This window comes from Schistocerca piceifrons, chromosome 2 (assembly GCF_021461385.2).
Source record: "Schistocerca piceifrons isolate TAMUIC-IGC-003096 chromosome 2, iqSchPice1.1, whole genome shotgun sequence".
Taxonomy (NCBI): Eukaryota; Metazoa; Arthropoda; class Insecta; order Orthoptera; family Acrididae; genus Schistocerca; species Schistocerca piceifrons.
The window spans coordinates 827899828-828035777 of record NC_060139.1 but is presented as its reverse complement, the minus strand read 5'-3'; the positions used below and the strand labels follow the sequence as shown (position 1 = coordinate 828035777).

At 40.8% G+C, this 135950-nt stretch overlaps 1 protein-coding gene and 1 non-coding gene across 2 annotated transcripts; both read left to right on the top strand.

Moving 5' to 3' along the window:
• The first annotated feature begins 23349 nt into the window (after positions 1-23349).
• On the top strand, positions 23350-130112 carry LOC124776423 (NADP-dependent malic enzyme-like). Its single transcript, XM_047251417.1, is given in 12 exon segments — positions 23350-23933; positions 59772-59930; positions 73803-73984; positions 74077-74257; positions 77052-77180; positions 82026-82208; positions 93626-93851; positions 96389-96531; positions 116815-116889; positions 116891-116986; positions 129581-129704; positions 129846-130112. Coding segments are annotated over 12 exon segments (2136 nt in total). The 5' UTR covers positions 23350-23429; the 3' UTR covers positions 129980-130112.
• Positions 83990-84064, top strand: Trnas-uga. The gene has a single exon. It is a non-coding gene; the product is annotated as a tRNA-Ser (tRNA).
• Positions 130113-135950: the final 5838 nt, after the last annotated feature.

Sequence of the window (135950 nt, the reverse complement as noted above, 5' to 3'; positions counted from 1 at the left end):
GGTTTTGTAGAAACTGAAAAAGCTCGACAGAAGATCCTACTGAAATTTTGCGCAGAATTTTGCAGCAGCAACATTTCATCTGAAATACCTGCTAAAAGAAGTGGAGGACAGGAGACGAGATTAAATCAAGTGTGACTCGTGAAGCTCAATACATATTTTGTACCGCTTTAATGGGGTGGCAAATGAAAATAGTCTGTAGGATGGTAAAGAAACAAAAGCGATTATAAGCGAGACTCACTGTTATTTGAAGACAGTTCGAGTCTATCTCAAACGCCACCCATATATTTGGTGGTCAGCTTGTAGTGTGGGCTTTGACTGGAGGGGGGGTTCGGCCTGGCAGTTGTGCAGGCGTTGGCTCAATTTAGCAGTTAATTTATTAAATGTAAAACTGTTCTTGATAACAGAAGAATCATACAATAACAATGAAACAGAATTTAATACTCAGCTCTGTATAGTTTTTGAAAACAGTCCTCAACAAATAAAATGCCTTCAATACAATAAACAGAATTAACGCCAAACCTTTGTCTCAGCACACAAAATCTCATAATACAATATAGGGCACCCAGGTTGAGAGAGGAATACACTAGATATGATTTCTTAAAATACTGAAAAAAATCAGGCTTAATTAAGATCATCTACATAGCACAAAGCGGCATACTGGACTACTACTACTACTACTATTACTACTAATACTGCAATCACCTACTAGATACTATGACAAGATGCCACCAATACTCTGCAGAACTACCTACGCAAATATCTCAGAAGTCTCCTTTACAATAAAATGTACAAACTGATCACATGTACAAAGTAAAGACCAAGGTGGCTTTCATTGTACAAATGGCATCAACCAATCTGTCATGTTCACAGTTTAATACATACAAGCTCACCTTATGTATAATGAAAATCAATCATGCTCATGTTGTTGAAACCTGGTTGGTAGGTACTCAGAGAGCGACCAGGATAAGGTTAATATTGTGGATGGGGCCGTTAACAGTTACTGTGAGTTGCACAATCACACACACAACTTTATTTTTCTAAGAACCACTTATTTACACATTGCTTTAAAAAATCACAATTAGAAGGCCTAGTTAAAGAAAACTTGAGATGCTTTCTGGGCTAAAGGCCCAAAACAACGTCAAAAACAAGAACGGCTGAATTCCTGGCTTAGAAATCAAAAGCAATTAAAAATAGAAGGTAAAAAATTTAAAAAAACATGCAATTAAAAACAATTAGCTGCTGAAGGCCTACACTACACGTCTGAAAGACAACCATAATTAAAACACATTAATAAAAATATTTTTCTAACCAAGAAATTTCTTTTTAAACTTACAACTGAACCGCCGAAAGCATAAATAAAGAAATATTAACTTCTGCATGGCTTAAGGCCACAAACAAATTTGAAACAACAGCTGAAAACCTGAACTACAAGTCAGACAAACAATTTAAAATAAACCCCTTCCTTCTTATAAAAAATTTTCCTTTAAAGAATACACACGGCTGAAGGCATTATTGAAAAGGGTTCACGTAAGTCCTTGGCTGAAGGCCACACATAACACATCGAACAACTAACGGCTTAGGGTTTGGATTACATACAATTTCAGATAGAACAAATTTTAAGGAAAAATATCTTTTTTTAAAAATAAAATCAATCTTCAAAATTTTAATTTAACACAGCTGAAGGCCTTTATGTAAAATTTAAAAAGAACTGAAATAATACATGGCCGAAGGCCTCACACAATACTTCAAACTAAAATGAAAATCACGATCTAAAACAAACAGAATAAGTGGTGCTCAGAAGTGTCCCAAGGATCGGCATGAGCAGGTAGCTCAAACATAAGGTGAGGTGAGACAGGCAACCAAGACCTGAAGTTGAATAATCGGATGGCAACCCAAACTAGGGATGGCCCCAGGGCCAACCAACAATTTAACCAATTCCCTTCCATCAGACCAACGGCACAATGATGGAAAATATTGGCCGAGTACGAGGATACAAACAGCACTATGTCTTCAGAAATTGGCGTCTAGAAACAGCCAAGGGAACAATAACCATTCTAAGCAAAATACAAACCAAACAATTTAAAAGGCTGTTGAACTACACGCCGTGCTGAACAGCATCAACACAACGAGGAAAGGCACACTGCCGGAAACAACACTAACGACCAGGGCAGGTAAATGGAGCATTAACGGTCACAGGGCAGAAAATACCTCAGGTGCACTTCACTGGCAAGTAACACTCAATTTAATAATTAATCACAGTATAGGGAGACGGCTGCAAGATTTAGCTGACTCCAACATGTCATACATTGCTGCTAGCCTGAACGGCCCAGGGAGCAACAACCTGCAAATGAACAAAGAGTTGTCACAATAGTTGAGGTTTCATAACAGGTTAACTGATCACTCAACTTCAGCGTCTAGGTTTGGTGGGCCAATGAACTTTGTCATTCTTGCAGCTAGCACCTCACGATCCGACAGCGTCTACATGCCGCCAGCAGTACCGGCCTGACCTCGTGCCGTGATGACTTCCTCGTTGTTCTGTTCCAACCGACTGACAACCACACTCCACCACTACCCGGAAATACTAGCGGGCACACTACAGATAGTACGTCAGTACTAGTATCGATAAGTGCTGCTGCTGCCACTCTAGGAGGCAAGCCAACAACTTCGTTACGGCAGTAAGTAAGGAAGAAACAAGACGCCACTTGATGTGACAAAATGCCAAAGAACAAACGGCATGAGCGTGAGCGGCACAGGGCTCAGTCTTCAAATTAAAAAAAAAATGAAAATGGCTCTTGATTTCAGAGAACACACCAAAATGTCCTCAAACAACAACCACAACTTGTCACTTGATTACCACGGTTGTCAGTGCATAATATTGTTTGCTAACCAATACACTCAATGCACCACTTGTACTTAGCAATACACGCTGCACGAGTTATTCAACCTCCAGAATGCAACCATCAGTTACTAAAGCACACAGGTAGTACTCCTCTTGACATGTAAAAGTTCCTTCTTTCTCCACCTCCGCTTGAATCACTGTCCTCCATTCACTCTTCCAGGAAAAGACACCAGCTGCTCTACCAGGGCATTGTGTGCACACTGCTGCCACATCCCTAAATGGCTGTTAGTGACATATCATTGACAGTCCACTGAGTACCAACTTATATAAGCTTCATGTAATTGGCTCTGCAGTCATCACTTTGTTACTGGCTGTTCGGTCGCTGTCTATTCCATTCGTAACTGCTCTTTCTGGCTCACATGCTAGGCAGCCGAAGAGTCCCACTCAGTTGGCCACCTCCAAGTGCAGCCCAAACTGCCAACCCTGGCCACCGTCTACAGCTCTCCAGGTCCTGCAGTGACGGTTTAAAATGCGCCGCAGGCTATCTGACAGCAGTCACAGTGCTGACTTCCAGGGGGTATACCACATTCTAAGTGGAGCAGGTGACTGCCACAATCTCATCTCGACACTGTTCCACTGAGGCTTGGAATAGCTCAAGTGCTCCCAATCATCCTCCCCCCTCACTCCCCACGCCTCAAACGAGCACTAATGTGATAGCAGCGCTATTGTGGATGGGGCAGGAAACTAGACGTACCATGAATTACAAATTCCATCTGGCATCATCCCCCCCCTGCTTTCTCAAACCGGTATCCACCCCTCCAGCTCATGACGAAAACCCACACATATAGTCTGCAACTAAAACAACATGAAAATAGCAAGAAAAAGTACAACCACGCTGTCATATAGTCATTACACAAATAGGCACATTAAAACTTTACAACAGCTGATGAAAATATGCCATGGCTCCATATAGTCATACACAACAAGCCTGCTAAATTATTTAGGACACTGGTATTGCCTCCCCTGCCTGGACCCCTCGCCATGATGCCAGGCTATGGCCACCTGCCAGCACAACGTACAACCACACTCTGCTATCAATTGTAAAACAGGCTCTGGGTGTAGTGTGGGGTCAGGCTGCAAGTTGTGCTGGTGTGGGCTTAATTTATCAATCAATTTATTGAACATGAAACTTAATCTGCAGCCTTATAAATTTTTTGATAGCAGGTCTCAAACAAGAGGATACAAATAAAATACATTCAACGCAATAACCAGAATTAAATCAAAGTTATGCCCCAGTGCAATTATGGCATCAACTATGCAGATAACCATTCCAAAACACAAACATTTTATTTTTCATTTGGTGACTAGTTTCGGGCCGAGACCCATTTTCAAATCAACATTTCCGTAGGTGTCAACAAAATGTGTAATTTACATTTACAGTACATATAATGATTTGAAAATGAGTCTCGGCCCGAAACAAGTTATCAAATGAAAAATAAAATATTTGCAACTTGGACTGGTTTTTCGATCAATTGAATATGAAAGTAGCTCTCGCTTTCAGAGAAGACACCCACATGCCCTCAAACAACAACAACCACAACTTGTCACATGATAAACACAGATGCCTGTCTCTAATATTTCTTACTAACCAATACACTCAATACAACACTCATACTTCCTGCTACACACTGTACTGAATCACTCAACCACCAGGATGCAATCATCAGTTACTAAAGCACGCAGGTAGTATTTTTCTTGTCATGCAAAAACCCGTTTGTCCGCCTCCATTGGAGTCACCGTCCTCTCGCCAAGGGAAAGATACTAACCACTTTACCAGGACTTGCATATTGACCAGGCTGAGAAAATCACAGATATCCGATCGCATTCGTAAGGTTTCTCAACGCCTCATACGTGTATGGTAATCAAGAGGTGGGGAAAGGACAGTTCCAACTTCCACCACACACCCTAAGGTGTCTCACATAGTGGTCATGCCCTATGCTGACCATTTGTGACGTCCCGTCACCAGCTTTGCAGCATACCCTCTAAGAGAGGCTTTCTGTACTTGGCTCTATAACCACTGCTTCTTTCCTTTCCATCCAGCCACTGAGTACTTCTCCACTAACTGCTCCTTCTGGCTCATGTCCTGGGCAGTCCAAAATTTGCACTCCACTGCCCATCTGAAATGCAGATTGAGCTGCCAACCTCAGCCATAGCCACCAGCTCTCCGCAACTCCTGCTGACTACTTGACTATTCACTGCAAGTTACCTGGCCGCAGTCACAGTGCTGGCTTCCAGGAGATGTACTGCGTTTGAAGTGGAGCAGGTGACTGCCAGCCTCTTGTCTCAAACTGATCTACCAAGGCTCAGAGCTGCACCAGCAGCACCCCAGACGCCACCGATCGAGTCCCGCACCCAGGAGCCAGTTGTGATTGCAGCGCTAAGGTGCTCCCGTGTGCGAGGCAGGGAACTAGACAACCCACGGATTACAAATACACAGCGGAAGTCAATGCGTCACAGAACCCGAATTTTGCGAAGTTTAGATGAGTTTATCTGTCAGCACATATAATAAAAGGCTTTCCTCTGAAACTGGCCCTGTTTACGAAGTCACACACTCACCATAATTTGCCTCTAATTCGAGTATCACCTAATTTCTTTTGTGTTGAAGTGAATAGCAGACAGTGTTTTGATTTGAAGATATTGTAGTTTTATCTGTGTGTAGAGTATTTTGCCTGTGAATTAAATGAAGTCGAGTTTAAGAAATTTCATAATTTATTGAAAATCCGGTTTCTGCTGTATATTGACCTACTATCTGGCATCCAACCAGATAGTAAGATTAAGCTGAATACTGGATAGGTGCTGGATATCCGTTTCATGTATAGGTGAAATCCTCAAATGTGAAAGGAAATTCAGGTGTACTACATGGATCACGTCAGAAGTTTTACATGGATGTTGACAGGCGTGTTATGTATAGGAAAGTCACAATGTCAGGAAGTTTAAGCTAAAATGCAAGACGACCTGTAGTTTCAAGATATCGTGCAGGGGCTGGGACTTGACTCTAACATTAATAAATGTAACATATTATGGAGGAAAAACAGTTATTGTTGCAGTGTATGTGAACCGTGATTTATTTTCAAAGAATATTCTTAAGAATTTATTTTATTTACTAGCGATTCATCAAGAACATTAACACATTTTAATCACACTATGTAAGCATGGAAGTAGTTGCCAGGGAGTAACTGATGAAATCATAACCAAATTCCTTTTAACAAATGGGAATTTTATTCACTTTAATAGTGCCTAAAAGTATTTTTTAAAAGAAACAGATTTAAAATTATAATCAGAAAGCACCCTCTAAATATCAAAGTTACAATTTATTCAGAGGCAGAAAGAAACAAGTTTCGACTGAGCTTTCGGGCAGAGAACCTTCCTACTCCCTTTTGACACGGCCGTAGTTACGACTGCTCACAACAGCCTCTGAAAGACTACACTGGTGCAAATCTGCAACACACCAGATAACTTTAAACTAAGAGTTTTAAGAATTTAGAATTTACACAAGCACACAAACTATACAGCCCCTGTAGGAGGGATGGGAATGGTACAAAACACTAACAATTAAAATATTAACCTTGCCACTGAAGGTGCAACCTGATTTTAACTTCTAAGAAAAGTCTTATGATGAAAGGGTGGGAACTTTATATACTAAAATGATCATTTAAATAAAAGCCCTTGAAATGCAATCTTATATAAAATTCTACAAGGTTGGCTAAACAATAGTTAAGATGCTCTACAGTACACAGATACCGCCTCTCAAGATCAAAGGCAATAATTTCAAAGTTTCCAAAGATAAAAACATATTTCAGGTATTATGCCGTTACACTCCAAGCAATAAATTCGTTAACGCACCAAATCCGACAAACATGACAGAGGCAGTTACTTACGGACGGTAGATTGATAGGGAGATCACCGAACAACCCGAACCACAGGTTGCTCTAACACGCTCCTGGTCCACAAGGGTAAAACGTACCACACAATTTATAAACAACCACCTTCCCGCGGGTGGGCAAACGGAGAAGAATGGTGGGACGACCTCAAAGCAAAACGGCTGGTGACTTCACCAAGAAAACAAGTAGAATTTAACAAGAGTAAATCAAACGACATATCACCAATCACTTAACTTCTAATAAACTGCGATTTCTTGAGAAGACCTGGTGCAGCACCCCCAACGCTCTCCCGAACTGTCCGCTGCCAGCCGCTTCAAAGGACACAGGAAGGCGCGCCGATCTCCCGTCTCACGGCGTCGCAGCTCGCACTGGTCAGACTGATGTCGTGGGTTGACTCCTGTTGCTCTCGTGTCGACCGCGAAGTCACTACCCCTTGCTATACGCCGCAGCCCATTGGACTCACATGGCGACCTCACATGCGCCGACGGTCAAGACGGACAAGTCATCTTGTGTCTCAGTGCGCGACTGACCAACCGATCGATCCAACCGCCAATGACGATTGCCTGAGCAAACTCGAGCAGACTGGCGGCCTAACGCGCAGACTCAGATGCAGTTACTAACTAACGGGCGACAACTAGCTGAGTTCTCTTACTGGTGGAGTGGAAAGACTCTCATTTTTCCGGCCTTAAAGGTTGATCCAAATGACAGACATACTAGCACTCCGATCGACAGACAAACTGCCTAACAAATGCGGACGAGAGACGGACTAGCAAGCTGGGGACGAGAGACTGACCCAGACTGACCGACTGGCGAGTTCATAGCGCCCCTTAAATGCACGTGAACAGCAACCTTTCCCCTTTCCCACCAGAGGGAGACACCAAAGCTGCGATTGCCACAGCGGCGCCACCGCCAGAAAAGGAGGCCGACTGCTTCACACTACGCGCTGCGGCGCGCTCTTCAAAACAGCACTTTTTATCACGGCTCAGAATCACTAACGATTAATTGTTGGACACAGTAATAACTATAAAATTCTGTTCGAATGCATTTTGAGGCACCTAAAGTTGAAAGACCTCATAAAACTATTTTTAGGAAAAGGAGATTCCAAATTTAGAACCATTGGCAGAATCCTAAGGAAATAAGATTCAGGCACAAAATAAGTAGCTTACAAAACTCTTGTCTGACCAGTTATTAGGTGTTGCTCATCAGTATTTTGTCTTACCAGCTGGTATTAATGGAGGGGACAGAAGATACAGACACGAGCATGTAGGTTCGTTCGTTAGTAAAAGCCATAGCATCACTGGGAGATGATAACTAGTCTCTAGTGTTAGATGCTACAAGAGAGGTTTGAGCACCAGGGAGAAGTTTACTTCCACAAAACTGTGAGCGTCAATTCTGAGAAGCTTCAGGCAACATGTACATGACATATGTCTTAATGAGCTGTCTGGATGACGTAGAGGAACTCCCTTGGCCACAATATCCCCAGATCTGTAGATCTGTCCCCAATAGAACGTATTTGGGACCAGCTCAGACATCAGATCCCTTCCAGGGACACAGTATCCAGGATATCAAGAACCAGTTACTACAGTTGTGAACCTGTGTGTCCCAGGAAAGGATACAACAGCTTTATGACACACTCCCCAACCGAATAAGTGCATGCATCTAGGCCTGAGGAGGTGCAACATCATATGGATTAGTGGGCTCATACTGTCAAGTTTTTGGTAAATTTGTCTTAGTTTTGTAATCACTGAAATAATATCACTTACCCTCTCAGCCCATGAGTTCATACCAACACTGGGGTTTGTGCACTAAAATCAAAGGCTTCTAATTATTAAACGTTGTAATAATCTGAAAAACGCTATTATAACTAGCTATTCAGAGCAGCTTCTGATGCAGCTGACGATCTAAATTCTATGAACTGATGAGGTAAGTGGGAAATTTCAGGAACTGATAAGTCTTCTGGGGTGTCAGGTTAAGCCTGCAGCCCCCTCTCTCGATGGATATACTGTACGCCCACACACTTGTATGTGGTATACTCAAGGTCACACCCCTCCTCTCTACCCTGAGCCAATAAGAAGCAAGCTGTCTTCCTTCCCCTCATCCATTCATGGTTTCTGCTCCGCAGCGGAAGATCTGGAGTGTCTGGAGTCATGGTATGGATATTTCTAATAAATAATGATGGTAAAGTAATTTTATTATTATTCCAATTACACACATCGCCATTCGAGATCTATGCACTGTAGTTAGAGGGTAGGCTGTGTTTATTGTTATAAAGGATGATGATGACGATGATAATAATAATAATAATAATAATCATAATACATCAATTTTATTGTTACAAATATTTGACTTCAGCCATTAGAGGTCTGTACACTGTAGTGTGAGGACCATCAGCATCAGCAGAGAACTGTACTTAAAAAAATTGTGGCAAATATCATAATTTTGCGTGCTAAGACACTTCAGCATTACAGTGTGTGTATAAATTAACGTGGTCATAGCATATTCTGCAAAACGTCGATTAATGTTAACGCAACTTATGATATAAGATACTTTTGCATTATAGTGAGTGGCTGGATTACTAAAATTTTATGACGTCGTGGCATATTCTGCAAAATGGCAGATAATGTTACTCCACCCGCTCCTCTAGGCATATTGTGTGTGGTAGGTAAGCTGTGGTAAAAAATTGCTGTTTTGAAGAGCGCGCCGCAGCGCGTTGTGTGAAGCAGTCGCTCTCTGTTTCTGGCGGTGGTGCCGCTGTGGTAATCGCAGCTTTGGTATCTCCCTCTGGTGGGAAAGCGAAAAGGTTGCCTGTTCACATGCATTTAAGGGGCGCTATAAGCTCGGCAGGGGTCCCAACCACCACCACTATCATTTTCACCTCTCCCTCTGCTGCTCCAACCACCATCACATGGAGCTCATCCTCCACCCCCCTTCCCGTCCTTCCTTCTCTCCCTGCCCACCCCACCCCTGCGCCATTTTCGGCTGTAACTACCCCCAACTCACCCTCCCCTATCACTGTCGCCCCATTGACAGCTACTGACTTTCCACAGCTCCCTGCACCGCCTCCGACAGGCTCCAATCCAGCACGGATTTCGGCTCGTCGTTCCACAGTCTCTGTGACACCCACGCCCCCTCCCTCTGCGTCATCCGCTACTCAGGGTGGTACTGCCCCCCGCCATCTCCCCCTGCAACCCATCCCCCAGCCCCCTCTCCACCCTGTCGTGACCGCGAAACATTCAAAGCACCAGAATGTTGACTCTTCCACCGAAATCTCCTCCAAGAAAACCCCCGATCCCCGTGACCCACCCACCCCCATGGACGCAACCCCGACCCCCGCTCTGCCACGCCTGCCACTCACACCTTCGTCCTCTCCAATCCTGACCCTCAATTCCTTGACGGCCACTCCCTCACCGTCGCCATCCGGAAATACTACCCCAATGCCCCCATTTCCCTTCTGATTCCTCGCAAGGAATCGGTCCTCATTAAATCCCCCAATGCTTCCTTCCACACCAATCTCCTCTCCTGCATCCCCTGTATCCAATTTGGTCAACGTGCAACCCTCCCCCCCCCCCCCCCCCCACCACACCCCATCCTCTCCCCGTCAGCCTCAACCTCCCCGACATCCGCCAATCTTCACCGCTGTGATGACGAAGCTTAGCCCCGTGATCATGGAGGCTGAGGTGTTGGTGGAACTCAACTCCCGGCCCGACATTGAAATCCGCTCAGTCCGTCGCATATTCAATGATGCCGAGCTGACTTTTCTCATCCGGATATTCACTGAATCCTCCTCCTCCATTGACTGCCTCCTCACCAAGGGAGCCCTCATCTACAATCGCCGTCATAAGGTGGACCCCTCCCGTTCCCCAGTTCAATCCTACCGCTGCCAATGCTGCCTCACATACAACGACCATGTGACCTCTGCCTGCAAGAACCCCCCCTACTTGTCCCCACTGCAAAGCTTCACACTTCCTCAAGAATTGCCCCAACCTCACCTCTCCCCCTCCTGCAACACCTGTAACGAACCACATCCTACCTACTCCTCGAAGTGTAAAGCGAAACCTCCTCCAGTCACCCCTGAGCTCACCGTCCCTGTCCGTCCAGTTGATGACCCCATCCACCCCAACAACTAGCTCCACACTCCATCTACTGCAGAGGACATCATCCACTTCATCACCATTGTGCTCCAAAACATCCATCCCTTCCAGCGCTCCCACACCCTTTCCCAAATTGCCCTCGTTGCCTGTTCCATCTTCCATCTTATCACCTATGCCACATACTACCACAACCAGGTCCACTTCACCTTCACCCCCCTCACCACCCTCGTCTAACTCTCCCCTCCCATGGTACAACAACCCTACCATATCCTGTACCACAATATTCAATCCCTGCCCACCCACAAACTCCTTTTCCTCCACACCCTCTGTCAGCACCGCATGGATGCCTTCGTCCTAAATGAAACCTTCCTTCAATTCCGTATCTCCATCTCCACAGCTCCTTACACCCTTCACCGCACCGATAACCCGTACCCTCTGGTGCGTGGCAGAGTTGCTATATACCACCTCAAGCACCTCCCTGTCCAGCCCCAACCTCTCCTTAACAATCCTGCCGAGCATCTCACCCTCAGCCTCTTCTTCCCCACCCTTACCATCACCTGAGCCACCATTTATGTCCGCCCTCACACCCCCATCCCATATGATTTCCTGGCCCACATTGACCGCACCTTCTCCACCTACGTGATTGCTGCCGACCTCAATATGCACAGCCGTGATCCTGCCGACCTCCAGTGGTGGCATCAGTTTCTCACCAACCTCCAGGGAGACCTGGTTCCTCTGCCTCAGCACACCCAACCCGAATCCAACACCACTCCTGATGTGGCCCTTGCCTCTCCCAAACTCCTTGGGCGCCTCACTGCAGATGTCCTTGACCTCATTGGCAGTGACCATTCTCCTGTTCTCCTCACTATCTCTAATGGTCACCATTCCCCCAACGCTCCTCGCCCCAACGTCCTTCCTAAACTTGTCCATGATTACTCCCGTGCCAACTGGGATACCTACCGGGACTCCATTTACACCCAGGTTGATGGCCACGACCTTACCCTCCAATCTCCTGATGACATCTCTCGCACTGCTGCCTTCCTGCACCAGACCTTGTCTGACGCCGTCGCCACCCATGTCCCCACCAAAGCCATCCACCCTCACCGCCCTGCCCTGCCTCCACAGGCCGTCCTTCTCCTTCGAGAGTCCCGCCACCTCTACCGCACTTTCCTCCACACTTGTGACTGGGATACACTTACGCACCACCGGCAACTACAACGACACATCCACAACCTGCTTACTGCGAAGAAATGCCGTGCCTGGCACCAGACATGTACACAACTCAACACCACGCTCCCCATAAACTCTTCCAAGTATTGGTCTGCTTTCCACTGCCTTACTGGGAACCGCCACACCCCTCCAGTAGCCTCTCCTCCTTGATGACCGTCCCTTTCCTGACAACCTCAGTAAGGCCAACCACTTCGCCTCTCACCTCTCAGATGTTTTTTCCATCCCAGATGATCCCCACTTTGATTTATTCCCTCTTCCCTGACGTCATGGACTGTACAAATACCTCTGTTCCTCCCCTTGCTCCTAGCTTCCAGTACTTGGGCCACACACCACCATCTGAACTCAACACTCCCATCACTACACATCACATCAGCCTCACATTCCACACTAAACACAACACTGCTCCCGGCCATGACTGCATTACCTACTGCCACCTCAAACACTGCCCCCTTCCTTCCTTTCAGTCCTTGCCACCCTCTACAATGTCATCCTTGCCACTGGCTTCTATCCCGACCTGTGGAAATTCTCCCGTATCCTGATGCTCTCCAAACCCATCAAGCCTCAATCTGATGCCTTTCCCTATCGTCCTATCCATCTCACATCAGTGTTCAGCAAGCTCTTGGAATCCATCCTTTCCCAGCGCATCCATCACCACCTCCACCAAAACCACCTCCTCCACAACACCCAATGTCGCTTTCGACCTTCCTTCTCTGCCGACGACCAACTTCTCCGCCTCACTCATCTCCTCTCCCTCCAGCTTAACTTCCGTCACTCTGCCATTTTTGTCTCCCTCGACCTCGAAAAGGCCTATGACTGTGTCTGGCATCCCAGTCTCCTGTTTAAACTCCAAACCTATGCCCTTCCTATCAACTACTTCCGTCTGGTGGCCTCTTTCCTCTCCCGCCGCCCCTCCTATGTTACCATCCATAATGCCAATTCCCACACCTTCTGCCCCTCTGCAGGTGTGCCCCAGGGCACTGTCCTCTCCCCTCTCCTCTACCTCCTGTACATGGCAGATATACCCCAACCCCCCCTCCCCCCCACCAGTACACCTCTTGCAATATGCTGATGACACCGCATACCTCGCCCTCACTCCTACCCTCCAATGGTCCCAACGCCTTCTCCAGAATCTCCTTGACCTTTTTGCTGCATGGTGTAACCAGTGGCTCCTGAAAATCAATCCTTCCAAGACCCAGGCATCCATCGTAGGTCATACCACTCGCTCCTTCCAGCACCTGGATTTCTTCTTTACTGTCTGCGCCCCTCCTGTCCGCCTCACCCCCACCCTCACCTACCTTGGCCTCACCATTGACCGTCACCTCACCTGGATCCCTCATCTCCGCTCCATCCAATCCAAAGCCCACAACTGCCTCTGACTCCTCAAACTCCTCTCTGGCTGGACATGGGGGTTGCACCCCTCTACCATCCTCCACACCTACAAATCCTTAATCCGTCCCATCCTCTGTTATGCCAGTCCTGCCTGGATATCTGCCCCCCCCCCCAAATTCTATAAGTCCCTCCAGATCCTTGAGAGTCATGCATTCTGCCTCCCCTTCCATATACGCCTCCCGTCCCCCACGCGGATCCTCTATGACCTCATTCCTTTCCCCCATCTGCTCCTATTCCTCGAACATATCCACATCCTCTACAACTCCCGTCGCCTTGATCCCCCTCACCCCCTGGTAGCTCCTCTCCTCTCCCATCCCCGCCCACTGCCACGTCTTCACTGTTGTGTCCCCCCTACTTTCCATCGCTACACCCTTCATCTCCTTTCCCAAGGTGGCTTCCATCAACTCCCCCTCCCGGATGATGCCCTCTCTCCCTCCATTTATCCCTCAAATCAACTCTGATCCTCACTCCCCCTCCTTTCCTCTGTCCTTTTCCCAGGCTCCCTCTCCCCCCCATCCATCCTCTTTTTTCCCCACCTCCACTCTCTCTGCCCCCTTCTCTCCCCAGAGTCCTTTTGCATTTCCCTCCTCTACCTCTTCTCATTCCCTTCCACGTCTGCCCTGCCCCTCTCCCCCTTATGAGTCCTCTCCCTCCTTGGTTCCCCCCTTTCGTTTTTTCCTCTCCTCCCTCCTTGTTTTCCCCCCTTCTCCGGTCCCCCCCCCCCCCCCCCCCCCCGTCTGCCTTCGGCTCGGGAGTGTCATCTTTGTGCCGCCATTTTCGTGCAGTGTTTTACAGTGCACGTTTTACAGTGAGTGTTCCGTGTTGTGTCTTTTGGGAAGTGTTGCGAACGGCCATCATACTGTCGCTGGGTGTGATTCTTTATCACTTGCGAACAGAAACCAGACTGTCGCCATGTTTTTTAATTGTGTGTCTACTATGTTACTTGTCTGATTCCTGTGTATTTTATTAACATTGCCAACCCCTTTTGCTTTGTGTTTTAACTTTCCGCATTTTTCCGCCATTTTACACTTTAAGTCACCGTTTTATCGCCTGTTTTTCTTGTTTCTTTTCTTCTTCCGTTTTTAAAAAAGTCTGTATGCTGTAGAGCAGCGTACTAAGCTGCTGCCAGCCCGCCCCCTTCGGGGGGAACTGAAAATCAATAAAGGAAAAAAAAACTCGGCAGGGGGTCAGTCGGAGTGAGGCTACAATCTCGCGTCACCAGTCTGTCTCTCGTTTGCATTTGTGCGGCAGTTAAATTCTGTCTGTGGTCGAGTGCTAGTATGTCTGTCGTTTGGATCAAACTTTATAAGTCAGAAAATGAGAGTCTTGCCACTCCGCCAGTAACAGAACTCAGCTAGTGGTCGCCCGGTCGGGGCTGAGTTCCAGCATCTTAGCCTGCACTTTAGGCCGCCAGTCTCCTCGAGTTGCTCGGGCAAAGGTCATTGGCGGTTGAATCGCTCGATTGGTCGGTCATACACTAAGACACGAGATGACTTGTCCGACTTGACCGTCGGCGCATGTGAGGTCGCCACGTGAGTCCAGTGGGCCGCGCCGTATAGCGAGGGGTAGTGGCTTCGCGGTTCACACGAGAGCAACAGGAGCAAAACCACGACATCGAGCTGGCAGGGGCGAGCTGCGACGCCGTGAGACGGGAAATCGACGCGCCTTCCTGCGTCCATTGAAGAGGCTGGCAGCGGTCGGTTCGGGAGAGCGTTGGGGGTGCTGCGCCAGGTCTTCTCAAGAAATCGCAGTTTATTAGAAGTTAAGTGATTGGAGATATGTTGTTTCATTTACTTGTTAAATCCTACTTGTTTTCTTGGTGAGGTCACCAGCCCTTTGTTTTGGGGTCGTCACACCATTCTTCTCCGAATTTATTGCTTAAAGACCGAATTCTTGAAATATGTTTTTTGCCTCTCTTCTTACGAGGTGGTATATGTGTAATGTAGAGCATGTTGTACATTTTATGTAAGTCTGCATTTTATGGGTTTTATTTAAATAGTCATTTACTCTTTCAGAGTTTGTTGTGAGCGGTCATGACTACGGCCGTGTTGAAAGGGAGCAGGCAAGCTTCTCAGCCCGAAGGCTCATACTGTTAATATTGTTCTTCCTGCCTCTAAATTAAATTGTAACTTGATATTTCGAGGGTGCTTTTCTGCTTATAATTCTAAATTGTTTTTGAAAAAAGCTTTTAGGAATAAAATTCTCAGTTGTTAAAAGTAATTTCATTTTCCATCAGTTACTTCCTGGCAACTACTTCCACGCTCACCTAGTGTGATTAAATGTGTTAATGTTCTTGATGAATCGCTAGTAAATAAAGTAAATTCTTTAAGAAAAGATTTTGAAAGTAAATTTACGATTCAGTAGGGTGTAACCCTTCTTAAAATTAATGGCCAATATTACCATAACAAATGGTTCATAATGATGTCTTTAAGTTTCCATCTTAAGTAAGATGATTAGCAACAAAGTATTGGGTATATTTCGTAAGCACTCCTCCTCCCAATGTAATTTTCAATAATTTTAGCCTATTTCTCCATAAATACCCACACTATGAGCCTGAGCAACACAAACTAATGCCGCAAGTATCACGTTGTGCTATTATTAATGTGTGACATCACGATAAAGCAGTCCATAGTAGTAGGCTTGTAAATAACAAAGAAAAAATGAACACACTTGACAATGCTAAAATAAAATTACTATCACCATAGGCATAAAACTGAGGTAGTTTATTAATAAAAGAATCACATGACTAACAGAATGCCTTAGAAGAGTCAGACACTTAAAGAATATAGTACATTTGTAAATAAAGATGGAATAATCCGAGTAGGAACGTTTCTACACACTAGTAAATTTAAGCTATAAATAACAGCCTCACTTACTTGTTTTGGATAGCAATTGATGCATATATGCAATTTATTTACAACAACAACAACAAAAACTTGCAGTGTGGATGCCTGTATGTAATGCCGTTGTTGCACAGGTCTCCAGCTAGGCTGCTCAAGACCAAATGCCGCCAGTGGCGGCTGGTGCCGTACACCTCCGACCTAGGTCCCAGCTCCGTGACGGGGAAATTAGCGATGTGTTTTGCCAGTATCTGTGGGCTCTGACACTCTTACTACAATGCACAGACTATGAATGACACATCCCACACATTTGCTCTAGTTATAAAGGGGGAGGGAGAGGAAGAGAGGTTGATTATTGTTGGCTCTGGGGAGAGTGGGGGAGGGGGGGGGGGGGACCTTGAATTATAGCATACAAGTGCATGGACAGGACGCTGGGTCCCCAGAGGTGGGCGGCAGGTGACTATCAATATAACTCGCCGAGTTGCCTCAAGTGTAACCTGATACACTGAAAGTCTTAATAGTTCCTCGAATTGCCCCCCCCCCTTTATCTTAACAGTTCTTGGAATTTAGATCATTATCTGTGCTCTGCGTAACTGCTTTTAAAAACGTTTTTCAGACTATTACAGTGATAAAATAAGGAGCCTTTGGTGTTGGTGAATTCTGCATGTGCCGCAGTGGTCGTATTCTCTGGAACACCCAGATGGCGATAAGGAAACGAAACGTCATTTCAAGAAAAATTGTGGGATGTGAGGTCCACCAGTTATGCAAAACCCCGTTTTTTCAAAGTACCCAAACATGTTTCAGCACCACTGTGCCATCATCAGTGGGTTTCCGTTTTATTTAATCTGTAATGTGAACATTTTTATTAAATGATTACAAAATTATGTGGATATTTAGGTCAAACAGTAGTTAGTTTCTTTTTGTTAATACCATTACACTTGGTGTGCATGATTTTTCAGGACCACTTGTGTGTTATTTATTACGTGTAGCTGGTTTTGGAAACTTTGTTAATAGACTTTCTTGGGATAGTTTACGTCTGTCTTCAAGAGTCTGCCAGTTCAGTTCCTTCAGTATCTCTGTGACACTCTCTCACAGATTAAACATACTTGTGACCATTCGTGCAGCCCATCTCTGTTCAATATCCCCTGCTAGTCATATCTGGTAAAAAATAAATTAAAAAAAAAACTGCGCTCGAACAGGCCATGAAGGCCCAACAGTACCGACGGGCCGCCGTCTCATCCTCAGACCACAGGCGTCAGCGGATGCGGATAGGAGGGGCATGTGGTCAGCACACCGCTCTCACGGCCATATGTCAGTTTCCGAGACCGGAGCCGCTACTTCTCACAAGGGAACCTCCCCATCGCACCCCCCTCAGATTTACTTATAAGTTGGCACAGTGGATAGGCCTTGAAAAACTGAACACAGATCAATTGAGAAAACAGGAAAAAGTTGTGTGGAACTGTGAAAAAATAAGCAAAATATACAAACTGAGTAGTTCATGGGAAGATATGCAACATCAAGGACACTAGAAACGCAGGAGCGCCGTGGTCTCGTGGTAACGTGAGCAGCTGCGCAACGAAAGGTCCATGGTTCAAATCTTCCATCGAGTGAAAAGTTTAATTTTTTATTTTCAGTTTATGTGACAAACTCTTATGTTTTCATCACTATTTTGGGAGTGATTATCACATCCACAAGAAAACCTAAATCGGGCAAGGTAGAAGAATCTTTTTACCCATTCGCCAAGTGGTGGGTCGACAACATATTCCTGTCATGTGACGCACATGCCGTCACCATTGTCGTATAGAATATATCAGACGTGTTTTCCTGTGGAGGAATCGGTTGACCTATGACCATGCGATCAAATGTTTTCGGTTCCCATTGGAGAGGCACGTCCTTTCGTCTACTAATCGCACAGTTTTGCGGTGCGGCCGCAAAACACAGACACTGAACTTATTACAGTGAACAGAGACGTCAATGAACGAACGGACAGATAATAACTATGCAAAAGTAAAGAAAGTAAAAGTTTCACTCGAGGGAAGACTTGAACCAAGGACCTCTCCTTCTGCAGCTGCTCACGCTACCGCGGGACCACGGCGCTCCAGAGCTCACGTTCTCCATGATGTTGCCTATGTGGCCCATGGACTACTCAGTTTGTATATTTTGCTTATTTTTTCACAGTTCCACACAACTTCTTCCTGTTTTCTCAATTGATCTGTGTTCAGTTTATCAAGGCCTATCCACAGTGCCAACTTATAACTAAATCTGAGGGGGGTGCGATGGGGAGGTTCCCTTGTCAGTAAAGTAGCTCCTCGGTTTGCCTCACAAGGGCTGAGTGCACCCCGCTTGCCAACGCTGCTCGGCAGACCGGATAGTCACCCATCCAAGTGCTAGCCCAGCCCGACAGCGCTTAACTTCGATGATTTGACGGGAACCGGTGTTACCACTGCGGCAAGGCAATTGGCAATCATATTTGGTAGTAGTCCCGCAAACTTAAGCATTATTCTAGGATGGGTCACACGAGCGATTTGCAGACAATCTCGTTTGTAGGCTGATTGCGCTTCCGCAGTAAACCGAAGTCTATCACCCGCTTTACCCATAAATGAGTCTATGTGGTCTTTCCATTTCACATCCCTACAAAATGCTACACCCAGGTATTTGAAGAGAGTTCCCGATTCCAACAGTGACTGATTGATATTATAGTCACAGGATTCTACGTTGTTTCGTTTTGTGACGTGCACAGTTTTACGTTTCTGAACATTTAGAGCAAGTTACCAATCTCTGCAGCGCGTTGAAATCTTATCGACATCTGACAATATTTATGCAGTTTCCTTCAGATAATACTTCATTACAGATAACTGTGTCATCTGCAAGTAGTCTGAGGTTGTTATTAACATTGTCAGTCACAAATTTCACTTGATACCCCATAAGACTGTACTTTTGACAATAAGCCTAGATGAGGTACTGAGTCAAATACCTTTCGGAATTTAAGAAATACTGCATCTAGCTCATTGCCTTGAGTATGTCACGTGAGAAAAGTGCAAGCTGGGTTTCACAGGATCGATTTTGCTGAATCCATGCTAACTGGCACTGAGGAAGTCATTCCGTTCAAGATACCTCATCATGTTTGAGTTCAGAATATGTTCTAAGAATGTGCAACAAATTTATGTCAAGGATACTGGACGGTAGTTTTGTGGATCACTTCTACTACCCTTCTTGGAGACGGGTGTGACCTACGCCTTTCTCCAAGAACTGGACACGGTCTTTTATTCGAAGGATCTACGATAGGTTATAGATAAAAGATGGGCTAACTCCTCTGCAAATTCAGTATAGAATTTAACAGGAATTCCATCTGGACCTGGAGTTTTGTTAAGATTTCAACTGTTTCTCAGCACCACTGACGCTACTGCTTACTTCATTCATCTTTTCAGTGATACGAGGATTAAACTGGGGCAATTCTCCTGGGTTTTTCTTTGTAAAGGAACATTTGAAAATGCAGTTAAGCATTTCAGCTTTTGCTTTGCCTCCCTCAGTTTCAGTTCCTGTACCTTTCGCTGCGAACTGGACACTAACTTTGGTGCCATTAACAGCTAGTCACTGAAGGCATCATGTACTGCTCTTTTGACAGCCAAAGGCGTTTCATTCAGCATTTCTCTATCTATAGCTCTACGCTTCGTTTTACACCTATTATGCACCAATGTCTGTTTCTTTAAAAGTTTCTTTACAGTGACTGTATACCTTGGAGGTTCCCTCCCATTATGGACTGTTCTAATGGGTGCATATTTCTCCAGTGCGTGGTCAACTATTCTTTTAAACTTGAGCCATAGTTTCTCTACATGCTCCTGCCCTGTGTTGAAAGTTTCAGGTTCCTGATCGAGATATGACACTACTAATTTTTTATCTAGTTTAGTGAACGTTTTTGTTTTAATTATCTTTTGTATTTTGGTAATCATTGTCGCCACAAACGCGTCATGGTCACTGATACCAGTTTCGATGTGGGCATCCTCAAGGATCTATTTGTTGCCATTAAATACAATATATTTCCACCATGAGTGGGATTTCTAGCTGTCTGTTACAGGTAGTTTTCAGAGAAGGCATTCAGTAATGTTTTACAGTCTATCTTATCACGTACACCACTAAAAAACAGTAATTTTTCCAATTAACTGTTGGATCATTGAAGTGTCCACCAATGATTACAGTATGATTGAGGAACTTGCATACAAGTGAACTGAGGTTTTCTCTAAAGTTTTCGATTACATCAAGAGATGAGTCCGGTGCAATAGTTCTAGATTTCCGGAAAGCATTTGACACGGTGCCCCAGTGCAGGCTGTTAACGAAGGTACGAGCGTGTGGAATAAGTTCACAGATATGTGAGTGGCTCGAAGACTTCTGAAATAATAGAACCCAGTATATTGTCCTCGACGGCGAGTTTTCATCAGGGGAAGGGTATCGTCAGGAGTGCTCCAGGGAAGTGTGATAGGACTGCTGTTGTTCTCTATACAGGGTGTTACAAAAAGGTACGGCCAAACTTTCAGGAAACATTCCTCACACACAAATAAAGAAAAGATGTTATGTTGACATGTGTCCGGAAACGCTTAATTTCCATGTTAGAGCTCATTTTATTACTTCTCTTCAAATCAGACTAATCATGGAATGGAAACACACAGCAACAGAACGTACCAGCGTGACTTCAAACACTTTGATACAGGAAATGTTCAAAATGTCCTCCGTTAGCGAGGATACATGCATCCACCCTCCGTCGCATGGAATCCCTGATGCGCTGATGCAGCCCTGGAGAATGGCGTATTGTATCACAGCCGTCCACAATACGAGCACGAAGAGTCTCTACATTTGGTACCGGGGTTGCGTAGACAAGAGCTTTCAAATGCCCCCATAAATGAAAGTCAAGAGCGTTGAGGTCAGGAGAGCGTGGAGGCCATGGAATTGGTCCGCCTGTATCAATCCATCGGTCACCGAATCTGTTGTTGAGAGGCGTACGAACACTTCGACTGAAATGTACAGGAGCTCCAGCGTGCGTGAACCACATGTTGTGTCGTACTTGTAAAGGCACATGTTCTAGCAGCACAGGTAGAGTATCCCGTATGAAATCAAGATAACGTGCTCCATTGAGCGTAGGTGGAAGAACATGGGACCCAATCAAGACATCACCAACAATACCTGTCCAAACGTTCAGAGATGTCAACACAAGCACCGAAGTCAACATTACCTTCCTTTCATTGGGCCAACTGGCGGTGAATCGAGGAAGTACTGTACATACTGACGAAACTAAAATGAGCTCTAACATGGAAATTAAGCGTTTCCGGACACATGTCCACATAACATCTTTTCTTTATTTGTGTGTGAGGAATGTTTCCTGACAGTTTGGCCGTACCTTTTTGTAACAAATGGTTCAAATGGCTCTGAGCACTATGGGACTTAACACCTTAGGTCATCAGTCCCCTAGGACTTAAAAATGGTTCAAATGGCTCTGAGCACTATGGGACTCAACTGCTGAGGTCATTAGTCCCCTAGAACTTAGAACTAGTTAAACCTAACTAACCTAAGGACATCACAAACATCCATGCCTGAGGCAGGATTCGAACCTGCGACCGTAGCGGTCTTGCGGTTCCAGACTGCAGCGCCTTTAACCGCACGGCCACTTCGGCCGGCCCCTAGAACTTAGAACTACTTAAACCTAACTAACCTAAGGACATCACACACATCCACGCCAGAGGCAGGATTCGAACCTGCGACCGTAGCGGTCACGCAGTTCCGGACTGCAGCGCCTAGAACCGCACGGCCACCGCGGCCGGCTATGAAGATACAAGTCGACTTAGACAACATTTGCAGTTGGTGTGATGAATGGCAGCTAGCCATAAATGTGGAAAATTGTAAGTCAATGAGGATAAGTTGGAAGATCAAACCTATAATATTCGGATACAGTATTACTGGTGTCCTGCTTGACACAGTGAAGTCTGAGCGTAACGTTGCAAAGTGGTATGAGGTGGAACGATTATGTGAAAACTGTGGTAGGGAAGGCGAATGGTCGACTTCGTTTCATTGGGAGAATTTTAGGAAGTAGTGGTTCACTTGCAAAGGCGGCCTCATAATTATAGGACGCTGAGGGGACCAATTCTTGAGTACTGCTCGAGTGTTTGGGATCCGTACCAGGTCGGATTGAAGGAAGAATAGAAGCAACTCAAATGCGGGCTGCCAGGTTTGTTACCGGTTCGAACAACATGCAGGTGTTACGGAGACACTTCGGGAACACAGATGTGAATTCCTGGAGGGAAGGCGACGTTGTTTTCGAGAAACACTATTGAGAAAATTTAGAGAACAGGAGTTTGAAGCTGACAGCCGAATGATTCTACTGCCGCCAGCGTACATTGCGTGTAAGGGCCACGGAGATAAGGTGGGACAGAAAAGGAAATGACAAGTGGTGGTACAGGGTACCCTCCGCCAGGCACCTTACCGTGGTTTGCGGTGTATCTATGTAGATGTAGATTTTATAGTGTTGTGTTTGTGTCGTTGTTGACGGTTAGGAAGAAGAATGAGGGGAAAAGCCGGCTCCGGTGCACAGAGTACTTCTCTCGAATAGGACCGAATACTGGTGATAAAAATTTCTTCCGCTACCAGCGTTTGAACCGGATACCTTTGAATAGAGTCAGTCTATACAGCGCATTTTAGTGACTTTTTTCACTCTAACTGTCCGCTACTTCGTCATTTTCTTGTCAATATTTCTGTGGGAGTGTAGTATGACACCTCTGAAATTCTATCGTAAAGAAAATCACATAGTTTTTTCTTTTTTTTTTTATTACCGATGGTGGCAAGCCCCCTGCCCGCAGACACTGAGCTGCCTGGTCTCGGCTGCGCAGGCGAGTGACACTTCATTATCTGTAACGGCCTTCAATCTAAGCAGGAGTCCATCCTTTCGATTGACGCGGAGGCATTTCCGCTCTGCCGTTTCCGGACCGGGCTTGTTTATAACGGAGGCGCAGCTGTGAGAACCGGAGAACGCTGGGGTCGCACAGAAATCTGCGCTACTATATCACCCAGAGTCACCAGGCACTAACGAAATATCGCCGTCAGTAATCTGTTAACCATGGACACCGTATCGGCGAGCGAAGGCACTGGGAAGACGGCGATTGAGGCAAAGGATGAGAAAAGTGAAACGGCAGAACATAGCGCGCACTCAGTGTCGACAACCGGTGCTGCTGACAATGCAGGCGAGAAGGCGACGGGTACAACAAAACAGGAGCTCGATCCGGGTCAAGCGAACGCAGGCAGCGAAGCGACCCTGACAATTGGCGGTGCAGCAGTGGGACCAACCTCAGAGTCAAAACCAGGTGTAGCGCCCAGGGCGCACACAGTGCCGTCTGACGAGACAGTAACAGGTACTACTCTTGTTCCACAGAAGCAACCAGTCGCTGGAAAATCTGTGGAAACACCGGTAGCTCCGACTGCGAAGGAGCCACCAGCAGCGGCCACCGTGTCTGACCTCCGGAGGGACAAGTTGGGACAGTGGGCGACAGGCGATGAGGGAACAGCTGCCTGCCCTTCGCTCACCAGGGGTGTGGATCACTTGCGCAGCCCTCAACTCAACAAGGTGCGTAGTGCAATAGCTGCAAAAGACACATTTTGAGGAAGGGGTTGAGGGGCTTGAATGAGGAGGGCAGGATGTCATCAGTCTTATGACTGGCTCTATGCCACCCACTACTCCTTCTCCTGTACCAATTTCTTCAGGTCAGACTAGCACTTACAGCCAACGTCTTCGAATGTTTTGTTGGACACATTCTATTCTTTATCTTTCCCTCTACGGATTGCTCTAGTACATGGAACATATTCCACGATGCCTTAAGGCATGTACTGTCATTCTGCCCCTCATTCTAGTCAGTGTTGTCCACATATTCCTTTCCTCGCCGAATCTGAGTAAAACCTCCACAATTTTCGTTTTATCACTCCACTTGAGTATCATCATTTTCCTATAAGATCTCAAATGCTTCGATTCTTTTTTATCCGTTTTACCACACAGTCCACGATTCAGTCCTGTGCTCCAGATGTACATTTCCGATTTTTCCCTCGTATTAATGACTACGTGTGATACTAATAAACACTTTTTAGCGAGGAATGCACTGTTTGCCCATGCTAGCCTGCTTCTCTGCTTCTTATAATCTCCTTGCGTCATCCGTCGTGCATTGTTTTGCTTCCAAGTTAGCAGAATTGTTTCACTTCGGCTACTACATGGACTCTAATTTTTTTGTTAAGGTATTCTTCATTACATTCGTTTTTCTTCGATATGCTCTCAGTTTTTATTCTGTTATCATTAAACTCAAATGAAACATTACGGTTCTAGAGACCTTTCCAGGTCTCAAGACATCTATGATGTGTATATGCAGACTGCAGTGACAAATGAAGATTTGTAACAAGACCAGAATTCGAACCCCGGCCTCCTCCTTACTTGACAGATGTGCTAACCACAATGCCACCCTTGCACAATGGCTTTGCACAACTGCACAGACTACCCTAGCACGCCTCACTTCTCCCTCAGTCCATACAGTTGTGCAAAGCCACTGTGCCAGGGTGGCGGAGTGGTTTACACAACTGCCTAGTGAGCAGGACACCGGGTCCATATCCTCGCCTTGGTACAAATTTTCATTCATCGCTTCAGTCTGCATGTATACGTCATAGATGTATGAGACTCGAAAAAGTCTCTGGAACCATATGGTCTCATTCAATTAACGCACCTAAGCCTGGTTTTCAGTCAGGATCCCCAATTTCGTGGGCTGAGATGTGAATGGGACTTTGTACTGAGGAGATTCCGTGGAGTTGCGGAAAGCCACTGTGCCTGGGTAGCATAGCGGTTAGCGCATCTGCCTAGCGAATAGGAGGCCCAGACTCGAATTGTGGCCTTGATAGAAATGTAGCCCCTTTTATACCTTGTAAAAAGAGATACATTATTAAGAGTAAAAAACAAACAAACGCCGAAACAAATACTAGTAAGACAAATTATTTTTATTGATCCTAGGTCCACAGTGCAATGAATTTTTAATGAGTCCATGCTGCCAGTAATAAAATAAAAACTAACAGTTAGGCATCATGGAGTCATTCAAAAACTAATAAGATTAAATTACAGCAGGAGAAAGAACTAAAAATGTCCTTCAAAGGTGTAGAACGTTGTTAATGCCCTGAAACAAAACGAAGCAGACATCTCGAATACTAATGAAGTATTTGCCGTTATATATTAGAACCCATTTCCTTTTAGGAATCTAGAACTGTTTCCTTACGCTACGACGAATTTCTTCGAAACAGGTCAACTTGGTAGAAGTAAACAGGCAGTTTTCTACAGACGTTTGCTTGCGTTTCGACGAATGACAAATACGGCAGAGCTCCTGCAGAGCTACTTGGAAAATGAAACGCAGAAATGTTTTGAGAAGTACAATGAACGAATACGGCCGTTTGTGCTCTCAAGTAGGTCCTGATCTGAAGGCAACCACTAACCGAACATCCTTCTAAAGCAGAAAAATTTGCACTATCCCTCCAGAATTTTTTTGTCACAGACTTTGTTTACATTTCTTGAGGAATCTCAAAAACGCGTCCTTCGTATATGGTTCATCCACTTTTACTAGTTTGCCGACACACAACTAGCAGAGTACTATTACACTACAGCAAAAAAATGGCTCTGAGCACTATGGGACTTAACATCTATGGTCATCAGTCCCCTAGAACTTAGAGCGAATTAAACCTAACTAACCTAAGGACATCACACAACACCCAGTCATCACGAGGCAGAGAAAATCCCTGACCCCGCCGGGAATCGAACCCGGGAGCCTGGGCGTGGGAAGCGAGAGCGCTACCGCACGACCACGAGCTACACTACAGCAAATAGATCTATAGTAATGTGAGCAATTTCGTTTGTTTCGAATCGCGGTAGTACGTAAGAACTTATGCCACTCTCCGACTGCCGGCCGGGGTGGCCGAGCGGTTCTAGGCGCTTCAGTCCGGAACCGCGGGACTGCTACGGTCGCAGGTTCGAATCCTGCCTCGGGCTTGGATGTGTGTGTTGTCCTTAGGTTTGTTAGGTTTAAGTTGTTCTAAGTTCTAGGGGACTGATGACCTTAGTAGTTAAGTCCCATAGTGCTCAGAGCCATTTGAACCACTCTCCGACTTTACTGTGTACTACACGCAATAGTTTCATTGCACTTTGACAGTTCGCTTTTATCTAAAATTAGTTTTTTTAGTGAAATTGGTGATGATGTAATCATAGGTTGTTTAGGCACTCCATGCAGGAACTTCATGATGACTAAAGGTTGACCTCTAGGGAAATTGCCGCACCACAGTTGTATAAGGCTTACTCAGGCAAGCGGGGCCCCGTCTGAGTGGATCCTTATTACCCTAGCTGCTCGTGGGTCTGAGATGGATCCCTCGAAATTTTCTCCTCCACCTCCCAGCAGAATGAGTGAGCCGCTACTAGATATCGACACCAATCTCTCGAGAGGCCTCGTGTGACGAGTCCTTCAGATTCTAGATTTATTCAGGGTAGTTCTGTCTTTAGTAACAGAACGCATGGTTCGGCTCAGGATGTGTTTTTCATAGTTAAACGAAGAGAGGGAAGCTTTGAGAAAGTTTCCCCTTCCTACATTCACAAGGGTTTAGATGGTATAGCAATTATATTGAAATCTGTAAAGCAGCTGTGCAGTGAAACACTGTTGGTCGAACCCTCCAGTTCCCAACAAGCGACAAACCTACAAAATGCGAAAAGCGTTAGGTAATGTGCCATTGAAACTGAGATACACACAACCTTGAACTACAGCAAAGCTATTGCATATCTGGTGGCCATTACAAAAGAAGAACTGCAAGGTTAGTGGGCTCAAGAATTCGGTTTTAACATACAGAATACCATGGAAGTGGTGAGAGAAACGTATTGTACCTGCTAACAACAGGAACTGGGGGCGGAAGAAAATGTATAGAAACTATCAAAATCAACCAAGAATAAACATTTAGCAAAGGGGAGGAGAACATGGAAGATTTTTGGCTCAATACAGAGGTATTAAAGGCTCTGTGATAGATTTCCTGTATGATATCAGTCAACAGATCAAAGTGGCCTGTTTAGATGCTCATTGGTCATGATGGAACTGAAACGGAAAGTGATGAAATGAAAGCTGACATATTAAATTCTGTCTTTGGACATTAGTTCTTACAAGAACGTAACACAATTCTTTTGACTGTCGCAAGGATATGAAAACATTAAAAACTTTAGCGCCCACCTGAAAAACAAACGAAGACAAAAGATAGAGGTTTCGTGATCCTCGATGCTGAGAACCCACAGCCTGCGTACACCTGTAATATTCGTATATAGGTTCTGCCCTCCACCATGAGATGCAGGCAAGAAGAAAAACGATTATTGTAAATGTATCTGGAAAGATATTATTATGGCAGTTGAAGGCCGCTCACTTATGTCTCAGACCAGCATAAATAAATGCAAGTTATTAATAATAGCAAATAGTCTCCAGGGGACGTTGCAAATGGAAGACTCCTGGACCAGGTGCGGTGTTTCACACTGTCCATTCATAAGATCCAGAAGTCTGTAGACAGTGAGCTTTAGTTTGATGCTATGTTTCGTGATTTCCGAGAAACCTTCGATACAGAAATACATCGACGCCGTATATACAAACCACGTATTTATGAAAACCCGTATGAAACTGGAGACTGAAGACTTTACTAGCATCGCGTAGTACCTCTTTCTTATCATTTTCAGAAGCGAAAGTATCGTCTGGTATACTTGAGGAAGTTCTGTTGACAAGACATTAAGCAATCTAAAAGAACTTTTACCTCTCTGAGGCTTTTCAGAAACGACACATCTGTAATTAGGGAGAGGGAGATCATATCGTTAGAAGATTACTGCAGAAAGACCTAAACATAGCTATCTCTCGTTGTAACTACTAGCAACTCATCCTCAACACGGTTTATCTGATTTACTCTCCACAAATACCCCCAAAGTCCCGATACCAGTTGATCCGGTAATCATTCATTAGAATCAGTCAAGACAGCCAGGCTTCACGGAGTAGCTGTCCAGAACGATTTATCGCGGAACGACCGCATAAATCTATCGTTCTGGAAACAGGATGATGTTGAGTTATCGGAAAAATCGTTCGGAAATGTTGTTCACCCAAGAAAAACGCTAGGCCAATTATGAAATTCTAGTTCCAACAACTCATGAGAATTGTTCGTCAGTGTTGGTTACCTTTAGAGATACACGTTGAAAACAGATCCATGCGTCTCGTCATTAATTTTATTTAGTCAGTGCGAGCACGACACAGAAATCCTCAAAAAACTCTAGTGAGAAACGTATCAAGAAAGGCGCTGTGTATTGTGACTCGAAGACCTTTGAAATAATAGAACCCAATACGTTGTCCCGGACGGCAGATGTTCATTGAAGACAGGAATGCTCCAAGGAAGTGTGACAGAACCGCTCTTATTTTCAATGTGCATAAACGATCTATCTGAGCAGAAATCTGAGACTGTTTGCTGATGACGCTGCAGTGTACGAGAAAGTGCCGTCCTTGAGCGACTGTAGCAGAATACAGGATAACATAGATAGAATTTATACTTGGTGTAATAAATGGCACCTTGCCCTCAATGTGGAAAAATGTAGGTTAATGCAGTTGAGCAGGAGAAACAGTCCTGCAATTTCGTATACTGTGTTAGTGGTGTGCTGATTGACATTGCCAAGTCCATTAAATAACTTACCGTAATGTTGTAAAGCTGCATGAAATGGAAAGAATAGGTAAGGGTAACTGTAGGGAAGATAAATAGTCGACTTCTGTTTATTGGGAGAATTCAAGGAAAGGGTAGTTCATGTATAAAGAAGATCACGTACAGAACACTAGTGCGACCCATTCTTGGGTAATGTTCGAATGTTTAGGATTCCGAGCATGTCGTATAAATGAAAGCTGTCGAAGCAATTCAGAAGCGTACTGCTAGATTTGTTACCGGCAATTCGATCAACACGCAAATACTACGGAAATGTTCCGTAAATTCAAATGAGAATCCCTGGAGAGAAGTAGTTCTTTTACGAAGTACTGTTGAGAAAGTTTAGAGAACCAGCACTTGCGACAGACTGCAAAATAATTTTACTACCACTAATGTACATCCCTCATAAACACAGCGTCGAAAAAAGAAACGAGGGCTTGTAAAGAGGCACCCAGAGAGTCGCTTTTCCCTCGCTCCATTTGCGTGAAACAGAAAGGAGAACGACTAACAGCGATACGAGGCTCCCTCCACCATGCACCTTATATTGATTTGCGCAGTATACGCGTAGATGTAGTTGTAGGCTTCCTTTCGAAATTCTGAGAACCCATTTTCCAACACGAGTTTATATTTCAGTTGTTGTTGTTGTTGTTGTTGTGGTCTTCAGTCCTGAGACTGGTTTGATGCAGCTCTCCATGCTACTCTATCCAGTGCAAGCTTCTTCATCTCCCAGTACCTACTGCAACCTACATCCTTCTGAATCTGCTTAGTGTATTCATCTCTTGGTCTCCCTCTACGATTTTTACCCTCCTCGCTGCCCTCCAATACTAAATTGGTGATCCCTTGATGCCTCAGAACATGTCCTACGAACCGGTCCCATCTTCTGGTCAAGTTGTGCCACAAACTTCTCCCCAATCCTATTCAATACTTCCTCATTAGCTATGTGATATACCCATCTAATCTTCAGAATTCTTCTGTAGCACCACATTTCGAAAGCTTCTATTCTCTTCTTGTCCAAACTATTTATCGTCCATGTTTCACTTCCATACATGGCTACACTCCATACAAATACTTTCAGAAATGACTTCCTGACACTTAAATCTATACTCGATGTTAACAAATTTCTCATCTTCAGAAACGCTTTCCTTGCCATTGCCAGTCTACATTTTATATCCTCTCTACTTCGACCATCATCAGTTATTTTGCTCCCCAAATAGCAAAACTCCTTTACTACTTTAAGTGTCTCATTTCCTAATCTAATTCCCTCAGCATCAACCGACTTAATTCGACTACATTCCATTATCCTCGTTTTGCTTTTGTTGACGTTCATCTTATATCCTCCTTTCAAGACACTGTCCATTCCATTCAACTGCTCATACCTCCAGCTTATATCACGAGTAATTATCCAAGAAAATTTAAGGCGTGCCTTTAGGGAATGAAACAAGTAGGACCGGAAATGTTTATTGCACACTAAGTACCCTCATCCTCGCATCACACGGTGAAGTATAGTCGTAGATGTACGCGCCCTCCATTCTACGATGAAAGATTGGCTCTGAAACTGACCTCTAAGCCCCTCCAGGAAGGGCCATTCCACCAGAGATTGCAGGAGAACATCTCAGGAGTTTGGATGAGTAGTACAGAGGCACTTGTAAATTGAAGAGCCGAACAGGGTTGTGAGTTGTGTTGCAAAGGGTTAGTTATTACGAAGTTTCTTGTGGTATGCAGAGTTCTGATTTCGTCTCCAGTTTGAAATTCAGGTTTAGACTCATTCTGTAGTTGTTTCTGCATTAAGAGCCGGCAGAGCGGTTCTAGGCGCTACAGTCTGGAACAACGCGACCGCTACGGTCGCAGGTTCGAATCCTGCCTCGGGCATGGATGTGTGTGATGTCCTTAGGTTAGCTAGGTTTAAGTAGTTCTAAGTTCTAGGGGACTTATGACCACTGCAGTTGAGTCCCATAGTGCTCAGTCCGCAGCTCGTGGTCGTGCGGTAGCGTTCTCGCTTCCCACGCCCGGGTTCCCGGGTTCGATTCCCGGCGGGGTTAGGGATTTTCTCTGCCTCGTGATGACTGGGTGTTGTGTGCTGTCCTTAGGTTAGTTAGGTTTAAGTAGTCCTAAGTTCTAGGGGACTGACGACCATAGATGTTAAGTCCCATAGTGCTCAGAGCCATTTTTGAACCCATAGTGCTCAGAGTCATTTGAACCATTTGAACAACGAGACTGGACTGTACATCAATGGAAAAGTGTCGCCTGGTCGGATAAATCATGTTTCTTGTTACACCAGACCGATTGTTGCGTCCGCATCCTCTAGGTCAGTGATCGTCAAAGTTGTCAGTCAAAAGAGCTACACTCCTGGAAATTGAAATAAGAACACCGTGAATTCATTGTCCCAGGAAGGGGAAACTTTATTGACACATTCCTGGGGTCAGATACATCACATGATCACACTGACAGAACCACAGGCACGTAGACACAGGCAACAGAGCATGCACAATGTCGGCACTAGTACAGTGTATATCCACCTTTCGCAGCAATGCAGGCTGCTATTCTCCCATGGAGACGATCGTAGAGATGCTGGATGTAGTCCTGTGGAACGGCTTGCCATGCCATTTCCACCTGGCGCCTCAGTTGGACCAGCGTTCGTGCTGGACGTGCAGACCGCGTGAGACGACGCTTCATCCAGTCCCAAACATGCTCAATGGGGGACAGATCCGGAGATCTTGCTGGCCAGGGTAGTTGACTTACACCCTCTAGAGCACGTTGGGTGGCACGGGATACATGAGGACGTGCATTGTCCTGTTGGAACAGCAAGTTCCCTTGCCGGTCTAGGAATGGTAGAACGATGGGTTCGATGACGGTTTGGATGTACCGTGCACTATTCAGTGTCCCCTCGACGATCACCAGTGGTGTACGGCCAGTGTAGGAGATCGCTCCCCACACCATGATGCCGGGTGTTGGCCCTGTGTGCCTCGGTAGTATGCAGTCCTGATTGTGGCGCTCACCTGCACGGCGCCAAACACGCATACGACCATCATTGGCACCAAGGCAGAAGCGACTCTCATCGCTGAAGACGACACGTCTCCATTCGTCCCTCCATTCACGCCTGTCGCGACACCACTGGAGGCGGGCTGCACGATGTTGGGGCGTGAGCGGAAGACGGCCTAACGGTGTGCGGGACCGTAGCCCAGCTTCATGGAGACGGTTGCGAATGGTCCTCGCCGATACCCCAGGAGCAACAGTGTCCCTAATTTGCTGGGAAGTGGCGGTGCGGTCCCCTACGGCACTGCGTAGGATCCTACGGTCTTGGCGTGCATCCGTGCGTCGCTGCGGTCCGGTCCCAGGTCGACGGGCACGTGCACCTTCCGCCGACCACTGGCGACAACATCGATGTACTGTGGAGACCTCAGGCCCCACGTGTTGAGCAATTCGGCGGTACGTCCACCCGGCCTCCCGCATGCCCACTATACGCCCTCGCTCAAAGTCCGTCAACTGCACATACGGTTCACGTCCACGCTGTCGCGGCATGCTACCAGTGTTAAAGACTGAGATGGAGCTCCGTATGCCACGGCAAATTGGCTGACACTGACGGCGGCGGAGCACAAATGCTGCGCAGCTAGCGCCATTCGACGGCCAACACCGCGGTTCCTGGTGTGTCCGCTGTGCCGTGCGTGTGATCATTGCTTGTACAGCCCTCTCGCAGTGTCCGGAGCAAGTATGGTGGGTCTGACACACCGGTGTCAATGTGTTCTTTTTTCCATTTCCAGGAGTGTATATGGCAACAGAACATGAACTGAAATTTCTTCTAAGAGCCAATTTTTTAAAACTTAAACTATGTAGGCAGTTACTTCGTTATTAACTTAATTAGAGTACTCTTAAGCCAGGTTTTGCAAAAACCTCCTCAATTTGAATGAAATAAATTTGCTGAGGTCAATCCCTTCCAACATACCCATCCACAGTACAACGAAAAACCAGCCAAAGTTGCAAATTTCACTTTTTTATTTACGTTATTTCGGGCCAGGACCCATTTTCAAATCATCGTGCCAGTTAGTCAAAATGGTATTTCCAAAAATACAAAATCATATCAAAAATATAAAAGTATTATGAAGTGAAAATGAACAGTTACAGCGCATACAGAGTCACCGCGTAAAAAAAAAGTAAAATTTGCAACTTTGGCTGGTTTTTCGTTGCGCTGATTAAGAGAAGTTGAGGGCTAAGAGAAGTTGAGGACCTGCAAATATTTCAGCATGCTAGAAGTTCATACCCATCCACATTTGTGTTTTATACTTGTCTCGTCTGCCTCCTTTCATTCATCCTCTGTATATGCCAAACAGACTCACCATACCTTTCTCAATATGCGACACTACAACTTTTCTCGTACTGCAACGCTCCCTAAAATTAACAAACTTCGCTGAAACTTTTAAATCTCAGTTGTGCTTTAGGCACGTTGGATAACGATGTTATTTATGAATAAAGGTAAATTTTGAGGTATCTATGAAATTAAATCATTACAGTGACTGGCACAAACTAATGTGAGTAATGATCTTGCATGTCTTTGGGCATTTGAGTAAATCAGCTTTTCATGTGGCTTTTAATTATAGCTAAGGTTCGACATTCTCAGCAGTAAGACAACTTCTCTTCACAAGGTCCATGGTTGAGAATGTTGGTTCGCATGAATACATAGATCTGAATAAGAAAATAACAAGGGACACTAGTTTTTCGGCTGATTATGAGTCAGGAATACTGTTCCAGGCGTAAAAAAAAATCAACGTATCTTCACTTCAGAGCACTCGCCTGAAGATAGACACAAACACAAACAGGGTATGAAGAAATTGATTTAAGAAAACCAGACATATTTACAAGTATATTTATTTGTTGTTGCACGGGCTTGTATTTCTTTGTAATTATCATCATCTACTCCACTTATTTACGACTCATGGATATTACTAAACCACTTTGCAAATGTTTCCTTGTTATTTCACTCTCTTCTTTCTTTCTTTTTTTTTGAATCGATTGCACGCTTCATAATGCACTAACTTCAGCACGTTAAAAATTATCTCGCGCACCAGACATAGAACCATTTCGATGACATTGTCTCCAGCCGAAAAAGCGGTGCGAATGGCAACGAGTGGACGTGGTTTGAGTCATCTACACACACGCCTAACATCACTTCTTCAAAATACTCTAGCCCAAACCAAGAATCTACTTCTGTGCATAGGCCAGGAAGTTTCATTCGCACTGTGCGTGCACGACCGCGCGTGATTTTTGCAGAGTAACAATCAACGAGATAAGAGCTGCCTGAGGCTCGCGAGCCACGGTTTGCCAACCACTGTTCTAGGTGAATTTCTGCTCGAAGCAAGTACAGCACTACCGACTCCGTCCTGTGGGGACAGCATTAGTATACGGGTACATTCACTTGGGCTTCCACGGGACCTGTAGTAGTAACCGAATGCACTGTGACAGCTGCGCACTACATGAACATAACTGCGAACTACCTGCTCTCTTAACGCTTAATATCTTCCTTGATGACGGCATGTCGCAGCAGGATAACTGTCCATGTCACAAGGCCAAAATTGTGTTAGGGTGGTTTGGAGAGCATGATCGTGAACTCATTTCTTGTCTTGGCCATCAAATTAGTCTGATCTGAACCCGATGGAAAACATCTGAGATGCTATCGGACACTAGCTCTGTGCCCTATACTAAAGGCCCATAATTTACGGGGATTTCGTGGTCTGTGTATAGACTTGTGAAGCCACATATTTCCACATTACTACCGTGGGCTTTTCGAATCCGTAACACTCAGAACTGCTGCTGCATTCCATTCCAAATGTGGACTAACATGAACATAACTGCGAACTACCTGCTCTCTTAACGCTTAATATCTTCCTTGATGACGGCATGTCGCAGCAGGATAACTGTCCATGTCACAAGACCAAAATTGTGTTAGGGTGGTTTGGAGAGCATGATCGTGAACTCATTTCTTGTCTTGGCCATCAAATTAGTCTGATCTGAACCCGTTGGAAAACATCTGAGATGCTATCGGACACTAGCTCTGTGCCCTATACTAGAGGCCCATAATTTACGGGGATTTCGTGGTCTGTGTATAGACTTTTGAAGCCACATATTTCCACATTCCTACCGTGGGCTTTTCGAATCCGTAACACTCAGAACTGTTGCTGCATTGCATTCCAAATGTGGACTAACACGCTATTAGCAGGTGATCATAACGTTTTGGCTGTTTGTGTGCGTTTTTTGAAGAATACGAAGGAAGACTATAGAGTTTTGGTTGGAGACGGACCGCAGCTGAGCTAGGACAAAGATGGGGAACGAAATCAGCCGTATACTCCTGAAAGGAACATCCCACACAGTTCGCTTAACCGACTTAGGAAAACCACATAAAACTTAAATCTGGACTGGTAGATGGGGATTTGAAACCCACGCCTCCAGAATCTAGGTCTGTTATCTTAATCTATTATCTTAGCCGGCCGGTGTGGCCGTGCGGTTAAAGGCGCTTCAGTCTGGAACCGCGTGACCGCTACGGTCGCAGGTTCGAATCCTGCCTCGGGCATGGATGTGTATGATGTCCTTAGGTTAGTTAGGTTTAGTTCTAAGTTCTAGGGGACTGATGACCTCAGATGTTAAGTCCCATAGTGCTCAGAGCCATTTGAACCATCTATTATCTTAACCGCTGCTTCATATGGCTCGGTTTGGGTTTCTGAGACTGGCATTTACCTGCGTTTGAATCTGCTCACAGTTAATTACAGCACTCAGATTTGCGAATGTCTTGTTCAGCTATTTCACAAGAGAGCACTCCGCGCGATAAGCTATTGGAGCAACGTCGTAGTACTAGCTATTAACATTTTCAAGATATTCATTTAGTATTCTAGGTAACTGGTACGCGGCACGTCATGAGGTCTATTTTACAAAGGAACTTTGTTTCTACAGCTAGATTCATAACATTATCACCCTGAAATTTTGCCGCATTGACATTAAACCTCGTCAAACTGGCATGTACTGTAAAAAAACTGCACTGTCTGTCAGCAGGTAATACAACATGGAGCTTGAAAAAACACGCTATGGGTGAATGCTGCAAATATTATCTTATAATTATGTGCTGGTGAGTACGTAGGATACCAGTGTGTTATACAGCCAACACGAATTTAGTAGCTGTTCTGGATATGTTGTCGACTGAGCATCACGTCTTGTCCAAATAAGTTACGGCGCAGCTATTGTATTATCAGTATGAATTATTTCATTTTCTCGTAAATAATTTTTGTTTCTAAGTTGCTTGTCACGAGGGCTGATTAGTTCAAATGGTTCAAATGGCTCTGAGCACTATGGGACTTAACATCTGTGGTCATCAGTCCCCTAGAACTCAGAACTACTTAAACCTAACTATCCTATGGACATCACACACATCCATGCCCGAGGCAGGATTCGAACCTGCGACCATAGCGGTCACGCGGTTCCAGACTGAAGCGCCTTTAACCGCACGGCCACACCGGCCGGCGGCTGATTAGTATGATATCCTATAAGCTAACTGTTTTGTGTGACTGTCTGCAGTCGCCTTTGCTCATAATTAAGAATTTCCACAAATTATTTTTCTGAAAAGTAAAGCATAAAGGCCGTCTGGTACTAACGATAGACAGGTAATGAGTGGTAGTTTCAATAGATCACTCACTGACTACAGACAGTTCTGAATTGCGTGTAGGTCGACATTCTTACTGCAGTAGCAGGCTACGATGAATGCGTGTAAAACTATGCGTTACATTTACGTCCATATTGACAGAAATCTAAGCCCTGTCAAAAAACGTTAGTAACTAAATTTGGCGTGAAGTAATATTATGGTCAACTGTATCTTACGTTATCTCGTTGTTTGATACTACAGAAAAATTCATTAACCCTGAGTGTCGACGTGATGGTGTGCAGTAGATAATCTCAGATCAAACAACACGAAGATGTATTGTCTTTCTCCACGAAGGAGAGATGCTAAAGGACTGCTATAACGACCCATCATGCATGAAGACGATAACGCTTGTTTCGTCATCATGATTGTAAACATAATAACATCGAAACGAAAAACTAGAGGCTGCAATTTGTTTTAATTTTGCTGTTACCTGTTTCCCTTTATTCCATCATTGCCTCTGTAATCGGAGAAACTGTAGGAAATAACCATTCGACCTTTTTAATTTTTTATCATGACGAAAGCTTCCGTCTCCTCTCCTGTCAAGAAGCCATTAGTTTCCGTATTATATTCATTTCTGCGTGCTTTTCTCTCTCTTTGATTTAAAAGCTTTTATCTTCTGTGTAAGACACCGCATGGATACATCTTGGAAATGTAGGCGAAATACTGCATCGCTATTCGTCTTTATATACTGATGCAAAAATATCTCAACACCAAAAAATAATTAATGTAACAAAATGAAATTTCGGAAATACATTTGTCTAGGTAACACGTTTAAGTGATTAACGTTGCAAGATCATAGGTTAATGTTTGTGTGAGATAAGTCATTGCAAATGTGAAATGCTGGTACACTAATAACCCGTGTAACCGCCAGAATGTTGAATGCAAACATGCAGACGTGCGTCCATTGTACTGTACAGGTGCTAGACGTCAGTTTGTGGAATGGATTTCCATGCCTGTTGCACTTGGTCGATCAACAACAAAAATGGTTAATGCTCTTTGTGGATGAAGCTGGAGTTGTCATCCAATGGTGTCCCATATGTATTGGATTGGAGGCAGATCTTGTGATAGAGCAGGTCAAGCCAACATGTCGACACTCTGTAGAGCATGTTGGGTAACAAGAGCGGAATGTGGGCGAGTGTTATCTTGTCGGAAAACACTCCCTGGAATGCTCTTCAAGAATGGCAGCACAACAGGTCGAATCACGAGACTGACCTACAGATTTGCGGTCAGGGTGCATGGGATCACCTTGATAGTGCTCCGGCTGTAGTACGAAATCGCACCCCTGATCATAGGGCCAGCGTATCTACCACGCAGACAGGTTAGTTTCAGGCCCGCAACTGGCCCCTTCTAACCAACACATGGCCGTCACTGGCACCGAGGCAGAACCAGCTTTCATCAGAAAACACAACAGACCTCCACCCTGTCCTCCAATGAGCTATCACTTGATGCCACTCAAGTTGCAAATGGCGGTGGTTTAGGGTTACAGGACGTTTGGCTCGGAGCTGTCCTTGAACTAACCGATCTGTAAGATTCATTGTGTCACTGTCGTTCTAACTGCTGCTCACGTTGTCGCTACATATAAGTACGATGCGCCAGAGCCATGAGCCGAATACGATGGTCTTTCCTTTCCGTAGTTCCACGTGACGTCTAAAGCCCAGTTTTCTTGCGACCACACATTCCCGTGATCACCGCTGACAGCAGTCGTGTACAGAGGCAACATTTATGCCAAGTCTGTCTGCAGTATCGCAGAACGAACATCCAGTTTCTCGTAGCCGTATTACACGACCTCGTTTAAACTCAGATGTCGATAATGGTGTCATGTTAACGGCATTCTTGACTAACATTAAATCACCACGTCCTTTCTCGAAAGTAAGTAAAGGACACGGGTGTTTTAGCCTGTATTTGTAGCAAACCCGATTTGCATCCTGATAGTGGCTCTTACGTGAGTGGCGTGAAATTTGAGTAGACATCATCTCTCAGATGTAGAAACACACCTACCAACTTTCGTTAATGTCGCACAACTCCTTCTTGGTGTTGCGATGTTGTTTCCGTCAGTGTATTTGGCAGCTCCGCTTCGATTTTTCGCGTATTTGTACACCATATTTTTATTTTTGTTGTGCTTCGGGAATTTAGAAGGACTTTTTCAGTAGTTTCGAATTCACTTTATGCCATCTCTTCCCGTAATCTTCAATATGAGAAGCTACATTAATATCTATGCTTTTCCGTTGGTTCATTAACAGCAAACACATTGTCTGCGTATTAATGCCTTTTTCTAAAACCAGGTTGCTTGCCATCAAGTCTTGTAACCCCTACACCATCATATTGTTTAAAACAAAAATGATATCTTCTAAGGTGCTGCGCTACCTCAAAATAACGTGGGCGAGCGTGGTGGGACAATAACTCGCAGCAAGCCACTCGAAACGTAGGAATTTGAACTGTCGTTGTGTACAAGATGAGTCTGAGTCGCCCATTCAGCGCTGCATCGTGATGACTGGTTGTTGTGTGATGTCCTTAGGTTAGTTAGGTTTAAGTAGTTCTAAGTTCTAGGGGACAGATGACCATAGATGTTAAGTCCCACAGTGCTCAGAGCCATTTGAACCATCGCGGCATCTTCAAATGTGTAATCTCTTACAAACAAACGTACAATGGAAGACAGAAGGCAAGCAAGCTCTTGACGGAAGGAAATCATGTTTTAAAACTCTAAGGAACCGTTCTGAGTAGTATAACAAAACACTGTGCAGTTACCAGAGAAGCTGTCAATATATACTGAACGCACTGGATACCACAAAAAGTTTTTTTCTAGAAGGTAACACTTCCTTCGACAATTATATTTTTCAGTTCTTGTAAGCAAGAGGTTTCAAGAAACTACTTCTGTTGAAATCCCGCTTCAAAGTGCATTCATTTTATGCGGAAGGGAGCAAAAACTACTGCTCATCCTGCAGTGGAATGTTTCGTTACGTATCGTGCAAAGACTGGTTTTCAAAAGCGGCGTATACAGTAGAGCCTAGATGTTTTCGTGCAACAGTTATCTGCATGTTAAGTATTGTCGGTATCACCATACTAATCTGATTTCGCAATCGATGTGTCCCAAACAGGATATCGGGAGCGCTGTTTACGGAAATCACAACAATACGGCTATCACGCCGTTATTTTTGGGCAATAAATATCTCATACGGGCACATAAACATCCGGTCTGATTCGTCCGTGATAAGCTATTTTCGGTGGCTTATAGCATCCGGAGGGCAACGAAACGCATGTTATTTTGGAAAGGAAACGCGCTGTGATAACAGAGAGGTTGCTAACCCAAGAGTCGTATACCAATGGAATTGAACAGCTAAAACTCGATGCACTTTGTTGGACAGTGCTAACGTAGATGTTTCCAGAGTCTGCATCTACATACAGCCTTAGGGTCAAATATACACTGCAGAGGATCCAAAAATGAACATGTACCAGGTGATTCAAAAAGACAGAACATATTTCAGTTGTTTATTACAGACAAACTACGAAAGACAGAAGCACATTGCGCATGTCACTGGCGAGCCGAAGGTTCAAAGTTTTGACACAGCTGAGCTGCTGTTAGTTTGTACAACATGGCGACTACACCACAAGAGAAGTTACTTTGTGTGTTGGGATTTACGCGAAGTCAGTCCATTGTTCAAGCGCAACGTGCATTCCGCCATCGATTCTGCAGGAAGCGGCTTCTGCACAAGCAGATTTATGACTGGCCTACAAAATTCTTTGAAGCTGGTTGCATATGCAAAGGGAAGAGCACTGGTCTGCCACGCACATCTGATGAAAATGATGAGCGCATCTAACAAGGGAACCACCCCATCGCAGTCCGCTCAGATTTAGTAGTAAGATGGCCCAAAGACTGAACACAGATCAAGCACAAAAAAAGGAAGAAAGTGTACTGAACTGTGAAACAAAAGCAAAACAGAAACAGACAACGGTCCAAGCTTGACAAATGCACCATTGAGGGGAGCATAAGTGCAAAGCGGGCGAGCCGAGTTCTAATCCTCCTCGTGCCATTTATCTTCTTTCACACCTTCAAGAACTGTCCGTCCAGTCAGTTAAATGTTTGTTCTCTTTCTTTAATCTTGGTTGGCAGTTTTTTTTCATCTTACGGGACTTAACTGCTAAGGTCATCAGTCAATAAGCTTACGCACTACTTAACCTAAATTATCCTAAGGACAAACACAGACACCCATGCCCGAGGGAGGACTCGAACCTCCGCCGCGACCAGCCGCACATTCCATGACTGCAGCCCCTAGACCACTCGGCTAATCCCGCGCGGCGGTTGGCAGTTGTCACAGTATACATTGGTTATAGAATATAAGTCATGTGGTAAGAATACATTTCCGTCGCAAGTAAATGTGATGAATAGTGAGAGCATGCGAGACACCACATAGACGTCTCACAGAAATGAAAACAACAAATAAACCAATGTGAATTGTGCTACAACAAAGTAACTCAAGAGTCAAAACTTCCAAAACGGAACGCAACTTCATAAACGTTAACAACATATGTTTTGACAGAGCACAGAGAAACTGTGTGACTGTGAAAATGTTGCGTTCATTTGTTGCAGCTTATGTGATAAACTATCATGTTTTCAAAAATGGCTCTGAGTACTATGGGACTTAACATCTATCGTCATCAGTCCCCTAGAACTTAGAACTACTTAAACCTAACTAACCTAAGGACATCACACAACACCCAGTCATCACGAGGCAGGGAAAATCCCTGACCCCGCCGGGAATCGAACCCGGAAACCCGGGCGTGGGAAGCGAGAACGCTACCGCATGGCCACGAGCTGCAGACATCATGTTTTCATCATTTCCTTGGGAGTGATCATGTCCACTTTCATACGAACACCTAAATCGGGCAGAGAGACATATCTCACTCACTCACCAGGCGTACAAATTAGGTGCTATTATTTGACACACGTACTGTCGCTAATGCCGCGTATGACACACCAGACGTGATTTCCGGTGGTGGACCCCGTTGACTTGTCGCCTTGTCATCAAACGTTTGCTGTTCCAATTCGAAAGCCACTTCCTTTCGGCTGCTAATAGCGTAGTCGTGCAGAACCGACCTTAATTATAGGTCCCTTCCTTACACCTCGCTGTTGCAAACGGACCTTAGACCTTAGACCATGAATACAGCGAACAAAAAAATAAATAAATGAAAAAAAGAAAGGCAAGAAGGAGCTTTGAAAACGGCTCGCCCACTCTGAAGTCCAACACCGTGACCACTTAACCACGACGCCGTCGTTGCTCAGCTTCCCTTAATGTTGCACTTGTGAAGCCTGGATCGTTCACTGTTTCTATTTTTTTATTTTCACAGTTCAGTACGCCTTCTTCCTGTTTTCATGCTTGATCTGTGTTCAGTTTTTGACGGGCTGACTACTAAATCTGCGGAGGGTGGGAGTCTGATAGGGAGTTTCCCTTGTGAGATGTGTTGGCGCGAAACCCTCGGAAGTTCACAACCATCTACTAACTTCAACAACGGTGTGGAGTGTTCTGAAATGACGCATGCATATGAAGCCTTACAAGTTGCATTTCTGCAGCAATTGCGTCCCGGCGACCATAACAGAAGGTACGAATTATGCGTTTCATTTCCCAAGAATATCGCACAGGACACTTTTTCCAAACGACTCATCGTTTCGGACGAATCGACATTTCATCTACCGGGTAAAGTAAACCACCATAATGTAAGGCTTTGGGGTTCACAAAATCTTGGCGTCGTCGTCGAAAATGAAAGAAACTCACTGAAACTGATTGGGTTCTGTGTTGTTTCTGTTCACAAAGTTTATTGACCTTCCTTTTTTGCGGAGGAAACTGTGACTGGAATGTCACACCCTGCCATGCTGCAAAACTGGTTGTTTTCTCAACTTCACGAAGATTCCAATGATTTTATTTTTATGCGTAATGGCATCTCGCCTGACTTTCACCTTGAGATGTGGCGTTATCTTAACACCACCTCACCACAACGTTGGATTCGAAGCGGTTTATAACAAGATCTTGTTCACTGCTTTGGCCTCCTAGGTCACCAGACCTCACACCTTGGGATTTTTTTTTTTTCTGAATACATAAGACAATCTTTGTCCCACATATGGCATCTACTCTTCAAGACTGATAAATCGAATTGTTGAAGATGTCGATTCAATAAATGGAATGTGTAACGAAATGAACTACCGTTTTGACGTTTCTTGAGCAACTCATGGTGCTCATGTTGATTCTACAGTGCAAACATAAAACTTTTAGTCTTCCTCTACCCAGTGACATCTGCAATCTGGTTCTTTCATAGTTTGTCTGTAATAAACAACTTAAATCCGTTCTTTCTTTTTGAATCACCCTATACTCTGTGATAAATAATTAATGGTCGGAAATGAATTCACAAAAAAATGGTTCAAATGGCTCTGAGCACTATGGGACTTAACATCTTAGGTCATCAGTCCCCTAGAACTTAGAACTACTTAAACCTAACTAACCTAAGGACATCACACACATCCATGCCCGAGGCAGGATTCGAACCTGCGACCGTAGCAGTCCCGCGGTTTCGGACTGCAGCGCCTAGAACCGCACGGCCACCGCGGCCGGCAATGAATTCACACCTTATAGCAACAACTTAAGCTTTCCCAAATGCGACTGACACTTTCAGTGCATGCATGTATGACAATATAATCCATTGACAGAACTAAACGCCATGTTCAAAAACATACGGCCTCCTGCTGCTTGTACACATTCTTTTTGATACAGGTGTAACTGCTACTGCGTGACTGTCGATTACTCTCCACACTGTGTATTTCGAAGTGTCAATTTCACGCCCATATAGAAGAGTGCGTTTTGTTTAATCTTCTCCCACACGATCCGAAGCCATCTCCTTAAATTCTTTGTCGAGTACCTTGACCCAACGTGGATCCAGATTCAGTTCTGAAGGAGGCGAGTCACAGCAGTCCGACACCTATTATAGTTGGGAATCGCAAACGATGGCTGACGAGTTTAAGCTCCTTCTGCGCACCTACCCCACGCATTCTCCTATGGCTAACGCGCGTTCAGTAGTGTTCTGATTCCTCTGTTCTGAATGGCGTAGCTAATGCCAGCATTAAACGTGATCTTAGCGAATTGTTTAGTGAATTTTTATTCCATTTGTTGCCAGCTGTCATCGCTGGTTGTGGTGGCAAGTGATTCATTCCGCATAAGCAACAAAGAGACGTAAGTCACAGGATATACCCTTTCTTCAAGCGGAAAGCACACGCATGCGCGTCCCGCAACTGTCGCCATGAATCGTCCGTGCCTCGACATGCGGGAACCGCCATTGTTCGTGTGTCATTCTATGAGGTGACTCTAAAATTATAATTTTGGATATAAATGTGTTTCCAGTTTCTAGACAATTCATTTTATAAGAACTAAATTACGTAAGTGGCAGAATAAAACGTTTTATAGCCGAGAGAATTGAAGTACCGGCGTATGAGAAGTGCATCAGAATTCATATGGCCTGTACTCCAAATCCGGTGACGGAGGGGGGGGGGGGGGGAGGTACACTTTCTTGACTTCTCCCTCCCCGACCCCCCGATTTCGTTCCCCATCCTAACATGACGACCGGTCCATACGCTGCGATCTGTCGGCGCAGAAGTCTGTTCGTGTAACAAAATGCCGCGAAGTCTCGCGCCCACACACGAAAGTTTCGATATACTGCCGATCTGTCATCTGTCGTTCTAAAGAAAATATCACGTTTTTAGAGTGTCTGTAATACAGCAGGAAAACCACACCATATGGTAAGAAAGTATGAATAAATAATTTTACGTGCTCTTCAAAAATCTGTAGTTACTACTTAGAAACTAATATTTACATGCATTTAAACAGTAAATAACTTTCATTATGATGAATGCTTCTCGGGTTATCAAACAAGTGGTGGCGTTGTCTTGTCGCAACGTTTCGATGAGTTTCTTCTGGTGAAGATGATGGGTACGAGACTCATCGAAACGTTGCGACAAGACGACGCCACCACTCGGCTGATAACCCAAGAAGAATTCATCTGTGGAATACGCCGAGAAAGACTGCAATCGCATAACAGTCCATATGTTTAACAGCCATAATACGCTCATGCTAATAAATTAATAGTAATTGCAGAATGTGGTGCCACACAACGTGGCATTACACAAAACTGGCGCTAATATCATAGGTACATAGGGAACAGACATGACACGGAGCTATAAGTCCACGGTATTGGTGATAAGTTGAGAAAACCGTCCCGAAACACATGTGCTACAAAACGCCAATGTCTCCTGCGCATGTACCTCGACATCAATATGGGATATGACCACCATGCATACGTACACAGGCCACACAACTGGTTGGCATACTCTAGATTAGGTGGTAGAGCAGCTGCTGGGGTACAGCCTCCCATTATTGCACCAGTGCCTGTCGGAGCTCCTGAAGTGTCATAGAGGTTTGAAGACAGGCAGCGATACGTTGACTGAGAGCATCTCAGACGTGCTCAGTGGGATTTACATCTGGAGAACAGGCAGGCCACTCCATTCACCTGATATTTTCTGTTTCAAGGTACTCCTCCATGATGGCAGCTCGGTGGGGCCGTGCATTATCATCCATCAGGAGGAAGGTGGGACCCACTGCACCCCTGAAAAGGTGGACATACTGGAGCAAAATGATGTGCCGATACATCTGAGCTGTAAGAGTTCCTCTGTCAAAGACATGCAGGGGTGTACGTGCACAAATCATAATCCCACCCCACACCATCAAACCACGACTTCCATACAGGTTCCTTTCGAGGACATTAAGCGGTTGGTATCTGGTTCCTGGTTCACGCCAGATGAAAACCCGGCGAGAATCACTGTTCAGACTATACCCGGACTCATCCGTGAACATAACCTGGGACTACTGTACCAATGACCATGTACTGTGTTCCTGACACCAGGCTTTACAGGCTCTCCTGTGACCAGGGGTCAGTGGAATGCATCTTGCAGGTCTCGGACGAATAAACCACTTCTGTTCAGTCGTCTGTAGACTGTGTGTCTGGAGACAACTGTTCCAGTCGCTGCGGTAAGGTCCCAAGCAAGGCTACCTGCAGTACTCCATGGTCGTGTGTGGGCACTGATGGTGATATATTGGTCATTTGTGGTTTTGTACACAGTGGACGTCCCGTACTGTAGCGTCTGGACATGTTTCTTGTCTGCTGGAATCGTTGCCATAATCTTGAGATCACACTTTGTGGCACATGGAGGACCCGTGCTACGACCTGCGGTGTGTGACCAGCCTCCAGTCGCCCTAGTACTCTGCCCCTCATAACGTCATAAATATGTGTTCTTTAAGCCATTTTCAATACACAATGACCATTAGCATGTCTGAAAACGTCTGCACACAAACTCGCTGCACCATACTCTGACATGCACCAGCGTATGTGGACTGCTGTCAGCCCACCGTGCGACGACCACAGGTCAAATACACAGCATGGTCATACCCCAGGGTGATTTAAGCCCGCAAACTGCCTACCGGAGTGTTGTTTCACCTGTCCGTCCAGTCAGTGAAATGTTGTTCTCTTTCTTTAGTCTTGGTTCAAATGGCTCTGAGCACTATGGGACTCAACTGCTGAGGTCATTAGTCCCCTAGAACTTAGAACTAGTTAAACCTAACTAACCTAAGGACATCACAAACATCCATGCCCGAGGCAGGATTCGAACCTGCGACCGTAGCGGTCTTGCGGTTCCAGGCTGCAGCGCCTTTATCCGCACGGCCACTTCGGCCGGCTTCTTTAGTCTTGGTTGGCAGTTTTTTTTCATCTTATGGGACTTAACTGCTAAGGTCATCAGTCAATAAGCTTACGCACTACTTAACCTAAATTATCCTAAGGACAAACACAGACACCCATGCCCGAGGGAGGACTCGAACCTCCGCCGCGACCAGCCGCACATTCCATGACTGCAGCCCCTAGACCGCTCGGCTAATCCCGCGCGGCGGTTGGCAGTTATCACAGTATACATTGGTTATAGAATATAAGTCATGTGGTAAGAATACATTACCGTCGCAAGTAAATGTGATGAATAGTGAGAGCATGCAAGACACCACATAGACGTCTCACAGAAATGAAAACAACAAATAAACCAATGTGAATTGTGCTACAACAAAGTAACTCAAGAGTCAAAACTTCCAAAACGGAACGCAACTTCATAAACGTTAACAACATATGTTTTGACAGAGCACAGAGAAACTGTGTGACTGTGAAAATGTTGCGTTCATTTGTTGCAGCTTATGTGATAAACTATCATGTTTTCAAAAATGGCTCTGAGTACTATGGGACTTAACATCTATCGTCATCAGTCCCCTAGAACTTAGAACTACTTAAACCTAACTAACCTAAGGACATCACACAACACCCAGTCATCACGAGGCAGGGAAAATCCCTGACCCCGCCGGGAATCGAACCCGGAAACCCGGGCGTGGGAAGCGAGAACGCTACCGCATGGCCACGAGCTGCGGACATCATGTTTTCATCATTTCCTTGGGAGTGATCATGTCCACTTTCATACGAACACCTAAATCGGGCAGAGAGACATATCTCACTCACTCACCAGGCGTACAAATTAGGTGCTATTATTTGACACACGTACTGTCGCTAATGCCGCGTATGACACACCAGACGTAATTTCCGGTGGTGGACCCCGTTGACTTGTCGCCTTGTCATCAAACGTTTGCTGTTCCAATTCGAAAGCCACTTCCTTTCGGCTGCTAATAGCGTAGTCGTGCAGAACCGACCTTAATTATAGGTCCCTTCCTTACACCTCGCTGTTGCAAACGGACCTTAGACCTTAGACCATGAATACAGCGAACAAAAAAATAAATAAATGAAAAAAAGAAAGGCAAGAAGGAGCTTTGAAAACGGCTCGCCCACTCTGAAGTCCAACACTGTGACCACTTAACCACGACGCCGTCGTTGCTCAGCTTCCCTTAATGTTGCACTTGTGAAGCCTGGATCGTTCACTGTTTCTATTTTTTTATTTTCACAGTTCAGTACGCCTTCTTCCTGTTTTCATGCTTGATCTGTGTTCAGTTTTTGACGGGCTGACTACTAAATCTGCGGAGGGTGGGAGTCTGATAGGGAGTTTCCCTTGTGAGATGTGTTGGCGCGAAACCCTCGGAAGTTCACAACCATCTACTAACTTCAACAACGGTGTGGAGTGTTCTGAAATGACGCATGCATATGAAGCCTTACAAGTTGCATTTCTGCAGCAATTGCGTCCCAGCGACCATAACAGAAGGTACGAATTATGCGTTTCATTTCCCAAGAATATCGCACAGGACACTTTTTCCAAACGACTCATCGTTTCGGACGAATCGACATTTCATCTACCGGGTAAAGTAAACCACCATAATGTAAGACTTTGGGGTTCACAAAATCTTGGCGTCGTCGTCGAAAATGAAAGAAACTCACTGAAACTGAATGGGTTCTGTGTTGTTTCTGTTCACAAAGTTTATTGACCTTCCTTTTTTGCGGAGGAAACTGTGACTGGAATGTCACACCCTGCCATGCTGCAAAACTGGTTGTTTTCTCAACTTCACGAAGATTCCAATGATTTTATTTTTATGCGTAATGGCATCTCGCCTGACTTTCATCTTGAGATGTGGCGTTATCTTAACACCACCTCACCACAACGTTGGATTCGAAGAGGTTTATAACAAGATCTTGTTCACTGCTTTTGGCCTCCTAGGTCACCAGACCTCACACCTTGGAATTTTTTTTTTTTTTTTCTGAATACATAAGACAATCTTTGTCCCACATATGGCATCTACTCTTCAAGACTGATAAATCGACTTGTTGAAGATGTCGATTCAATAAATGGAATGTGTAACGAAATGAACTACCGTTTTGACGTTTCTTGAGCAACTCATGGTGTTCATGTTGATTCTACAGTGCAAAACATAAAACTTTTAGTCTTCCTCTACCCAGTGACATCTGCAATCTGGTTCTTTCATAGTTTGTCTGTAATAAACAACTTAAATCCGTTCTTTCTTTTTGAATCACCCTATACTCTGTGATAAATAATTAATGGTCGGAAATGAATTCACAAAAAAAATGGTTCAAATGGCTCTGAGCACTATGGGACTTAACATCTTAGGTCATCAGTTCCCTAGAACTTAGAACTACTTAAACCTAACTAACCTAAGGACATCACACACATCCATGCCCGAGGCAGGATTCGAACCTGCGACCGTAGCAGTCCCGCGGTTTCGGACTGCAGCGCGTAGAACTGCATGGCCACCGCAGCCGGCAATGAATTCACACCTTATAGCAACAACTTAAGCTTTCCCAAATGCGACTGACACTTTCAGTGCATGCATGAATGACAATATAATCCATTGACAGAACTAAACGCCATGTTCAAAAACATACGGCCTCCTGCTGCTTGTACACATTCTTTTTGATACAGGTGTAACTGCTACTGCGTGACTGTCGATTACTCTCCACACTGTGTATTTCGAAGTGTCAATTTCACGCCCATATAGAAGAGTGCGTTTTGTTTAATCTTCTCCCACACGATCCGAAGCCATCTCCTTAAATTCTTTGTCGAGTACCTTGACCCAACGTGGATCCAGATTCAGTTCTGAAGGAGGCGAGTCACAGCAGTCCGACACCTATTATAGTTGGGAATCGCAAACGATGGCTGACGAGTTTAAGCTCCTTCTGCGCACCTACCCCACGCATTCTCCTATGGCTAACGCGCGTTCAGTAGTGTTCTGATTCCTCTGTTCTGAATGGCGTAGCTAATGCCAGCATTAAACGTGATCTTAGCGAATTGTTTAGTGAATTTTTATTCCATTTGTTGCCAGCTGTCATCGCTGGTTGTGGTGGCAAGTGATTCATTCCGCATAAGCAACAAAGAGACGTAAGTTACAGGATATACCATTTCTTCAAGCGGAAAGCACACGCATGCGCGTCCCGCAACTGTCGCCATGAATCGTCCGTGCCTCGACATGCGGGAACCGCCATTGTTCGTGTGTCATTCTATGAGGTGACTCTAAAATTATAATTTTGGATATAAATGTGTTTCCAGTTTCTAGACAATTCATTTTATAAGAACTAAATTACGTAAGTGGCAGAATAAAACGTTTTATAGCCGAGAGAATTGAAGTACCGGCGTATGAGAAGTGCATCAGAATTCATATGGCCTGTACTCCAAATCCGGTGACGGAGGGGGGGGGGGGGGAGGTACACTTTCTTGACTTCTCCCTCCCCGACCCCCCGATTTCGTTCCCCATCCTAACATGACGACCGGTCCATACGCTGCGATCTGTCGGCGCAGAAGTCTGTTCGTGTAACAAAATGCCGCGAAGTCTCGCGCCCACACACGAAAGTTTCGATATACTGCCGATCTGTCATCTGTCGTTCTAAAGAAAATATCACGTTTTTAGAGTGTCTGTAATACAGCAGGAAAACCACACCATATGGTAAGAAAGTATGAATAAATAATTTTACGTGCTCTTCAAAAATCTGTAGTTACTACTTAGAAACTAATATTTACATGCATTTAAACAGTAAATAACTTTCATTATGATGAATGCTTCTCGGGTTATCAAACAAGTGGTGGCGTTGTCTTGTCGCAACGTTTCGATGAGTTTCTTCTGGTGAAGATGATGGGTACGAGACTCATCGAAACGTTGCGACAAGACGACGCCACCACTCGGCTGATAACCCAAGAAGAATTCATCTGTGGAATACGCCGAGAAAGACTGCAATCGCATAACAGTCCATATGTTTAACAGCCATAATACGCTCATGCTAATAAATTAATAGTAATTGCAGAATGTGGTGCCACACAACGTGGCATTACACAAAACTGGCGCTAATATCGTAGGTACATAGGGAACAGACATGACACGGAGCTATAAGTCCACGGTATTGGTGATAAGTTGAGAAAACCGTCCCGAAACACATGTGCTACAAAACGCCAATGTCTCCTGCGCATGTACCTCGACATCAATATGGGATATGACCACCATGCATACGTACACAGGCCACACAACTGGTTGGCATACTCTAGATTAGGTGGTAGAGCAGCTGCTGGGGTACAGCCTCCCATTATTGCACCAGTGCCTGTCGGAGCTCCTGAAGTGTCATAGAGGTTTGAAGACAGGCAGCGATACGTTGACTGAGAGCATCTCAGACGTGCTCAGTGGGATTTACATCTGGAGAACAGGCAGGCCACTCCATTCACCTGATATTTTCTGTTTCAAGGTACTCCTCCATGATGGCAGCTCGGTGGGGCCGTGCATTATCATCCATCAGGAGGAAGGTGGGACCCACTGCACCCCTGAAAAGGTGGACATACTGGAGCAATATGATGTGCCGATACATCTAAGCTGTAAGAGTTCCTCTGTCAAAGACGTGCAGGGGTGTACGTGCACAAATCATAATCCCACCCCACACCATCAAACCACGCTTCCATACAGGTTCCTTTCGAGGACATTAAGCGGTTGGTATCTGGTTCCTGGTTCACGCCAGATGAAAACCCGGCGAGAATCATTGTTCAGACTATACCCGGACTCATCCGTGAACATAACCTGGGACTACTGTACCAATGACCATGTACTGTGTTCCTGACACCAGGCTTTACAGGCTCTCCTGTGACCAGGGGTCAGTGGAATGCATCTTGCAGGTCTCGGACGAATAAACCACTTCTGTTCAGTCGTCTGTAGACTGTGTGTCTGGAGACAACTGTTCCAGTCGCTGCGGTAAGGTCCCAAGCAAGGCTACCTGCAGTACTCCATGGTCGTGTGTGGGCACTGATGGTGATATATTGGTCATTTGTGGTTTTGTACACAGTGGACGTCCCGTACTGTAGCGTCTGGACATGTTTCTTGTCTGCTGGAATCGTTGCCATAATCTTGAGATCACACTTTGTGGCACATGGAGGACCCGTGCTACGACCTGCGGTGTGTGACCAGCCTCCAGTCGCCCTAGTACTCTGCCCCTCATAACGTCATAAATATGTGTTCTTTAAGCCATTTTCAACACACAATGACCATTAGCATGTCTGAAAACGTCTGCACACAAACTCGCTGCACCATACTCTGACATGCACCAGCGTATGTGGACTGCTGTCAGCCCACCGTGCGACGACCACAGGTCAAATACACAGCATGGTCATACCCCAAGGTGATTTAAGCCCGCAAACTGCCTACCGGAGTGTTGTTTCACCATGTATCAGCATTAGCCTTAATTTATGAGCGTGAATGTAATGAAAAACCCACTGATGATGCTGCAACTGCTGTGAAACATGTTTGGGACAAAAAACAAAATTGTGTTTTGCTAAAGGCAGACCCCACCTGAAAACATATGTTATTGTTAAAGCAACCACAGACAAAAGAGCTTCAACCTCAAGATGGTTGTTATTTCACTTCTTTTAACATCTATATTACTTTTTCATAAACATTGTTACCATTCTAGAAGTGTTTCTGTATCCCTTACAAGTCTACTGTTATGAGTAATAAATAAGATCTCCAAACAATGTACGGTACTGAAGAATCGATCATTCTTGTATTCATCCACACTGAGAGTTGTCTGTCAGTACTCGAAGTATACGTATTTTCCAAGTCGTTTGAAACGTTTCTTCTCGTCCTTGCGTCGGAGAGACCCACTCACTGCCGCAGCCACAAACAATAGGTGCTTATGACCTCAGTTGTTTTTGCGCCCTCAAACAAAACAAAAACAACCACAAACATATATATTTATGTCTGTAGCAGCAATAAAAATTTATGCATTCTCGGCGCTGTGCGGTGCACGTGACTAATAATGCTACAGTTTGTTCTGGAGACTTTCTCACAACCGCTTATTATTGGACCTGGATTAGTTCTTTGCACTCTCACACATGGGCATCACCGGAAGGGGGAGGGGGCCAGGGTGAACGTGACGCGCTGCCCCTTTTTTTGAGGTGATAAGAAACTTAAGGACCTAAAGCACACAGATAAGGTTTTGAAAGAATAGATTTTTGTGAAAATCAGATTTCTAGGCAAACAATCTGAATCGTAGGTTGACTTTTTTTTCTTTTCTTTTTTAACAAAGTCTTGACATTCTACATTTCGTGTTAAAAATTACATATCCACTTTATGTTATGAAATTTTAATTAATATTTAGAATTATTATTATTAATGTTAATCTCCCCCCCCGCCCCCCATGAACCTTGGACCTTGCCGTTGGTGGGGAGATTAAAACTGAAGAAACTGCAAGAAGGTGGGAATTTAAGGAGATGGGACCTAGATAAACTGACTGAACCAGAAGTTGTACAGAGTTTCAGGGAGAACGTAAGGGAACAAATGGCAGGAATGGGAGAAAGAAATACAATAGAAGAAGAATGGGTAGCTTTGAGGGATGAAGTAGTGAAGGCAGCAGAGGATCAAGTAGATAAAAAGACGAGGGCTAGTAGAAATCCTTGGGTAACAGAAGAAATATTGAATTTAATTGATGAAAGGAGAAAATATAAAAATGCAGAAACAGAAGCAGGCAAAAAGGAATACAAATGTCTCAAAAATGAGATCGACAGAAAGTGCAAAATGGCTAAGCAGGGATGGCTAGAGGATAAATGTAAGGATGTAGAGGCTTATCTCACTAGGGGTAAGACAGATACTGCCTACAGGAAAATTAAGGAGACCTTTGGAGAAAAGAGAACCACTTGTATGAATATCAAGAGCTCAGATGGAAACCCAGTTCTAAGCAAAGAAGGGAAAGCAGAAAGGTGGAAGGAGTATATAGAGGGTCTATACAAGGGCGATGTACTTGAGGACAATATTATGGAAATGGAAGAGGATGTAGATGAAGATGAAATGGGAGATACGATACTGCGTGAAGAGTTTGACAGAGCACTGAAAGACCTGAGTTGAAACAAGGCCCCAGGAGTAGACAACATTCCATTAGAACTATTGACAGCCTTGAGAGAGCCAGTCCTGACAAAACTCTACCATCTGGTGAGCAAGATGTATGAGACAGGCGAAATACCCTCAGACTTCAAGAAGAATATAATAATTCCAATTCCAAAGAAAGCAGGTGTTGACAAATGTGAAAATTACCAAACTGTCAGTTTAATAAGCCACAGCTGCAAAATACTAATGCGAATTCTTTACAGACAATTGGAAAAACTGGTAGAAGCTGACCTCGGGGAAGATCAGTTTGGATTCCGTAGAAATACTGGAACACGTGAGGCAATACTGACCTTACAACTTATCGTAGAAGAAAGATTAAGGAAAGGCAAACCTATGTTTCTAGCATTTGTTGACTTAGAGAAAACTTTTGACAATGTTGACTGGAATAATCTCTTTCAAATTCTAAAGGTGGCAGGGGTAAAATACAGGGAGCGAGAGGCTATTTACAATTTGTACAGAAACCAGAGGTCAGTTATAAGAGTCGAGGAGCACGAAAGGGAAGCAGTGGTTGGGAAGGGAGTGAGACAGGGTTGTAGCCTCTCCCCGATGTTATTAAATCTGTATATTGAGCAAGCAGTAAAGGAAACAAAAGAAAAATTTGGTGTAGGTATTAAAACCCATGGAGAAGAAATAAAAACTTTGAGGTTTGCCGATGACATTGTAATTCTGTCAGAGACAGCACAGGACTTGGAAGAGCAGTTGAACGGAATGGACAGTGTCTTGAAAGGAGGATATAAGATGAACATCAACAAAAACAAAACAAAGATAATGGAATATAGTCGAATTAAGTCGGGTGATGCTGACGGAATTAGATTAGGAAATGAGACACTTAAAGTAGTAAAAGAGTTTTGCTATTTGGGGAGCAAAATAACTGATGATGGTCAAAGTAGAGAGGATATAAAATGTAGACTGGCAATGGCAAGGAAAGCATTTCTGAAGAAGAGAAATTTGTTAATATCAAGTATAGATTTAAGTGTGAGGAAGTCGTTTCTGAAAGTATTTGTATGGAGTGTAGCCATGAATGGAACTGAAACATGGACGATAAATAGTTTAGACAAGAAGAGAATAGAATCTTTCGAAATGTGGTGGTACAGAGGAATGCTGAAGATTAGATGGGTAGATCACATAACTAATGAGGAGGTGTTGCATAGGATTGGGGAGAAGAGAATTTTGTGGCACAACTGGACTAGAAGAAGGGATCGGTTGGTAGGACATGTTCTGAGGCATCAAGGGATCACCATTTACATGGAGGGTAAACACTGTAGACGGAGACCAAGATATGAATACACCAAGCAGATTCAGAAGGATGTAGGTTGCAGTAGGTACTGGGAGATGAAGAAGCTTGTGCAGGATAGAGTAGCGTGGAGAGCTGCATCAAACCAGTCTCAGGACTGAAGACCACAACAACAACAACAACAACAACAACAACAGTGAGGGTCCCCACACCATTTTAATTTTCTTTCCTCAATATTCTCTTGTATGGAAGGGTTTCTCATTTATAATCTCTTAACCCTTTCACTTCTCATCTTCTCTATTTTTGTCAGACTTATCAACACCTTACTTTTCTCCCTTTCCTTCAAGACTCATGTTTTTGCAGCATAAAACAAAACTGCTGTCTAATATTTGGTATATCACCCTCTTAGTTTTCTGAGGGACTTGTTTGTCACACATCATTCCTCTCACATTTCTCGTAAAGTTATCAGGTTGTCCTGCAAGATCACTTACTGTTGGTTAGTTTTTCCATTTTCCTGGATTATATTCCAGAGATTCTTGAAACTTTCCAATGTTTTCAGCTGCTTCCTGCCCAGCCTCATGTTTGCTATGGATATATTCTCTTTTCTAGTTGTGACGATCAGGTCAGATCGCTTTGCATTAAATTTTAGGCCATATTCTTGCATAACTTCTTACCAAACATTTGATTGCTTGTGTACTTTCTCCTTGTTACTCCTCAATACCATCAAATCAACAGCAAACAACTTTGCTGTCACCCCAACTCCAATCTTTCTTGCCACATGTATCATTATATCATCCATCATCGCCATGAAAAGTAGCATTAGTAATGCACTTCCTTTATTCTGACCATCTGCTTTCCCTCTTCCTACTCTCGCTCATTTCTTCCAAAGTACAATTCTTTTATGGATACAGTTTCCTTCTCTATCTCTTTTATTCATAGTGATTCCTAAACTTTAGTTCTGGACATAGTATCATACAATGACTCCTAAATTGAGGAATACTATAAGTAGGTCTCTTGCATAATCATAATGGTGTACCAGCAGCTGTCTCACTGCAGATATGAGACCTACTGTGGATCCTTCTGGGCAGAAATCACATTCTTCTTTTCTAAGCTGCTTTTCTGCTGTTCTCTGGACTAGTCTCTCCAAAATGTTCTCAAAAATTTTCGAGCAGTAGCACATTAGGGTAATGCTTATATAGTTATTTACAATACTGTGGAGTTCCTTACAGAATTCATTTTGCCACCCATCAACATTCATCCTTTCTTGATAACTGATCCATAATAGCTGGTTTGTTTCTATTGCATGAAGTGTCATCTTTCTGGATCCCATAGTCTTTCTATTATTCTGAATATGGTTCACCATTGAAACGCTACAACTTCTTCTCCAAAAGTCTATAGCTAATGCCAGTAGATTCACTTTCTGTCAAGTTTCCAAATCCCATATCTTTGCACCACACCTAGCAACACTCTCAACAATGGATTTACAGGAGCTTTGCATCATCCTTTTTGTTATACTGGTGTTCCAGAGAACAGTGTCATCTTATTGCTCTTTTCATTAGTCTATTTTGTTATTTATATGAATTGTGCTTATGATAAGGGATAACAGTACTTGCTTCAGATATCACAGCATTTCACATGTGTTGTCTTTATCCCCAATTACAAGACCCTGATTATCAGTGATGAGGAGTGGATATTACGTTTTATCTTCTGTGAGTTTTCCAGTTTTGATCCATCTCTTAAGTGTTCCTCCAAGTAGATTCTAAATCAGGTCAGTGTCATCGAATACATTTGTCACATTCCTTTTCTGACTGGTAAAACTGTGAAACTCAGTTTCTTACTTTAACTGTACTAGTACAATCTGTATATAGTTGTACATCTTTAACATATGTGCTGTAGTTGGAAAGTTATGGTAGAATGTACATACTCCGGAGTAAAGGAACTGCGCCCTGAAAAGCAGAGTTGTTGAGTTATCAGCAGGCATACACAAAAAATACTTGCTTCTAGAGTAATCAATTTTCAAGCTAGAGTACAAATACAAATAATACACACACACATACGCACACACACACACACACACACACACACACACACACACACACACACACACACACACATGCACATGCTTGCCTGTGACAATACATGGTACCAGTTAGATGAAGAATGCCAGTGCCATTCAGTAGGAGAACTAGGCTGGGGGGTGTTGGATTGTGTCAGATGGGGTGTGTTCAGTGAGAGATAGGAAAGAGGCAGGAAGAGGGGTCAGGACAGCTGGCCAGTGGTTGGAGACAGACAGCCACTTTGCCAGCTAGAAATATGGGAGGGAGGGGTGGCAGATACACAAGCTAGGCATGTGATGAATGGGTGCCAGAGACATTGAAGGTTACATGAACTGGGAGGGGTGATAGGACAGAAGAAGTGAAAACTTTTGGGTGGAGGGTGTGGGGACAGTGGGTTACTAGAGAATGAGACAAAGATGATTAGGGGAGCAAAGGATATGTTGCAAGGATAACTTCCAGTTTTGTAGTTCAGAGAAGCTGGTGATGGATGAAAGGATTCAGGTGGCCTGAGTTGTGCGCCAGACATTGAAATTGAGCATGTTATGCTCATCTGCATGTTGTGTGGCACAACTTTGATCTTGGAAACAGTTTGGTGGTGGCTACTTATCCTGGTGGACAACTAGCTGGTAATAAGCTGTGCAGTGTTTGCAGCAGAGTTGGTGTAGGAGATGGCTGCTTTCACAGGTAGCCCAGCCCCTGTTGGGGTAGGATAATCCTGTGACCAGACTGAAGTATTAAGTGTAGGTTCGTTGGACTGGTCACTTCTTGCACCTGGTCCTTCCACAGGGATGTGATCACTGTGGCAAGGGGTTGGGAGTGAGAGTAGCTTAGGGATGGACTAGGATGTTGTGTAGTTTGGGTAGGTGACAGAACAGCACTTTAGGTGTGGTGGGAGGGATCTTGGGTAGGATGTGGCTCATTTGATAGGATGAGGATAGATAATCAAAGCTCTAATGAAGGATATGGTTAAGCTGTTCCAGTACAGGATGGTATTGGGTGACAGAGATGTTGTTCCTTTATAGGTGGAACCCTACTTATCACTGTTGATGCCACCTCCCTATTCACCAACATCTGTCACACCCATGGCCTTCCTGCTACTGAACTCTACCTGCCCCAACATCCCTCAGACTCCAAAGTCACTACCTCATTCCGTATACACCTTACCAATAAAATCCTACACCAAACTACTTTGCCACTGATGTGAAATCCATGGCACAGCCATGGGACCTGCATGGTACCTTCTTTTGCCAAGTTTCTGGGTCATCTAGAGGGAATCTCCGAAACCCTAGTCTGGTTCAGGTTCATTGGTGATATCTCCATGATCTGGACTCAAGGCCAAGACATCCTATCCTCAGTCCTACAGAATCTCAACACCTTTCTCCCATCTGCTTCACTTGGAACTCCTCAAACCAATGTGCCACTTTCTTAGATGTTGACCTCCACCTCTCTAATGGCTCAAGCTGAAGGTCTCTGTAATATGCTGATGTGGTACCTCTGAATAATTCAGCTTTACTGTGCCATATTCAGCCTTCTGATGACTATTTCACTGTACCTCAGGCACTGGAAAACAAACACAAGACTTCACAAGCACAGCCATTGCCAGGTGCATTGCCTCATGGGGCTCCACACATACAGACAGTGTGAGACAACCCTACTTCAATGATCAAACCTAGACTCTGATTGAACCTTCTTACTTTTGGGTGCAGTGTAACCTTATATCTTGTTATCTAGACGTTACTCTTTATTTTGTTCTTGTCACCAAGGATTAACTCTTTATCCTTCTATAACTGATGTTCCATGATTACTGAATTAATAAATAAAGTGTTGTCCTTCACTACAAGTGGCTCATCAATAAGTTTTTTCCCCTCTGTGGTCATGGAGATAAAAGTGTCATAAAGGCTTTCAGAGACAGGCACCACCCTTCAATCCTAGCCTGCAAACAGATTTCCTGTGCCATATCCTGACACACTCCCAATCCTCTCCCCACCCCAAGAATCGTCTACAAAGGAGTGCACCCCTCATCACTCAATATCACCCTGAACTGGAATGAGTGAACAATACTGTTCCTAGCTGGAAAACCAGCTATCACTCTCTGAGCCACTAGCCATCCACCCCAACCCCGCTCCTGCCTCCAACCTTTCACATATCATTGCCTGAGTAATACAACTGTGTTATCATGCCAATCCACAACCTATTTAATGGAACAACCTGAATAAAAATAAATTACTGTCAACCATAATCACACATAACCTCCATGCTGAGTGTGAAAATTGCTTTGATTGTACTATGCACTTACGTAAATTAACATTTAGGTGTATGCAGGTGTAATGTTCATTCCAGATGTAATGTTATTGTTAAGTAAGCACAGTAAAATGCTCTGGTTTTCACTGTAGGATATAGACAGTGCCAAACATAGAAACATTATAGATAGAACGGAATAGACAAGAAAAGCTTGATAGTTCACAACATGCCTGGTGGAAAGGTCTCCTATGGTTGCAAAGTACAGAAAACGGAAAGTGTACCCTTATACAGACAGATGTATTTAGCATTTGTTATGAGCATCTAAGAAATGAAATAAAACAAATCATATAATGGATTTTGAGAAAAATTATCTACAGTACTCAGTTATTGTGGCGACTTGTTTGAAGGTAGATATAAACCAAAAACTTCCAGATTTTTAACTTGTAACTGAAATTATACTTTAAATTCCATCACATTTTCTGATACATTCACCACATCACAGAAGCTAAACATGACTAACTCAACATCATTAAACCATTTTAAATATTTCCAGGGTATGGCTTTTGAATTGATGGAAAGACAACTGCTAGGAATCCATGGTCTGCTGCCTCCACGCATCAAAACCCATGATGAGCAAATGGCTCTTTGCATGCTTAATGTGGAGCAGTGCACTGATGACCTGAGCAAGTACAGGTACTTAATGGGACTTCAGGTAAGCAGTCTAGATAATACCTTTTGTATTCACTGCTGATGATATTATAATTATGTATTGTAATTTATTGTATCTATTGAGCAGTACTATATATTTACTATATTTATAAACCTAAATATGTCAGAAGTAATACCATTTTTTTGAAGATTCTAAGAAATGCAAAACTGGCAGCATAAAGGAAACAATTTTCACTTGAATGGAAGGTAGTGGTCTAATCTTCCAAACTTGATAGAATATCAGAAAAATGATTTTCGCTTTGCTGTTTCTCCATAAACCGTCTTGTGAATGAAAATAAATTGAAACAGAAATCACAGTTCAAACCTATCAGATTTTATCAACTGTAATACTCAGAGCTAAGTATACTAAAGTTAGTAGATCCTCAGGCATTTTTATTTCTCATTATATCCAAGTATCCATTTGTGACATAAATTCAGGACTTGTCTTCCATCATGTAGTCTGGCAATGTGTGTCCATAACAAATCATCATATAAACTTTTTATTTTCTCAGTTAGATGTGGTTTATATGTCAGTGACTTCAAGCAGGCCAACATTCACCAGAAATCATGGCTACATATATGAAAATTTTGGAGAGAAAATATCTTTCCACATTTATTTTTCAAGAACATAATATAAATACTATAGAAAAAAGTATATTTTTGTTTTAGAGTGATTATGAGTTCATTTAACTTAATTTACTGCTTAAGGCAAATATTAGCAAAATAAAAAAATAATAGATTTACAAAAATAAGGAACTGTAGTCTACACTGAATATCACAATGGATGTATGTTCATACCAACTCTTGTGTGTCTGTCACCAACTGAAGGAAAAATTATTTGTATTTTGACATACTTTCTGGAAACACAAGTTTCTGTGACATATGCGACATGGTTGAACAAAATTTCTTGGAACTTTGTGTTGCTCTGGTGTTTCAGAAATATTTACATTGCCAATGCTGGGTGTGACAGATTTGGCATTTGCCATTTGTCGATCATGCTTGTCGGCAAGAGCCTTGGAAAGCTGTGAAGAACCACAAACATGAGTCTTGTGGTTGTTGGCAGTTAGGCACTAATAGGAATAGTAACCAGCTGCATCTAAACTGTTGTTCGTCAAAAGAGCAAGGAGAAATGCACATCCTTGTATGAGAGCAAAAATACATTCATTACCATCGCCAATCTATAGTTTGTTTGTAGGCACTGCAGCACTTGCTGCAGCAGGTGTTGTCTTTGAGCAGTTGTGAAACAGTCTTTTGGTCATTGTTTCTTTGAGCTGCTACTTGGGAGCACTCATGTCTTACTGCATTGCATGGATTTGTTCTGCTAGCAGAAGCTGGTACCCTCTTGCTGCATCCAGTGAAGCTAACATAGTACTGCCATTACAGATTAGAGAAGCCACACATTGTCATCAATATTTAAGGCGAAGACAAGTTATCACTGCTAATAGAAATTACTGTGCGTTTAACTGCAAATGGGAGTTTATTAAATCACACATGTTGTAGGGTTGCATCTTAACCTTCAGCTTTTGCACCAATGTTTGAAGGTGACACTAAAATTCTAATGGGTATCTGTCACCAATATAACTCTTGTTGAATATGTAGGTGTCTTGATTTCCAAACACAGCAAAGCACTTGCTCTTTCAGAAGTTCATATTTGCACATACTGAGTGTGCCTCAAATAATGTCTGACAGTAAAAATAGAGTTTGAGCATCCAAAGCACCAGTGGTGAGTACAAATTGAAAAATGAGAGCTCCAGCACTTTAAACCATAGATTTGACTGCTGGAATTATGATTTTTCTATGCAGTGTGGAAGGTACAATGTTGAAATGTTTGTGAGTTGCATATTACCGAAAATTCCAGCAAATGTCTGTAAGTTAGAAGGACATGAGAACTTAGATTAATTGTTCTACATTGTGACATTTTAATAATTGTTCCAGCAAGATGGTGTTTTGTGTACCCAGCACTGTAAATTCACATTTGGCTAGTTCTTGTGATCCACAACTTTCTGCAGAGTCACCACTTGAGGGAAATGTTGATTCACAACAATAACAACAGTACCTACATGTTAGTACTGAAATATTTCAGTTTATTATTGCTCATTTGCAGACGCATATGATACAAGACATTACAAATGTATCAACCACAAGGAAGTAAAGCGAAAGATGGGAAGACAGAGACACTAGTACAAAAGATATTACACACTATATTCCTTCAGTTATTGTCTTTAGTTATCAATTAATTGTGTCACAGGATTTAGGTTAGCACCTCACTTTTGTAGAGCAGAAATGGAGAAAGGAATACTTGTCACATTCATGAGAAATTATCCTAAAGCTGATAAATTTTGGTCAGGGCAGCATGTTGAAGCATAAGCAACAGGGGTAATATTTCATAATACAGTAAAGCTTGCTCAAATCGGCACATGTATAATTCGGAAATCTGCCCAAACCATACAAGTATTTCAGTCCCAATGCATTCAATGCACTTTTATATGCTGATTTTTTGTGTAAAGTGGAACGTGCCCAACTTGGAAACGGAGTGCTAATCTTAGAACATACTTAATAATTCATTGTATAATGTGGAAAAGAGCCCATACAGTACTACTGTACTACAGTTCATTAGTTATTCATGATTCTACAAGGACATTACTTTGAACAACACTATTAAGTGGCACAAAACCAAGAAAAGAGGTCCAGCACAGTGCAGCACTGCTGGTGTGGATAAGATTTAGGACAAATGGATGAAAGGGAACAGGTAGATGAAAAGAAAGGTGAAGAAGACCGGAAATAAAGAAATTAACGAAATAGTGTGGGAATGGTTTGTAAGTGCGTGGGCAAAAACCTTACCTTTATCTGGACCCATGTTGCAGAGTGAGGCTCTGAAAGTTGCTAAAGAGCTTGGAATTATGGATGAAGGCATCCACAGGATGGCTGGTCAGTTTCAAATCTAGCAGAACATCATGTGGAGTGAAGTGTGTGGGAAAGCTAAGGATGTGCAGGAAAGTGTAACAACAGAATGGAAGACACTACTGTCCAACTTAATTGTGAATTATGACCAGAAAGACGTTTTCAATGCTGATGAAATGGGACTGTGTTATTGTGTGCTGCCTTCAAAATCACTTGCATTTAGAGATGAAAAGTGGACCGACTGAAAAATGTCCAAGGAAAGACTCACTGTACTGCTGTGTGGAAACATGTTAGGTGAAATTGAGAAGCCACTGGCGATTTCAAAGGTGGCAAAACAGCATTATTTCAAATATATAGATGTCTATAAGCTTCCAGTCACATTGCAAAGCTATAAAGAAGCATGGATAGTGAGTGTCTTATGAAAAAATGGCTGGGCTCGTTCAATGCCAAAATGAAAAAAGGAAATCACCAAGTTCTCCTTTTCCTAGACAATGCAATCTGCCACTCAAAATTAACGTTATCAAACGTGAAATTGGCTTGCTTGCCTCCAGATTCAACCAGCCCCACACAACCTATGGACCAGCAGGTTATTTACACATTCAAGTGTCATTATAGCTGATTACTGATGCAATCTCTTATTCTTAGTGTCGAAGAAGCTGAAAGTGCATTTGCTCTTGTACTGTCAGTTTCTGTACTGGATGCAGTAAATTGGATTGGCTTGGCAGTAAAGGAAATAAAACCAGAAACTATCACCCAGTGCTTCAACAAAGCAAGTTTTGGGGGTCAAGAAAAGACGTTTCTGTGGCCACCAAAGTTCAAGAAAATGCAGTAGCCATTGCTGAATTCATGAAAATGCGAGACATTTCATGTAGTTCATATGATTACATTCTAAGTGATGACTTTCTGTCAACTCACTCCACTTTCACTTCAGCAACAGATTTAATAGAAATCCACAAAACAGAGAATGATGGAGAAGAAACAAAGGAGGAAAAAGAGGAGCAAAATGATGTCCCTAGAAAAATTAATATGCCTAGAGAACTTTTTGGAGCTATTGTATGGTACAAAAAAATTGCCTAGAAAAAACAATTTTGAACAGAAAATTAAAACAAGTGTCCCTCCTTGTTATGTGGCAAAAAAGCGAAATGTAAAGCAAATAAACATGGAAATAATATGTATGTACATACAATAATATACAAATTTAAAATTTGAGTAAAATATAGAAACGCCTTGTTATTTATCAAATAGTGTAATAGTCCAGTGTTGTATTGTCCAATATACAGTAAATGAACATCTATGGTGCTGAAGTGAAGGTACGTAAATACAGTATATGCATAATTAAAATTTTTTACTGTACTTTTGTTCATGATACCTGACAAATTTTACATGGCCCAGTGAGTTTTGTGTAATGTGGAAACTTGCCCAATTTGGAAAATTATTTTAGTCTCAGGCAATTCGTTTTTGAGCAAGTTTTACTATACGTTTCATGATAGGTAACTGTAACTGAAAACAAGAAAAAAAGTTTCTATTGATTTTAATGTAGATTTTCTAAAAAAAACTCTTCCTATAAGGTCAGTAACATTATCATTCAAGTTTCCAACTAAGTTAGTTAATTGTTCAAAAACAGCCATTAATAATATCTATATAGAAAGATCTAATGAACAGAATTATATTACAAAACAACTGAATGGACTCCCAGATCATGACATTCAGTTCCTTTTGTTGAATGTTAATACTGATTGGGATATAAAATCTACTAAACCTGCGTTCAAGAGTAAGCCAAAAGTTGATTCTTTTAGGAAGCTACTGAAAGACATGAACTGGAGAGATACTGTGCTCATGAATGAAAACTAGCACACTTTTATTAATAAAGTCCTTACCTCATTTGAAAGTTCTTTCCTACAAAAGTAACCAAGACTTATTGTGCATATACAACCTAAAAATAAAAATAGATAAACCAACCAGAGTAACAAAGCATAGTGAAACTATAATTGATCATGTAATAACAAATATTCCTACATGCTATTGTGACGCACAGGTAATAAACTCCACATTAGCAGACCATTTTGCAATCATGATAGACATAAATATAAAGACTAGTGATTCAGTGCAGAAGATATGGGAGATGAGAAGACAGAACTACCCACATAACACAAATCTGCTAAAAAAGATGTTAGAGGCAGAAAACTGGGAAACAATATATGCAGCTAAAGATGCAAACACCAAATGGAACCAGTTTTTTTCTTTATTCAATTATTATTATGATGTTACATGTCCTGTTAGTAAAAGGCTTGTCAAACAGCAACAAAAAAAGAGACGAATTAATAAGTCAAAATAAAACAAATGCAGTAAGTAAATTGTTAAACCCCCCACATACAAATCATACTATGGTTTTCATACCTACAACGGATGCAGAAGTGTCAAACCTAATAAAACAACTTACAATTAAACATTCATCTGGCTTGGATGGTGTCACATCACATCTCATAAAGGAATGCAGAGAATGTATATTAAAACCATTGACACACATGCTGAATGCTGCAATAGAAGAAGGTATATTTCCAGATTCACTGAAAGTAAGTAAAGTGAAGCCAATATTTAAGAAAGGGAACAGGGATGAATTAGGAAATTACAGGCCAATATCATTGATCTCAACATTTGCTAAAATCTATGAAATGATAATAAAGAATAGAATTGTAAGTTTTATAACAAAGTACAGTATACTGCATTCATCACAACATGGTTTCAGAGAAGGGAAGTCAACAAAAACAGCATCAACAGATATAATTGAGCACATTCTTAATTTACTTGACAGGCAACAAAACACTTGTGGGATTTTTATGGACCTATCTAAGGCATTTGATTGTGTGAACCACTCAAAATTAATGATGAAATTACACTCCTGGAAATTGAAATAAGAACACCGTGAATTCATTGTCCCAGGAAGGGGAAACTTTATTGACACATTCCTGGGGTCAGATACATCACATGATCACACTGACAGAACCACAGGCACATAGACACAGGCAACAGAGCATGCACAATGTCGGCACTAGTACAGTGTATATCCACCTTTCGCAGCAATGCAGGCTGCTATTCTCCCATGGAGATGATCGTAGAGATGCTGGATGTAGTCCTGTGGAACGGCTTGCCATGCCATTTCCACCTGGCGCCTCAGTTGGACCAGCGTTCGTGCTGGACGTGCAGACCACGTGAGACGACGCTTCATCCAGTCCCAAACATGCTGAGATCCGGAGATCTTGCTGGCCAGGGTAGTTGACTTACACCTTCTAGAACACGTTGGGTGGCACGGGATACATGCGGACATGCATTGTCCTGTTGGAACAGCAAGTTCCCTTGCCGGTCTAGGAATGGTAGAACGATGGGTTCGATGACGGTTTGGATGTACCGTGCACTATTCAGTGTCCCCTCGACGATCACCAGTGGTGTACGGCCAGTGTAGGAGATCGCTCCCCACACTATGATGCCGGGTGTTGGCCCTGTGTGCCTCGGTCGTATGCAGTCCTGATTGTGGCGCTCACCTGCACGGCGCCAAACACGCATACGACCATCATTGGCACCAAGGCAGAAGCGATTCTCATCGCTGAAGACGACACGTCTCCATTCGTCCCTCCATTCACGCCTGTCGCGACACCACTGGAGGCGGGCTGCACGATGTTGGGGCGTGAGCCGAAGACGGCCTAATGGTGTGCGGGACCGTAGCCCAGCTTCATGGAGACGGTTGCGAATGGTCCTCGCCGATACCCCAGGAACAACAGTGTCCCTAATTTGCTGGGAAGTGGCGGTGCGGTCCCCTACGGCACTGCGTAGGATCCTACGGTCTTGGCGTGCATCCGTGCATCGCTGCGGTCCGGTCCCAGGTCGACGGGCACGTGCACCTTCCGCTGACCACTGGCGACAACATCGATGTACTGTGGAGACCTCACGCCCCACGTGTTGAGCAATTCGGCGGTACGTCCACCCGGCCTCCCGCATGCCCACTATACGCCCTCACTCAAAGTCCGTCAACTGCACATACGGTTCATGTCCACGCTGTCGCGGCATGCTACCAGTGTTAAAGACTGCGATGGAGCTCCGTATGCCACGGCAAACTGGCTGACACTGACGGCGGCGGTGCACAAATGCTGCGCAGCTAGTGCCATTCGACGGCCAACACCGCGGTTCCTGGTGTGTCCGCTGTGCCGTGCGTGTGATCATTGCTTGTACAGCCCTCTCGCAGTGTCCGGAGCAAGTATGGTGGGTCTGACACACCGGTGTCAATGTGTTCTTTTTTCCATTTCCAGGAGTGTATATCAGTATGGAGTTAGAGGAAAATGCTGTGACATACTTAAATCATACATTATAAATAGGAAACGATGCACAGAAATCAGACATACTAGTGGGGGAAATATAAAAAACTACAGATCAGAATTACAAACAGTTAAACACGGTATGCCGCAAGGGTCTGTGCTTGGGCCAATACTATTTATACTCTATGTAAATGACTTCCCTAGCTATATAAATCAGAAGCTTATAATGTATGCTGATGACACAACAATCATTTGCACAGCTGACACAAAGGAGGAGCTTGAGAAGGAAGCACTCCTGACTATCGAAAATGCAAATAAATATTTAACACAAAACAACCTGTTTATGAATCAGTCTAAAACAATGAATGTAGTATTTCAGACCAAGCATAGTGAAAATTATAATATAAATGTTAACGTAAATGAAAAGACTATTAAAGAAGTAACCAGCACAAATTTTCTAGGAACTATAATAGACAAACATTTGGCATGGGGGGAGCACATAGATGCACTGTGTAAAAAGATAAACAAACAGATCTTCATCATGCATAAAGCAGCTAAGACTGTGGATGATAAAGTCCTCAGATCAATGTATTATGGACTTGTCTTCCCACATTTGTCTTATTCAGTTCATATATGGGGAAGTGCACAAGCTGGCTACTTAAAAAGAATATTCACAATTCAGAAAAGGGCAGTGAGATGCATTGCAAAAATACCACCAAGACAGACCTGTAGGCAAGCTTTTGTACACTATAATATTATGACAGTATATTCACTGTACATATACCAAAGCATAATGGTGGTAAGGTCAAGTGATAAACACCTCCTAAATAAAGATGTACACAAACACGGTACAAGAGGAAATGAAAATTACTACATGATAAACAGAAATCTAAAACTGTCTATGACTGCCCCAGAAGAAGCAGGCAAAAGGTTTTTTAATAAACTCCACAAAATCATTAAAAAAGAAACAGACCTAAAATGTTTTAAAATCATTTGAAACTATATCTCACAGAGAAATGTATATACAGTTTGAGTGAATACTAAGATGGTGTTTAATATGTTATATCATTACTGAAATGTACCTTTAAAAATTATAATGTATGTTGTTTGGATTTGTGTGTACATATAATGTGAAACATGTAATACCTTTGTATGATTATGGACTATTTCTGTTTAATCATTTGTTTCATTTATATATAATGAAATCAAGTTTGATGTTAATAGCCTATTGTATGACACACTCAATACTCTCAGCTGGATTTTCAGCTGGAGTCCATGGGCAAAGAATAAATAAATAAATAAATAAAAAATCTGTGAAAAGCCATAAATGACTCAAGAAATAAAAGTTATCTTGTAAGACATACAGGAAACTGAACCTGTCAATCAGAAACAGCTCTGATGTTGATACTATAGCTCATTACAAGACATACTGCAAAACAGTGAAGAGAGCAGGTGTAATACAGACATCAGATCAAATACATTACAAGAAAAGACAAGAAAAGTGTAGCTACAACAGGTAACAAGATAAAAGCTACACGGGATATATTGAAAGAGGAGAGTGGCCGAACCAGAGATGAAGAGAAGTAGACACAGTTGAGAGTAAATGATACACTGATAACAGATGTGTGCAGTATTGCAAAACTTTTTAACAAGCATTTCATAACTGTTACTAAAAACATGAGGTTTTATGTTAAGCAGATGCTACTGTGGAATATCTCAGACCAGCCTTTACAAACAACTATAGTAATATGAATATGGCCCATGCTGCACCTGTAGAAGTAAAGGCCACAACAAGGTCTTTAAAATAAAAATTTCTTGTAGTTATGATAATATATCACCATAGTTAATGAAGAGTGTTCTTCTGGATTTAGTAACATATTAAGTTATTTGTGTAATCAACAACGATATTGTTCATTTTTTCTCAGTGGTTGAAATACACTGAAGTTAAGCCTTTGTATAGGAAAAGAAAAAATATGGACAAATATCAATCCAGTTTCACTTTTGCCAGAATTCCTAAAAATTTTAGAAAAAGTAACATACAGTTGGCTTTTCAACCATCTGACTATAAATAATAATCTGACTGGGCAGATAGGCTCTTACCTTTAGGTTATCTGGTTTTCAAATCTTGTCTGGTGCAGTCCCCAACAATCAGTCTTTCCTTCTTATCTTGTCCAGTAAGTCCCCCTTAACCTGGGGTTCTAGATGACTTTTCCAAACTGTCCCCATTACCTAAACCTCAACAGCCTTTTTCTTTCACCACTCTTCCTTCCCCTTCAACACTTCTGTCAAAAGCTAGCAAATTTTAATACCTTCATACGTGTGTTCTCCTGGTGCCACTTGGTGAGTATATGTTTTATCCATCCATTTACATTATTCAAAAAGTGATTAAGTTCATTGATTACAAATATGACAAAGTCAAAGACACAGTTTGGATATATGGGTTTGTATATTGAGAAGTTTACTTATACATACAGCAAGAATGTACTTGTAACCGGCAATACATAAACCAACAGCTATAGTTTCATCTCTCATTTGTTCCAGAGGCAACCAGTTTTGGCATTCCATTATGCCATCATGATGGCATGGCATGTAAATCACAATATCCTTTTAAGTAAATTAGAATATTATGATTTAACTAGAAAAGCTGTAAGTGGTTCAGATTGTGTCTCTCTAACAGGAAAAAAGGGATCAAAAAGAAAAAAGCCCTGTTTTAAGCTACCAACCATCATCTAATTGGGAACTAATTGCATTTGGTGTTCCACACTATTCCATCTTAGGGCCCTAACATTTTCTATTGTTTAACAATAACTTTCATCACTAACATTACCATATGCCAAGTTTGTTATGTTTGCAGATGGTACAAACAATGCAATAAAGGCCAAATAATATATAGTTTTGAAATGATATGTTAATGAGATTTACATGGATATTAATAAATGGTTCCTAGCCAACTCTCTGTCACTAAAATAAATAAATAAAACTATATGCAGTTCAGTACTTGTAAGGACCATACCACAGAACTGCATTCTGTAATGACATAATAGTTTTTTTTTTGTCCAACTATACATCAAATCATGCTAACATGTAACACAAATTATTTGTGCTGTGAACTCAAGAATCCCCTGCAAACATCCATTCAAGGAACTGGAGAGACTGCCTACTGCCTCTGAAGATATTTATTCCTTAAAGAAATTTACTGTGAAGAATATATCTCTTTTTTGAACCAACACCCCAGTGCATTGAGTTAATGCTAGAAATAAGATTAAACAAACCTGTGACCATTCATGCTGCCCTTCTCTATATATGTCCAATATCCCCTCTTAGGCCTATCTGGTATGGGTCTCACCCACTTGAGCAATATTTTAGAATTGGTTGCATGAATGATTTGTAAGCAATCTCCTTTGTAGATTAATTACACTTTCCCAGTATTCTATCAGTAAACTGATGTCTACCACCTGTTTCACCCATGACTGAACCTATATGATCATTCCATTTACATCCCCACAAAGTGTTACACACAGGTATTTGTATGAGTTGGTCAATTCCAACAGTGACTCATTGATACTATAGTCATAGGATATTATGTTTTTTTTTGTTTTTTGTTTTTTTTTGTTTTGTTATGTGAAATGCAAAATTTTTTCGTTTCTAAACAATTAAAGCAAGTTGCCAGTCTTTGCACCACTTTGAAATCTTATCAAGGTTGGACCGAATATTTATACCACTTCTTTCAGATAGTACTTCATTACAGATAACTGCATCATCTGCAAAAAGCATGATTTTATTATTAATACTGTCTGCGAGATCATTAATATACTATATGAACAGCAAGGGTCCCAACACACTTCTCTGGGGAATTTCTTTAACATCAGATGATGGCTCTCTATCCAAGATAACATGTTGCATCCTCCCTACCAAAAAGTCCTCAATCCAGTCACAAATTTCACTTGATACCAGTGTGCTTTGATCATCTTAACATATACAGCCATATTTCTGTCCCATTCACCCAGCAACCCATCAGACTTATGTCATTATGTCAGAGTCCACAATGTGTATCTCCCTCAGCCGGATATTGCTAACAATAGATCGAATGACCAGTTTCGATGTGATCTCTCTCTTCATACAAGTACCACTGAATGACTCACTCAATCTTATTGGAGAGAGGTTCGATGGAGCTCTCCTTGACTTATTCAGGTATGTTCTAACCTCAATGTACTTCCTACAAGGGAGTCAATTTTATGAGCAAATGGAAGGTGTGGATTGCCCTCTATCACCAGTGGTTGCCAACCTATTCATGGAAAGATTTGAAGAGGAGGCCCTAACATCGGCCACATATCAACCCAAGTGCTTTTTTCTTAGATATGTGGACGATAACTTTGTCATTTCGCCCCATGGCAGGGAGAAGCTAGATGATTTTTTGGAACATCTGAATTCACACCACCCAAATATAACATTCACAGTGGAACTGGAGAAGGATGGACAACTGCCATTCCTCGATGTATTGGTCAAGAGAAAGGCTGATGGCACATTTGGGCACAGTGTGTACCGCAAACCAACACACACTAACTTATACCTGCAAGCCAACAGCTGTCACCATCCAGCACAGAAGAAAGGAGTGCTAAAAACTCTAGTCCACAGAGCATGTACCCTGTGAGACCCTGACAGTTTGGTGATGGAAATAGAACACTTACAGTCAGTGTTTAGCAATAATAGATTCTCATCCAGAGACATCCAGAAGGCCCTTCAACCTGCCAGTCAACCACAGGATCCAGAAGAAGAACCAGGAGAGGTGAAGAGGGTGGCATACTTGCCATATGCTGGACCAATTTATGTTAAGATCAGCGGAATCTCACGAAACATGACATCAAGAACATATTTTTCCCACCCATTAAGATTGGGATAATGTTGTGGAATGTAAAGGATGAGCTGAGGTTACAGAAGCCAGGTATTTACAACATACCATGTGAGTGTGGGATATCATACATCGGCCAGACCACGAGGGCTGTGGACATCAGGTGTAAAGAATATCAGAGGCACACCAAACTCATACAGGCAACCAAATCAGCCATAGCAGAACACTGTCTAGAGCTCGGCCACTCAATGAACTACAATGACACCAAGATTGTCACACAGACCCCTAGATATTGGGACTGTGCAATAAAAGAGTCCATTGAGATCAAGATCACGGAGAATCTCATCAACCATGACAATGGATACCAGCTCAGCATGGCCTGGGATCCAGCTCTTGAACTTCTGAAAACTCAAAGCAAAACACATTGAGATGTCACAAGAAACAGGAGTGGGGACCTAGAAAGCAGCCACAATACAGAGCACCAGACACTACAGATTTGTCCTGACACTCCTGAGATAATGATCACAGTGCTAGAAGACATCCAAGTCAGGCGTGGACGTTGGTCGGCACACCAATGATCAGAAGGGACCATTGGAGCCATGCCTAGCTAGTGGGGACCAGAAACGGAACTCTCGATGTGGCATGGACTGATTACGAAATGCCCAGCAAGAGACAGAAGTGGAAAACGAGGAAACAGCAATGAGACAGAACACCCGACGTTACAGACCAGTTTTGACAGACCTCAGATGATGGCCACGATCCCAGAGGATGTCCACACCAGGTACAGAAAGCGTTTGGAACACAAGTGACCAGAGGAGAGCATAGGAGCCGAGCCTGGTGCACGCGGACCACAAACAAAATGCTCGATGTGGCGCAGACCAGTTACGAAGCGCCTAGCAAGAAACAGAAGTAGAGACAAAGGAAACAGGCAGGATACAGAGCACCAGACACTACAGATGATGAATGTGACCCCAGAGAGTGGCTGAACCAGGCACAGACAGCAGTGGAAACACCAGTGACCAGAGAGGACCCTGGAAGTCGCATCTGGCAGGCGCAGACCTCAGGGGGAACACCTGATGCGGCACAGACCAACTAGGGAGCACCCAGCACCTTACAGGCATAAATACTGGACTTGATCTGCCCAAGGACCATTCTTGGGCAGCACCTGAAGAAGACAGCAAGATACACCATCGAAATACTGTGCGAGAGCGATGCAAACATCCAGCAGAAGTCCTGTTTTTTCAAAATGTCAACAGATCACCGAGAAAGCTTATTTATTACTTCATTGCTATTTGTCTTTACACAACTCAGATGAAAATTGGCAAGTACTGGTTCAGTGAATTGGGAGTTTTGGTGGAGAATTGGGATTAAAATACTGTCTAGCCACTAGACTTTTTGTAACACACAGCTTTTTTTGGTGTATGCTAATGGTTTCTCTTCACTGTAATATTGCTTGCAGAAAGTAGATATCTCCTTCTCTCATCTCATACTATTACAGTTAATGTTAAAATTACTGGTATCATCTTTTTGTATGTGGAACCAAATGACTCAGCTATCTTTGGTGAAAATAAGTTGTATTCTCAAAGGAGTATGGATAAAAATATTTTTAAAACTGAAAGGTGATCTAAAGCTCAATGTGCAGAATTATTTGGGTGTAGTGAGATACCGCTGGTAGAAAGGTGTCAAAAATTAAGCATTCACATCACATCAAATCATCCCTGTGCATGTTTGCATAAATTTCATGCATATTAATGAAGAACTAATGGAGAGCTTATATTTTTGTACTGCTTGTAAATAATGTGGCTGTGTTTGTCAACAGGACAGCAATGAGAAGCTTTTCTATCATTTATTATCTGATAATGTGCAGTCCCTATTGCCTATAGTCTATACACCAACTGTTGGACTAGCTTGTCAGAATTATGGTCTAATTTATATGAGACCACGAGGACTGTTTATAACAATTCATGACAAAGGACATGTATATGAAATACTCAAAAACTGGTAAGTATAATTATTCCATAATGAATTTCAGTTAATGGAAAATTTGTATATGTCCTTTTTGAGTTATTGTTAAGTTCACATTTTTTCCTTAGGCCTGAATCTTCTGTTAGAGCCATAGTAGTTACAGATGGAGAAAGGATCTTAGGTCTTGGTGATCTTGGTGCTTATGGTATGGGAATCCCTGTTGGCAAATTGGCTCTTTACACAGCCTTAGCGGGCATTAAACCCTACCAGTGCTTACCTGTAACACTGGATGTTGGCACCAATACACAGGTAACTTATTTACCAAGACTGTCTGAGGAACTTTAACACTACAACAGTTAAATATACCGTAGCTGTTACTTGAATGTAAACTGAATTTTGACAGATGTTCGTTTTTGGGTGCCTTAATTATTTCATACAGATTGGCATTTCTCATTTACATCAGTATCTATTTCTATAGATTAACAGTTTATAGCTTCCAGCCCTGTGGCTGGACAGCTATTACCTCTTAACTGAAATTTAACCACTTATTGTCACAATGAAGTTAAATGAAATGTTTCTAGCTGAATAAGTAAGGAATGGCTGTGAACATTTCTGGTTAACATTCTTAAACAAATAGGGGTGCACATTATGTAATTCTGATCAAAAGGCAGTGATTATTTGAGAAAAGATTCTTATACACTTTTATTAGATCATGTGCTCAACTCCAAGGCAATTTACTAAAATTTATTCAACCATGAAGTAGGCAATGACTTCATTTATATGTTTCCAACTTCAAGTAAAATTACAAGTCACAGTTACTGACTGATATCTATTTCATGTGCACTCTAAACTCAAACTAAAACCATTTACTTATTAACTACAGCACATTCAATTTACAAATACATTATCTGCTATTCTGGGTGTTGACAAGCACCATGGTGTGAATGAACAAATTTGGGAAGTCTGTGACTGATACTTTTCTGTGAAGTGCATACAGCGATTTTGGTTTTTAGTTTTAACTGAAACTGCAGTAAACATTACAGTAGGCCTTGCTGTAGTGGAGCCATGCACATATGATCTTATATAAATACAGTGTTTTAACTGGTTGTGAATTTCTTCTAATGAAACTCAAACAACTGAATTTGTTATAACCAAAATCATCAAGGACGCAAATACCTGCTGTGATATCCTGCTGTGAATGGTATTTTGTTATATCCATTTGAGGCCTCTGGCATAAACTGATGGGCTAGAACATTATGACAACCTGGTTAACAGCTTTTGGTCCACCTTTGGAATGCAGTACAGCAGAAATTCTGCATGGCTTGAATTCTATAAGTCCTTGGTAGATTTCTGGAGGTATGTCTAATGTCAGGTGTCTAATCATACGTTATGCAATTCTCATAAATTACAGGCCAATAGTTTGTTGTAAGAGGGTGGATATGTAATAGCACCCAGGATGTGTTCCATTGGGTTCAGACGACATGAACTTGATTACCATGACATCTTGCTCCTCAAACCACATGATTCTGGTCCTGTGAGAACAGCTGAAAGGCGCCACAATGATAGAGGAAGATATTAAGCAGGAAGTGGCACAGGTAGTCCACAAACATGTTCGCATAGTCCACAGCTATCAAGGCGCCTTCAGTTACTGCCACATTGTCTCTTGTTTGCTATAGCATAATACTGTCCCCAGCAGCCTGCATCCATGTCAAGGTGCATATTTTGAGTAGCCATTCACCTGGATGATGGCATAGCTGGATAAGACATTCAACCTGCTGTAACAAGAAACATAATTCATCTGAGACTTTTCCACTGATCCACAATCCAATCTCAGTGATCCAGGGCCCACTGCAATCATAATTTATGATGACATTAGGTCAATATGGGAAATTGTGGTGGTTTTCTGCAAGTGAACCTCACGCATGCTGAATTGTGTGTTCCAAAACACTTACGCCTTCACTAGCATTGTACTACATCAGATATGCCACTGATAACCAACAATCCTGCTTTAATACATGATTCCAATACAACACTGTTACACCACAAGGTGCATGATTAGCCATGTGCTTGTCTGATAGCACTTCTTTGATGTAACTAAATGCAACTCTTTCTAGTGCCATATTTGAAGTTACATGACAACAGAGAGCAAAAAGTGGCATACAACTTGTCTGCTCAACAAAGTTGTATTCAGTTACATTAAAGGAGTGTCACGAGATAGGTGCTTGGTTAGCCCTGCTGCTTATGTCACTACAGCTACTGCATTGGAATTCCACCTGGACTGGGCACTGTCTCTTATGAGGTGTGGGTATTCAACATCCTGTCACCTGCTCATGGTTTGACTGTTCTTTACCACTTTCCATAGATGCTCAGGATGGCTGCATCTAATGGTCAACCAGCTTCACCATTTCCAGGATGCTCTTCTCTGGTGCCAGATCATAACAACCTGGTCAGAGTCACTTATGTCATTAGATATGGCTATTTGCAATCAGTATCATCACTAGAATGATCTCTGTGTGTCTCTTCTCTGCTTATATACTTTTCTTATTATGTCACATACTTGCAGTGCCACCAGGAAGCATACAATTTTCTGGTGGGCAGTAGTCATTATGTTCTGGGTTATCCCTGATGTTAGAACAAATATGTGGCCTTATCAAATGAACTAATTGCAAGAGACTGTCAGAATAAAAACCACCAATTACACAGAAAATAGCTAACATTTTAGGGTCACTGGATTTTATGGAAACAGCAGTGATTTTTATGGAAGGATACAATTTTGTAATGTGATCCACTGTCTGATCACCAGTGCACATCATAATAATGTTCTGTGTAATTGCTACTAAGCAACGTGCCAGAGGTTTCTCAGACTGTCACCATTTACCGCATTTCCCTGTCACAGACAAAACAAATCAAACTAATAATGACTGATACAGCAATTATTTTTGCCATTTTAGTTTGCTCACAGCCACAAAGAATAGCTATCTTCATTTACAACTCAAATAAAACAATATTTTGTGTAAGACAAAAAATATTTCTCTCATTTTTGTTGAAGGCAAATGACAAACTTGAATCTGTGTTTTCATTCTTGTTTTGCCCTTTATTACAGAAACTGCTTGATGACCCTCTCTACATTGGACTAAGGCAAAAGCGAGTAAGAGGAGACCAATATTCTGACTTTGTTGAAGAATTTATGCAAGCAGTGGTAAAGAGATATGGTCAAAATACTCTTATACAGGTAACATAATATCTCTGTTCTAATTATCCAAAATTAACTAATTACCAAAACAAATTCCCACTATGTTCATTTATGAAATTTCTTAGAGATAAACCTACTAATGCAACTACACATTTGCAAATAAGAATTAAGTCCATTATTTGTCACAAATACTTCAGAATTTTTGTAATAATAAAATAAATAAACATCATATATGATTAGGGACTTAGGGAAAATTGTTCTCATCTCTGTCTTCATCACTGAAGAAGCAAAGCCAGAACATTCTGTTTGCTTTGTTATTTTAACATGTTTTTTGTTATGAATGAATTACAAAATCCAAAATCCAAAAAGATTGTCAAAATGACAGTTTTCTGTTGGATTGTTTACTGGTATTTTAAAACACAAAAATACTGAGTAAAATAAAATTTGCTTATCTGCTGATGCTGGAGTACTTTGAAAGCCTCTTCTTTCTTTCTTTTTATGTCCAAAAATCGTTAGCTTTTTGCAGACTTTCATCCTAATACTGAACAATATCACTGGGACATCTATGTAATTTCCTTATATCTTGAAGAGTATACTGTAATGGGGGAAACCCAGCATTCCAAAACATGCTTCATGTCTTAAACCTGATCCCACTCAGGAAGGACATAGTCCCCAGTCTTCTGGCTCCATCTTATTAGATTGGTCTTCTCTACTGGCTGCTTGTAACTAATTGAGCTACTTTTTGCATTGTTGAAGTGTGTGTTGTTTTGTATAGCTTGTGTATCATAAACTTCATGTAGTGAACTATTATGTGATAAACTGAATTAAGGATAACAGCTATTTTCTTGATGTAGGCAGATTCATTACAGAGAGAGCAGGCTGCATAGATGGGAGACCTGTCTAAGACAACTCCAAGATACCTGGTTGTACATGTAACAGCTGGAATTCCACAGAGACATTACATTTTTTATCCCAGTCTTGAGTGTAAGGAAGAAAGGAAAATAAGAGTTTATAGCCTTCTCAATGGTGAGATAATTAGAGACAAACTTGAATTGGAGAAGGATATGGAAGGAAATTAGTGATGTTCTTTCACAGTTACTATCCTGACATTCACCTTAAGCGATTTATAGAAATCACAGAAAACCTAAACCACTCTTCTGGTTTTTCCATTTTCCTTTTTTGCCATCAAACCAAACATAGAAGATCTGTTAGGAACCAAGGACTGAATTATTCAAACTGAATGGTAATCCAGGGAGGATTAATATACAAACATCAAAAAAAGTTTTGCATCACCCCAGTTCCCAGAACTCCTGAAGATACATGCTGACTGTGGATATTGTATCACAGACACAGTCCCTTTGACTGTTCAGAGATGTCACTAAATCTGTCGAAAGATGTAAACAGCCATGCATGAGTAGCACCTATTAGACAGAGGGGATCTGACAGCTGATCAGTTCTAGTCACTCCCCCAGGAAGGAGGTACACAGCTTGTGTTCTCCATAGTTCAACCATACCTAAACAGTCTATGCTGCAGTTTGATTGTGTCTGCCAGGAAGGACTCTCAACAAAGAAGTGTCCAGGCATCTTGGAGTGAACCAAAGCAATGTGGTTCGGACATGGAAGAGATACATAGAGACAGGAACTGTCGATGACATGCCTGGTTCAGGCCGCCCAAGGGCTGCTTCTGCAGTGGATGACCACTACCTATGGTTTATGGCTCAGAGGAACCCTGACAGCAATGCTAGCATGTTGAATAATGCTTTTCATGCAGCTACAGGACATGAGTTACGAGTCCAACTGTGTGCAATAGGCTACATGATGCACAGCTTCACTCCCGACATCCATGGTGAGGTCCACCTTTACAACCACAACACCACGCAGCGTGGCACAGATGGGCCCAACAACATGCCGAATGGGCCGCTCAGGACTGGCATCACATTCTCTTCACTGATGAGTGTCGCATATGCCTTCAAGCAGACAATCATTGGAGACATGTTTGGAGACAACCTGGTCAGGCTGAATGCCTTAGACACACTGTCCAGGGAGTGCAGCAAGACAGAGGTTCCCTGCATTTTTGGGATGGCATTATGGGGGGGGGGGGGGCAATGTACACTGCTGGTGGTCATGGAAGGTGTCATAATGGCTGTACAATATGTGAATGTCATCCTCCGACTGATAGCGCAACCATCTCATCAGCATATTGGCGAGGCATTCGTCTTCATGGATGACAATTCGCACCCCTATTGTGCACATCTTGTGAATGACTTCCTTCAGGATAATGACATCACTTGACTAGAGTGGCCAGCATGTTCTCCAGACATGAACCCTATCGAACATGCCTGGGGTAAACTGAAAAGTGCTGTTTATGGACAATGTTACCCACCAACCACACTGTGGGATCTACACTGAATTGTCATTGAGGAGTGGGACAATCTGGACCAACAGTGCCTTGATGAACTGGTGGATGGTATGCCACAACAAATACGGGCATGCATCAATGCAAGAGGTTATGCTACTGGGTTTTAGAGGTACTGGTGTGTACAGAAATCTGGTCCACCACCTATGAAGGTCTTGCTATATGGTGGTTTTCATCAGCAATAAAAAAGGGCAGAAATGATGTTTATGTTGATCTCTATTCAAATTTTCTGTACAGGTTTCGGAACTCTCAGAACCAAGGTGATGCAAAACGTTTTTTGATGTGTGTAGGTTGACAATTATAATTTTGTAGTTTATACGAGGTGCATTCAAGTTCTAAGGCCTCCAATTTTTTTTCTAATTAACTACTCACCCGAAATCGATGAAACTGGTGTTACTTCTCGATGTAATTGCCCTGCAGACGTACACATTTTTCACAACGCTGACGCCACGATTCCATGACAGCGACGAAGGCTTCTTTAGGAGTCTGTTTTGACCACTGGAAAATCGCTCAGGCAATAGCAGCACGGCTGATGAATGTGCGGGCACGGAGAGTGTCTTTCATTGATGGAAAAAGCCAAAAGTCACTAGGAGCCAGGACAGGTGAGTAGGGAGCATGAGGAATCACTTAAAAGTTGTTATCACGAAGAAACTGTTGCGTAACGTTAGCTCAATGTGTGGGTGCATTGTCTTGGTGAAACAGCACATGCGCAGCCCTTCCCGGACGTTTTTGTCGCAGTGCAGGAAGGAATTTGTTCTTCAAAACATTTTCGTAGGATGCACCTGTTACCATAGTGCCCTTTGGAACACAATGGGTAAGGATTATGCCCTCGCTGTCCCAGAACATGGACACCATCATTTTTTCAGCACTGGCGGTTACCCGAAATTTTTTTGGTGGTGGTGAATCTGTGTACTTCCATTGAGCTGACTGGCGCTTTGTTTCTGGATTGAAAAATGGCATCCACGTCTCATCCATTGTCACAACCAACGAAAAGAAAGTCCCATTCATGCTGTCATTGCGCGTCAACATTGCTTGGCAACATGCCACACGGGCAGCCATGTGGTCGTCTGTCAGCATTCGTGCCACCACCTGGATGACACTTCTCGCATTTTCAGGTCGTCATGCAAGATTGTGTGCACAGAACCCACAGAAATGCCAACTCTGGAGGCGATCTGTTCAACAGTCATTCAGCGATCCCCCAAAACAATTCTCTCCACTTTCTCGATCATGTCATCAGACGTGCGAGCCCGAGGTTGTTTCGGTTTGTTGTCACACGATGTTCTGCCTTCATTAAACTGTCGCACCCACGAATGCACTTTTGACACATCCATAACTCCATCACCACATGTCTCCTTCAACTGTCGATGAATTTCAATTGGTTTCACACCACGCAAATTCAGAAAACGAATGATTGCACGCTGTTCAAGTAAGGAAAACGTTGCCATTTTAAGTATTTAAAACAGTTCTCATTGTCGCCGCTGGCGGTAAAATTCCATCTGCCGTATGGTGCTGCCATCCCTGGGACGTATTGACAATGAACTCGGCCTCATTTTAAAACAATGCATATGTTTCTATCTCTTTCCAGTCCAGAGAAAAAAAATCGGAGGCCTTAGAACTTGAATGCACCTTGTAGTATTTACATTACTGAAAGGTCTATTGCTGCAATGCCAGTAACTATGTTCTCCTGGAAACCTTTCTCTATGTGTCCCATGACAAAAATAACCTGACTTGTGTGGCATTGTTGAGCTGGACTTTTACACATACCATAATAGTATTTTAAATAGTTTTAAGAAATGACAGAGAAGAGAACTTAGTTACTAAATATGTTTGGGTATTTGTCTAACTTTAATTTGGAAGCTGCTTTTTATCTTCTCTGTAATTATGAAATATTACAAATGCTGATGCAGTTGTTACATAGTTATAACGCTCATTGTTTGGTGTCAATTCCAAAATGTTTAATTTGCTCTTTACTTGTGTCCTCTATGTTAATGGCATTACCATTTCATTTTCTATTGAGACCACTGTTTTGTGCCGGTAAAGAGAGAGGAGTAGTCTTTGGATCACATGATGTTTTTGAGTTGGAAAATATTTCATTTATCTTCCCATTAAGACTAAGTTAGTGTGTAATCTGGTTTCCTCTCTCTGTGCCACTCTGTTTAGTATGGTACGGTATATCTTGGTTCCCCATTTAACTTCCTTACCACAATCGAACAGTACTGTTACTGTATGCTACACTTATTTAGAAATATTAAAAAATCTGAACTTTATTAACCATTCTGTCAGAAGGGTGCAGTATTTCATTAATTTATCCATTAAATTAATTTATTAATGAACCTTATCATAATTAATTCAAGAGCTTCAATTACATAATGTTAAGTAATAGAAAAAGATAATTTTAGCAAATCTTTTTAACTTATATTAGATGATGCATCTAATGAGCATAATATATATTTCTTTTAATGTTTCAGTTTGAAGATTTTGGAAACTACAATGCATTTCATTTGCTTGAAAAATACAGACAAAGTTATTGCACATTCAATGATGACATACAAGGAACAGCCTCAGTAGTTGTGGCTGGATTACTTGCCTCTTTCCGTATCACAAAGACGCGCCTGTCTGACAACATAATACTGTTTCAGGGTGCTGGACAGGTATCTATGAACTGTTTACTAAAATATCATCATTGAAGGAAATACTGTATAACTAACTTTATGTTGACTTGTGACATAAATGCACAAGTGTATGTCACCATGGTGCTCCGTTATTGCTTTTTATGTATCTCTTCACATTGGAAAACAATTCTTGAGTCAAGACTTCAAGTGGCAGAAGTTGGCAGCACTTCAAAGGATTATTTTTTCTTAGAGAAATGAATTGTTGCTCATTTGAAAGGACCATGTGAGAGTGGAGATTTGTTTTTGATAGTGACTGACAGCTGACAGCCATTGCATCAACCATTAGTCCTTTGTAAATATTCCTGCATTTTGCTGCAGTATTCTCATATTGTAATTCATCCATACACAACAATACCATTAGTAAACAGCCTCGTGGTGGTTTGGATGATTCAGTTATACAGGATTTCATTCTTTTGGAGTTACTTGGAATGTACACTTTTTTACCTTGTTTCATGTGCTATTCTTTCACCTTCATTTGTATTATGATAATTCATTATTTCTGCAGCAATAGCAGTTGCACTTTCCAAGTATATTAACTGACCAAAATCCATAAAATGGGAAATGTCAGTTTTGCTGTAGGATACTGTTTTTTCCATTGACAATATGATTTTCGATTGTTTGATGATGACAAAAGCAAATAGTGATACTGTGTTATATTTCATAGAATGTACAACAAGAGGTAACAGAAAAGTTTACATTCAATGATTCTCAATGTATTAGTAGTGGCATAAAAATTAGCTTAGAATTCGCCCAGGAAGCTAGACTAGAATTAAACAGCCTGCCTATAGGGCACCAGAGATTGAACATCGAATTAAAGTCTTTTTAGAGCTGTAATGTTTTCTAATGATAGAAACAGATAGATCAATTGCCCAACAAGTCCATGCAAAACACGGGTACAGCAAGATATGAGCATGCTTAAGAGGTTCATTACAAGCACTTGTCTTAATTTTTTGAAAAATCATTCAGTCCTTAACACTTAGTAGCGCATTACATATCTTAAAAATAAATATTAATGGCTGTGTGCTAAATGAAACTCTACAACCAAACATTTTTATGTCCTTGTAGATAAGAAAGCAAATGTAGTTGGTATACCACAACATTAGCTAACTGAATCTGAAAAAGACATTTTTCTTCCTCATGGCTATGTTGTCACTAACATAATGTGCAGAAAACAGAAAAAAAGATGCAGTTGTAATTCTTGTCAAAGATGGCATGAAATTTGACAAAATTTAATGTGGGCCAATTTTGTTAGAAATCAGATTGAGTGTCCAACTGCATAATGATGACAGACCAAGAAAATGATAGTTCTCTGTCTTTATAGGTCTCTAAATCAAACTGTAAAAATATTCTTCAAAAATTTTGAACTTACAGTGAGAACAGATTTTTTGAAAAAAGGAAATATCACTATCTGTGGCAACTTCAATAGAGATATGACAGACTCTGACAAGAAAGTTTCAAGGTTGTTTTTTAATAGTCCAAAGTACCTCAATTTTTTGTATGAACAAAAGTGATACTTGTAAAGAAACCTGCTTCAGTACCATTAATGTGAATTTATGTAGTGACATTTTTACTGTTAGCTATGTGGATAGATCCAGAATGAGATTTTCACTCTGCAGGCTGTGGCTAAGCCATGTCTGCGCAATATCCTTTCTTTCAGGAGTGCTAGTTCTGCAAGGTTCGCAGAAGAGCTTCTGTAAAGTTTGGAAGGTAGGAGACGAGATACTGGCAGAAGTAAAGCTGTGGGTACCGGGCGTGAGTCGTGCTTCGGTAGCTCAGTTGGTAGAGCACTTGCCCGTGAAAGGCAAAGGTCCCGAGTTCGAGTCTCGGTCGGGCACACAGTTTTAATCTGCCAGGAAGTTTTATGTGGATAGATGTTTTTATGGCCATGAACTGCTGCTCCTAACACTATACAGCAGACAGCCAAGTCACACCAACAATTCTTTCCGTGAAAAAGGTGTAGTGATTTGGATGAGTGATAAGAAATTTGTGTTTGTGAACTTGTTTTCTGATAGGCTAAGTTATATAAAATGGAGGTTTTTGTATGAAATTGAGACTGGACAAATTAATGTTGAAACTATGTGTGATGGGTTCTTTAGCAAATTATTCAGTGAGTGGTACCCTTGTTTGCCTTTAAGAAAGATTAATTTCAAAGTTAAGCCTAAAAGAAATTTACCAAACGGGTATAACAGTGAATTCAAAAGCGTTAGGGAAAAATGTTGTTACTGTGAAGCATATATAAAATTAACCATTAATAGAGACACTAAACAGGATGATAAAAATTACAAGATGTATATGAAATATAAAAAATTTTATTCACTGATCAGCCAGAACATTATGACCACTGATTTACTATCAGTACAAACCCATCCAGGTGATAGCAGCATCAGCCATTGGGAAATGACTGCAAATCAGACACACACACGGTGCATGTAGTATCAGTGAGCGTGCTGTCCATGTCTAGAATGGGGAAGGTGCATGATCTATCTGAGTTTGACCAAGGGCAGATTGTGATGGTCCAGAGGCTCAGCACAAGCATTTTGGAAACTGCATGACTTGTTGGGTGTTTGAGGAGTGCTATAGTGAGTGTCTTCAACGCTTGGTGAAATCAAAATGAAACCATATCCAGATGCCATGGGGATGGGGAGCCACCCCTCATTACAGTTGTCAGACATTGTAGGCTGAGCAGACTGGTAAAACAGGAGAGACAGTGAACTGTGGGAGAACTAACACAAGACTTTAATGCTGGGCAGGGTACAAGTGTGTCTGAATGCACAGTGCAGCTGATAACCCATGCATGTGCCAATGTTAGCACCACGACACTAATAACTGATATGGGCACATGACCTTTAGCAACGGACGTTGGCACAGTGGCAGACAGTGCACAGTCTGATGAATTCTGATACCCTCTTCTTCATGTTGATGGAAGGATGTGAATCTGTCATCTTCCAGGGGAATAGATCCTCGACATCTGTACTGCAGGATGGAGACAAGCTGGCAGTGGCTCAACTATGCTCTGGGAAACATTCATGTGGGCATCCAGGGGTCCAGTGAAGCTCATTCAGGGCACCATGACCAGCCAAAGAGTATTGTACACCAGTTGCAGACCATGTTTTGCATGATCGTTTTTCTTGATGGCACTTTTCAACAAGTTAATGCACCATGTCACACAGCCAGGAATATGATGGAGTGGTAGGAGGAACACAGTGGCAAGTTTCAATTGATGTGCTGACCCCCCAACTCCCTGGATCTGAATCCAATTGAACACATCTGGGATATGATTGAACATGGTGTCAGAGCTCATCATCCCCCTCCCCAGAATTTAAGGCAATTAGGTGGCATGTGTGTGCAGAGGTGGTGCCAATACACTCCAGTGACCTGCCATGAGCTCATTTGCTGTCATGCAATGACACATCACTGCTGTTATTGATGCCAAAGGTAGACATACCGTCTGTTAGTTGGTCATAATGTTCTGACTGATCAGTTAAAATTTTCTCAAACTCTAAAGCTATGGGTAATGACTGTCCATCCACCCACATTATCAAAAAGGCCATTCATTTGATCTATGAAACAAACATTCAATTCATTGTAATAAATGTCTACAGTCTGGAATTTCCCTGAATCACTAAAAACTTCAAAAGTTATAGCAGTTTCCAAAAAAGAAGACATAAATCTCCCACATGATTATTGACCAGTTTCAGTAGTTGTGATAATTTAAAAAAATTTTGAAACTCCTATAGTACCAGCTAAGTAATCATTTGAAAGAAAATAATTTCCTTCCAAAGAATCAGATTGGTTACAGATGGGGAAACATGGGCTACAGCTTCAGCAGTTTATAACATAGTAAAACAGATAATCACAGCTTTAAGAACAATATCTTACTTTTTACATGAGCTAAGTAAAGCTTTTGATTTTTTTAAAATATTCCTTGAGAAACTTGAACTTTATGGGATGCATAATACATCAATACAAGTAACTGATTCATGCTTAAGTAACAGAAAACAATATGTCTCTCTGAGGAAGAGACATTCTCTGATGAAAGTTGTTGAAACAGGTGTATCTCGGGTATCATTTCTTGGACTATTCTTTTTCTTTATTGCAATCAGTTAATTGATGTATTATGTTCAGCACTCTGTGACCTGCTATGCAGATGACTCAGTGATAATTAATGACTTGGTGATAATTAACAGCCATCAAGACACAGCATTGTTAAAACAGTAGTCACTGGAATCACTAGATGCTGCAGTGAAATGGTTCTTCTCCTGTGTAACCCAGATAAGACCCATCATCTTCTAATAGGACTAAATAATGGAGAGACAGCTCATAGTTAAAGGTTCTGAAGTGAAGCCACCCCAAAATATATATTAAACACATCTCTTAATAATGGATTACATAATTTATATTATCAGAGTACATTTTTCATATTTGCCACATGAATTTACATAATGACAGTCAACGTATTTAAACTGTTGATATCATCAAGTGATGTTTTTAAAATAATTATTAGCTAGGTGTAAGACTGTGCCTCAAAATGCTTCTTAGCTCTATGTAGCAGAGGTTTGAGTGTATAGTATACAGCTCTTACAGGCACCCTGAATATTCAATTCATTCAGCCTACTGGCCCTACATCACCTTTTACTCATGTCTACATCACAAGCAGAATTTGGGCAGATGTTATTTTGGATTTCAACATATTCAGCTGAAGCCTATGTTTGCTGAGTTTTATGTTATAACATATTATGTCCTATGAATGTATGCTGTTTCAAAGCATTAGTACGAAGAGGGTCTCTTGAAACTGTGTCTTTATTGGTATGATTTGCTGTAAGAAAATGATAGAAAACATCATATTTTCCATTAAAGAGTTTTTGTATTTCTTCATTTTCTTTTGTAGCTTCTGTGCCATGAAAGTATGGCATTTCAGGGCAATGGAACACTGAATATGCATCAAAACTGGATCATTCTTGGTATGATTTGCTATAACTGAATGTCAGTTAATGGCATACCAGTGATTAATGGTGATGGGTATAGTTTCTTTGTGTAGAGCTACCTGTAGTTAATAAATATTCAAACACGCACTGAGAATATACTTGAATGGTTTATTAATTGGTATTACAGAAAAAGAAATACAGTTGTTGTAGGCAACTTGTAAACAACAAAAACAGTAACCAAGGAACAGAATAAACATACAAACAAAAGTTATAACTCCAAGCAGTAGGCAAAACATTATTCAGTGCTCCAACTGGCTGATTCAAACTTGCCTGTGCAGTCACTGAATTTGTGACACAACTGTATCTTGGCGCAAATGGAACTAACGTGTGCAGACACAGCAGTTGATGTGAATAGCAGTTGCTACAGGAGCCCCCTTGGTGAAAGCGGAGCATGGTGTGTCTTCTCTGAACCTGGCCAGGAAGTTGACGTGTTATCCGGAGTGGGTGGTGTGTGTAGGTTCTGCATCAACCTGTTGTGGCAGCTGGTGCTGGAAGTCAAGGTGTTGCATCTGTCAGGCATTGAGCTCTTCACCATAAGGTGGTGATGCCTCCTTGGAAATGTAAGCCAGCTTCACTCTGCTAAGAGACACAGTGTCCTGTTTGCCATTTACTATGATGACCATCACATATGTGTCTCTGCACTGGATGCAACGGGGTCCAGCATACAGTGGCTGCGGTGGTGGCTTGATGCCGTCTGTATGTAACATAATGTGCGAACAGCTTTCGAGGCTGTTATGCACAAAAGTTGTTGGACAACCATGCATGGAGGCCTTTGTGGGTTTGATTTGGCTTACATGTTTCTGTAGCTTGTGAAGGAACTCTGGTTGGTTGTCCATTTCTAACAGTAGGCCTGTGTCGACAAACTGGTAGGTGCAAAGTCTTGCCGTAAACCAATACAGTTGCCAAGGACTCTATATCTGGTTTGTATGTGGCTTATAGTCCCAGCAGGACTACAGGACTATGGGTAGTGCAGACGTCCAAGATGTCCCATGGCACATTAGCACAGCCTTCAGCGTTTGATGCCAATGTTCAAGCATGCCATTGCTGACCAGATGATAACTGGTCATTTTGTGATCGACATAGCCACAGAACTTTGTCAAGTGTGTGAACAAATCTGACTCAAACTGTCAACCTCTGTCAGTCGTGATATGGAGAGGACATCCAAATCTCACCAGCTAGGTTGATGTAAAAGTGGTGGCTAGTGTTTCCGCAGAGATGTTGTCCATAGGTACTGCTTCAGACCATTGCATATATCTGTCAATCATTCTGAATATGTACCGCTGGCCATCTGATAGAGGAAGTGGTCCTACCACATCAAGATGAAAATTTGTGAAGCATAAAGAAGTGTCCGGGAACTCTCCTATTTGGGGATGAATGTGACGAGTGATTTTGCAAAGTTGGCAATGCTGGCAAGTTCTCGTCCATTCATGGCATTTTCTTTCTATCCCTGATCACACAAATCTTTGAGACACTAGCTTGAATGTTGACCGGACTTGTGGGTGCCAAAGATTATGTAAGAACTTGAACACTGGCCTGTGAAATGCAATGGGAAAAAAAGGGAGTGATCTGTCATGTGACACTTCACAGTGCAATTTCATGTTCTCACACGGAATGTCAACTTGCTGTAACTTGAGTGCTGCAGTGTCATCAGGCAATATGATGTGTAGCTCGGAATCTTCTTGTTGCACCCTGGCACAGCACCATCATGTCCACAGGCTATGAGACACTGGCCACTCCAGAGAGGCAGTCCACAACCACATTAGTGATGCCTCATATATGGCGGATATCCATACTAAACTGGCTAATAAATTCTAATTGGCTGTACTGCTGTGGAGAGGAAGTGTTGCTGTTTTCCTTGAAGACGTATGTTAAAGGCTTGTGGTCAGTGTATATCACAAACTCTCATGCCTCAGCCTGTGGTTGAAAGTACTTGATTGCTTGATATATGGCTAAAAGCTCCTGATCATATGTGCTCCATGTTCGTTGTGCAGGTGACAGCCTGTGCGAGAAATAAGCCAATGGCTGCCAGGCATTGTCTACCCAATGTTGGAGGGCTGCACCAATGGCTAACTGACTGGCATCCACCACTAATGCCAGTGGAGCTTCAAGCTTGGGGTGTGCCAGCAGTGCTGCTTGTGCTAGGCTCTTTTTGGTTACTTCAAAAGCCACATTCATCTCCTCTGTCCACTGCACAGGAGAACTGTGCTTAACCTTGGGACCAACCAGTGCTGTGTTGAACTCTGCCTGTTGTTTGGCAGTATGTGGTAAATGACGGCGGTAAAAATTGAGCATTCATAAGTACCTGCATATCTTTTTTATTGTAGGTGGCTTGGGTAATTGCAATATGGCTTCAACCTTCTCAGAGAGTGGTAATGAGCCTGACGAAGATATTTGATAAACCCAGGAAATCGACTTGATGTTGGCCAAACACACATTTAGCTGTGTTTAACACTATGCTGTACTTTTTGAAACACTCAAAAACTTCTCTCAGGTGCTGGTGATGTTGCTCCTTGGATGATGAATACACTAACACATTATCCAGATAGACAAAACAAAAGTTCAACCCACGCAAGACAGAATTGACGAACCTGTGCCAGGTTTGAGCAGCATTACGCAGGCCAAAGATCATGAACTTGCCTTCATACAACCCAAATGGCATAATAATAGTGATCTTTGGAATGTCCTCTGTTGCCACGGAAATCTGGGTATACGCTTTTGTGCAGTCTATAACAATGAATACAGTGGCTCTATGCAGTGTGTGGCTATAGCCTTTTAGTAGTGGCACTGGGTAGTGATCAGGCATAGTCCATGAGTTGAGCACTCTGTAATTGCTACACAGGTGCCAGCGTCCTCCCTTTTTGGGTACTAAATGGAGTGCAAATGACCATGGACTACTTGAAGATTCGATGAAACCTTCTTGTAACATTGCGTTGAATTTTGGTTTAGCAATGGTGAGGCGTCCTGGAGCCAGTCATCTCAGTCACCAATACACAGGTGTTTTTTGTGTGGTGGACTGTATTATGCAAAACTTTCTGTGGCACACCTGGAGGCCTTGTTAAGGTCGAGAACTCTTGGAGCAGCATGCAATACTCCTCTTCTGCAACCTGTATAACCTTGATGATGTATGTTATGGCATCACAATGGTACCCAGTGGTTGTAAGTCCAGTAACATTGTCTATTAGGTAGGAATTTGCTATGTCCAGTAGAAGTTGATAGTGAGCTAATAAATTGGCACCAATTATTGCTTCTGCCACATCTGTTATGGTGAAGTCCCACGTGAACTTACGGCGGAGCCACGTGCCATACATTGCAATTGCTGAATTATTTGCAGCAGACAAGCTAAATGCAGTGGGTGGCCTGAAACAGTGCAGAGATACTCTGGGCAAGATAGTAAGGTTGGACCCTGTGTCTATTAAATATTTCTGGCCTGATACCCTGTCAGTAATGAATAGGCACCAGGATGTAATTGAGCAATCGGTGGCGCCTACATCCAACAGCTGTTTGTATTTGGGTAGGTACAGGGGTTAGTGCACTTTGTAGCCTGCTTTCCAAATCTTCTGTGGTACCAACAGGTGGTCAGACCAGCATCTCATACAGACTGATTTGAGGAGCGGCTCCTAGATCATTTGTGGCTACATCCTCTGTAGCGACTAACACCTCCTTGTGACAACAGTGTGCCAATATGTGCGCTCAGTGCATCAACTTTGACGGACAGAGCATTGTAATCTGTGCCTGAAACGGGAAGGGCCACAGATGGGACACTACCAGACTTTGTCACAGCACTAACCTGTTGGTCCAGAGCGATGGCATCTTAGATGTGGTCAGCCAGTTCTGCAACAGTGTCCAGGGACATCTCTGACTGCGATGTTATGATTGCCTTTACCTGCAGTGGCAGATGGCTGCTTCAGATGCAGACGCAGAAGATTGTTGGGCACTGTTCTGATGTCCACCTTTCTGCAGAGGTGATGCAGGTACGCAGATGGTTTTTCTGTCACCTATATCTTCCTGAGTCAGCACTCGTCTGATACGGTCTTCCTGTGATCTTGCAACTCTATGAATAAGCTCAGTCTTTAATCTTTTGTATGCATTCTCGGTTGGCAGTGCCATGATTATATCTTGAACTTTGGAAGCATAGCATTCCTCGAGCTGACTCACTATTAATGCAAACTTAGTCATACCTGCTGTAATTCCAGCATAGCAAAAGCTGGCATCAATCTGAGCGAATCTTGAATTTTTTATTACTTGGTATTACAGAAAAAGAAGTACAGATGCTATAGGTAACTTGTAAACAATAAAAACAGTAACCAAGGAATAGAATAAACGTAAAAACAAAAGTTATAGCTTCAAGGAGTAGGCAACAACATTATTCAGCACTCCAAGTGGCAGATTCAAACTTGGCCATTTATGCCATTCGTTTGTTGCTGTGCAGTCACTGAATTCACGACACAACTGTATCCATGAATGGTGCGAATGGAACTAACGTGTTTGGACACAGCAGTCGACACGAGTAGGGGTTGCTACAATGGCTTCAGGAAACTGGACAATATAAAAAACACATCTGCATGGAAGTTTATGACAGTTAATGGATAGAGACTTGGATTTATGAGGACGACGGTTCAATCCCGCGTCCGGCCATCCTGATTTAGGTTTTCCGTGATTTCCCTAAATTGCTCTAGGCAAATGCCGGGATGGTTCCCTTGAAAGGGCACGGCCGACTTCCTTCCCGCCCTTCCCTAATTCGATGAGACCGATCACCTCGCTGTGTGGTCTCCTACCACAAACAACCCAACCCAACTTAGATTTACAATGCAAAAGTTAATTGGTTCACATCCTGCTTTCTCCATTTTTTTTTAAATGAAAGATTCTGGGACTTGCTTATTAATTTAATGGCTGTATGCTCTCTCTCTCTCTCTCCCTCCCTCCCTCCCTCCCTCCCTCCCTCTCTCTCCCTCCCTCTTTCTCAAGAGTGAGTTTTTTTTATTGTGTGAATAAGCCATGGTATATACGAACAAGCTGCAAGACTGTTTTCTATGGTACTGTCTCATTAGATCACAATTCAGTACTTATTTATTTATTTTACCCAAAAATCCCAATCACAGCACAAGACAAAACATTACCACGCAGTAATGCTAGTACGTGTAGCACTAAAAATTTCTCCAAAACACAAAAACAAAAATGTGATGTTGGCAGATAAATATGCTACCTAAAGCTCTGACCTTGGAGTTAGCTTCTAGTGTCATTTAGTAGTTGATGATGAAATGGAAAGAAGATACATGTGTAAACTATTGGCCAGAGTGTGATATTGACATATTTCACTCCTCTCTCCCTCCATTCCACCCCCCCCCCCCCCCCCCTACCTCCAAAGCCCCCCCCCCCCAATTTTGCTTGCATGACAGACTGATCTGTAGCGTAGCCCAAGGTCTGGTTTGCTTAAATTGATAAATGTTACAGCCTCCTCTAGTATGGAAACTACAAGCTACATCTGATCTAACTATGTAGGAAACAACAACAGTACAAGGAAAAGGACAGACTGTTACTCACTGTAATGATGACATGTTGAACTGAAGACAAGCACAATGAAAAGACACTTAGCTTTGAGCCAAAGCCCTCTTCAGGAAAGGAAACACACATACATTCATTCACATAAGTGAGAACACCTCATGTACACATGACCACTACCTCCGGTGGCTTGGACCAGAATTCTCGACATTCCAGTCTGAGCTGCTGGAGGTGGAAATCCTCTGCTTGTGAGGTGTGCTTGCTTATGTGAATAAATTTGTATGTGTGTTTCCTTTCCTGAAGAGGGCTTTGGCTGAAAACTAATGTATAACAGTCTTTTCATTGTGCCTGCCTGCAACTCAATGTGTCATCTTTAATGTGAGTAGCAGTTTATCCTTTTCTTTATGTTGTTGATATTCCAACCTGGAGTTCTCATTGCCTGTAGAAAACAATTTGAATCCACGTTGATGTGGGGAGATCACATCAGTCATATCTGGAAATGAATATCAAGGACAACATGCCTATATAGAAAGTAAGATGTGCAGTTACTTCTGATTATAGAAGACAACAGATTTTGAACTGTTCTAATCTCACATCTCTTATGGGCTGCTGGAGTGGGTGCACTCTTCACATATGAGTGATACACTGAAAATAAAAAAAAGTCATGAGAAATGTGTGATACTTGCCCACAAGCCCACTGTCAGTCTCTGTTTAGAAAATTTAAGATAGTCAAAATTGTAATCTACACATATATGTCTCATCATTATGCATAAAGTTATATGTAAGAGGAGATATTCACCAGCATAACACAAGAAGTAAACTGTAAATTGATATTCCAAAACACTGTTCACAACCTCAAGTTTGTACTATGAGAAGATTGATGAATCGTACAGCATTTTGATATTTTTATAGGCTTCACTTGGTATTGCTGGACTCTGTGTGAGGGCAATGCAGGAAGAGGGAACCTCCCTGCAAGATGCAAGGGACAAGATCTGGATGGTAGACTCAAAAGGACTGATTGTCAAAGATAGGCCTTCAGGTGGCATTACAGCTCAAAAGTCAGTATATGCAAAAATCCATGAACCTATCAAAGATCTCGAGGAAATAGTTGAAACAGTGAAACCAACAGTTATAATAGGTAATTATCAGATTTTAATAAATAATCTATTTTTATACCTACATAGTTTAGCTTATTTACTAAATCTATACCAGTCTCAATGCTGCATTTTGCTTTGAAGTTCAGTTTCTTCTTGACCACAGCTTTAGTTTTTCTTGCTATACTGTGCACCGGAGCTTGAACTGCTGCAGACATTGGTTGAGTTGTTTTATAAAGCGTAATTAAAGAGCAAAATAGTGGTCCACAAGGATTCATCTATATCATTTTGTTTATTTCAGTCTTAGAATGATTTTCACAGGTTTATCCCACTGAATCAGGTGCCAGGCCACCTGTGAAAGCAGCCATATTATTTACCAGCTCTGCTGCAATCAATGCACAGCTTTTTATACTGCTATGACTACCAACCAACTGTCCAGTGGGATGAACAGCCACTGCCAAACTGTGGCCAAGAGAAAAGTAGACCACCCTGTGGCACAATATGCAGCTGAACATAACATGCTTGATTTCAATGGCTGCATCACTACCCAAACCATGTAGATCCAGCCCTCCACCAGCAGCTTTTCTTTCAACTGCACAGATGGAGTTATCCTTATAACACATTCTCTGCTCTCATAATTATCCCAGCCTTCATCTACGGCAACATATTGTCCCTACACCATTCACCCATAAGTTTCCACCCCCTCTGTCCAATGATCTCCTCCACATTGTCTCCTCCCACCCTCTTTGTTTTTCTGCCGTCTGACAACTTACATGCCCATCTTTTTCTGCTGCTCTCCTTTTTTGCTCCTTTTTGCCCACCTCCCTGCCCAATAACCTCCTGATACTGTATCTGTGGGCACTCTAGTCCCTGCACACTCCACAGGACATCATTCTTCTCCCTCCTCACCCATACACTACCATCCCTTCCCCTTCCTGCCCCCTCCAGATTGCTGCTTGCATCCCAGATGAAGGTGAACTCTGGCTCAATATGCTGGAGTTGGCAGTAATGTGTACATAAGGTGTGCTTGCTTGCATGTATGAATGGTGTGTGTTTCTCTTTTGCTGATGAAGGCTGTGGCTGAAAGCTTTAAGTAAGTGTCTTTCCCTTGTGCCTGTCTGCAACTTAACATGTCTTCTTTACAGTAAGTAGCAATCTATCTTTTCCTATATTGTTGATATTCCTACCTGGAGTTTCCACTGTTTACACAGAAATCTCTTTATATTTTGCTATGTAAAAACTGAACAATTGTAAAAATTATCATATATTAAATTCTGTAGTCATTTTTAAGTACACTGATATTTGTATCATGCATATGTTATCACTTATGCTTATATGAAATGTTTTTACTCTCTGTTTATGTAAAAACGAAAAACTTTTCCTCTTAACAAGTAAGCAGCTAAACTCTTATGACTTATTTCATATGTTGTCAATTGTTAGAGTTACTGGAATATTATTTATCATAATTAATGATTTTGATCAATGGGAATGAACTATGAAACTTAATCCGTGAAAGGCTGAGAAACAAATAATATTTAATAATTAACATTTATCCAGAACATATGGTTTCCACAGAAAGGAAAGGTTTTATTCATACTGTGCAGTTATTTGTAGGTCACATTCTAGTGGAATACATCAGCCTTTGCATCAGCCTTATGTGAGCTAATTAGAAACTCAATGGTACAAGTACAGCTTCAGTATGGGGTGGAGATTACTGGTGACTATATAAAGGGCCAGACAATCCTATCATACCTACAGTAACTGTAAAACACACTTCCTCAGTGCTGAAGAAACTTATTTTACTAATTTTAAAGAATCATGTGATCACTACATTCTAATGCTCTATTTCATGTCCAAATTACAGTGTAGAGGCACCTCAACTACATCTTATCCAGTTGATGAATCAAGTATGAGCAAAGCGATCCAGTAGAATGAACTGCTTAGTCATCAGACATGTGAAAGGTTTCATGTATGAGGAGCTCATATAAGGCATTCAGTTACTAAAATAACATGTTCACACCATTTAGTTTACATTGGAATATTTGAAGAGTGCGGCAATCCGTGAGAGTTGCATATTCATGGATGCCTCTGCATTTGAGATGAACATTTCAAACCCTTCCACCAAAATACAAGAAAGTGTGTCATTCACTGTAATTTACTGTGAAGGATGCTGCATGGCATGCATAAAATGGCCTTTTTAATGAAAAAGTGTGTTATGCACTTTTGTTCATTAAACCTTATTATTCCTTATATCATCATGCATCATCTCCTGCAGTTTAACTAATTGCACAAAATCATGATGTGTATGAAAAGAGCATTCTTTTCTTAAGCTACTTATGTAACTCTTGATATATGTTTTGACTGTTTTAGGACTACTGAAATTAAAAAAAAAAAAAAACCTTAAATTTTTGTTTAAATCTGGCTGTAGTGCAGACATACTTTTGACAAATGTTTTGTTGAAGATTTGTGGGAGCACCTGTAGAAATAATGTTTTTCTTACAGTGCCTGCTAAAGTAATATTAAATATTCATTTTTTAAAAATCTTGATAACAATAGCAAAATGTACATCTTCCCTTCCCAGGTGCTGCAGCTGTTAGAGGGGCTTTTACACCAAAGCTGTTAAAAACTGTGGCAAAATTCACAGAGCATCCCATTGTGTTTGCATTGAGCAATCCTACAGAAAAGGCAGAATGTACAGCTGAGGATGCGTATGTTAACACTGATGTAAGTGACTCAATGAATGTGAAAATATAAACAATAGGCTATAGCATTTTGAATGAGAGAGAAATGATCTGTTGCAATTGCAAGAGATCCTGCCTTTTTGCAAGATACTGCAGTAATTTCTCCCACATCATGAAATTCAACATAAGGAGATGGTAATGTGTAACATTTGATGGGAATAATGCTCCAAAATACAGGGTGATTCAAAAAGAATACCACAACTTTAGGAATTTAAAACTCTGCAACGACAAAAGGCAGAGCTAAGCACTATCTGTCGGCGAATTAAGGGAGCTATAAAGTTTCATTTAGTTGTACATTTGTTCGCTTGAGGTGCTGTTGACTAGGCGTCAGTGTCAGTTGATGCTAAGATGGCGACCGCTCAACAGAAAGCTTTTTGTGTTATTGAGTATGGCAGAAGTGAATCGACGACAGTTGTTCAGCATGCATTTCGAATGAAGTGTGGTGTTAAACCTCCTGATAGGTGGTGTATTAAACGTTGGTATAAACAGTTTACAGAGAATGAGTGTTTGTGCAAAGGGAAAAGTTCTGGACGGCCGAGAACGAGTGATGAAAGTGTAGCACGCATCCAGCAAGCATTTGTTCGCAGCCCAGGAAAATCGACTCGCAGAGCTAGCAGAGAGCTGCAAATTCCACAATCAACTGTATGGAGAGTCCTACGAAAAAGGTTAGTTATGAAACCTGAACGTCAACTACCCGAGGCGATGGATCAGCCGCCAGGCAGCCCGTGACAGAGCACTTCATCACTGGCCTCCAAGAAGCCCTGATCTTACCCCCTGCGATTTTTTCTTATGCGGGTATGTTAAGGATATGGTGTTTCGGCCACCTCTCCCACCAACCATTGATGATTTGAAACGAGAAATAACAGCAGCTATCCAAACTGTTACGCCTGATATGCTACAGAGAGTGTGGAACGAGTTGGAGTATCGGGTTGATATTGCTCGAGTGTCTGGAGGGGGCCACATTGAACATCTCTGAACTTGTTTTTGAGTGAAAAAAAACAAACCTTTTTAAATACTCTTTGTAATGATGTATAACAGAAGGTTATATTATGTTTCTTTCATTAAATACACATTTTTAAAGTTGTGGTATTCTTTTTGAATCACCCTGTATATGCAGAAAGAGATATATTGCTTAATGGGACTCAACCATTATTTCTGTACATGGGACACCTTTCAGTTTGTAATCACTTCTTCAAGTGTGCTCTGTTTCATGTGAAAATATTATGAAAAGGATAGTTGCATTACTCACCATATAGCAGAGATGCTGTTGCAGATGGGCACAACAACTGAGGCCTCAGCAACCAGAGACTGTGGTCTTGTGTGTGTAAGTTGTGTTTGCATGAGTGTGTGTATATATGTTGTCTATTTCCAACAAAGGCCTTTTTGGCCAAGAGGTCCCTTTCTGACAGTCTTTTTGAGTGCCTGTCTGTGACTCAGCATCTCTGCTGTATGGCAAAAAGCAACTATACTTTTCACAGACTTGTCCCATAAAACAGTACATTCTTCTTACATTAGTTTATGTATCATAGGCATTGCAACATTCCTTTTCTTGGTCAAGATCCAAACATTTAGTGCAAAGTTCTAATTATAGATTGAATTTTCATCAACATCCAAATAAAGGGCTTCACAAATCATAGAAGTCTTACAGCAGGAAACATTACTTTTACAACTGATATGTATCCTGAAGAGTTCAAAGCTGGCTTTCATTGTTGTTCATGTATCCTCACTGCATGCATCCTGGTTGCTATGCTTTATTGGATTATGTTGCATTCTTTAGCAGTTTTTGTATTTTGACTTTTTTTAGATAAAAAATCAAACAGAGGTATATTGATAATTTTCTTCATTTATCCATACCAATTAACTGCAACTGACTCACACTGCTTATTGATTCACACTAACAATTCAGTAACAAATCTCCGTAGCAATTAATTTGAACTGCTTTGGCCTGACACGAGACCTTATATAGAAATATAACAGTTTGTGGTGCTTACAGTTTTGTTATGATTATTATCTTATATAATTTACAATGAAAAAAAACTGTTACAAAATTATTTATGCACGACAGTATGCTTGACAGAAAATAGACATATCTTACATTAACAGTTTCGTAAAATACAGTCTTGCAATGTTAAAATCTATAGGAAGAATACTTTTAGGAATTATATTACAAAATTTCATTAAAAATAAAGTAATATACCATTTCCCCATACTAGCAGTAACTTCAATTCTAAATCTTCATTATTTTATATAAAATATAATGTTCCAGCTCATACTGAAGACTTGTAACTAAAACTTCTTTACATTATGAACAAATGTTTTTACAATTTAATAAGTTTTTTGTTATCCTTTGAAGTGTGATTGTTACTCTTCTTCACATCATATAATGATAAATGCAAGCTGAATATTGGAACATGGTCATACATAAATTCTTACATAGCAAAATTACCAGTGTATCAAGAAGTAAGCAGAAAAGGGTGCATCATGCACTGCTATTGGTGTCTTGATGTGTTACATTATAGCATCCACAAGCGAAGGAAATGGTCACCTCCCCCCCCCCCCTTTCCCCTAAATCAAGATGTGAGATGCATTTAAAAAATTCTTCCACATTTCTCATATTATTTTGAGCAGACATGTTGAGGTAATCACTAGGTCTCTCACTCTATGAAAGCCATAGACGTCTCCAAGATGGGACGAGGATTTGGGGGTCACGAAAGAGCACTTGCTATCTCATGAAATATGGAGTACAGACTCTTTATTCACTACATTAATCTTATCTACTTCAAAAAATAGTTATCTATAATTCTGCTAAACTTCAAGTTTCACCTATTTTGGTATTATGTCACTGGTGTAATAAAAGCCCTGTCACCATGACAATTGCTGTGTAACATTTGTTTGTTTTGTGGTCATGCTTTCCATAGCAATTTATTCAGTTTCTGTTTACTTGGTGGCAGTATTAGCACCATTGTATGTTGAATAAATATGTGAACCTGCCCAGAACAGTGTCAAAATAGTCCATAAATTCTTCTCTGTTGCTTCTGTTTACATATTGGTATCAAGCTATAATATTGACTGATCCAACAGTCCAGAGTGTAGAGTCAGCCTCAATTCCCTGCTCACACAATTCCTTCATCACCTCCTTAACCCTGGTTGTAGTGTACCTTGTTGATATCAAATCAGCACTGACCATAGTAGTAAAAGTTCATATGACAACTAGGTCTGCAGATGATTAAGATATTGAAAGAATAAATGATGAGATAAAAATTATTGAGGTAGTTAAGGGAGCCAAAAGTTTAATTGTGGTAGGGAAGCTAAATTTAATAGTAGGAAAAGGGAGAGATGGAAAACTAGTAGGAGAATATGGATTGGGGGAAAGTACTGAAAGAGGAAGCCATTTCTAGAATTCTACCAAGAACATAATTAATCATTACTAATATTTGGTTTAAGAACCATGAAAGATGGTTGAAGGACAGTGGGAGGTTTCAGATTGATTATGTGACTGTGAGATGGAGGTTTTGAAACCACATTTTAAACTGTAAAGCATTTCCAGAGCCAGATGTGGACTCCAACCATAATTTATTAGTCAAACTGTAAGTTAAAACTTACAAAATTAAAGAAAGCTATGAAATTAAGGAGATGGGGCATGGATAAGTTGAAAAGACAAAAGATTATTAGGAATTATAGCAAGCAGAAGACAATATTTGGCTGAAACTGGAAGGGAATGTAGTTAAAGATGAATGGGTAGCTTTGATGTAAGTGGGTAGCCTTGACAAATGAAATAGTGAAGGTAGCAGATAATCAAACAGGTAAAAAGACAAGGCCTAGTGGAAATTTTATATTACACAGAAGATACTGAATCATTTGATCAAAAGAGAAATTATAAAAATGAAGCAGGTTGCAGTAGCCACCAGACAGATCGTGGGAGGCGCACATCGGCACGGCGCGTCACAGACGGTAGTTGCCGCAAGTAGAGTCCCGTCCACCAGAGGGCACGCGAGAATTCGGATGTGACCTCTGCCGGCGTAACAACAACAACAACAACAACAACTCAGGCAGCCTGCCTAGGACTCAGTCCCGGTCTATGCTAAGTGAAGTGCTACGTAAACGTGAACAGTGTTGCTACACAATTAGCGACGAGTAGGGTCGTTCTTTCGCGTGTTGCATCGTTGTTCCGGTTTCACATCTTCTCCACGGCATAGAGGATTTAGTGCGGGTTTTGGCTGAGCAGCAGACGTAGCTCATGGCCACCATGAAACAAGTGCTTCCGGCGTTGCTCTCCACGCAGTCTGCTCCAGCGCCGTTCCCTCCTCCCTTTCCCCCGTATGACGAGACGGCGGAGGATTGGGACGCATATGAACATCGCCTTCGGCAGCATTTCCAGGCGTTTCATATTGCTGATGCGGAGGTATGTCGTGCTCTCTTCTTGTCTTGGATATCTCCCTCGCTGTATCACGTTTTGCGGCAGCTAGTGCCGTTGCAGGAACCCTCGTCCTTGTCTTTTGACGCATTGTGTTCCTTGCTGTCTTCATATTATCGCCGCCGCACGCATGTTGTGGCAGCTAGGGTCTAGTTCTATCAATGCAAGAAACAGCCCCATCAGTCTTACCGGGCGTGGGCCGCTACCCTGCACGGTCTTAGTCGCAAGTGTCATTTTGTCACGGAGCAGTCGCGAGAGTCGTATGCCCACGTTATGGTACGCAACGTCATTGTTTGTTCTGCCCCTGATAGGGAGGTCCGGCAACGGGCCCTGCAGTTAGAAGACCCTTCCCTTGAGGAAGTCCTGTCCATTGCTCAATCGTATGAAGTCTCTCACGTCGCAGGTCAACAGCTGGAAGCATGGTGCGACGTCGCGGCGGTTCAGGGCGGTGCGTCCGCGTCCACTGTGTCCGGGGCGGACGACGTGCGAGTGGTACAATCCGGTCGTTACGGCCGCTCCCGCATGGCACGTAAACAGAATTCCGGCCGCCGGCCCCTGTTGCCGTCCGGTGCGTCGTGCTATACACATCACGATCGGTCAGAGTGCCCCCAGCGTTGGGCCGTTTGTGGCAAATGTAATAAAAAAGGTCACATTGCTAAACAGGTGGAAAGCAGTGGTCTAAAAATGAGATTGATAGGTGTAAATGGCTACACAGGAATGGATAGAACACAAAAGCAGGGCTGTAGAAGCTTGTATAACAAGGAGAAAGTTAGGTACCACCTATAGAATGATTAAAGAGACCTTTGGAGAAAAGAAAACCAACTGTATGAATATCAAGAGCTGGAATGGCATATTAGTACTAAACAAACAAGGGAAAGTTGAAAGCTGGAAGAAATATATAGAGGCTCTACAACCTGAAGACAATATTGTGAGAGGGAAGAAGCAATAGAATGGGAGGTATGGTACAATGATGAGAGTTTGACACAATGCTGAAAAATATGGTTATCAGACACTCTGTCATTAAGAGATTAATTTTTTGTCCAAATTTTCTTCCTCTGTTTAGTTTTTACCCTTAGTAAAGAACTCTTTTTGTACTTATGTCCTATTCAAAACTATATTTTATGAAATAAATGTAATCTTAAAACTTTTCTTCATGAAAAATGACTTTGTTACAGTTTCTTTGGTTAATGAATGTCATAAATATTGTCAATGCTCGAGCTTCCAAATGCAGGCAAAAGCCAACTTTACTAATTTACATTACTTTCTCCACCATCTCCTGTCTGATTCAAGTATAGTGCGGCATGTGTTCTTAATCTGTTAGTCTTTACTATAAAATTGGTTTCAAGTTAACATTTGAGGGTGATGAGGGTTCATCCAAGACTCCTCCATGAAAAAAGTTTAAATCTAAAGTCAAATATAATCAAATATATCTCAAGAAGTGGGAAGATACATTTGTGTGGTTTGAGCCAGGACCAGATGAGAGCCAAGCATTCTGTATTTTGTGTAATACACATTTTAATATTTCAAAGGGTGTGGATTAACTGACCTGAGGCAATGTGCTCCATTCAAGGGATAACAAATTAAGGAAAAGTTCCAACAAACTGATGAGCTATTTTATCTTAAAAGGTAAAGAAAACTTTGATAAAAACACCACATGTGAGCTTCATTTTATGTATGCAGCGAAACATAACCTGAGATATTCATGTCTGGACTACAGAAACATAATCTGTGTCCAATGTATTTAGAGATTCTACAGTTGTTTCCAAACTTTCATGTGGATGCAGTAAAGTGGAAATGTTTGTGAAGGATGTACTAGCTTCTAAAAGTGCAGAAAAGACTTTAACATTATTTTCATTGGCAACAGATGAGTAGTTCAGCAGTCATCGAGATTACCTCAGCAACAGTGTGAACAAAGAGGGAGTGGGTGATAAAGTTATGAACTGGCCTGAATTCTTTTGTTTGATACCTGAGCAAGATGTGCCAAATATTTCCAAAGTGTCAGGAGTTTTGTTTGGTATTCTTGATTTTAGTTGCCTTTGTGGAGTGTATCATGAAGAATAAGTGATGTGACACAAGAAACAAATGTTTAACAAATTTAAGACAGAATTTCAGGTAACAGTGAACTATGAAAGCATGTCCTGTTCAGAATTTTTTTTTAAATTTACAAAGTGATAATCAGTTATTGAAAACTGCCATAAGTTCAGTGAAATACAATTAGAATAAGTTTGAATCTGACTGACTATCCCTTGAAAATGATAAATGCATATTTTTATTTGTTAGATGTTTACTCTTGCATTATTAACATTTTGTGCACTCTATTGATATATGGAAGGGCTATGTAATTTTTTGCATGATATATTGTTATAGAAAAGTTATGAGTCATCACTCTTTTTTTTATTTCACAAAATTTGGCAACCCCAGTGATTTCGTTAAATGCAAATAAGGCCCCTATGGTAGAGAGAATTCCCTGAGAATTATTGAGATCCTTGGGAGAGCCAGCATGACTAAACTATTCCACCTGGTGTGCATGATATAAGAGATGGGCAAAATACCTTCACACTTCAATAACAATGGAATGATTCCAATTCCAAAGTAGGCAGGTCACACTATCATTATTTAACTACCAGTTTAATGAGTCATGGTTTCAATTAACACAAGTTATTTACTGAATAATTAAAAAACTGGTAGAATCTGACCTTGGGGAAGATGTGTGTGGGAGAAATGTAGGACATGTAAAGCAGGACTGACCCTAAGACTTATCTCAGAAGATAGGTAAGGAAAGGCAAACCTTTGCTTATAGCATTTGTAACCTTAAAAAAAGCTTTTGACAATAGTGACTAGAAAATAGTCTTTGAACTACTGAAGAAGGAAACGAAAAAAAATTGGAGATTGAATTATTTGCAGGGAGAAGCAATAAAAATTTTGAGGTTTACTTGTGACACTATAATTCCATCAAGGTCAGCGAAAGAACTTGGTAGAGCAGTAGAATGGAATGGATAGTGTCTTGTAAAGAGATTTATAAAATGAACATCAAAACAAGGAGAATGGAATGAGTCTAATTAAATCAGGTGATGCTGAGGGAACTAGATTACAAAATGAGACACTAAAAGTAGTAGGAGATGAGTTTTGATGTTTGGGCAACAAAATAAATTGATAATGGTCAAAGTAGAGAGAATGAAAAATGCAGACTGGCTCTAAAGGAAAGCATTTCTGAAAAAGAGGAATTTGTTAACATTGAATATAAATAAGAATTAGGAAATCTTTTCTGATGATTTGTCTGGAGTGTTGCCTTATGTAGAAGTGAAATGTGGACAATAAGCACCTCAACAAGAAAAGAATAGAAGCTTTTGAGATGTGGTACTGTAGAAGACTGCTGAAGATTAGGGGGGTAGATAAAGTAACCAATAAAGAGATACTGAATCAAATTGGCGAGGAAAAAAATTTATGATACTATTTATGATACTTGTCTAAAAGATTGGATCAATTGAGAGGACATATTCTGATTCATCCAGAAATTGTGTTTGGTATTATAGGGAGGTGTGGTGGGGTGATCAGAATTGTAAAGACCAAGGGATGAACATAGCAATCACATTCAAATTAATATAGGTTATCTTAGTTATTCAGAGATGAAGAGGCTTGTATGAGATAGACTAGTTTGACAAGTTGCACTAAACCATCATAAGTTTCCAAAAGGACACTTGCTACATCTGTGTACAACACAGTTGAGACCATTGGTGGCTTGCTGGGTCTACTTTCAGTGTGATTGTAGCAAACCCTGAAAAACATGGACATGTTGTAGGGGTACTCTACTGTGCTTCGTATTATATTAGATTTACTTTCATTCCAATTGATCTGTAGTGAGGTGGTCCTCCAGGATGTGGAACATGTCAGAAAAACAACAATACAGGACAAAATATTTACAAATAAGCTAATGTACCATTCCACCGGTCCCAAGTGGAATGACCATTTTTTAATGAACACTATATGAAAGTCATTTTACAAATACTAATGCACTGAATTTAAAATAAAATTTTTATTTATTTATTTATAAGGTAATAAACATGTAATACAACTATATAATACTTATTTACAATGAACACATTACTGCACTGAAATGGTGCAGAAGTTAGATTGTACTTACACACACACACACACACACACACACACACACACACACACACACACACACACACATATTTACAATGTATATATACAAATCAGTTGGTTTTACTGAGAAATTCGTCAATGGAGTAGGAGGAGTTGGCCACCAATAAATCCTTTAGGCTTCTCTTAGAATTTCATTGGTTGTTAATCTTTTTATGGCTGCTGGCAAGTTATTGAAAGTGTGTGTTTCTGAATAATGCACACCTTTTTGTACAGGACTAAGTGACTTTAAATCCTTGTGAAGATTATTCTTATTTCTAGTATTGATTCCATGAATTGAGCTGTTGGTTTGAAAAAGTGATATATTTTTAATGACAAATTTCATTAAGGAATAAATATATTGGGAAGCAGTAGTTAGTATCCCTAGTTCCCTAAACAAGCTTCTGCAGGATGTTCTTGAGTTCACACCACATATAGCTCTTACTGCACATTTTTGTGCCTGGAAAACTTAAGCTTGGCTTGATGAATTACCCCAAAAAATAATCCCATATGACGTTATGGAATGAAAGTAAGCATAGTATGCCAGCTTTTTCATTTTTATATCCCCTATGTCTGACAAAATTCGCATTGCAAACAGAGATTTGTTAAGACGCTTCAGCAGTTCTGTGGTGTGCTCCTCCCAGTTGAATTTATTATCAAGCTGTAATCCTAAGAATTTAACACTGTCCACTTCTTCTATCTTCTTGTCATTGTATGTTAGACATATACTCGTGGGATACCCCTTACAAGTTCTGAACTGCATGTAGTGTGTTTTTTCAAAGTTTAGTGACAAAGAATTGGCTAGGAACCATTGATTAATGTCCACAAATATTTTGTTAGCTGATCTTTCTAAGACTAAGCTTGATTTGCTACTTATTGCAATGTTTGTATCATCGGCAAACAAAACAAACTTGGCATCTGGTAATGTTACTGATGAAAGGTCATTGATATACACAAGAAAAAGTAAGGGCCCCAAAATGGAACCTTGTGGGACCCCACATGTAATTAGTTCCCAGTTGGATGATGCCTGATAGCTTGATACATGTCTCTTTCCTAATAACACCCTTTGTTTCCTGCCAGAGATATAAGATTTGAACCATTTTGCAGCATTTCCTGTTACACTATAATACTCTAATTTACTTAAAAGGATATTGTGGTGTACACAGTCAAATGCCTTTGACAGATCACAAAATATACCAGTTGCCTGCAATTTTTTGTCTAATGCATTAAGCACATTTTCACTGTAAGTGTAGATAGTGTTCTCAATATCAGAACCTTTTAGAAATCCAAACTGTGACTTTGACAATATGTTATTTGAGATAAGACAGTTATAAAGCTGACTGTACATTAACTTTTCGAAAATTTTTGAGAATGCTGGCAACAGTGAAACTGGACGGAAATTTGATGCTATTTCTTTATCTCCCTTCTTAAACAGTGGCTTAACTTCAGCATATTTCAGCCATTCAGGAAATATTCCACTGAAAAATGACTGGTTACACAGATAGCTTAATATATTACTTATCTCAGAATCACATTCTTTAATTAACTTCGTTGATATTTCTTCATACCCACTAGATGTTTTTGATTTTAAAGATTTTATGATGGACATTATTTCTGTTGGGGTAGTGAGGGTCAAATTCATATTATGGAAGTTACTTGAAATATCTGGTCAGAGGTATTCCATAGCAGCATCTACTGAACCTGACAACCCCATCTTTTCAGTAACAGTTATAAAATGCTTGTTAAAAAGTTCTGCAACACGATACACATGTCACCAATGTATCATTTACTCTTAATGCTATTTGTTCCTCTTCATGTCTGGTTCTACCGGTCTCCTCCTTCACTATATCCCATATTGTCTTTATTTTGTTATCTACTGTGACTATCTTTTCCTTGTAATATATTTGCTTTGACATCTGTACTACAGTCTTCGATATTTTGCAGTATTTCTTGTAATGTGCTATAACATCAACATCGGAACTGTTTCGGATTGACAGATACAGTTTTCTTTTTGTTTTACAAGATACCCCTATTCCTTCAGTAATCCATGGCTTTTTTGTGGACTTTGCTCTAACCTTGGTAAGTTTTGGGGGAAAACAGTGTTCGAATAAGGTAAGCACTTTATTAGCAAAAGTGTTATATTTTTCATTCATGCATCAGTCAGAAATGGAACAAGCTGTGTTCTACACTGGACTTGGAAAATAATCCATATCCATGTGTTCTGGTCCCAAATTACACTTTGTCAAATACTCAAATATATTGATTCCAACAAACATTTGTTCAACTTTAATTACAGCAGTCAATGTTAAAAAAATAGAAAACATATATTAATATGATCAGATGTGACATTTTGTGAGCAAATAAAGGGTTGTGCACTGTGTTACAGAAATGCTTCTGAGAATTTTATAGGTAATATGACACAACAAAAGAAGAATTCCTCATTTTTGAATTATTAATAATAGAGTATTACTCACAATTCTCAAGTCAAAAATATGGTAGCAAATGTCTAAAACATTCCCCTGCATCTACCTCTACATCTCCATACATACTCTCCACAAGCCACTGTAAAATGCATGGCACAGTGTACCCGGTACCACTGTTAGTCACTTCCTAACCTATTCCACTTACAAATAGAGCAAGGAGAAACAACAGTCTATATGCCTCCAAATGAGCCTTATTTTTCTCTTATCTTCGTGGTCCTTACGCAAGTTCCCAAAATTTTCTCAATATTGTTTCATGAAAAGAACATCACCTTCCTTCCAGGGTTTCTGATTTTAGTTCCTTTTAGCTCCCAAAGCATCTCCATAATACTTGTGTGTTATTTTAATCTACCAGTAACAAACCTATCAGCTCACCTCTGAATTGCTTTGGTGTCTTACTTTAATCCAATCTGCTGTAGATCCCAAACTCTTGAGCAGTACTCAAGAATGGGTCATGCTAGTGTTCTGTGTGTGACCTCCTTTAAAGATGGACCACACTTTCCTAAAATTCTGCCAATAAACTGAAGTCGATAATTTCCCTTACCTACTACAGTCCTTACATGTTCATTCCATTTCATATCACTTTGCCATGTTACATCTAGATATTTAATCAATGTGACTGTGTCAGGAAGCTGTATTTAAACACTATGGGTTTGTTCTCCTTATTCATCTGCATAAACTAACATTTTTATACATTTAGAGCTAGTTGCTATTCATCAAACCAACTAGAAATTTTGTCGAAGTCATCTTGTACCCCATTACACTCACTCACCTATGACATCTTCCTGTACATCGCAATGTCATCAGCAAAAAGCTGCAAACTGCTGCCCACCCATGCTGCCATGTCATTTATGTATGTAGAGAATAGCAACAGTCCTATCACACTTCCCTGGGGGGCTCCTGATGATACCCTTGTCTCTACTGAACACTTGCTGTGGAGGGCAATGTACTGGGTTCTGTAACTTAAGAGGTATTTGAGTCACTTTACATATATGGGAACATATTCCATATGCTCATACCCTTGTTAAGTCTACAGTGGAACAATATGTCAAATGCTTTTTGGAAGTCTAGGAATATGGAAGCTGTCTGTTGCCCTTCATCCATAATTCATGAGAAAAGGGCAAGAGGAGTTTTGTATTAATGATGCTTTCAATAAACATGATAATTCATGGACAGAAGCTTTTCTCAAGGAAATTTATTATGCTGACACTGGAAATATATTCACGAATTTCTGCAACAAACCACTGTTAAGTATGTTGGTCTGTAATTTTGCAGGTTCCTTCTTCTACCTTTCTTATATGCAGGACTTGCCTATGCTTTTTCCAGTCATGTGGGACTTTGTGCTGGGTGAGAGATGCCTGATAAATGCAGGCTAAGGCTTCAGTGCTGTTGAGTATTGATTGCAAAACAAAATTATGATTCCACTCAGACCTGGAAACTTATCTGTACAGGCAACTGTGCGGTGGTCAAATGTTGGTATGTTTGTATGATTCTCCTGTATGAATGCTTTCTTAACGTGAAATCTAAAACTTTGGCTCTCCTTTTGCCACCTTCTATTGGTCCATATGTTTTTTGTCATAAAAAGTGTTCCTTTCTGTCCACATCTGTGATACTCATCAGATTTAGCACCTAGTGACTCCCATCTCTTCCCAAAAATCATAATCCTGTGTAAAGGGAAACACTTTGACACCATTCCCAACATTGAGAGGGCCATGGCACAGAGCTGAATGCCTTCCAAAAAAAACCTTCCAGATATGCTTCCAGTCCTGGATTCAACAGTGGCACAAGTGCAGTGCTAACCAAGGATGGAACTTAGAGGGAGATTAAATCAAATTCCATGAAAGCTAGTTACTTTGTTTCTAGTAAAATTGCACCATGTACTGACTATAGACTTTCTCTGAATAACTCTAAAACTGTCACAGCAGAATCTGGTGGCTGGTAAAAACATCCAATGGTTAACTTTATTTCACCTAGCCCTGTTATATGCTACAAGATAACTTCACTGTCACACTCAAACTTGACCTCAATAGAGACAATGTTTTTGTCACCTGCAATGGAGACTCCTTCTATGACATCCGATTGCTAAATATCTTCAGGTTTCAACCAGCTCTTAGTCCTGAGAATACTTCGAACATGGGAAATCATACTTCAATAATTCACTGATAAAATTTTGGCAAGCAAAGCATCTTTACTTTGAACATGGTCTGATTTGCTATAGTCATGTTGTCTGGTAGTGTTCAACAGAGTACCTTGAAATACCACCTAGCCTAAAAACTCCTCTATCTTGTGTGTCAGGAATGGAAACCATTGGTGACTGGCAGGCCTGATTAACATCCTTCCTTGGGCTCATGGACCACCTTCTCATGTGATGCAGCAGCAGCCCTTTTAGCACACAGTCAAAACTGTGGGGGCTGTGACATTAATGTTTATGAGATAATGCACCAATATGAATGGTACCAATTTCTTGATATGCCACACCAAGAAATTGTGCCTCAAGACATGCATTTTAGAGAGTACATTCTTTTTATGTTCACCCCATCTTCAGATGTTCACTTTTATTTACACATTCTGAACATTGTTTCTTTACTTATATTTTACTGTAGCCATCTCCTAACTGCTGTTGCAAAATATGCAAATTTCTGCAGTGCCATTAGTAAAGAAACAATGTTCATGATACATAAATAAATGTAAACATCTGAAGATGTGAGAATGGGATGACAGGTATCTTTAAATGTTACCAAGGAGATATAAATGCCCATAAAAGCACTGGTTGCAGCTAATTCATGATAAATTACATTTAATCCCACCTACTGTGGTATTATAATATGTACACAACAGACAAGAATTATTTATTAATGTTAATGTAAGAAAGAGTATAAAAACAAAATGTGGTAATGGTATAATGGAATTGGATGGATAAAAAAATCTCCTTACCAACCAGTGGCAGGAGAACACTCACATAAAAAAGGTTTTACTTATGCAAGCTTTTGGAGCCAATGGCATGAAGGGGAAGGATGAGAGGGTGAAGGAAAAGGACTGAAGAGATGTAGGAAAAAGGGTAGAGTTTGGGAAAGCTACCCAGAACCCTGGGTTATGGGAGACTTCCCAGCTGGGATGAGAAGGAAAGACAAATTGTCAGGAGATGCATTGGACAAGAAGGCACCACTGCTGGAAAAAGGAGCCACTGGCTCTGAAGGCTTGTGTAAGTAGAACCTTTTCTTATGTGTGTGAGTTCTCCTGCTGCCACTTGGTGGATAGATTTTTTTATCTATCCAATTCCACTACAGTGTCAAAAGTTGATGATTTTCATTAAAATATGGTAGTGAGATAGGCAGTCCTAATTGACAAGCAATTAGGAGAAACTTTGCCATTTCTGGCCACAGGCAGTTGACTCAAGTGTTTGTGGGTATTAACACAGTAAATTTCAAACACTGTTAGCAAGCTCTTTTTAAATATCTATCCACAAATACTTTTGATGCTGGTTGCATAGGCAATGGTTGTTTCTGCAACATAAATAAAATAAGCCATACATAAAGTAAGCCATCATTTCTTTGTTCATTTTAAGAAGTTTAAAAGTCTAAATCACTTGAATTTAGTTCATATTGACTGTTTTACACAGAAGCCAAACTAGACAAATCCGAACAACAGAATGACAAATTGTCAAACTGATAAGTCACTCTCACATATACTGTTCATACTGAGAATACTGTTTGTCAATATTTCTGATATTGCCATAATCACTCTCAGATCATTATAGTGATGTATTTACAATAATATTGAACATGTGAGGGACCCTTAACTTCCATGTGATGTTTCCACATTTCCCACCATGCCCCTTCAAGGAAGTGAGCTGTTTCACCAACTCTCTACATGCACATGGGCTGTAACTTTGCCCTCATACTGGAAACATATTTCTCTTTGTTGTTCAAATCCAGCAGCAGTGAAATGATGTTGTTGCATGTTCTAGGAGGAAGCAAAACTTTCACGGGTCTGTGCCGAGCTGCAACCCAAGTGGGATGAGCATCTGTAGAAATATCTGAAAATGCCCTCTCACCAATGAATTTCTTCTGTGTGCCAGTCTGAGATCAACTGGGGTTGGATCTGGCCTGTGGGCCACGAGTTGCCTGCTCTATGTGGCCTTGTCAGACCACAGATGTTCACATATTTTTAGATGCCCCTGGGCAGTGTCAAATTGTTTCTTAGACTTCTGTGATATTTTTGTGAATATTTTGTGTGCTCATACTTTTAGGGACTTATCATGTAGAATGTATGGAAGAGCTTTCTGAATATGCTTCTTGAAGACAACAACTGTAAGAGATGGGAAAGAAGGTTTAAACCTAAAATTACAGTGGGCACATTATACTTAAATCAGTTCTGATGTCTAGGCTGAATTATATCATACTCTTCTACAAATTTTTGTTGAGAAAAATTTGCTGTTCCTTCTCTTCCAGAAGTTGCCTTGTTTGTAAAGGAGACTGAAAAAATATACACAACAAATTGGCAGTGTGAGCAACATCCCATCAGCAGAAATTTTTCCATGTATGATGATTGGCAAAAGACTGGCCATGCACACACTGAAGGTCATACAGATACATGAACTATTCATCATGTACCATCTATGTGGCACTATGGGCTGTATCACAAAGGCAATGTGTCATGTGCTTATACCTGGATCTTTCACAGACACCACTATCTGTGGTGTTATGGATCCAGTCTCAGGAATGTAGTAACAAACAGCAACAAAAGTTGTCTTCTATCTGGAAACACAGTTTGATACAGTCATATAGCCTTGACTCCATTAACATTTCTATGGCTGTACCTAAAAATCATATGAACCTGCTCGTGAAATGAATGTTGTTCCATGACTAATCAGAACAACTAGCAGATAACTCACTGTTAATAGACATGTGTAACATTCAAGACACATTAATCTTAATAACACAATGCTAATGAGGGTACTATAAATGCTTCAGCACATTGACTTACATCAATATTATCACTCAGCTACTTAACAAAATGAATTTGAAGTACTGCTTATGAATTTCAGTTGTTTCATTTTACCTGGAATAAATTTATCTTCAACCTCCATTATAATTCACAAATTAATAAGTTTTGGACTACTATTTAATTTGGCTTTTTTCTTGTTTTGGTCAAATGAATATGCCTCTCACAGTTTGTGAAAATATTTGTAAAACGCTCTGTAAATGGAATAAAAGTTCAATAAGGAGTTTTTGCTGTGTCTCCACTTTTGAGAAGTAATGGTGAGTGGTGGTGCATTATTACTGGTGATTTTTATTGACTATGAGGGTATCTCATTTGTTCCAATGTTTTCCTATTTCACTTTGTTATTACGATTGTTAATCTAATAACACTGGTATTTGAATGAGAACATCCTTCTAGAATCATTATAGCTTTATTCCCAACTTGTTGATCACTTCATTGGACACTTTTCGAATTTAGTGATAAGAGGATATGTAGTTTCAACTGTCGAAGTTAAAAAATGGCATCAATAATAAATATTAATATTACATAAAGATATTCTTGGTATAACTTGTTATTGTAATGGATACCTTTTACGTACTGTAGTAATCACCCCCACAGAAATATTGAGAGATTAACTATCATTCTTGTGGGAGATAAAAAGTTATTGTAGCATGGCACATCTTCAAATCCACTGACTTAGTTTTATAAAAAATGAAATCTTATAATTGTGCTCCTCCATTACGTTTTATGTAATCAGTAATTCTTTCCTCTGTATTTTCCTCAGAAAATGTATTCAATGAACGAAATCTGTGCACATTCCATTGTCACATAATACACTAAAGTATACCATGATATAATTTTTTGCAATTTAGTTACATATTTTAATGTGTCCTTTACTCCCCATTATTTTAATCGTATTTCTTCTACCCTCTTCTGGTTTGTGATCCTGCATAATAGCAAGAACATTTCTGGAAATTTTATTATTGTCATGGTGCCAAATTTTTAACTGCACCTTCAATCTCTCCTATTAACTGTGTTTAGTCTGAGGAAGGCTGATTCACCCATTTCAGTTTTAGCTCTTACCTCCATCACATCATATCAATTTCACTTTGCAGTCCCTCATTTGTTCATAGGATTCTGCAGATCCTATCAAGAAGTAGTTATGTGGGAACAAATCAAGATATACAGTAAAATGTGGCAAACAAACTTCAGAAACTTAATCTTTAGACTGTATTAATAGTGAACTATAACTATATTACTTAGTTATATTAAATCTTATACCATCTAAATTTACTGAGTACATTAGTAAGAAAACTGCTACTTTGAAAAAACCTACCACATCATCAGCTTTACTATACAGCTGATGTTCATCTGATGTTAGTACCTCGAGATTTACTTGATAATGCTGGTATTTTTCAAAGAAAATATCTTTTACATCTACAAGAACTGAGTCCTTCTTGTAATACACTATGTTACTTGCCATACAGTATGATAATAAATGATATTACTTGTATGTAGCTAACAGAACTTTTCAGTCCTTATATCAAGATATTCATTAAGTCCAGATAAAGATCACTAGGTGACTTTGAATGGAGAGAAAACTACTGATTCACTCATAACATACATGTAAATGTAGTGTTGATTGAATTTTGCTTTGTTGCTTATTCATATAAAGGGTGAGTCAGGAGGGAAGGTACATGCTTTGACAAGTAATACTACTTGTGATTCTGGACAAAAAGCTTCTAATAAACATATGCCCTTTTCTTAACCGTCTCTGGGTAAACAAATGAAAACAGCTAGGAATGGGAAAGGCACTGGTGATGGTAAATTAAGATACTGTTGTGTTATGGTTTGTTTAATTGTGTACATTTCCTCACAGAAGATGTTCAAATAGTCCACAGTCAGCTTCAATGGATGTTGCTGCTCTTGTAGACAGGTATTGTGTCACTGATCAGAGCTCAGTTTTGCATTCCTTTAACTGGGTGCAAGCATGTAAAATATGAGTGAGAAGTTTCTCTCTTGTGTCCACTCTGTGATTGTAGATGTTGCTCTTCAGCCAACCCCCAAACAGTAATCCAATGGGGTAAGATGAGGTAACCTCGGTGGCCAAGCAATGACTGCACAGCGACCAATGCAACGACCAGGATATGTTGTGTTGATGAAGAAACTCAAGATACCATGTCCCAGTGATCTAAAACAACTGGACCACACATTGATTGAGAAACATCATTGAAAATTCATTTCCACAGTAGTGTGCACATTTTAATTTGCCCATACATGAGAGTTGCATGTGTTGTTGATTCAGTTGCAGGTAAATGTTGACTCATCAGTGAACAGAATATGTGGAATTAATATATCATTGGCAATGATTCATTTACAGAATTCTTGCCTGGCAGCAGTATCTCCTTCATGCAGAAGTTGTACACTCTGTTGATGAAAGGGATACAGACTGTGTATTGTTCGTATCACTTATGTTTGTGGGATACCATGTTGGGCAGCAATTCTCCTAGAGATAATAGTGTGGTTGTGTTTCACTACTTGAAGAATGTTCTCAACTTCATTAAGAGTTTGTTGTGTGGGACAGTCAGAGACAACATTTGCGCTGGGAAAGCATACCACGCTCAATACAATCCATGAAACACTCTGCTAAATGCCCTACTATCAGGCAATCGGCATTCAGTAATTGTTGGTATTCTTGCACAGCAGCTCTGGGAATGTTCCATTGGACAGAACCATAGACAAACACCATGTCAGGCATAACTCTGCATGTGTGAAGATCCGTGGCTTTTTCACTACACAAAACTGTATTCGTTGTTCACATAAAAACACTGTAGTACGATGCACTATGATAAGCACTATTGAACTGAGACTTGAGGTAAACAACTGCACCATGCGCAAGGTGAACGGGCATAACTAAACACAGTTAGTAAGGACAACGCTAACATGTTTTCCGCTCCAAGTCGTGTTCATTGCTTTACCTGGAAACAGTTAAGAAAAGGGCATATGTTTATTAGAAGCTTTTTTTATTCAGAATCATCACCTAGTATCACCCCTCAAAGCTTGTACCTTTCCTCCTGTCTCACACTGTATAAAATGAATTCAGACAATCAAAACTTGTTCACTGTAAGGTGCAAGCCAAAAACCAAATACATACAGGAAATTCTTGATGAAAAAGTAACTTCAATTGCACTCTTTTCCTACATTACTGTTCTTTGTTATATGTAGTAAAACTAGTTTTGAGATACATGACCAATCACCAAATAATGATTTTACATTTAAAAAACTTAGTAAGTTTACTCAGTTTCATAATTTATATGCATATGCTTGGTAATGGATGGGTAGCCTGAAACAAACTAGTGATATGTGTGTTTTTTGTGAATAAATGATATAATGAGAACACTACAGCTGACACCTTTTGTATGAATCTAGATTTACTATACCAAATTTTGAAGACACTTGTTCTTTTTTTTTATTGGGTGGTGTGACTCCACTACAATAAAGTAGCTCATTTGCTTGCAAGGTCCCATAAAGAATGCTTATACATTAACTAAGCTATTTTTTAATTGTTTAGTTTGGTTTAAGTTATCAGTTGAATGGCATAACACTTAATATCTTTGACACTCAGAAAATGTAACAGGTGTCTCCTGACAGGACTGAATGTGATTCTCTTTTACTTGGGAAAAAACCAAGAATGAAATTAACTGACATGATAACTAAATTAACTGACATGATAACTTATTAACAATATATTAAAAGGGATAGAACTAAACAGTGTAGGCACAAATGAAAAATCAGGGAGATAAGGATAGCAAAATCGGCTAATTTCACTGATGAACAATTGAATTAGAAACATTTGAGATTTTTGGGAAGACCTTGGTATTGAAAGCCAATGTACAACAGTGCACTCTGCGAAAATCCAAAAACATAGCAACCTAAACCTGAAGAGCATAGGACTATGTTAATTAATGGTGATGATAATAAGAAAATAAGCCTGAATGAAGTTCAATACAATAACAATCTGTACAGATAACGGCAAGAGGAAATAGAACAGTTTAGGTGAGGAAACAGTTAATGAATTTCCTGAATCTGGAATGAAATTTTGAATTGTAGAAGAGAAAACAATGTGTATAAATAATTTAATAAATTTTAACTATTTTAACATTATTTCATAGTGACGGAGAAAATTACTAATAATTTACAAGCTAATTTAAAAGACAATAAAGCAATTGTATTTTTTGTGAAACAGGGAAAAGCCATTTTTGCTAGTGGATCACCTTTTGCTCCAGTAACATACAAAGGGAAGACATTTTACCCTGGTCAGGGGAAACAACTCTTATATCTTCCCAGGAATTGCACTTGGTGTAATTACTGCAGGGATACGCATCATCAGTGAGGATGTTTTCACTGTTGCAGCAAAGGTACAGTATTCCACTTCATGTATGAAATGGGCTATAATCCACCACAATAAACTTTGATATAAAAATAATAGATGACATTCTTAAAAGTTTCTTTATGTAAAAGGTATTCCTCAAAATAATGAGAATGTTTTCAGGTTGTTGTATTATTTGTCAAATTTTATGTTTTAACTTTGTTACACAACATTAGTGAAAATGAAATGATTGTCACTTGAATTTTATGTCACTTGTCTATAAGAATATTGAAGCTCCTCTGTTACAATTGAAATAAGTTGACTCATCCACATCTAGAGATTAACTCCATATCTTTAACTGAAGAGGCTCATAGAAAATTATGAATTTCTCTTATTAAGATACTCAAGCAGTTCCCTAATATTCACATAGAAATTGTTAATACATTTATGAGTTTATACTGTCATGTTAAATAGGCCTAATTCTTGCCCACAAATGTGAGTGCATATGCAGGTTTTTACATGTTATCTAGCCTCTTACTGTGTTAGTTTAAGGTATTTTTTACTTGTTAACATAATTTTGTTCCAAGTGGTTCATAGAACCCAGAATGAAATTTTTATGCTGCAGTGGAGTGTGCACTGATATCAAACTTCCTGGCAGAGTAAAACTGTGTGACAGACTGAGACTCAAACTTGAGACCTTTAATCTGCCAAGAAGTTTCATATCAGTGCACACTTTGTTGCAGAGTGAAAATTTCATTCTGGAAACATCCCCCAGGCTGTGGCTAAGCCATATCTCTGCAATACCCTTTTTTCCAGCAGTGATAGTTTTGCAAGGTCTGCAGGAGAGCTTCTGTGAAATTTGGAAGGTAGGAGATAAGGTACTGTCAGAATTAAAACTGTAAGGGTGGGTCATGAATCATGCTTGGTTAACTCAGATGGTAAATCACTTGCCTGTGAAAGGCAAAAGGTCCTTAGTTCGAGTCTCAGTCCAGCACACAGCTTTAATCTGCCAGGAAGTTTCTGTTCATAGAATATCTGTCTCTGCTGCTTGAATTTTATCACTTATGTCAAAGGCACCATCTCCACATGTGGCGAATAACATCAGTTTGGGAGCTATTTTTACCTGCACATTAAATCTGCTCAGTTTTACTTTCATTCAGCTCTAGTCATACATTTACAGTTTCGTGTGTAATAAGGTATGATATCACTTTCTTATTTCACCAAATAGTGTATTAAGGTGGATCAGTTATAAATGAGCCTTCAGTGATATAATTTTTGTTATTCAAAACTACTTCATATTTACTGTTTTGCTGTTTTTATTATTGATACACTTTTAACATTAGTCAACCAATTTTAATATATTTTTGACAGACAATATGACGACATAACTGAAGCCAGCTGCACACAAACTGTTGCACCTCTGTACTAGTCATGAAATACTCTCCTCCAAAGCCTTTCTTAAGGCACACAAACACATGGTCACATGGTGACAAGCCCTGAAGGTCAGATGTTCCAGGGAAGTCCAATGAATATCTGCTGATGTTTGTTACATTCTTTTTTGGGAATCAGGTGTGGCATTGTTGTTGACAAGCAGTAAACTTCTGATGTGGCTGTTGTGCCTTTTTGAGTAGCAGCCAGATAGAACTTGATAAAGAATGATGCAGTATTAGACAGCATTAATAGCCCAACATCCATGCAGGGAATTAATTAGCAGAATGCCTTAGTGTTCTCAGAACACCACGAATATGACCCTAACAGCAAGAAACTGTATCTTGGCTTCCCATCAACCACCCCATCATCACCCCTCTGTCACTCCATACTGACTTTCCTCAATTAAAGGGTGTAATGCTGGGTGTAAGTCTCTTCAAATTTGATGAATTTCATTAAAAAGCAACACATTGTTTCTCATATTTTCTGGGAAACTTGTAAGAAATTGTAGCTCTTGCAGCATTCTGCTCTCTATTCGGCAACTTTGGAACCCAATTCCAAATTACTGGCTGAACTCTTAACGTAACTGATTTATGGTTTCTGAGAGATTTCAGTAATAGTTGTGCCAATCACCTTCGAAGAATTCATGGATTTTTGCACTGTGGGTTCCGGTATAAAGATGATGAAAATGGGCCTTGTTATCAACACATTCTCATCCTTTCTTGAACTTTTTACGCAGTACTTCATGCTGGATCATGAGTGGATTTCCTCAAACTACGGAAGTAAACAGCAACAAATTACCGAAGAAAAAGTCATAATATGGAAAGTTGTTATGTTGGATAACCGAAATTAGGGGATGTCTGTATTTTGTTTTGCACATAATGTAACAATTAACTTTGTGCCTTCTCCTAAAGAACTCCAACCCCCCCCCCCCCCCCCCCCCCCCATGCTCTCTCTCTCTCTCTCTCTCTCACTCTAAATGAGGCAGTTATAGGTGCACTGATTGCTGACTGTCATTACTCTTAGTAGGAAGAAGATAGGTCTAGAGTGATCTTAGTTCATAGAATTCTAACCAACTTTTTCTTGAGTGCCCTACTTGACTGAGAAAAAGTCATAATTCTATGAACTAGGACATGCTCACATTCTTCTGATTGATCCACAATTAATGTGGCTGTGACAGTGTGCATTGTACACATGAAGGGATATTGTATTGTTATTATAGGGAATATTCCATATAAAGTGGGTTTAATTTTAGAGATGTTTCTCACTTGACTATCTCAGACTTTATCTGAATTTATGTGCAAGTTTTCTATGTGGCCAGAGAAAAGTAAACAAAATTTTAGCCCAGAACTTTTAATGTCATTTAAATCTTAATTTACTAAAGAAGCAACACTGTGAAATTCTTCCATGCTATGTAAACTGTCAAGAGAACTTGGTTACTATGATGAATCCTGAATCATCCTTGCCAAGTGAACTTGCAGACAATCAAGAAACCACAATCATCCAGGCACCCAGTGTCACTAAGACTACACAGTATCTTCCATGTTTTATCTTAATTTTCTTTTCATTTTGCTTTCTGTGAACCACTTTTTGTTCATGATGAATGACACATCTGCTTCATGAATTGCATGATCAGGGACTTTCCCACTAGGTAACAAGATAGCATCATTTACACAATAAGATCTGTCTACTGTAGCCCAAATTATTTACAAATATTACAAATAGGGAAAGTCCAGGCATCAATACCTGAGCATATCCTATTCTAACTTCTCTCCATGTAACATTGCTCCCTTGAAGGTTATTATCTCCCACCTGTTTTCAAAATAGGAGTGTAGGGTTGCAAGAGCAACGTCAGTGATACCTAGTATTTCAGATTGGTCTACAAAATGTGATTTGCAGTCAAATGGTTTGTCAAGGTCATAAAGTGCTACCACTATTAGTCCCTTCTCATGTGCACTGTTTATCTTTCTTACCAAACAGACGCTGCCATTGTAGTTGGCCTTCCTACTGAAAATCCATGCTGGACACCATGGAATATATCACTATTTTAAATGTATTTGAAAAGCATATTTTTCATTACAGACTCCATCAATGGAGCTCGTACAGGAATTATTGATAATGTCAGGTGGCTGCCGTTTGAAGAGAATTGCCTTGCTCGTAGACTGGTGCTGCTCAAGCTAATTTTAAAGTGTTTGGCACAGCACCAGAGGAAAAGCGTTTGTTTATTATTCTGGCTAGTAGTTTGAAAATTTCAGAAATAAGTTTATTCAGGACAGCATATGTTATGCCATAGACATATGAACTGTCACAAGACCTCTAAGCTATCATAATGCTTATCATCTCATTATGATGCACTTTCTTTCTACTTATTCATGGTGCAACACCTGTTTTACATCACAATATTTACAGAGTCTGTAAATGAATATGGAATCTTCTTTACAGCTTTTCTCATTAGTCTCAAGAATGACTCATTAAATTTATTAGGATCACCATAATTCTCAGATGCTATAGGTTTGTCTGTGCTCATTAAATGGCTTATAGTCCTTTTCATTGTAACTGGCATTCTAATCCATTTTAGCTTCTTCAGTTTCTTTCCTGTAGACTTGTTCATGCATGTTTCACACTCCTTATACTCGTCTCTGTTATAGTTTCCATTGTCTCATCTGCGTAACACAAATTGTATCCAAAACCAGTAGCTCAAGAGCAGTCAATACAAAATTGAGATCAACTCAGCATGTTAAGTCAACTGCCCTGACATTGAAACTATTGTCATCATACACAGTCACATCTTATGCAGAGCTGTTTGTTTATTAACATACATTGACCATATGGAGTTACCCAATAAATGTGCCATAAAAATGCTGAATCATAACACACTTGCTGCAGTTGTGGTCAACATTATTTTGTCTCTTGGATCAAAATCAACATAAATCACATTATCAACTGTTACTTCAGTTTTCACAAATTAAATAAATAAATATACACACACAACTTATTCCTCTTTCTGGTACTTTGTACCTACCCTTGCACAGCCCCAGAAGTGATTTTTCCATTACCCTATATTTGATGATCAGCTGCAAGAGAATTTATAGCATAATAAAATTTTAGCTTTTTCTGTTTTTCTCTACTCACCAATTTGTGTCCATATAGTTATTTGAATTAAATCTATATTTTGGCAGGTTTTCATGATTGTACTGATTCTTGATACTCACACAAGCTGGTCCTCTCAAACACTCCAGCCTTACATTTGGACTGTGCAAGAAATTTAGGATGTTCACATGCTTACTTTCAGAGATTTCTTTGAAGAGACTTTCCAATATAAATGGCAATGGCAATTATTTCACAGTTTCTACACATGTTGTGTTTCTCATTTATCAATGTATGTGATGTGTCTTATTTTTTGATTTGTTGACTGTGGTTTCCACATTTCTATCCTAAATTTAGTTGCCAACACAGTACTTTGCTTTCATTTTCTTTATTTGTAATCAGTAGTAAATTTTTTCACTTGTTTCGTAATATTATTCACTAATTCGACTCAGTTCCTTGTCCACAAGTTGCCCAGTCAGTCCTATTATTTTCTCGAATTTATCATTAAAATATTTCCTCATGCTGTTAAAGTATGACCTATGTGGTCTATGTGTCAAGCAGGATTGTTGATTCAGCTGAGGTTTGTTGGTCTATGCGTAGTCAATAGGGGTCAAGGGAAATAAATCATGTGTTGACTGATGGCTGCTGCCAAAGTGCATTGGCTCCATGCAAAAGCTCTCTCTCTGGGACTGTTTCCATCCTAGCTTTTTTCTGGGCTTTAGTTCCAAAATAACTAACTTGCATTTCTAATGCATCACTTCTTGGCCCCACCAAGACTGGCTAGCACCTCAAAAATTGACCTTTTCACACCTAATTGCACTCCATAAAAGAAAGAAATTACTTTTTGGTTCATAAAACTTTACATCTTATGATTTAATATCTCCTAAAGATGCCCATACCTTGACTGTCTTGACCAGACTCACTCTGCACCTGAACGCTAATTTGTGAAGTTTTAGCATGTTTTACATTATTAGCATCTCTATGATTTTTTTCTGTTAACCCTTTTACATAATTCTCACAAAGTTATTTTTGACACCACTCTACAATAGGGTCTTCACTGTTGCTGAGACCAGTCAAATCAATTTGAAAACAGACAATCAATTTGAAATGATATTCCTCACCAAATTTTATGTGTTTAATATTTTAGCAGATTTAACACAAAGCTTTTTCTTTCTTCACAACAGTTTAGATCTTTGATGGTTGCAACCAGGTGAGTAACACTTTGTTCCTCTGACATGGCTGGCATGAGGTTTGCCATGCCTGGTTGGTCAACTAGATTGACTACAGATGTTGCTTACCACCTCAACATTTTTGACTGTTTGAATAATTTTTTCTGTTGGATACATTTGTTGTAGGGACTGGAAGGGCCAGAGCAGATGAGAATATTGAGCTACAATGGCTTGTTGCCTGCTTCAGGGCATTCAATATAAGATATATTCATATTAGATAGTATAACACATCATTTATTTGAACATCACAAAATCTGATCAGCACATTAACATAAAATAACAATTAACTTAATGAATCATAAGTAAATGCAAAAAATTGCAATATATACCATAATGAGTGAACACTGAATCATAAGTGTGCAAAAGACCATGCATATGGGAAACTGTCCACTTGCTGCACCATATTTTGCATGACTGGCCAATAAATCATATAAAATACAAAAAAAGTATTGTATTGTCGGTAGAGAACCAGTAACAGCAGAATGGGTCAGTTACTTTAGATGTGTACTAGTCATTGTATGTCACATGAATAACAAATCTATCAACCATTCTAAAGCTGCCTAAGTTGGTGAGGGTGATGTGACTGTGAAGTGGAAATGTGAAGAAACAGCCACAGCTAAACCAAGACCAGGCAGATCTCATGTATTGGTGGACAGGTACCATTGAGCTTTGTAGTGGGTGACTGTAAAAAAATGACATGAAATCAGCGGAAGGAAGTGCTTGTGCATTCTGAAGTGTTACCAGAACAATGAACTGTTAAGTTAAAAAAGAGTGGGATTTAATGGTCAAGCAGCTCCTTGTAAACCACCCATTTCTGTAGTCAGTGCTAAACCATGCTTACAGTGGATGACTAGAAAATAATGATTTGAAGTGATGTATTATGCTATATCCTGTGGCTATCTGATGGAAGGGTTTGGATTTGGCGAGTGCTTGGAGAATGTTACCTGCCATCATGTGTAGAGCCAATAGTGAAGTATGAGGTGGTCTTAGGATATGGGGGTGATTTTTGCAGTTAGGGTGTGGTACCCTTATTGTACATAAGAAAATGCAGAGGGAAAGGAACATAAGCTTTGAGTATGTACAGCAGAGAAACAGTTCAGAGGTGAAGACTGTTTGAAAAGCATGAAAGTGAACTCACAATGATATCCTGTCCACCAAATTCACTTGATCTAAACCAGTTGGAACTCATCTGGGACGCAATCAGACACTGACACTGTACTCATAAACCATGGTGGACTGTGTGCAGGCATCTGGTTCCATATGCCTCTGGAAACCTACCAAGGACTTGTCAGATCCACGGCATGCAGAATCACTGTTGTATTGGGTTCCAAAGGTGGACCAACACACTATTGAGCAGGAGGTTGTAATATTTTGGCTCATCAATGTATTTTGGATAGAAGTGGTTCTGTAAAACTTCTGAACAATACTCTCAAAGATACATTTATGACTTAAGATTTCTTCCAATTAAGAAGGATGTGCTATGTTCTATTTGCTTGGAGCTTTTCATTCCAATCACAAAGCTGGTATGATGTTCGGTATGCTCATCTTTTCTTCATTGTGTGGCAGTATTGAACTGTATCAAATGCCTTCCTGAAGTCAAGAACACAGTGTCAACTTCAGCACATGAATCTGCTAATTCTGAGCTGTTTATTGACTTAATATAAGACCAAAATGTCTTAGGATCTTTTTGTCAGTACTTTAGATAGAAATTACTTTTGAATTCATAGAACTTTTCATCCATGGTTCTCCTTTAGCTCCTTTTGGTCTTATTTGTCAACAAAACTTTGATTTAACTTAAATATGTGATGAAGTTTTCTTTGATTTTGAAGTAACTTTCTAATACAGCTTGAAATGTTCATTTTGTCCATTCCTTGAAGGTCTTATAGCATGGTGCAAAATCAGACTCACGGTACAGTCAGGTGATGTGTACCACACATGAGAAATTATGTGATGTACTGCATTAATCAGAAATGCTTATTGGTGGTTCTGATTTCTCTGTATTGCCAAACTATCCAGTCAATGTAAATAAGGATCACCAGACTTGCATTGACCCGTGAGACAGGGCTAAACTTCTCGCTAGTCCAAGATCAGTTATTAAGAGTCTTGTAGCTATCTCCAGAAGGGGACAGCCAGTTGGGGAGGTGGCCATGAGAAAAAGATTGAATAACCAATGAAGAGATAATGTTTTATGACTCGGTGTGTGGAATGTCAGAAGCTTGACCGTGGAAGGGAAGCTAGAAAATCTGGAAAGGGAAATGCAGAAGTTCAGTCTAAATATAGTAGGAGTCAGTGAAGTGAAATGAAAATAAGAAAACCTTCTCTGGTCAGATGAGAGCAGGTTAATATTAACAGCAGCAGAAAATTGTATAACAGGAGTAGGATTCATTATGAATAGGAAAGTAGGGCAAAGAGTGTGTTAATGTGAACAGTTCAAACTGCTATCAAGACTGGGAACAATGACTCTGTCGGTGTATTGCTGCCGAAGGGAACTACTTTGAACAGGAGAAAAATAAAAACTTTGATAAATAAAAAATAAGTCTCATTACTTTTCTCACACACCTCATATATTCTACCAGGCCTGGTAACAACACTAATGCACTCTGGTGGCTTTTTTACTGTCAGAGAGAGTTACAGCTCAAATCATTTATCTTACTGTGAATGGTGTGTACACACACAAAGTTACATTGATATTCTCCATGTCTTCTGGGTGCTTCACTTTTTTTGTCAGACATTATATTCTGGCAGGAAGAATCTTTGCAATAAACAATTCTCCATTTTAAGATATATTAATAATATATATTACTAATATTACTGTTGTTGCCCAATATATTTAATTTATTTTTAATAAAGCATAATAATTTAGTGGTCAGGAATTAAAATAGTTAATTTGCATTGCACAGTATCAAAAAGTTGCACATAAAACAATCCTGACCAGAGAAAAACATTGTGGTTCTTTCCCTGGGGTAGGTGTTATGAAACTGTATTTCACTTTATGTTCCCACTTTGTTATGTTATTGGCTGGTTGTGGCATCTGGGAATTGAGAAACTTGGAATGCGTGTTCTATAAATATATACTTGGGTTCATGTTGGGTGAATGTGAAAACAGAGGCATATTCTAAAACATTCAAGAAAAACACATACATAACCTATATATTGTAAGACAAGGTTTTACCACATTGGATCACAACACTAAGACAGGATACTTGAAGAGGACAACCTTCATCACCACTGCACATTAATATATTATAGGTTCATAAATGTGTGGGTGGAGATGCACATAACACCTGTACCCATTGGTAGATCAACCTTGAGATTAAAACATAAGCTTATAGGTGCTGTTCACAATGCTTCTATCCAGTATGTGTTTCAAGAGGAAGATACAAGTTGAAGGTTGATTTGTAATAAAATATAATCAGTTGGCAATCAAAAGAATGTCATTGTACTGTTAATGGTCTCATTGCAACCAGAGGTGTTGGCATACTGGGAGCATAAAAGTCACATAGGCACAATAATGAATGTCTCTTCACCAGTACTTTTTGGAATACAAAATGTGTATCATGCAAGTATATTCAACTGCCGAGTTAGCATTAAGTGAATGTCAGTGAGAAATTCATAAGTCATTTCATGGAAAACCTAACACACATCTCAGTCACGTGATTGTGGGTCCCCCTCATGTTATCAATGTATTGAATTTTCAGTAGACCACTGACTTCATTTTCTAGTGATTTACTAGTGGTTTATTCTGTATGTGTGGAAGTTGTGTAAGTAAATCAAGTGGTTGTGTTTTGACAGTCATCTTGCAACAAGTGTTTGTTGGCTGCAGTACAGAAATTTTGTATGATATGAAGCATAATGTGACACAACAACTGCTTAGCTGTTTTCTTCTCTGTGACTAGGAGCTGCTTTTTGTAATAGTTCCCATAATTTAGAGGCCATTGCTGTGGAACAGTAATGACAATGATGTGTCACTTTGGCACATGGAAATTCCATTGTACTTCATACATTTCATGGCCAAAGTATTGATTGTTGTATTTGTTGTATGAGATGTAACTGAGAAAGCAGCTTTGGTCATGAAGAATATTTGTTCATCAGCAAAATTATTTATTTTTGGTTTTGGTTTCCTATAAACCTACTTCACTTTTCTACACAATCATTTTTTGTAAACTTACACTAGCTTCTACAAGCCCTCTGTGCAGAAGGCCTATGCCTAGGAACTCAACCAGTTGACAGTGGCAGTTTTGAGTTCTTTGTCATTTTCAAACCATTGTCCACCAAGCCTTTGTTTTATTTCAAATGCAAGAACACTGTTATTAATCACTGGGTGCGAGGTGGGGACTGTACTCAGGATAGTGAAAAATTCCCAACAGAAGTATTGACTCTCACCCACACATTGTCATGGAGAATAGTTCTCCTGGACAAAACTTCCCTGCACACCAATTTTTATGGCATGTCACAATTTTTTGAGAGTTTCCTGTTTACCCAGATTCCATTTCAACATAAGTAAAGATATGCCCTCAACAATTTTTTTTGTGCAATACTGAACTGTGGAGAGTTCATCACGAGTCATGAATCACCAGTCAGATCATTGGGTTTGGTCCACCTATTGCATAATTTTGTCACTGTGGATTCTTGACCCGCCGCTGCATTCTTTATTACACTCACTTGTATGGCTGTTTTTGAAGTCCTCTCATCATTGTCTAACATTTCCTTTATTCATTACTGTAGATCCATAAATTAGTCACAACTTCTGGTGAATCTGAATAGCTGTAGACCTTTCTGCACAAAAAAAGGAAAAGTATTAATGATAGCATATAGCATATATAGGGTGATTATAACTAAACTTTCAAAATGCTGTGGGAATAACACCACTGGTCAGAATGACATCAAATTGCAATAGAATGTTATTGGAGAAGGGTGAAAATGTGTGGCAGAAGAAAAAACTAGTGTGAAAACTGATCAACAGATGGTGCTGTATGTGTCAGAATACATAAATGAAAAAACCTGTCATGGGCACAACCAATTGAAGTTGGTATAAACACACCGAGTGCATGGCTTTTCCTCCATTCATGTCTGCAACATTTGCCATTACTGTCTCAATTCTCTGCTTGTAAAGCTGTATTACAAGAATGATGACTGTGTACACATTGTTCTGCAGAAGTTCTGAACACCGAAGGGTTTGAAAAAAAAGGTGTTGGTCTGATGACTGCCTTGGGTCTGGAGAAAATGATTTGGAAATTCAAGGACACAGGTTCTTTTGGTGTGCAACCTGGTAGAGGGAGGAAACAAATTGATTTGATGTCAGTGGATGCAGTGGCCACAGCAATGCAGGAGACAAGTGGTGGTGTGCAAACGTGTAGTGCACAGAGAATTGCCCGAACATTGGACATACCCATGAGCATAGTGCATAAAATCCTATGACACAGCCTTCTTTGCTGTCCATTCAAAATTACCTATGTACACAAGTTGCTTCCTGTTGACCTGCCAGCAAGAGAGACCTTTGCTTTAGAGTTGCTTGCTCACATGGAAGTGGATAATGATTGACTGTGGAAGACTTTGTGGACAGACAAAGCCCACTTCCATCTAACTGGATATGTCAATACACAGAATTTTTGAATATGGGCAATGGAAAATCCACACGTAAATCAACTAGTATCATTTCATCCTGAAGAGGTCACTGTGTGGTGTGGCTTTATGGTGTCATTTATCATAGGGCCATATGTTTTTGAAGAGACAGGTGCTTCTGGTCCTGTTACTTGTATCATCACTAGTAAGTGATATGAGTGCCTTTTGCACAACCACATCATTCCAGCTCTCCAACAGCATGGACCTGTGGATGGAATCATTTTTACGCAAGATGGCGTACCTCTGCACATTGCAAATCCAGTTAAGCATTTGGAAATACTAGAATTATCAGCCACCATTTCCCTACAACCTGGCCGTCCCGCTCACCTGATCTTAATCCATGTGACTTCAGTCTGTGGGTCTATCTGAAAGATGTTGCATTCAGTGTTCCAATTGCAAACTTAGCTGCATTGAAGGCCCACATTGTTCAACATGTACTGAAAGTGACCCCGGAAACACTTCGATCAGTTGTGGAACATGCTGTTTCTTGATTTCAACTTGTTGCAGAAACTGGTGGATAGCATATTGAACGTGGTTTGTACCAGTCACATAGAAATTAATAATCTGATTTGATTTTCATTAGGGTTTTGTATGCGGTTTTTGGCCTCTGGACAGTTGAAAATTGATGTGATTGGTGCTTTTTATGCAGTTTTTAGCCTCAGGACAATCAAAAACCGATTTTTCCCATATGTTGTGATATGACCTTGCCTTGGTGGATAGGCTTACGTAACTGACAGTATCACATCTGTACACCCATGCACACTGAGTAGTAGAGTTTGTTTAACATCAAACGTATACCATAGGCTTTGTTGTGAGATTCATTTGTCATTTGTAGTCGACTACTATTAAATTATGGTACTTACAGTGCCATCTATCGGTGCATTTTGTGACTATTTATTTTTCTCCTGCTATACATTTTCCCCCTTCTCTGGTAATATCCCACTGCAATTTGATGTCATTATGGCCAGTGGTGTTATTTGTACAGCAGTTTGAAAGTTTAACTTTAATTATAATCGCCCTGTACTTTGCAGATAGCAGTAGAAACAATTTTGTTGTTTGCTTACTCCTATAGTCATATGATTTCTGTGGCTCTGTAAACAATTTGTAGTGTTGCATTCATGCAATTCTGTTCTGAATTGCCAACATGTAAATATAAGGAAAGGCCTTTACTTTTGATTATGCCTCATGCAAAGAGCAGTACATATTATTTTCAATCATTTCTGACTGTGTACCTATATTTTCTCATTTATCTGCCAACAAAAAATGGTTATTTACAGGCACTGGCCAACTTTGTCAATGATTCTGATTTAGAGAGAGGTAGCCTTTATCCGCCCTTGCATAGCATCCGTGAGTGTTCATTTAGAATTGCTGTGGCAGTTGCAAAGTTTGGATACAAAACAGGTGAGAACATATTACATCATTTTTTAAAAAGATTTTGCTCAAAGCTTGTAATATTGTTGAGGCAATGAACAACATATTGCTTTGATTTACGTTTATGAAAAGAAGACTGTATATTTTTATGTTCATTTATTTTTATTTCAGGAGTTGCATCAACTTTTCCACAGCCTAAAAACTTGGAGAACTTCATCAAAGCACAGATCTATGATTTCAATTATACATCTTCAATACCAACTACATACGCATGGCCAAAAACTGAAATAACGAATGGTCAGTAACATAATTAGTGTTTCAAATATATTCATATCTTTAAAACACACCTGTAATGCAACTGTATTGAACCAATTATTATGGACAGATAGCATGTGATGGATAGAAAAGAGTTGAAACAAAGAGAGCAGATAATTCCTACATTTATCGTTTTAGCACTTTTCCGCCATTTTCAGTATTTTATAGAAAATAGAAACATATTACTGGTATGAATTTTTTAGTATTAACAAAGTAATTAAACAGAGTGTTCTTGGTGAAGTTGTCTCTGTTAAGGACAACAGTTTGTAATGATGATGATGTGGATAAGATGTTAATCTCTAAGCTACCTTCATTACTTTTCAGACAGAAATCCCATCATTTAAATAAGTTATATACTTGATCAGAGTGAGAGCAAGGAATAATAATAATAATAATAATAATAATAATAATAATGATAGAAAGTTTTCAGCATAAAATGACACCATCCAGTTTCAAATATGCTGCATGGTAATTTTATCCACTTGATTTCTGTCTTTAAATATCAGCTTTTATTAGTTTTTCCATGCTTTGAATTTTCATCAGCTTCATTTCCTCCCAATTGCTGTGAATAACTGAAATACTGAATATCTCTACTGAACACTCTAAATTAAAATAAACAAATATACCCACTGTCAAACAACTAAGAAAAAGTAATGAAAAATAGTAAAAGCAGTTCTGTCATGGAATGAAGAGGAAGTTTTATGTCTTACTGTTATATTTATTTTTTATCACAATATCATTATACTCATTAATAATTCTTTATAAAGTGTGAATAAATATGTAAATAAATAAATAAATAAATTGTATCATATTTCATGCAAATTAGAAATAATGCAATGAACAGAAGAAAAAGAAACAGAACCAATGTTCTTTGTTTTCTCAGAGCTGCAACTACACTATTCTGCAGTACAATGACAGGAAATAGCACAAAAAGACTTGCACAAAAATTACACAACTGTTCTATGATTTTATTTTTAACTGCACAGCTAATTTTATTCTGTTTTTACACATAACTGAACAGCTACCTGAATAAAATATATGTATAACTATCATAAAAACTTAACTTTGTTGTTGAACATACACCATATTAACCATATCACAATGAAATTTGCTTCAGAAAATGATAAAGTAATAATACAAAATTAAAATTGCTAGTGGCTACTAGCTTCAAGAAGTGAAATATCAGTACTGCTAACTAATACACAATACTAACACAACTTTTGGAACTCCACTACATTAGGGTCATGTATTTTTATATGTGTCTAGCAGCATTGCTGATATTCCAGGTCCTGAAGGTAAGTACTAGCTGGCAATACTGGCTGATAATTTTTTGTACAATAATAGTCAGATTTGAGGCCTTATGTTCTCAGAGCACACTTTTTTTAATGTTTGATAATGTAAACTGTATAGTGTACTCATAAAATGAAAATAGACCCACTAAGCATAGAAAACAAGTTTTCAGGCACTGCACTTGTTACATTCAGATTTTAAATACCTTTTAGGTAGCCAAATTTGAGCACTATGTTTATCATATGTGTTATGTTCAACTTCATCGGTATTTTCAAAAGATATTCCAGTTCTGAAATGATTAAGGAATTATTGGTATCAAACACATTATTCTCATTTCAGCAATTGGTACAGAAGTTTTCACAAAAGCTTTTGTAACAAGACCAGTATTACTATGTCAACAACAGTTTTTTATTTAGTAATAAGAAGATGCAAAGTCTACTAAAAATTGTTGAACTTTGTGAGTCCAGGTTGAAGTAAAAACCTGATACTCAGTTTTTTTGTCTTGTACTTTAAAATCAGGAGAGAAACAAAATTCATGTGCTCTTATTGAAATGAGGACTAATCAACTTTTGAGATGCTATATTACATTTACACAGTGTTAATGTCGAATATTTTGAGAAGTGGTAGTGCTTAACACAATAAGAGAAAACAGGACAAATAACCATGGGTTTAGAAACATAACTTTTAGAGATCTGAACACTTGTTCATACGAGGAGCTCAATCTGATGTCCATCTGCGGCAGTGCACTCTCCTGCATTCAATGTAAATAATCACACACTCTTTGAAACTGATCCGTTTGTTGTAGTATGTGCTGACATGCATGAAACACATCTGTAGTACTTTTGAGAAAGCCTGCTTCCAATACATTGAGAAGGTGTGCGCATGTCATCTTTTCACAATTGCATAGTGATTTTCATCAGTCTATACAAGCAGCTGATGAAAATTCAGATGACAGTCTCTTGTAAACCCATAAGTAAATAAAATCTTAGATGTAGACAATGGATCTATATCCCACTTTTGCCTGAGCTATTGAAAGAATTGCAATGAGCAACAGCTATCTTGATGGCTTTGGACCAAGACACACTGAAGATTAATTGCTCATGGAGTAACAATCAGATAAGTGTATGACTCATACCTTCCACTGATGTTAATCATCACACACTGTAAAAGATTGCCACTGGAGTAAACTGAGATTTGTATCAATTCATAATTACAATGATCAATTTTGTTAAGTTTTTTTTCCTTGCTATAGAGAATAGAATTTTGTTTCATTTTTATTGACTAAGATTACTGTTCGATCTGCGTCTCTGCCTTGTAAATGCCTCTAATTGAAAGAAATGAAGATGTGTTATCTACTGTCTGAGAATTGTTTCCATTCTTGTTCCTGTGGCTATGTAAGCTAAGTTAAACTCTGTATGCTAAATTACTTGAATAATTATTCTAATATCTCATACATATCTGAGTCTGTCATTTCAATTCCATCACCTATCTGAATTTCCCTCATGCAAATAGCATTCATTAAGCTTTTAGATTTTTGTTTCACAACACCTCAAATAAGAGAGAAAGGAGATGAGTTGTTGGACAGTGAATGACCAAATGCTGATCACATTCTCTCATTACTTATTTCTTTACATGGATGTAAAGCATCCTGAAGATATTTCATACTGATCAGTTTTCGATACATTATGTGATATTCTTGTAAGAACCGTAATTAGTTGATCTGTATCCCACCATCTAACAATGCATTACCCAATTTTTTCACTGGTCTGAACAAAAGTGGAGGAAGAGGGTGCTTTGAGGAAAAAGTGTTAAATAAATGTTAACTACCTCTTTCACACTAAACTGTAAGGTGTATTAAATTATATTTCTGGTCTTCACCTTGCTTCTCTGTAAAAGATGTTGTAATTAGGTGTATGTACAACACAACCAGTAGGCTGAACAAAATTCCATAGAAGCATTAACAACCTGAACACAGTAGTTAAGTAACATTCAGCAGGAGCCAATAACGTGCACAAAGAGCTGTAGCAATACACATAGAGAACAGAGGCTAAGAGTAGCTCGGCTAGCCTTAAACACACACACACACACACACACACACACACACACAAAGTCTGAGGTTCCTCTGAGGTTCCCTCTGCAGATGACATATGACATAGAAATGCTGCATGCAGATTCTTTTGAAAGTACATGCGTATGTCACACCTTCTCACCAACAGCAAAAGTTATTTTGATGCTTTGTCAACAACCCTTACAAATATGTTAAAATGTTGTTGAGTGTAGTTACAAATATCAAATTTACAAGTGTGTGAAAGCAAAGAACCACACATACTATGGACCTCAGTATTTCTCACTCTTGTGAGATGCAAAAAGGAATACACTGATTGACACGAGACATGAATAGGCTAATTTCTGTACCACAGGTATCTAACAATGACTATGATATGCAGATTAATCCTATGGTCTGTCATACCTAGTGTACCAATCCCCACCTTGTGCTAGTAAAGACTTAAAAGTAAATGGTTGGGGGGGCTTTTAGGACTAACTTAAAGTAATGCTTATCACTAGGCCTAACGAAATCAGAAATCCAATGTTACCCTTCTAAAACTGTCCTGATGGATTACCACACATAGAAAAATTGACACACATTTAATTAAATTGAATAAGCTTTTGTAATTATCCTAGTATAACTGATAAGTAAGTAACATAACTTAAATTATCTATATAATTATTTGTTCTTTTGTTTATGTATATATTTCCAGTTTTTTTTGAGTAGACTATGATCAATTCCCATTCTCCTTTTTTTTCTTTATTTTTGTTTGTCAGGCCCATGCCTCTTTCTGTTCTATTCTTCGCTTCTCTTCCGTGAGGACAGCACCTGTGGACATGGTTGTAACAAATCTCCCAAATACACCGTGGAAAAAAAAAAAAAAAAAAAAACCAGAACAGAATGGATATTGGTTACCACTTCCATCAACATGGCAGAAACTGTAAACGAGTTTGATGTGTGTACAGAGAAAACAAATTAGTCTATTTGTTTTGTTTTTGCTCTCTTTTTTTGTTGATTTGTGTTTTTCTTGACCTAATTGTTTGTTTTCTGTGAATGAGAGCTGTGAGTGCATTAAGTCCATCCTCGGAATATTTGTTGTGTGTGTAAGTGGTTAAAGCGGCCATCCTCGCTACAAGTGTGCAGGGTCATTGCGACACACAGATATTTGCCCATAACAAAAAACAATGACTTTCAGAACATATGCACGAATATATCCAGGGATGGTGTCTGACACGCAGCTGTCATTTACACAAAACAACAAAATGAAGCCAACAGAAACACACAAAACAACAAAAAACAAACATTCCGGAGAGTTATATGGATGCTATGCTACAAATAGTAATACATTAAAAAATTTCACAAAAATTAGATGATCAAACCCAATACTAACAAAAAAATAAAAATAACAAATGACAAAGTTCCTGTTCTAGAAATGGTTTGATATCTGGCTTCAGTTGTGATTCTCACTTTGCTGGTGTAGTCCTTTGGATGGGTTCAGACCATTAAGTTCTATCCTGTCGCCGTTGTTGTTATTACAGTTCTGTCTGCCCCATCGGTTGTCTCCTTGTTGGCTATACTTTAGTTGGTGCCAGTGTCTATCAAACCTATGGGCATTCTTAGACCCATAGCCTTGGTCCTCTTGATTCCTATGGCCCATCTGTGCTACTCTTTCCTATCACAAAGCTACAGTTCGCTTTACTCATTGCTCCTTTTGTTATTCTTCAGGGGGTTGCTGAGTATGCCCTTCATTTGCCCTTCTCCTTTCTCTTCCATTTTGTTTGTGAAACACAAGTTCCTATTCGGGCTGCAAACAATTAAATGATTCAATGTAGTCACCATATCTTCCAACCTAAACTTGCTGGTAGTAGGTGGGGAGATTGCTGTAACAAAACCGAATTATCTCAGATGCGCTACATGGGAAGTCTGATTTTTTCAAAGCAGCGTGTCGAACATTTTGAGAGGGTTTTTGTATCTGGATGCTTCTAGATCTGGCCACATCATTATGCCCTGCTTAATGCAGTCTTGCATTTCTCGTGACCAGTATGTGGCAGGAAAAGTGTCAATAAATTTGTTGGAGGAAATGCAGTGTTCTGCAGTGACTCTTATTTTTTCCACAGAAACATCCTCCTTGCGAGTACAAACAAATTGCAGCTTCACATTCAGTGACCATGAAGAGGGGAGTGACTTGCTGAATTGTCCCAGTCAAATCTTTGAAGTTCTGAAATTTCAGGACTGATAAGAAGTGTTTTGTGATCAAACATGGGTGTTCCTTCCATGCTTGAATATCTCATTGGCTCTGATACCTGAACAGGTTCTACGTGATGTCTACAGCGGTCATCGTACAGACCCGAATTACTGCTAAGGGTGTCTGGTGTTGCTTCTAGCGTCTGTCCAGAATGGATCTCAGAGTGTACATTGATCGTGTCTCTGTTCGAATTGTGTGGGCTGCCGCTTAAACCTGAATACATCATAAGGACTGAACCGTGGGTGACCCACATAATCGAACAGCCTCCTCTACATCTTTTCTTACAGTGACTGGTTTGAACGCTTCCTCAAAGTGAGCTACTTGATCATCTATTTTCGTGTCTTTATTCGAGATATGCTTGACCACTACCTCACCATCT